The sequence below is a fragment of the Trachurus trachurus genome (assembly GCF_905171665.1).
Source record: "Trachurus trachurus genome assembly, chromosome: 13".
NCBI classification, from domain to species: domain Eukaryota; kingdom Metazoa; phylum Chordata; class Actinopteri; order Carangiformes; family Carangidae; genus Trachurus; species Trachurus trachurus.
In genome coordinates this window covers 9450119-9594297 of record NC_139892.1, presented here as the reverse complement: position 1 = coordinate 9594297, position 144179 = coordinate 9450119, and the positions used below count along the sequence as shown (strand labels likewise).

The 144179-nt window shown below is 41.9% G+C and overlaps 1 protein-coding gene across 1 annotated transcript; it reads right to left on the bottom strand.

Moving 5' to 3' along the window:
• Positions 1-27778: 27778 nt before the first annotated feature.
• On the bottom strand, positions 27779-143856 carry igsf11 (immunoglobulin superfamily member 11). Its single transcript, XM_083985850.1, has 8 exons — positions 143393-143856; positions 105991-106020; positions 47063-47226; positions 34405-34612; positions 33494-33649; positions 32006-32128; positions 30701-30848; positions 27779-28360 (listed from the first exon to the last, which is right to left on the bottom strand). Exons 1-8 carry the CDS (start codon positions 143451-143453, stop codon positions 27790-27792), a joined length of 1461 nt encoding a protein of 486 aa, XP_083841976.1. The 5' UTR covers positions 143454-143856; the 3' UTR covers positions 27779-27789.
• Positions 143857-144179: the final 323 nt, after the last annotated feature.

Below are 144179 nucleotides of genomic sequence, written 5' to 3'. Positions count from 1 at the left end.
AAAATGTAATATAATGATTAAATGAGAATTAGAATAATTATACGTATAAAATCAATAAATGCTATTCAGAAGAGTTTTAAAAGTAAAGGTCATTATTGTATCTAAACATCCATCACATCAGTGTTTGGTGGCTTCATCAGCCTCTCTCCTCCAGACGTTTTCGGCGTTTACCAACTGTCATTATTTCTCATCACATTAGTCCAACAATAGTTCACTAAAAGCCACAAGCTCACTGAGCCATGCAGGCTCAATGGACTGAGCTGACACAACATTGATTTGCAGTCACAGGTTTAGCATCAAATTATTGCGAGGGCACCGACTGTGCCATTAGCAAATAAAGCTGGTATTTTAATTAAGAGATGTGGCCAAAGTTAATTATCAGGAGAGTTAAAGGGATACACCAACATTTTTTTTCGTGTCTTGCCTCACTCCCAAGTCCATGACCAGCAGACAGACACCATCCTTTCGACTGTGCGTGCAGCAACAAGGGAGATACGGACAGAGCTGGCGCACCGCTAATTAGCTCAGCTCAAACGCTGGAAGTGCATGGGTAGTGTTAGCCTGCCTCCACCTAAAGTCATCAGAGAAACTCTTCAGCAACTCTAAACGGAAACCAGCGGGCCGATCTTCTTCTTAGAGCTGACAAAACTCTCCGGTAAGGCATCTTGAGCCGCTAACGGCACGAGATCGGTCAAAACGGAGGGTTCAAAAGCACAAATTCTATCGTCATGGTTTTCTGTATGTAAAGAGCAACGGGTGTTTTATTTTGTGAAAGTATTCGAAAGTGCATTGGTCACAACGGCTAGCTTGAGTAGCGCCAAATTCGTCCGAACAAAATTGTAAACAGCTGGTATTTAGACAAATTAACGACACACTGCTGATCTAAACGGCTACTTTCTCACCTAAAAATGTTTAAAATGTCGATAAAGTGATATATTATATAAGGTAGAATAACTGTGCGTGTGTGTCTCTTCAAACCTCACTGACTGACGACAGAGGTAAAGACACAGTAAATATAAAAAATAACCACAGCTCAGAGACAAATGTAAATGAGCTTGAGATGAGGGCATGATATTTCCCCATCTTCCCTCCGCTCCCTGCTCACAAACTGACAGATCGTACAAATAGAGCCAGTCCTTCTCTGACGCGAATGAATAAATAAGAAACTGTAAAATATGCAAATTGAAAAAGCAGAGCCCAAAGAGATATGAGATTTTCACCTTAACACTCTATTAAAGTTTGTGATTTACTGTAGTAGTATTACAACCGGGTGGAGACTGCGGATTTGGCTGAAGCTCCGTGTCCAAACCTAAAAAAAAAAAAAACAGCTTCATTACAAATCCAGAGGGATCAGCTCTCAGTGTCGGTCAAACCAACACCATATCAATACACATCTCTAACACTTCAGAGATGGAGAAATAACAACACACATGACCTAGATGTGGATTCCCCTCCGCTCTCACCACAGAGCTGAGGAGTCTGCTGCCTCAACACCTGCCTGATTCCCCCAGAAATGTGATCCAAGCTGTAGCAGTGAAGCAGCTGCTGTAACTTCTCCAACTTTACACCATTTGCAGAGTTTGCTCTTCGCTCCGTCTGCCAGGGGAGAAGTCTCTACAGGAAACTTCTGTCTGAATATGTAAACTTCTACAAAGCATATAAAACTGAGAACTTACAATCTGCACTAAAACATGTGTTCAACAACTTTTATTGATATTTTAAGATGTATTTTCATAATGGTGTCAATTATGATGCATTCACTGCTACTGCCCCTGATTGTATGATGAAAAAATCACTCAGAGCAAGGACCAAGACTCAAAACGTGTTGGTTACACTGCAAAAACTCAAATAATTACCAAGAATATTTGTCTTATTTCTAGTCAAAATGTAATTTCTACTCAAAAACAAATCTCATTATACTTAAATATTAACATATTTTCACTTGAAATAAGTAGAAGAATCTGATTACAAGCACAACAAACTTGCTTTCACTGGCAGATTATTCTACTTATTTCAAGTGAATATTTGTTTGAAACAAGTGAAAATTATCAAAAAACGTCTAAATTTTTAGGTGATTAGATTGATTAGAGATTTTAACAAGAAAAAGGACAAATATTCTTGGAAAGATTTTGAGTTTTTGCAGTGTAGCACTGCACTTAAAGATGCAATAACTTCTCCATTTTCTCTTTTTGGTTTTCAGCAGTCCCCCACCCGTCTATCATGTGTGTTGTGTTGCCGCTCTGTCACTTTAAATCAGTCTGAGTTTATTTGAAGCATTATTTTCTGAAATAAAAAAGTCAATATAAACAGATTTTCCTTTCTTCTTTTTGCTGAGATATGTTTTTTGTTGTTTTTTCTTCCCTTTTTTCTGTTTTTCTTTTTTGTCAAATGGAAATAAGGAAAAACTTTGACAGCAGAACTTAATAAAAAGCCAAACATCAATGTGTTCCTTCAAGCTGGAAGCAAAGACACTTCCTTCCTTTGAAATTTCTAACAGCTGCGTTGTGTTCCTCCAGTTTTCACTTCCAGCTTCAAACCCTCTCTGAATTCACCCTATATGTTTTCATCATGGAAACGCTGAATACAATTTCCAAGTCAATTTCCAAGTCAAAGGAAAGGCAATTCACACTGAAGTGCACTATTAGCTCAGACACAGTGAACGTTACCCACAATGCAGCTCATTGTTTAGTCATTTGGCAGCTAAAGCGCATACACACAAATATGTAGACAAAGATTTAACTGCATGTGTTGAGAATAAAATGTTGTGTCGCTGTCATTGGAATAAAAACCTGTGAAATGAGGCATCCCTTCATTTTAAAAAAATAATGTGGTAAAACACAGCAGGAAGTCACAAACAATGAGACGGAACAATATGTTCTTACAGACAGCACACACAAATGTTGTTCAACTCACAGCGTGTTCACACAACTGACCTGATGGGATGATAAAGCCCTGATGAGCATCGTCACATCCCTCATCCCAACAGCTCGGTTTTTCTCTGCCTTCAGTCAGGCAGCTCAGTCACATTCAACTGTAAACACGCCGACAGACTAAAAGCCACAGTCGTTCCTCTTCTCAGACATCACACATTTATTATCCAAGTGTCTGAGGAAGCTGCTTCGGTCCAACACTCTGATGATGACGACCAACCGGAGAATACTGAGTATCTCGCTTCACCATGGATCCTTTTATTCCAGCCCCGAGTTTCATTTAAGATTTCAATACTCTCAGCAGAGACAGTCGTCTAGAGGTGAAGTTCAGAGAGTCTGGCCAGTGATTTAAGAGAAGTAGGTCCATCTTTTGGGTTTGAGCAGTGCTGGCCTGGACCGAGGGAAGATTATAGCCGGCACCTCATCAAAGTCAATTTTCACTACCAATGTTCTCAGTACTGGTTTGGATTTACTAAATTTAGAGAATAAAGCGCTTGTTTCGCCACCACTAAGATCTCTCTAGTTTTGCTCTGCTTCACTATATCAATATGAATTTTGAGACATGTAACGTTCAGATGTTGTAGTATGGTATACTAGAGGTTTGGGCAAGTATTTCTAAGAAGATCAAAGATTATATACGTACATACGACCCTGGATATTACTGGGCAGGAGTATGGCACACAGCCTGAATGAACTGTTTCATTTCAGCTGTGTTACGACTACATGCTGGGCAAATGTATCAGTAAATGTTCAAGTAAATATAGGGAGAGTGAAACCTTTTTGTTTCCTTCATTTCCCATTTGTGCGTTCTCTATGGATGACCGCACCCCTACTACTGTATAGCTCAGCCATGGGCCAGCACTGGTTTTAAAGGCTGAATAATTTACAAGGTACAAACTGCAAAATCTCAGTAAATCAGCATTACAGACAGTTTGAGACTGAAATCCATGTAACAAAATGAACTACAATAACAAATCTTCTCATTATATACACTATGAACAAAACTTCTATGTTGTAGGGTGAATGTTGAATCTCATTTGTTCTGGCAGGGGGGAAAAAAAAAAGGTTTTTGACAGAAATCTGTATTAAAAAGTTGGTTTTACTAACAATTTCATCTGCTACTTATCTGCCTTCTCACAGCTAAACACAGATTTATATGGGCAGCAGGAAGAAATGAGTTTTGTGTGATAAGACAAACTGAGGCAGATTGAGCAGATCTGGATCTCTGATCATCTCGGTGAATCAAACATTCAAAATCACAGCGGCATTTTCCACTTATTTTCTCCCCTCTGATCTTTATCTGTGCCTTCAAATATATGAGCTTCTTCACACGGCCTGTGAATGTACTAGCAGCCGTATTTCTCAACCTTTAACGCCACTTATCCCCACACTTATTTTTTTTCCCCCTGCTGCATGCAAGACAAAGGAAACTCCGCAAAACACTCACACTCCTTACTGTGACCTCAATAAATTCACTGCCATTTTCCAGACTCTCTCTCTGCTGTCACTGACCTGCAACTGCAAGAAAATGCAAATGTATGTTTATTTATATCTGTGCAGCATAAACAATGGGAGCTGGGAAAAGAAATGAGTGAAATGAGTGTGTGGAATTGGCAAAGAGGCGTGAAGTGAGGAGGAGCTTCCTGATTGTCTCATTGTTTGAAATATATGAAGTGTGCAAATCCTGTTTTCTACGACACAGAAGTCAAATCATCGCATTAGAGTTTTTTGGATCGATTCGTTGAAGATTAAAGAAGTTTCACGAGAAACGCAAGAATTTATTTGAAGATAATTTGTCGCCTAACCTTTATCTTCCACCGCTGCTGCATCTCCCACACGCTGTGAAGGTAAAGAGCAAAGCAGCTGCTAATGAAAACTACATACCGTCATTTGTCCTAATTAATCAAATGAAACCATCAGGAGAGGAAGTCTCTGGTCGCCTGATGAGGAGGCAAATATGAAGATCAAAGTAGTCAGGCTCTTTGAAGAGTATAGTTCCAGTTACGCAACATAATAAGAGCTTTGGCTCGGTCTCAGGTGCCGGGCAGACGATGATTTATAGAAGAAAAGTCACTGTTCTTCGAGAAGCTACCGGTGTCAGTCTGCTGCTGACAGACAGGAAGTGGGAGTTGATGATTTTAATGAACCAGCAAATGATATTTAACGAACAGACAAAAGTTCTGGGATCAAAACTATAGCAGACGATATAAAAACACTTCCACTGGTTACATAAAAGGAGGTGATTATCTGAGGAGAAAATGACAGGTGGTGTTTTATGAAGTGGAGCAACTGTCAGGTTTCTCTCTATAATATTGTGAGATGACTCTATAAAGTGCCTGGAGATAATGTATGTGAAGACGTGGTGCAATATAAATAAGACTGAATTAAATTGAATGTCAGTTTGGCAAAGCGGCTAATAGGAGGCTAAAGGCAGTCGAACCATAGCAGTAGATCTATCAATCAAAACCACCCACTTAATTGCATAAATAAAATGGAGGTAATTACATAAATGCAAGAAATACATAAATAATACATACACAAAATGTATTTATGTATGTATTGATTATTTATTTCTGCATCTATTTAATGTCACATGATCTACCTCCAGATTTTACTATAACTCAGTGCGGTCTAAGACAACGGGCTCGTTTCATTGACATCTTTATGTTGTCAGGGGCTCTCCAGCTCTCAGACGCTGATCCTCTTACAGCTATAAGATGTCAGACTTGCTGAAGCTCAACCTACACAACACTTGACCTGTTTACAGCTGCAGCCAGGAGAAGAAAGACGGAGACACTTTTATCCCCCCGGCCTGTGATGTAAAAAAAAAAACTCAAAGTAGTCAGTAAATATCACTTATCTCCTCACCTCACAGGAACTCCGTGGTGGAAATATATAAGCTGAGTCTGAACTCTGACACACTGATGATACTTCATTTCCCCAGTATGTGGTTGTTTTGTGTGTGTGTGTGTGTGTTTGTGCGTCTATGTGTGCAAACAAGCTCTGACAGGGTTCAGTGTGTAAAACATACAGCAACAACAACAAAAAATAACAAAAGGTTTCCACCTGTCTGAGTCTTTTCCTGGAAAACTGGTGGATATCTTTCACATAGGAACTGTACTGGAGAGTTACTCACAGTTCCAAAACATGAGCACACACACACACGAACACACACACACAAGCTACTGAGCTGTGGAAGATGGAGAAGATAGAAACTAAGAAGGAGGAGGCAGAAACAGCTGCTGAAGCCCAGATGTAATGAAGCTCTGACTGACAGACGATCTAGCTGTCAATGAGACGCATCAGCAGGCATCACAGTTCACCGACTGTTGATTGAATGACTGCAGTCGTCTGCTATTCACTGACCAAGACAACTGTCTGTCTGGTGATCCGAGGGAAGGAAGGTGGCTGAGATGACTAATCTTCTTCATTTGTTAAAAAAGCAGTGCGCGGATGAGGGAGCTGTAATTTCTACCATTTGGAAAATAAAATAAAAAGGTAATATTTTAAGCTATAAAGCAAATTTATCAAAAGGCTCTGCTGTGAGAAGAAATATCCCAGCAGCACTTTCAAATTCAGGACAGGAGCAAAGCTCGACATGAGCTGAATAGAAAGAAGACAAGTGGGCGAGCAAAGATCAGAGAGGAGAATAAAGAGTTTACAGTGCTAAGTCACAGCGAGCGGAGAGAGAGACTATACGGTGAAGGTATAGTCAATTTATCATCGTCCGTTCTATGACGAAACACCAGCGGTATCGCGGCTAATTTTTCTCTGTAACGTTCATTAGTCTTGAGGCCTTTACTCATTCGTCACAGGACGGTGAAACTTCTAGAAAGTAGAACAGTGGAGTCAAAGACGGAGGCTGGGGAGCATCGTCTGCTGTTGATGTCTGATTACAAATGTGGGAGAAATATTCTGGACCTAATTCGAACGTATTCTCTCTTCCTGCATCCTCCCTCTCTCTCTCTCCCTGTCCATCAACCCCCCCCACCCCTCTCCTCCCCAGCTGGCACGTCACAGCGCCCAGGCAGCCTGCCAGCATCAGTACAGTGTTAAAGTGAATCCAATATGCTTGGTCAGGTTGTGAAGCTGGTCTAGGTAGAGTGTCCCTGTGGGAGACAAAGGAAGCTAATTGATTCAACTCTCCGCTCCCTGAGATGGGCCAAATCAGATCTATTAGTACTGTACAGTCATGGCTGGAGAGAGAGAGGAGATCAGTGAGGTCAGACCATGGAAATGAAGGAAGAAGTATAAAGTAAATAAGTCTGATAGATTCAAAAAAAAAAAAAAAGAAAATCGCTTTATTTCCCACTTCTGCTTAAAGGTAAGTTTTCACTACAGAACTTCAAACAGCTCCTTACACAAGATCTCACCAACATGAAACATGACTGTAGATGAGAAGAATCCGGTCCATTGGTGATCTCGTGGGATTTTGTTGGTTGTAATGAACAGATATTGTCTGATGCTGGTGGATCCAACAAGACAAGCATATGCAGCTTGTCACCAACTCAAATATTATAAAGCGTGTACATCTACGCAGTTTCCATGACCGTCTGATGACTGACCCTCTAGCAAGTCTTTGTCAGTGAGGTATTCATCAGCATCTTAAAGAGTTTTTTCTTGGCAGACAAAGTAGATTAAGATTTCTGAGAACAGATGTGAGCATATGACTACAAAACACCAGCCTACACTAATGACAAGCAGTCCACTGCCAGAGCTTTGCCGTCAGCTTTCAAAAGCTCTTCCCCCTCACAGGCAGTGAGACTGCTGCTGTACATTAGGCATTGTGGGGGGGGAAAAATGCAACAGATTATTGTCTGGCTGTCAAAGTTTTCTCCTCATGGCAGCTTTTTGCCCTCAACACAACAGGAAGCGCCTCAGTTTAATCTTAATTGTTCTGAGTCATCCTGCAAAAAAACAGGCTCTTCAACAAAGAGTTCATCACTCTATGTGTGTGTGTGTGTGTGTGTGTGTGTGTGTGTGTGTGTGTGTATGGGTGTAGATACAGTATGCATGCAGGCCTGGTCATGCTCCTCCAGTCCTCTCATATGTCAAGTTTGCAAATGTATGAGTTGCACCTCCACGCCTCACAGCTCTCAGGTCGCTTTGATATTTCAAACACGCAGTAAACACACAGATGCACAACACAGCCACAACTCAAACGGCCAGAAACCTGAACCACAGTCATTATCAGACCAATCAGTTACTCCCAAAACAATCCCCAAACACTCCAAGCTGCATGCATTTCATCACATGCAGCTTTTTTTTCTGTCTGTTGGAGCCACTCTGATCATCTAAAGTGAAAACTGCAGATTCCTACCTTGAAATCCGAAGAGGAAAACGACGCCGGGGATCCAAACGCTGTAAATCCAGAAGTAGTGCATGGCTTGTCCTGTCCTTTAATCACGTCCCAGCTGCTCAGCTCGCTGCTCCTGCAGAAGGAAACCTGGTTCTTCTCCTGGTGGTGGTGGTGGTGATGATGGTGGTGGGTCGGCGTCCACAGGTGAAACCTTGACCTCGAAGGGAAAGAGCTATCCTCCGGTGAAAGAGACGCCTCAAAGTGAAGTGAAGGGAAGAGGAGGAGAGCTCAGCGTCAGCAAGCAACAGCCGATGGGAACCGCGCAAGTGCTGCTGGAGAAGCCCAAAAAAACAGAAAACGCTGGACTGTGTCTCACTCTGTAATCAAAGGTGCTGTGGCGCGCGCTCATTCCCTGGTCTGCACTGCTATCTAGTGGCCGCGCGCAGGGAGGGAGGGAGGAAGCTGCCCTCGCTGAGCCTCTACAGCCCCGTCCTCTCTGTGGGGGTTTCAACGGCGTGTCTTGAATAAATCATGGTTAATTAACGTTGTCATGGCGATATCCTGATTAATGGTGTTGATAAAGTCGATACTACCAGCTTCCCTGTAAGTCTAATCCATCCCAGTTCAAAAAAAAACTACAATTTGATCATGATCTCTTTTTTAAAAACTTGATAAATTATGTGTAGTTATCCTTTGATTACTTACTCTGTTCACGACTAGAGCACTTACATGCTGCCCATTATTTTATGATGATGACATAACAGGACATATTGATTAAATCAAAAAATTATTCATGCCATTTATCATTTACATTGTCATCTATTATTGATGCTTGTTTCAGGGCTGTAAGGAAATCAAAGCATTCGCCATGGTTCATTCAGAACATCTTGTTAATATTTTGCATAGCCCAAATGTTACATTTTGTAACTGCCTACATAATCAAATAAGACTACCAAATGATTTGTAGCCAATAAATAATTAAAGTATAGGGACCCTGTTGAGCGCTGTTTACCATTGTGTGAGAGAGTTTGAGGGGCTGTCAGGCACAAAACAACTTCTGCTTCTTGTTGACGATTTCTCTGGTGAGTATCTTCAAGTGTCGTGCTGAAAATCTACCTATCTATGACGGATAGCTCTATAGATAGATGATCTATCTATAAGGAGTAAATAAAGATGGACATATTTCAAACACTGGTGTCACACAGTTAAGCTTCAATCTCATTAGAATATACCACATCTGGATCCTCTGCATGTACAATCATCAAGTAGTGTGATTGCAACGTTAGTCTTGGTCAGGAGACGTGGTTTCCACACCTGATTTCACATTTGGGCTGCTGGAGAGCTAATACAATCTGCTCTGCACTGAGGATCAAGAATATCTGCGGATCTTTATTTAAACCGAGTCATTTCAAAGGGGTTTCACTGATCTTCACTTGCCAAGTCATTATCCATGCTGCTGAGCAGCCCTACAGCAAAAACACTGACACTCTACCAGCTACAAGGGAGCTTTTGTGTAATTATGAGCTCTGACATTTCCAACATGTTACTATCCTTCTGAGAGCCATACAGTGCTTCAACTGGGGCTTTTAAGTTTTTCTGCTGGCTTCTGGGTCAGAGTCATCCTTTTAGCGTGATGGACATTGAAGCTGTCTAGTGCTGCAAGAAGCCTGTTGAAGGCTGTGCAAGGGAATGAAAGGTAAACATCGCTGTCTATGTAGATTCAAGGGACTCTTGCAAATATATCCAAGATGATCATCAGTAGGTTTGTCAGACATACAGTCACACAGCAAAATGCAAGAAACAACCTCTCTCAGGTTTAGGAAGGGGAACAAACAAATAGTCCATTCACAGTAGCACCTACATATTGCATGACTTTCTGTCTCAGAGATTTCCTGACTTCTTCCTCCCACTCCTGGGAGACTATTTGGCCTCATGGACACACCTGGGTTGCATTTTCACTCTGTTTGAATGTGATGCAAGATTTTCTTACAGAAAGCTCAGACTGTCCTCACTGCAAAGGTCAGAACCTGAGAAAGGATGGACTAATAGGTGGATGAATTTGGTGCTTCACAGGCTCACAGTATAGCATGTCAGTGTTTTTCTGCACTATAGCTTCTACATTTATAGTTGAACTTAGGTCTTTACATTATATCACACTTTTTTTTTTTTTTTAAAAAGCATAAAATGTATTTGCACATTGTCTATAAAACCTGAACAGGAAATAGTGCATACATACAACTAACTCTCGAGGTTTGCTGGACCACTTAACGAGAACACATTGTGGTCCTGAGGTGGAAGAACACAACAGGAAAATATATTTCTCTAAGTGACAAATACTTAATAATTCAGTTAGCATAAGAGAACGGTACAGTGAATCTCCAAGAACACAATGTACAGTAGTGTTGCACATTTGCCATCAGTCAGTGTGTAAATGTGGGAAAATTGCAGGGCGAGTCATGAATTATTCAGAACAGAGAAAGGCTGTGTCACTCTGCGGAGAGAAAGCACATCTACAGTAAACAGCTTTAATAACAGCACAGAGGGTGAGAGACCCAAAGCAACTGTTCCACTGAACACATGAGATTGTGAATGTTTATGCATGTATGTTCAGTTTCACTCTTTATTAAATCTTGCTTTGCAGAGATAACATCTTTCATCACACCTGTTTTTTCACCTGGTAACTGTGCTAAACAGACCATAATGTTTCACAGCGACTAAATGCTCATGACAAAAAGGTAATAAAAGGGAGTAAATAAAGCAGGTTAGGGTACAGTGTGGCAGTGAATAATGACTGTAGAGCACTCAAGAGGACAAAATTGTTTTATGTTGAAGTCAAAATTGCAGCAACCACAGATCAGATGGATGACGTCGCCTTAAGATCTTTTTTAGTGTACAAAATTATGTGTACGGCCATAAAATACAACAGTCAAAGTTTTCATATAATTCATGACCGATGTCTTCCTTTTGTGTGAGTGTGTGCAACTAAAAGTACAGCAAGAAGAAAAGTGCCTGTCTCTTCTCAGAGTCGGGGTTGTGTAACAAATACCATTTCACCCAGAGTGCACCCTATCTCTTGTTTTTAACATGCCTCCTTTATCCTCTGTTAACCATAAATATAAATGTATTGTGACCGTGAGTTAACCTCAAGAAACTGCAGAATAGAATTCACCATTTCATGGTGTGAAATCATTCTTACAAACCCATTAATAATCAAGGAAAGTGGTTATCTTGCTATTTACACGGTGAATTTACCAGTCCATTCAATTTCACACTTTCTCACAAATCAAAGCATTCTGAGACATTTAGTTAGTGTAGGTGAAATTACCTTATTCAATTCTGTCAGGTCCAATGTTTTCATAAGCTTGTTGTGTCAACCCAAATAAATCATCATTCTTGTCATGTTCGGCTGAGTTGAACTCCACCGAGATGCATTTCAGCTGTTTCTTCAGGGCGGAGCAGCAGGTCTCTGAAGTCAGAGCCAAGGAGAACATTAAAAATCCAAAGATGCTGTAAATGATGTGAATGATTAATTTCACTGCTCATTCAGCACCACAGTTCTTGGAAAGTGACAAGAGAGCAGCTACTTTGTTTACCTCTATTACTGGATTGTAAGTAATATTAACAACTAAAAGTTGAGTTGATGCAGCGTCTGGTTCAGCACCATGGACAGAGACAGAGACAGTGAAGCAGCAGCAGCAGCAGAACATGGCACTCGGCTCAAAAGCTATGAAGACATGGCCAGTGTACTAACAGCAGAGCATTAGCCATCAGTATTAGCAATTAATCTGTGTTCCCATCCAACACATCATCATGTTGAAACAGACTATATATAATTAAGCCCTTAAGACATGCCTTCTAATTAAAAATGAAATGCTCTGTTATCTTCTTTCTCTTTGACCAGACTTTGTCAAACTCTTTAAACTGTCCCCCTGATCTCCCCGTGGAGTGAAATTATTTTTTCAAAGAAAAAGGACTAAGAGTTTGAAGTAGAAGAGGAACCAAATCTCTTCACTTGCAGGATTTTAACTCAGCCTCTATTAGTATGTATGTGAGAGTGAGGTAGTGGATGATGATTACTGTGATAATGTAGAATGCACACAGTCGTTTTTAAATCGTCTAAGATGAATATGTAAAGGTGCAGCTCTAAAATTCTTTAACCAAGGGCATGGACACATCATGTGAATGCAATGACCCTAATCATTTCTATGTAAAACCTGATGAAATGATAATGAGACACAGTATTTATACTGAAAAGCTTGTGTTTTAAAACATCAACCCTGAAGTTTTGGACAATCCCAGAGGAATGGATTATTATAGAAATCTCTACTTCTTTGAGATGACAGTATTCTCCTGGTTCCAGTCCAATACTATACAGGTGAACAATTCACCTGTATCATATCAAATTCTAGGCCAAGTTCTGCTGGTTAATAACCGTAACCATCTTTGCATATTTATTGCAGTCTGGCTTTCCACCACCTCCTCCCCTTTCCAAGGACATCCGCCAGTGCATTGTCCAGTCTGCTGAGCAGGTGATTGGCTGTCAACTATCCCTTCGAAAAATAGCTGCACAACGAAGTGCAGGTAGACCTGTGACCAACTCCCGCTCCATACTAAAGCTTTTCCTGCACATACTGGAAAAAATAAAGTCTCTAAGAAATATATGCGATGTGCCACCCACCAAAACCCATTTTTCACCTACACTACCTACACTACATCATATAAATCTCCATGACAAAGATAGCCAGATAGCCTTTCATCATTTAAAAACCGTGCTTGTTGTAATCCTGTGTTTTAAATATCCACAACCATTAAATTTGAATTGAAAAAATAAAATAAAAACCTTGTAAGAATCAGACTGGAAGATGTTAAGAAACTACTTGTCCTGCTTTACGAAATAAAACATTAGATCAGCTACAAGTTGCATGTCTATACCAATACAAGTGAGAGACGGCATATCACTCCAGGACGAGCATCTTTGCATTGGCTACCTTACAATGAGGATAGATTTTAAAATTCTTTTACTTGATTGCTTGTCGAAGTGTGCACCAAACACCCCACGAAGGTCACTTAAAGCAGAAGTAAGTGAAATAAGTAAGTGAAATAAGTAAGAAAAATATAACTAATATATTTAAGAAGACAAAATGAACATAATTAATCTAAGCGATCCGGTCGTTTTTGCTAACTTCTTGTCAGCCGAGTTAGCACTCCCTGCCCTCATAACTGTGTCACCACATTCACGCGCATCCCTTGGCTGCACACACAGAGAGGACCGCCCCTTTATGCTGTTCTCTCTCCTCATTGGATAAAGGTTGTAGGATACAAGGAAAGTTTTCTCCTCGGCTTACAGCAGAGCAGAGTGACTGACAGACCCGTGTTTCAGACCAAACACTAAGTGATTGCTGTCGGAAGATATATTTAAGACTTATATTAACACAAACATTCTGCTTACTTCTGCTTTAATGCTCACTTTTTAGATGTTCCACAAATTAACTGCAAAAAGTCTGGTGAGGCAGCTTTTTATAATTATGAACGCACTCCCAGTACAGATTAGACAAGCAACCTCCGTCAATAATTTAAAGAAGCAGCTGGAAAACCTGTTTTTATGGTCTTGCTATTGATTGATTTAACCTTCATTGATTATTTCTTTAGGTAGTTTGTTCTATTGCAATCAGTACATGTTTTTTATATACCTTTTCCTTCTGTGTTTTGGCGCTAGTAATGGCAATTACTCATAGCATGAGTAATTGCTATTCTCATTGTTATATTTATCATTATTATTATTTCCTTTCATGCGCAGGACTCAGAGCTGCATTGAAAGTTTAAAAAAAATCCTTATAATAACAAATAATGAGGCATGTTTTTTGGTGTTTTCTTAGTCTGGGAGAAAACTGGAGCTTTATTATCACAGCGATGCCTCCACCGTCTCCCTTCACCCCGCCTGCCTCTCTGTTCTCATCTCCGCTGAGTGTTGGGTGTTTATTCAACAGGCTCAGTGGTTCCAGAAAACTTCTCACCTCTGCTCATTAACTGATTGACTGTGTCACCTGCCACCTGCCAACACAGCTGCTCCGCGTGTGTTTATTAATGTTCTCGGTGCATGGAGAGGATTTGGTGACACTTGGACTGTTGTCTGCTTCGTTAAGTCTGCTGTTCCCTGCCCTGTTGGTTTTTGCTCATGTGCTGGTTGTCTTGACTACACGAGCTCATTTTCCCTCCCTGGAATCAAGCTGAAAACTTGAGTCGGACTGACAATGAGAGTTATGATGAAGCCTCCAGCAGGCACAAAGAGGCAGCATGCCTTTGTCTGATGGATAAAAATAACATTAGCAACATGTCAGGCAATACTTATTACTAGTTGTAAACAAAGTAATGCAATTGCATCATGACAATTTGATATAAAGTTTGAAATTGTTGCAGTTTTTAAGTTCATATTTTAGGAAATGGGTTGACACTGAGCATAAGAAACGCAACGGAGATTAAAAAGAAGCGAACTCCCCTCTACAGAGTCTCTGTATTCAGATGGAGACAGAGAGAGGGTTGGAGCTTTCCAGAAGGACCAAAACGACAAGCTTGAGCTGCCTGGAAGGAGGTTAACGAAAGAATCAGAGCTGCCTTCCTGCCAGATGAGAACAGCTGGAGGGAAATCAAGGCAGACTGGGACAGCTGATGGAGCTTTAGAGAGGAGAGAATAACTCCTGAGCTGAAGGAAATGCAAGAAATGGGTCAGGAGCAGGTGAGGAGGCTGAAAATGGCAATCAGGACAAAGGACAAGCTGATCACCAGTTTTGGGAACAAAGTAATGGCCCTATACGGGAACATTTGCAGACTTTGGTCCAGGGGCATGATGACCAAGGGCAAAGAAGGGCGAAAAGAAAATGGAAAGACTATAAAATAGCACAAATCTTAAAGCTGAGACAGATGTTGTGCTAAAAAGAAGATGGTAGAGAATACTTGGATTTACATGCCTGGGAAAACAAAAGCAGATGTAAGACTATAAGACTCCTAATGGTGTAAAATGTCCGGCTTTGGCTCACTGCTTTTGGCAGGAATGCAGGTTTGTACAGTCAAAACATCTTTGTAATCCTACTTCACTTGTTCCCCCACCCTATATTCAATTCATCCATTGTTATTGCACCAGACCGACAAAACCTATCTTCAGGAGCCAACACCCATTTTGCATATCCACAGATATTTGTGCAAAAAGGAAGAATTGTTTGTTATCCATCACATCTCTCCTTCTCCTTGTCTCCCTGACACCCTATCATTTTACCACTGCTGCCAGTAAAATGATAAGGTGACAAAGGGAGGAGAAAGGGGAGACAAAGAGACAGAAAAAAAGATAGAAAAGAATAGACTGAGAATGGACACAGAGGGGGGTGGGAGCTGAACAGTCCTTGCCAGCAGCTAGGAAGCTGATTATGTGACAGGTGGCAAGGCCTTGACACAAGGTTTGAATTTTATTCCATCACGCCAATGCAATATCCTCCCTTCCCAGCATTGCAATCATACTTTTCTCTTTCTTGTGGGTGTAACTGAAGGGTCTTTGCAGGGAGGTAACATGCAGCGAGAGAGACGACTCAGGCTCAATCACTTCAAACACTTAAAAATAAAGGGGCCAGGATGGAGTCAGTAATGATCCCCCCACTTCACTTCAGTTGTCTCCACAAATACTGTTACTGATCTGAGAGAGGATTTTCCATCCCTCACTGCATAGGGATGTAAACGATGTTTTACAGGAGAAACTATCGCCCTAAAAACTTTGACTTTTTCTTGACCTCTGTAGATGCCAGGCCAAATACTGGTACCAGCAGCTCATGTTGAGATATTCTCTACTCTAGTATTAATAAATATTATCTATTCAGTCTCAAGGTTATAGCTCAAGAGCCTGTGTTGGAAGTAAAAAACCCAACACACCTTAAATCCTACTGAACTCACTGGCTTGCAACATGGCATGAACAAGTGTTGATGATAAAAAGGTCAAAGCTGAAGCACAAAGTCACGCTGCAAGAATGTGAAAACTTGGCTCATTATTCACCCTGTATCTCATCTTATTGGCTCCAAAAACAGCAAAGTCACTGTGAACTGCAGAGGGAAATGACTTGGCACTGCAATATGGGTAAATTAAATAGGGTAACAAAGTCTATATAGTGAGATCTAATAATACCACATTTCAGTTCCGGTGGTAGAATGATTTTCTTTAAAGCATCACACCATTTCATGTCTGTCTCATTTTATCTAATCTCTATGAACTCCTCATGAACCTTTTTTTTTTTTCTCAACAGATTCATGAAGAGTTCATTTTCCAAACTGGGAGTTCTATCTGCTCTCCATCTCAACATTTGCAAAATTACACAGATACAAAACTCTGTAAATACCAGGCCCCCTCTTGAGTGCTGGTATTTTGAGCCTCTGGTTTTCACTTCCCTAATCCTAACAATGCTGTGTGGGATCTCTTTCTTTCTCTCTCTCTCTCTTACACACACATACATCCTTGTCTTACTGTATTCATGGGGACCTGTCACGGATATGTTTTCCCTTGCCGCTCACTGCAGCCTTAACCATCACAAATCAATGCCCAACCACAACACACCCGTCCTCCAGTCCAGACGTCCTCCATTGGGTCCCTGCTACACAATGGCTCCAATTCAGAGTCTGTCTTTCCATAACCAGCCCCTATACCTCCTACCTCACTTAACTACTCAGCCAACAGACTCTTTCCTGCAGCCTCGGCTCATTTAATGCCCACCTCATGTCTCCACCACTCAGGACTGAGCAGCAGAACCTGAGAGAGAGAGAGTGCCTGTGGCCGAATCACAAATCAACACCCACCTCTTTAGAGTTCCTTCAAAGTAACAATGTGGTATGTTGCACATTTTGATAGCTTTCAACATGTTTTAGTGTGTCTCTGTGCCAATTTTAATCCATGTAAACATCTTTCCCTATAGAAAGGTGCTATTTAAATAAACAAATAATCATCATTATTATTAGTATTATCTGTAAAACCATGTGTTATCCCTCAAGCCATTAAACCTACATATTCCAAATGCTTTTTGCCCACCATGAAGCTGTCTGATCTACATAACTGCAGATGCTTCCCAGGTTTTGGACCCCAGAAATATAGTAAAACACAACACACACAGCCATAGTCTTTACTTATTTTGAATGTTTGATAAGGTGCCTTCAGATAAATTATGTACAAGCAAAGTGTAGAACATTTTAGGAATTAGAGTGCGTGTGAGAGAGATGCATGTATGTCTATTTTGTGTCACATCCTACGCAACATGTGCTCCCTTTACCCCACAGGCGTAGCAGTATGGTGTTCCTGTCTCTATGCTATGCATGATATGTCACACACAACATGTTATTTCCCCCAAAGGAAAAAGTGGAAAATGTTGCACAAGACCAAAAGACTATTTAAGAAGCTCATATTTTACTGACGAGTTGGCTGATACACTGTCTATGTGTGATACCGTGCAATACTGTGGAATAAAAAAGTAAATATAGTGCAGATACTAAAACACAAACATCTAAGTAGAGATTCGTCACCTCAACATTTAAAGCAGCCTTTGTGCTGGGCCTCTGTTCTTGTCCTCTCCATTAGATGCTCTTGAGAAGCCAACCCAAAGTAACTCCAGCAGAGAATTGAATGTCAGAGCTGATAAATTTAATCCCTTAAAGTCTTTCCTATCCTGTTACTGCTGCTTTTGGGCTCTTTCCTCAGCCTGCAGAACAATACACAGCACATTTTATTATCATTCACCATGTATCTACCATTGGGTTTATCTTAACTGGAGAAAAAGCAAAGTCCCTTTTTCTTAATTTTGAAAAATGGCTTTTTGTTTTTGAAACTTCTTCTTCCTGCAAAATTAACGTCACCAACTTTATCTTCAGAGTTTAAATTGTTTTTTTTCTGTGGTACCGTGTTCTCTTTCTTTAAACTCAACTTGTGCCGAGTCTGTTTTCATCACCCAATTCCCTCTATCCCTTCTTTCTGTTACCCCCATTGTCCTGTGATTTTCTCCCAGATGGACTTCTCTGACCTCTGACTGAGTGGGTTAACAACATCTATAGAATTTCTGCAACTCAATCAGACCATAGAACAACATCACCATCAAACAGCTGATTCTTCTTTCCCTCTCTGTTGTTGCCTGTGGCATTATATGGCCCCCAATCCTTCCCTCCTGAATCTTGCATTTAGAAGAGATCTCTGGGAAATCATTTAGATTAATTGCAAAAGAGTGCAGAAGTTTAATATCTATTAAAATTTGTAGTTTAACTCATAAATATTTAACAATCGCTGGCCTATGGGTGGTGTTGCTTCTACAGTAATGCATGCTGGGCCCGGCTGGGCGGTTTTAGGGGTTAACAGAAATAATACTAATTTTCACAGTAACAGCCTATTCCATGTTTTCCCCCCCCCCTTTCTCATTTCAATGCAGTTTTATTGGGTTTGTTGTGCAATGCATTAAAATCTCAGTAGACAAGTGAGACATATTTAAAACTGACTGATGGACATAGCCTCCATGACGTCACCCATAGGTTTCTGAAGAGTGGTTTTGAAGCTCCGTGCAGGCTGCAATTCAACTGAACTCCAGGTTAATCCCCTCCAAGTCACTCAAAGCAGCAGACCCTCAATTATGCAGAACTTTAAGCCTCAATGAAATTCAAACAGGAAAGTTATATAAAGACTCACACTCTGCATGGTTGAAATTAGCAACAGAGACCAACATTATTTTTTGCACCAGGCTGCAAACATGTTTATTTCTTCTTAAAATTGGGCATTTTCCAACACATTTTCTTATGAGTCTATGGGGACTGACTTGCTTTTGGAGAAAACCTCAAGTAGCCAATCCAAAAAGTGCAATTTGTGGTACTTGAACATGTCACTTTGGTACATTTAACAACCGTGCAAATATTTTAGGCAATTTAGATTTTAGATTTAGATTTTGTCCCTCTCATGTTACCATCAGGAAAATATGGAAGAGCATTACGGGCAACAACAGAGATTTCTTTCTTTTTTTTTAAGATTCTGAGATTAAAAACTCTGAATTTCTGAGAAAAAAACTTTGAATTTCTGTGAAAAAAGTCTGAATTTCTGGAATAAAAGCCAGAATTTCTGAGGTTAAAAAAAAAGATCAATTCTGAGATAAAAAAGTTAGAATTTCTGACTAAATCTCAGTTGTTGGCCCTAATGCTCTTCCGTAGCAAAGCGTCAGGCTAATACCAAATTCATTCTGCTGCATGCAGACACAGAGCCAAGAACCATCCTCAGAGACAAGAGGAACAAGGAGTCCAGCAACAGATGGTCTGGCTCCCACAGAGGCCTGATCACAACATCATGGAGTCAGTCTGGGATTACATGAAGAGACAGAAGACTTTGAGGCGGCCTAAATCCACAGAAGAGCTGTGGCAAGTCCTCAAAGATGCTTGAAAAATCTACCTGCCAAGTATCTGAGAAACTGTGAGTGTACAAGAAGGACAAGGATGGCCACAGAGCAATAGTGGTTTGTTTAGGTCCTTTCTGTTCTCTGTAATCTCTATGAAGTCATTTGATCAAAAACATAATAAAATACTCTTGGCACTACTTTTTCACTAACTATTTGCTTTGTTAATCACTGCCTTGAAACACCTGAACGATAACTGAGGTAGCACCTACAAATGCAGGATCAGCACCTTGGAGAGAGCTGTGTCTTGTTTCTTAATGATAAGTATAGCAAATGTCTGCAAGGGAGTTTCGGGGGCATAAACAAATGAGAATGAACATTGCCTGTGGCCAAACAGTGGTCAAATGGGGTTACTCACTAACTCGCTTACTCACTCAATAACACTGCAACTGTATATACTGAGGTTAAATATGCTGATCTGACTCTCCTTTGATTGATTGCGGCCCTTTCCAACAAATGTTCGATATTACCTTGCTCAGCTTACCACACATTTGGGCATCATTATTTTCCCTGGGGATCTCAATGTGGAGATAAGGAGAGTAAGGCAATGAATAAAAACAAGGCTCGACAGACAATGAAAGAAAAGAGATAAAAGGCAGCCAGCCAATTCTATAGATCGGAGCTATTATGGGATGGCTCCTCTATAGCCAACACCAGAAAGGAGAGGACATTTTGGACAGGGCAGGGTAATGGATGTCCAAAGCGATTTCTCACAAACAGGACCGTGCATTCAGCTTGGAAACCCCAGGGGTCCGATTCAGCTCTATAGCGATGGCCACCTGTCTGGCCCACGTTTCCCCTTTCTTGTTCATTTGTTCCCCATCACATTGGTCTGTATATTCACTCCAGCTTCAGATCAATGAACAAATGAACTGTCACAAAAATAACTATGCGCTTGCACATGCAGGTTTTACTTTTTGTATTATCTTGTTTCAACCTCAAATGCACATTGGACAGTCATAAATTGCTGCTTTCTTAGGCTGAAGCTCTAACACTTTATTTTATACTGTACAACAGCGTACAGTGGCTCTCCATTCAGAGCACACAACATAGTGTTTAACAGAATAAAGCACAGCAGATGAGTTTGCTTTTCTCTCTTCTCCAGTGCTGTACAGTAGTATTAGTGATGTTATTTGATTGTCTATTTGAAGTCTGCAAGTCCTGCACATGTCTGTTTGCAGACTCCATAGCTTGGGCTAAAGACAGGGCACTTTCAAACGTGAGATTGGTCTCTGCCAACAATCTTCTTTGCATTCGATCATCATTGATCTGTCCTGTAACATCTGTGAAAGTGCCTCTCTATAATTACAGTCTTGCGCTAGTTTCCTCAACTCAGCCACATACTCGGTCACAGATTCTGTAGGTCGTCTCGTCTGTGAATCAAATTTTCTCTGTACAATTTTGCTTGACTTGGGGTTAAAGTGGTTCTTTAACAAAGTAACCAACTGTGCAAATGTTTTATCTCCAGATTTTTCAGGACTGAGGAGGTTTCTCATTAAACTATAAGTTTGTGCTCCCACCACATTGAGCAACATGGCCTTCTTCTTATCTCCATCACCAATATCATTTGCAGTAAAGAAATGCTCCATTATTCCTCCCAGGCTTGGACTTTTGCATCAAATGGTGGCAGGGATCCTATTGTTGCCATCTCACCTACATGTGCTGCCTTCTCCCCCTCCACCAAGATCTTTGTTCCCTTGGATTCTTCACAAACATCCACTCTCTTGATCCATTCACAGCCGCTGCAGTGCAGGGCCTCTCCCGATTATCCTCGTCGCCAATATAACATTGTGTACCGAAAAATACAAAAAGAGCTTGCAGGACAACCAAGGCTTTCTTGATTTCTTTAGGCTTCTTTACTAGACCACCAGACACATACAGACAGAGATAACAGACAAAGGGTCTTCTTCATATAGACTTCCTGTAGACTGCAGGATTAACCACCCCTGGAGCCTAGAGCTCCCTCTAGGTAAAGACTATAGAACCTGTATGAGAGAAATATATATAATTATTATTATAGAAAACCTGGACATCCCTTGTAGCCTTAAGCGGTGTGGGAGGAGGCATCTTTATTCATCACACTCACAGTAATTTGGAGAGGTTTATCACAGCTATGTCAGGTAACCTTAAAGTAAAAATTCACTAAATGAATGAGCAACAGACAGATAAAGGGATAAAAAGAGTCGGACATACTGTAAAGAGAGCATAGTGCCTTCAGACTGAGGCTTTCAGCACTGTAATTGATATCTGAACCTTGTTTTGTAGGCACCTTTACAAACCACAGTAACAGTTCAACGAGTCAAAAGCTTCCTCCTGCAGACAACTTGGCAGGAGGGAAAAATATTTTGCCTAATAATGTGAGACTGGTGACATTATGTGGAAAGGCAGTTTTCATTATAAATCAGTCTGACTGCTGCCTGATTAGTTATTACTTAAACTATGGGTGGTGAAAAGCTCCTGGGAAAAAAATGAGTTATGCATGTTGTGCACTTCAGGCAACAGAGAAAAAGGAACCATATGAAATCATACAGTTTCACCTGTGTTTGACGGATACTGACAGCAATGATAACTTACCACCACCAACACACTGACTCGCTTCCATGTCTGCCAATAAATGTGTCATTTTTACATGACATCTGGTTTCAAGAAGGGGAAAACATTATAGAAAAACCACTGGAATAAAACAAAGCAGTCCAATAAAATGTGAAGGGAAAACAAGACAAAACAAACCAGGAAAAGCAAAAGTAAAAGGAAAGAGGTGAATCTATTTGGGGCAATCATGGGAGGAAACACACAATGGTATAGGAAGTAAAATAGCTAACAGGCCAACAAGATAGCCAATTTCAAACAGGAAAACCAAACATCTCTGTTCATCTAGAATCATATAAAATATTGAACCATTTGTGTGAAGTTTTGTCATCAGTTCTGTGTGAAGTCTTGGTTATTTTCTGAGGTGTGGCCTTGACCTTTGACCACCAAGATCTAATCATTTTTTGATGCTTCTACCAAATTTAAAGAGATTATCTGAAAGCATTACGGAGAGATTGCATTCACCTGTGAAGCCACCACATCCGCAGCCTTTGACCTTTCACACCGAAAAAAATATAAGCATTTTGTCCCTGAGTCTTGTGCCAAATTTCTTCCATCAATGCATTACTGCAATAAGAATGAAACAGATGAAAACGACCTGAAAACAGTAGATGTAGATGTAGAATGGAGATGTTGAGGAATGTAATTTATTTGATTTGTCTACTTGGGAGTATGAGCACGGCCACACAGTATCAGCACCTACATCACACACATACACACTCCATGCTGGGGGTCTCAGTAATGAGCACCATCCTCAGGAGCTCTGGTCCACTGGCCTTTTCACTGCTTCCTGTCCAAAGGTCACTCATGTTGATTCTTAAAGCTGAAATGGGTTAGAGGGTAGAAATGGAGGCATCGGCCCCACTGATGGAAACTCATATTAGAAATGAAACCACGAGGATTAATGTAATTAATATGCATCAATTAAGATCACATTAAGACAAGTGTTCTGTGGGCAATCATTTCCTTTCTATTTAACCAACTTTAAATAAGCCCATTTGGCTTTAATAATGAACAGCCCAGAGTTTATTGTCTGGGACTCTACTGACGGGACGTGAGCCTGAACTGAAGAACATCTTTCTGCAGTTTCAGGCCACATGGCTGTATAAACACTGCCCCCCAGTGATACATTTAATAACTGCAGCTTCTGAGTATTCCTCATAAAACTTAACTTCTCTGCAGTACAGGAAATGCTGAGCTGGTTGAAATGATAATGACTATGTATAAATCAGCCAAATACACAATAGACTCACTAAGGGAGCAGTCACGCATACACACACTTGTAATTTTATGGACTTCATTATAGGCTAAACACACCCGAATAATTAGGAGCAGTTTCCAGTGGTGCCCCCGGTTGGTCCAAATTCATAAATTATATGTGTATCAGGTGAAGTGCACTTGGTCAATGGGCAGCAATGAGGTGATAAATTTCACATTTGTTTTGAACCTAATCAGCCACACTGTGAAAGTCAAGAGCACCAGGCATACCAGGTGTTGAAAACACACATTTCAAATAAATTATATAACACGTTTGTGTAAAGACAAACATTGAACAGAAAAAAAAGGTAAAAGCATTTGTTCATGTATCACAGCCTGCATCTTCACTCAAGGGGCAAAATCCGTGTTAGGGATGGAAATGATAAGTTCATGAATGCAATAACACACATACAAATTATTATAGGCCCACTCCAGTGACTAAGAGCCTGAGGAATATTGGTTTCTTACATTAGTACAGTACGCCACATTCTCATGTATAAAATATTTCAGTAACACCTTGACTGAACTTCTTCAAATGAGGCACAAACATTCACTTGGACTCAATGATGATTTGATTTTGGTGGCTAAAGGTCAAAGATCAATGTCATGGTGACCTCACAAAACATAATTTAGGCCTTGTGAATGTAATATCTCAAAAACTCCTTAAAGGGATAGTTCAACATTTTGGCAAATTGGCCCATTGCCACAATCCCTACAGTTTTAGGAGTAGGTTCGTACCTTTATTTTTCGGTGCAAGCTATTTTTAGAGCCACGAGCTGCTCAGAGCTACGCTACGGAGGCTAATGGGATTTCTTGGTTTCTCTCATCAAACTCATCAAATACACAATCCAACAACTCCAAAGGTCAAGGGTCAAGGTCAGTTCGACCTCACAAACCACCTTTTAGCCAAATAAGATGGAATTTCACACAATTGGTTCATATTTTATACCTCTGGATTGGCAGAGACAGAACTTGAAACTAGTCTGGGTGGTGGGGGGATATAACCTCGGGGCAGAAATTCTAGTTCATGTTGTTATTCTGTGCAGCTTCTGTTCTTTATGGCTGTCTTAACAGCCTGCAGCAAAACCAACAGCTCAATGAGTGAGCCTCATCGAAAGCTTTGCTGAGCGAAGCCTAAAATGTGTTTTTCATATGACACAGTTTTCAGCCACCGTGGGAGCCAGCAGCTCCGTGTGAACACAAATACTTACATGAAAAAGAGTCAGTGTCTTTTAAATATCTCACAATACGGATAACTGTTTCTAAATGATGATAATCTGCTATAAGGATTATTCTCTGCTGTTGTTGTTTTTCTGATTTAAATGCAAACGATAGAGTCATCTCATATCAGGAAGCAGCGCAGCACACACACACACCCATAAAATAAATGAGCAGGATGCCGACTAGAACGTATTAACAATATTTATTCACTACAAGTTCCAGTGTTATTGTTCCTATTTCAACCCAACAGTAAGAACAAGATGTATTTTTATACATATTTACAGATAGTTTTTTATTATTGGCAATATACCACAGGTCATTATTTATTTATATATGTACAACCCATATACCACCTTGTGTACCATATGCCAACCTATGGCCAGGGTAGAAGATGAGATGTCTATTTAATCTGGGTTAAAACCTCAGTAGATTTTTTACTGATTGTGCTCTCTCTCCTCCACTGAAAATGAAGAGTATAGAGTTAGTGTAAAATAATCTCAGTTTAGCTCTTCCAGTCTGGAAAATCTTAGAAGAAAAGCTGTTCATTAGTGTTTTCAGCCAGTGTTCAGAGCAGGGACACTGGGAGAAATGGTGAGAGGAATCCACACAGACAGACAGAGGACTTTATTCTGAAAAGCCTGTCAGCCAAAAAAAGGACCAAGAAAGATAATGGTTGGTGTTTGAACTTTCGACCTGTGTGTGTATAAGTGTGTCTTACAGGTTGTTAAAGCACTGTAGCTCTGCTCTGTCTGTAGCCTTAAGGGAAACAAAACAAAACAAAACAAAACAGAAGAACCAATGAATGTTTGCGTGAAAGCTGTGAGGAGGTGTGTGAATCTGACCGGGGTCACATATAGACTGATGAGCGGTCTACTGCACACTGCAGTAACTAATCAATAACTGAATAAATACACATGAAGATGTAAAAACAAAATTCATTCTACTGTATTATGGCCTCCAGGGAAATATAAGGAAAGGTTCAGGGTTAATTTGAAATCCAGGTTTGTGTAAAGTGCTGGTCTAGACGTCTGACAACAAACCAGTGTTGACTCATTAGATCTGTATTCTGGACCCAATCCATCCATGTGTTGAGTAAACAATGACAACAATACAGCAAATACCACGGCAGGTATTTATTCTTCCTAAAATCTAAATATGTGTTGGGTTTATTTCTGTTTCTTCCATCTAGATTAATAAGTTAATAAGACTCTAAACTCACTGGAAAATCTTACTTTTGTCAAAATAAATCAACTTCAACTGCACTTCAACTGTGTTTGAGTGCATCTACTGTAACCTCCCCATATACAATCTGTTAAATTATCTGGATTATATCAATTTCATTTGTTAAAATTTGAGACATTTTTTTGTAAAAATGTGTCCACTTAAAAAAAAATTAAAAAACATAAATAAAAAATAGAGAGAATTGACTTTTAAGAAGGAAAAAGAAAATACTGTACTTTCCAATACTGCATGTACAATACAAATAATACAATGGTTCAAACTGTTTCTGCACTGGTGAAATCTGGTAAAAAATATAAAAACAATAGGTTAAGAAACACAGTGATACTTTCTACCATGTACAGCTTAGGTGTCTGTTAATTAGAGTGAAACATATGGTCGTCCTGTATTTACTTCAGACCTGGTTAATTAATGGCAATACTCATTAGAAAATGAAATTATTTAAAAAAAAAATCATTTAATTTTAACCAATAACAGTGACTATCAAATCCAGCTTGTTGTCTAATGTAAGAAAAAGAACCGTTTTAAAATTAAGACACGTGAGTTGTAAAATATGTATCAGTCAGACATGTTATGTATTTTCTTTGATTCACAATCTAGCCTACTGTTGTAGTTACAGTATGTACAGTAGAAAACAGTAGGTGTTAGCCTTTGTCAAAGGAAAAAAAAACCCACCTTTAAATATATATTTGTCTCTTTATAAAGCATTTTATGAAATAAGACATCCTCTTTTCCACGTCCTCTCAAAGCAGCACTGATGTGACATGAACCGGACGACAGCAAAGGGGGGGTGACCACAGCAAAGACTACGACAACATCCATCTGCAGGTTCAGGTTCAAACAACGGGCCAACACGACTGTAGCTTTTAAATTGTGAAAAGTGTTGTGCAGCTGAAAACCCAGCGCATGCACTATCTTCAAATATTACCGGTATTTTCCATGTGCAGAAAAGTTTCGACTGATGCTGCATGGGTAAGCATTTCCAGTGGTAAGACTGAGTTATTATTCGTAAGACAGCAGTTTTGATATATGCTCTGAAAAGTGCAAAAAAAATGAAAATATCTGCATTCAGTGAAATGGATAGTATGTGATGTATTGCACCCGATAAAACTTCCCTCTCTAAGCTTCTAAGGCCATTTAACCACTATTACTTCATTCTTATTCTTTCATCCTTAAAATCTCTCCCAACAGAACATCCACTTTTTCAATGCACGAGCCCCATCAGCACTATCATAACTTCCAATGACTGCGAGAAGAAATTCTCTGAAATAATAATGGACTTAATTTGTCATCCTAAAACAAGGGACACATGCATTTATGTGGGAATCCAAGCTCACTCCTCTCTGACCATGCAGTATGGACACACTGAGATGAAAATGCCTTGTGTTGCTTCGAGTCCAAATAAAAACACAATCATCACAACCATCCAGCCCTGAATAAGATCTGGGGATTCAGTGCTGTGCTGGAAAATTCACTCCAGCTTTGTGAAATCAACCAAGTGATTGGAAAGTTAGTTCCCACCAGCACAATCCATCTAATAAGGGGGACGAAAAAGTTCCATGTAGCGCTCGTCTACAAAACGAAGGGGTCTTGTCCATCAAGGAATTGGCATTAAATGAACTCTGCACTGTAAAATCCGAGTTTGTTTTAAGATAAAAAGGTTGAGACAAACAGAGAGAAAGACACAGTTGTAAAGGGCGGTGGGCTGCTTTAGCCCGTATCCTCTCTGTTTTCATCAGTGGATTTCAAACTTCACGACCAAAACGCTCAGTTATAGTCTTGTTGTCGAACAGTTCAACCAAACCAGATCTCAGACCAGCGAGCCCGCTCTGCTCTGGGCCGGCACCATGACGGGCACGGCCCCCATCCGCTCCAGCGTGGCCTGGCTCACGGCGTAGGAGTGCGTGTGTTGCCCGTGCGTGGACGTCACCACCGGTTTGAGGCTCACGGTGCCGTTGCTGCGCACGATGGCGGGAGGGGAGGGGGCAGAGTTCGTCGTGACAACCAGAGTCTTGGGCGGCGGGAGCGTGTGGCTGCCGTTGGCGAACGCCGTCGTCGCCGTCCCCGCCGTCGTGGGCGGCGCGTGGCGGGACAGCGGCGCCGAGCCGGGCGCCGTGACCACCGTGTTGTGGCCACCGTGTCCCGCGTTCTGGGCCTGCGCGTGCGCGTGTCCGTGTCCGCCGTGGGCCGCGGTGGAGAAGGTCTGACGCGTGTCTCCGTTGTAGCGGGTGTAGGAGTTGGTGTCGTAGTTGGGTTTGGGGTTGTGCCAGTAGCGGCTGTTGTACGTGTTGGTGGACGTCAGCGTGTCGTTCTCTGAGGAGGAAGCGTCTGCGTGGAAAGCCTTGACGGACGATGACCTCTTAGGAGGAAGGTCATCTTCTCTGTTGAGGAGAGAGAGAGAGAGAGGGAGAAAAGCAGTCAGTCAATCATTCATACCCACCGCAATACAGCTGTACAACTCCTCCGTCTGATTCATTCACTATGAACCCAGCACTTTTGACCTTTTACATGCACCTTTCATCCACATATTTATCATTTATGTCCTTTTTTTTATCCAGTACCATGTAATTTATTTGTCCTCCCTCTGTATTCATGTTTCTAACATAGAAAGGTGGAACTAACCATTTGGCATTATGTGATTTTCCTGTGTTTTTATGTATTTTTACATCAGTCTTTCGTGATCTGTGTTGTTCTCTCTCCATTGTCATGTATTTTCTCTTGCTGCTGCTTGTGACAGTTTAAATTTCCCCTTGGGGATTAATAAAGTATTCTATCATCTATCATTCTATCATTTAATTGAATAAGATTGATGCTGTGTTTACTGGTTGTTCTTATCAATACAGTACTAGTGTATTAAGTGTGACTCATATTGATGAACCCACAGAGAACTATAACCTCCCGTCAGCTTTATTGAACATCTTAGCAGCTTTCAGCTTATTGTTTTGGTTTTACATTGACGTTTGACACAATAACAAGAGTTAAGTGATACATTATAATGTCGGCTGTGTTTATAAGTGACCAAATATGAACTATTCTTGCTTTACAACTGTACTAGTCATGGTCATGTGATCAATAAAGGCACTAAGTTTAACCAGCATATTTATTGTCTTGTGATGTGTAAAAAAAAAACGATACTAATAAATAACCAACTGGTATAACAAAGTTAAATCTCAGGGTTTTATTTAATTCACGGATTAGTTGATCGTTAGGAACACATTCCTGAACCCTTGATGCTTCTTCTTTCATATCACTAATATAAGAAGTGATAGTAGTAAGATTGGCAATTAGTTTATCTTCAAATATTCAGCACCAATGCTCTATGAGTCATTAAAAATTTAAAAGAGGCTTCTCTGTGTAGTCAAGTTGCAACACACACAGAGTGAGAGTGAAGGAAAGTGAGAAAGAACATCAAAAACAGCTTATTTTTCCTTTTTTGTTCTTTGTTCCCTCTGTTCTCTTAAAAAAAGATATCAATACCAATGTGTTCATCTGTGTTTTTTTTAGTTTATCAGTTTTGTTCCTGATATATTTGGCTGCAATAAGATAGAGACCATTCATTGTGATTTTCTGAGCGAGAAGAGTGAATGCATGATTGAACTTCATTGAAGTTGTGAAAAAAAAAAAAAAATGTCGCAGCTGTGATCCCATCAACCAAAGCCTCAGATATCTGAACAATGATCCTCCAAACAATCCATGGAGTGACTTAGGGGAGAAATTGCAGCCCATGTAAACAAGTGAAAAAGCTTCACAGACCGTTTGAACAGACAAATTATTGATAATGGAAAAATAATTGCTGCCAGGAGGTAAAATGAAGCTGACAGATTAATTATTCTACAAGGAAAACACAAAACTGCTGCTGCATCTTAACACCTTGTAAAATTGAGTAGATATAGACAACAAATAGAGTCGCTACTCCGACATAGTACAAAACGCATAGGCTGATAACAATCCCAGTTTGAGGCTTTAAAGGTACATTGTGTAGGAATTCCTCCCATCTAGCGTTGCGGTTGTATATCGCAAGCAACTCAATCGTATTTTTCATGCTGCATTCACGTGAAATTGGGCAGACGGCAGACGGACGACAGCCACTGCACGTAACGGCATAAACAAGCCTCTAAATAAACAAGTGGTCCGTCAGCACGAGGCAAAACAATACACGTCACAATATGTTGTCATGGTGATGTGGTATTGTTGACCTGACCCACGTTTTACCGGCTTTCTCTCGACTTCTGTGACTAAAATGACATCTGGTTTGTTACCGACGGCCGTCTGCCCGACTGCAGGTGAATGCAGCATCAGTGTAACGTTCCATTCCTCCTCACTGCGTTACCACGGTGACTTTTCACAGACGCCACCTCGACCTGAGCCGACGGCTCCGGTGCCTCCGGTGAGTTTCCGTGGTTTCCTACCGTCACGCTGCCACTGAGCGCAAAAACATGGCGACACGACATGGCAGCCAGCACCAAGCTTACCCGCTCCATGTAGATATGAATGATATGAACGGCTAATTCAGAGCTGAAAGGAACACTTCAGTTTGTTGGGGGGGATTACTGATTAATGAAAAACAGACTTTTGAACCAAATAATCGATTTTCGTGAATAGATAACAGGAGAAGTTACACAATGTCCCTTTAAGCAAATACATCTATTATAGTAGTAGTAGTATCTTGCCTTTCTCTTCTCACACTGGAACCTAGAGCAGCTAAATGACACGTGACCAACCTGATCTCGTTGGGTATCTCCTCCTCATCGTATTTGTTCTTGTTCTTCCAGTAGAAGAGAGTGACCACCACTAGAAGGGAACAGATGACGACAGCTAGGACTCCTGTAGCAATGGTCCCTGCTATCAGTCCTACACTCTGAGGCTGGGCTGCAAGACACACAGACAGGAGGAGATGGTTTCACAAGCCAGGCCACATAATGGACAGCAAGTTCAGTGTTAGTTCAGTTCAGACAACTTTATTAGTCCCCCGGGGGGCAATTCAGTTCAAGCAGTTCTGGCGTAAAAAAACACAAACAACAACCATGGCATAACAACAAGCAGCAGATGATAAACAGGAGTACAATATGCAGATTAGTACATATCCCCAGGGGGCTGAGGCACTTAAGCCATTGTCACATAATTGTGTGGAGTGGCACAATTTAATAACAGAGACCAAGAATAAGAATAAATAGTAATAAATAAATAAGTGGCACATTAAGTTATGAAGACACAAAGTTAGTTATCAAGGATGGGCTGGAGACCATTTGGGTAACATATCGAACAAAAATGCACTTCCAGAGCTTCATGGCAGTTTTTACCTGAATAACAGCAGCTACTTATTAAGTGTCACTGTTTATAGTTTCTTTGATGGACAAGAGCAGTGTGTGCCGTCCAAAAATAAGTATGTAGCAAGTAAAGAATGGAAACAGAGAAATCCAGGACAGCTTGGAATATGTGTTGGATTTCATACTACATGTACCTTAAAATAATGAAGCCCTGATGCACCAAACTGTTCACTACTGCCAAGCCATGCTTGACATAAGACAGCATCATGCTGGTATTGACTGTCTAAGGACAGTTGTATTGTAATTTTGTACAGATTGTCAAAGCCTTTGAGGTAAATTTGTGATATGTTGTTATATAAATAAGACTTGACTTGACTCAGCACACGGCCTGTACCCTTCTGACAGTGAGCGTCAGCTTGTCACATATTGTCAGATGAAAAAAAGAAGAAGACTGAAAATCATGTTACAGTCCCTCCTGTCAAGCTATCCAAGCTGTCTGACCTTGTTTGACCTAAACCGTCACTCTGTCTCTCTCTCTGACTGGTGGCAGATGTGGCGACTGCTACTATCTGCAAGATTCTCTGGTCGTGTCCTTTGTTTATTTGCTTGTTTTTCTGCGTATCTGTCTGTTTGACAGTGTTTGTGTGAAGGCGAGAAGGCAGCTTTTCCATTTATAAATGTGCACAGACTCATCCATATGTCAGCCATGTGTCAGGCTGCCGGTAGATGACAATAAGAGTGTGACACGAGCGTACTTACGTGCTACAACCTGCAGGTTGAGCAGACAGGTGCTCTTGCCAATAGCGTTGCTGGAGGTACATTGGTAGAGTCCTGAAGTGCTGGTGCTGATGTTTCTCAGAGTGACGGTGCCCTGCATCTGGTCTGAAAGAGTCACACACACAGCCATCATGTAAAGTGACACACAGTATAATAGAACCACACAGACACACCCAAATCAAATCAGAAACCACAGCAAAAAATAGTACAAAGTAAAGTCATACTGTAACATAATCTGAAACATGTTCAACTGGAAAAGTTATTCAAAATTATAAACATTATTCATACTAATGTTTTAAATATTGCAATACATTCAACTGAACAACTATCTACCAATAGAGGGTGCTATGTACCCTTAACACAAAGTGTAAAAGTGTCTTAGTTACTGTGCGGTTTAAAAAAAAAGTGCTGCAGTTTCCTTCTTTCATAAATGATGAAGGGGGTTGAGTTGTGAGCTCAAAGTCACTGGGATGTACACTACTGGGCCTCGAAAGGCTTCAGCATTTTCTGAATATTTGAGTGATAAGAGGTGAGCCAGAAAGCCAGGAAGTGGTTTCAAGTGCAAACAGCAGAAAACGCTCACAAATGAATATCACTTGTTCCTTAGTGGGAGAAAATGTGGAATAATCTTATACAAGTTAAAATATAATAATGAATGCGTGAACAAATATTTAATAAGCAGGATGTCCAAATGATGGAAACAATATGACAAAGTTTTTGTTTAACCAACACAACTATAATTGTGCTGAGCTGAATTTGGCGTCTTTGAAGCTCTATTAGATGTTGGCATGTTGTCAGCTGACATGCTAGCATTTCACAAATAAGGACATGCATGCATACTTGCAATTATGATTCACTTCCTTTAAATATAGCATCCTCCCCCACTGTCTGCAATCCATAGATGTTAAAACATGGACTTTATTGTGGTGGGATTCTGCCGTCTGCACTTGATGTGCTTTGTTTATATCAGCCTGATACGAGCTCTTTGTTTAATAGCCAGTTGTTGACCAGTAGTGTACAAACAAAGAAAAGTGAAAGTGATGAAGATAATTTCAATGAACGACAGCTGGAAAATAAAAAAGGAGAGTTCACTACACTCGATCTCTGTTGCTGAAAACCAACTGCAGCTCTACAGTAACACATGTGAATGAATACGTAAAAACAGAGTGGCTGGAGCGATCGTACCAGTCCACTGTGATAGAGTTGGGATTCAGCATGAGAGACCGCACAAAACCATCACTTTGTCCATACACATATACACAAATACACTCCTGACACACACTCATTGACAAATCACATGATCTCAATCACTGCATCCATCCATCCATCATCACCCCGGGGGGAAACCTTCAGGTGGGCAGTTGATGGTGGGGTTTGTTGCTGAGTCTCAGCTGCGCTATATATTTGTGTGAGATTTACCAGCGAAGGTGGGGCAAAAGGGAACTCCGACGGCCAGCTTGTTTGTAATACCTTGCATGGCGTTGTGCGGCAGCTTGGGCAGCGCGTCCAGTTTCTCCCAGGAGTAGGACGGCGTAGGAATACCTTCATCTGAGCTGCAGAACATCATGATGTCACTGCCGACATCCAGAGTGCCCTGGATTCGACAGGCTGGCACCGAGGGGGGCACTGGCAGACGGAGAGAGTGGGCGGTGTCATGTTAAACCACTTTATAAAGAAAATGTGATGTTTTCCTAATCAAGGAGGAAATGATGTATTAAAAAAAAAAAAAAAGCTGAAAGCTGAGAGCCTCATATTTCCAACAGCGCTGACAAGCTGCTTAAATTTCTATCTTTAAAGATTCCTCAAGCTGAAAAATAAACACTCAGCCTCCTATAATTTGCCACTGTGATGATAAAATCAATCATCTGTGGAGGTTAGGGATGTCACGATAAAAGATTGTTTTTAGTACGATTATTGTCAGAGAAATAATCACGGTATTACGATTATCACGATTATTATGCATTAATTAATTTCACAACACTATTAAGGTGTAACATCAAATATAGTTAAAATATACATTACTAATTATAAAATATTTTAAATATCTATTAAAATATGACCAATTATTAATCCGCCAGGGGAAGTGTTTGAAATATTCAAGTCATTAATTGTCATCGATACCAAATGTTTAAGTTCATTTTAATATTTTTTTAATTACAAATGACACTCTAGCATTTAAACCCCTACCAGTTCAATGTTACGTTAGTTAAATGTGCAACTACCTTTACTTTGGCGCACATCTGCCAACACGGTTCATACATAATCTTTTTTTGGTATTTAGGAATCTTTACGATTAATTAATTGTGGCGTTTAATACCACGATTTATTGTGAAAACAAGTAATTGTGACATCCCTACTAGTGGAGGTGTGTGAGTAGTTACCCAACACTGTGAGCCCGATGACGCCGATGTTGCGCCCTCCTCTGTCTGGGAGGTTGTTGACCAGGCACTGGTAGGTCCCAGTGTCGGACAGCTGGGTGTTGTTGATGAAGATGGAGGCACTTGTGCTTGGCATGGTGGCCACGAAACCCACACGGCCATTGAGGTGGTTGGCGAGGCTGAACACCTGGCCGCCCTGGTAGATTATCACCTGGAAACGGGATGTCACAGGGACAGAAGGACGGAGGATGGAGAGAAGGATGGGAAGAAAAATATTGGTGTAATAGAAAAGTGAATGAGAAGGGGAGGATGGCAGAGAGGGAGAAGAATATGGGGGGGAAAGAAAAGAGACATAAATTATTGTCCGATGAAAGACACTAAATCTACCCTACAAAGGCAAAGTGCAGTATCTGTAAAAATGCCAAACTGAGAAAAACTGCTTTTTGTGTTTTCATTGTCAGGTTTAAGTAAATTATGAATAACTACCAAGTTTATAATTGATTAGATAAAGGTGGACTGAATGAAATGTATTTTGTAGTTTGTCTTTCTGACCAATTTTGACCATTTTATGGCGGATACTGCACTTTTGCCTTGGTTTTGGTGCAGATACTTCACTTTGGCTTGGTATTAGCTACAGATACTGCACTTTGCCTTGGTTTTACTCCAGAGGAATTCTAGTATGTAGGGAGTACAGTTACTCTTTGCAGATACTGCACTTTGCCTTGGTTTCACAGTGTTTTTTTGGATGGACAGCAAAATAAAAAGCCCAATAACTCTGGAAATTTTAGCAGTGCCAATATCAAATTCTACCAGATTGGAGAGAATGTGTCACACTTTTGATTGGTCAAAAGCCTTTGTATGGCAGAAATATTATATCAATCTTATGACTTTTGTTGAAATCATATGAAATCAGTGCTTTGTGTTATTGGATGTGTGCACAAATATGTTTCCTTTAGTGACCTGTTACAAGTATCTGTCACTAGAGGGAGACCTAGTTCTACTGAGAGGCTATTAAACATCTTGACAGGGGGCAGAGGAAGTAAAAGAAGTAAACTGACTTTTGTGTCCTGAGAGGAAAAAAAACAGACAAACAAACAAACAAACAAACAAACAGACAGACAAACTAAAAAAACCTTTTATTTGAAAGTGGTCCTTTCTAGCTCAGTGGGTAAATTCCAAGAAAAGGACGACTACATACTAAAAGTATGCTTTTATGGTCCTATAAGACTCTTCAGATAAAAGCCTCCACTAAATGGTATGCATAATTGAAAACATTTTATCTTGGAAATATATAAACTGCAATTTGAAGGGGAGGCATCGCAGGCACTGCTCTGCACATGGAATCTAATCCGGAGAGAAATTCAACCAAAACCTTTGTGAATGGTCACAGTGAGATGACACTTTGTGCCTCCAGGTCGAGGTGAGCTTGTCTCGGGTCCAAATTAAAGAGCAATGAAGGATCAGTTTGTTGAAAAGCTTCCCTCAGGCTTCAAACTCCGGCTGAACAGCTCGTTTGTGAAGCTGAGCCACATGCAAAACAGCTCTCACCCCTCAGCTGGGCCCACACAAAAGATGAAGAGGACACACACACACACACACACACAAGTGCATGGTATGCGCACACAAGCCTGGCTCTAACACACACACGCACGCACGTCAACTCACACGCACGTACGAACACACGAAGCGTGGAGGCGAATCAGAGGGGCTATTCACTTTGGTGAAAAGAGCCCTCATTGAACTGTTCAAAGACCCAGGCAGGGAAACAACCAGCACCAGTGTGTGTGTGTGTGTGTGTGTCCGTTTATGTGTGTGTGAATGCGTGAGAGTGTGTATGTGACCGTGTCCTCCACCACTGCTTAACTGTTGTAAATTGCACGGCTGCAATTTCCTGAACGCGGTCCGCTCGCTTTGTCCTCTTATGTGCAGATGAATAGGCAGCTCCTCAGCTGTGATGAGAGTCTGCAACTGCATCTCCTATGTGTGTGTATGTGTATGTGTGTACATGTATGTGTATATGTGTGTCCGTTGTGTGTATTCATTGACTCAAGAGGCATGCATCAGTTTTGAATAGCGCGCATGTGATTGTCCTGGTAACTGTTTCTCAGTCTAATAATTGTCAGCTCTCACTTACATTTTGTCAGTCCACTCTTCTGTCTGTGTGTCTGTGTGTGTGTCTCTAACGGACAGCTACGACCTGACTCTACACTCCTGATGACCTGACAGTATAATCTGCACGCTCTGTGAAAGTGATCCAATCAATCGGCCTCGACATTCAGTGTGTGTGCGTGTGTGTGTGTGGTTGTGTGCACATGAATGAAAGGGGATTAAAGGAGGCCCTAACCTGTGCAGTGTCTTACACCTGTCTCTGCTTTTTGTTTTTGTTTGTGTTCCCGTGGTTTTTGAATTTCTGACAATTAAGGGGAGACACTACAGGTGAATAGGGTAAACATTTTAACTAACAGATATCACCATGAAACTTCCCAAGTTTATCACTTACATTAAGACAAATATTTTTTGTATTACACGTTTTGTCAAATTTAATGTTTAAATATGTAAATGAGGCAATATCTGATGATATACTGTATGTGCTAATTTGCATACATTTCCAGAACCCAAATCTGAAAAATTGATAAAGCCCCTTTCAAAATTTGTCGTTTTATTTTGTTGACATATTAGAGTCAGAAGTTTTTATAGAGGGGATTGTGGATATCTCTTTTTATCACTTTGTAAATGAGAAAATGCTGCCACCAGCCTTTAAAAAAAATCTAATTTCGCCTTGTTTTTAGGGATAAAATGTTGTATAAATCAGGCTGTGAATGATATGTCAACAATCCCCTGTCACAGGAATAAAACTGGAAGGTTTGGTGTCTCTAAGTGCTGCTGAAGTGGAGATTTGTAGCTCAGAGTCTGAGGAAAAACTCATTTTGAGAAAACTGCCTTTAAAGACTTGTACTGTAAAATTCCACAGATTATTAATGTAAATCACACTTTTATGATTGGTTGCAGATATAGAGGAGATGACAGTTTTTGGAGCCTACATAATTGTCACAGTAGCATGTTATAAGTTTTGGTAAATTTAGGAGAAATCTACTGACGAAAGAGACAAAATGAAGTAAAATAAACACCTTAACCCTCTACTGCACACATTCTGGTGATGAATGATAAAAAATACTCCACACCATTTTTGAGTTAATTTGGGGATATTTTATTGAAAAAAAAAAAAAAATTATATTTGGACACCCCCCTTTCCAAAATATTTTTCTGTTGCCTGAGGGCAACGTTGTGCACTAATGGTACACAATCGCAGAGAATATAACTCATTTACATATCATGAGACAATGCTTAGAAAGCAGTAGAACATAAGATTAAAAAAATAAAATAAACAACCATTTCATAAAAAGAACACTTCTGATACACATAACATTGTGTAAATATCATCAATATCATGTACGCCTATCTAGACTGAAAGAGCAACTAACAGAACTAACTAACAGAAACTTCATGAACCGTGTAGTAAGGCAGATTACACATTACACTCTCTTCTCATACATCAATTTCTTCACCTACCCTTCTATACTTTCTTCACATACCTCCATTTCTTCACCTTCCCTTCTCCTCATCCATGAATGGCCAGTGGGAGGTTTTGTCCGAGCGGATTTCATTCAATGTGAAACTTCACAAAACAGTTACTCTGTGTAGTAAAGCAGAGGTGCACATCACATTTTCTGCACATGACCTTTGGTGTTCCTGGACACCCAGGGACCCTGCACCTTCCCTTCTTTTCAGACATCACTGACCAGTGGGATGTCTGGGTTGGGGATGGGAGCCGTGGGTCCCTGCTTTCTCTTCCTCTTCCTCTTCATCCTTGCTTTCTCCATCTTGAAAGGTTATAGAGATATTAAAGGTAATATTAAGATCAATTTCTTAATAATTTAATAACACAATATGAAGACTACAGCTTGATATCTGACTCCTGTTTTGTTTAGTGCCTATGTATAAACCAATATAAACCTACTATTCAAACCTAATCAGTTCCCTTCCACAATGTAAAAATGAGATCAATAATAAACAGAAACAATATTTTATGCTCTTTTTTCACTTCTGCTCAAACCTTGCTGTTGAGTCCAGTCCTCATCATTGTCACTGCTTTCTATCTCACTTTCTGATGGGATTTCCCTTATGTGCTGGTTCCTCACTTTCCCTCCATAAAACTGTCTTACGTCCATGTTAGCTGTCGAAATGTGTGAAAATTAGTTATTCCCAGTAAACAAATAGGTTAAAACACATATTTAAAACTAAAACTCTTCACACAAACATGTAATAATGTGACTACCCCTCCAAAACAATGTTCACACATACAGTCTTAAAAATTACCCCTTATTGCACAACGTTGCCCTCGGGCAACAAATAGAAAAACTGTATTTCTGAAGAAACTAAATGAAAAAAACTTCATAAAACCTGACAAAAGGCTTATTTACACCTTTATGCATGCTAACATATTTTTTATTTGCAGTTTATATCAGTCTAAATACGTTTAGTAGTACAAAAAATCTTACCTTTTTCTCAGACCATGTGCTGTGATGGCCGCATGTCAGAAAAGAGCTTCCCGCCTCCAAATGATGCATCACAGTGACTCCCACTCCTCATTGGATTATTCTTAGATAGTTCTTTGACTAATCTGATTGGTTTTTATAATTTAAAGAAACTTGTGTTGGACATGGGGCCTAAGAAAACTTTGCGTTGCCTGAGGGCAACGCTGTGCGGTAGAGGGTTGTGGATTTTCTACCATTTCTTTTGACTTTTCTGAAAGAATACGTGTTAAGGAAGAAAAATAGCCCAAAATCTCAAAATTGATCAGTGCATGAAAAAACAGTGTTTTTGCCTGTAGTGTCCCAAAACAAAAGAGAAAAACATGTGATATTTAATAAATACCCCACTGGACCGGACTTAACTGTGTAATTTTCTGCTTTATTTGTGCCACATTCCACCATTTCTCTACAGTCTGTGTCTCTGTCCACTGCACTGAGCCACATTGATGTGTGTGCGTAAATCACCTCATCCTCTCGCGTGACCTGGTTGGCTTTGTAGTTGTACGCAGGGGAGAAAAGAGGTCATGGCTGGCGCTCAGATGGCGGATGGCCTTAAGAACTCTAGCTGGACTAGCTGGATGCCCCAGTGTTCACCGGGCGGTAAAACTCTTCTGTATCCTCTCCCTCCTAAAATCCTATACACACTCACGCACTCGCTCACACTCACACATATAGTTCAAACATCCTCCCTCACTGTACTGCACTGCAAAAACTCAAATATTTAACCAAGAATATTTGTCTTATTTCTAGTCAAAATGTAATTTCTAGTCAAAACAATCTCATTATACTTAAAATAAGACTCATCATATTAAAAGTAGTTTGTTTTTAGACACTTTTTACTCCTTTCAAGCCTATTTTCACTTAAAGCAGAAGTAAGTGATATTTTTGTGTTAATATAAGTCTTAAATAGTTATATCTTCCGACAGCGATCACTTACATAGAGTGTTTGGACCGAAACACGGTCTGTCAGTCCCTCTGCTCTGCTCTGAGCCGAGGAGAAAACATTTCTCGAATCCTACAGTTTTTATCCAATGAGGAGAGAGAACGGCATGCAGGGCTGTGTGTGCAGCCAAGGGACGCCGTGAATGTGGTGACGTAGGGACGAGGACTGTTATGGTGCGTTCAAGGAAACTCGTATTTTTCCGACCGTGAAGTCGTACCAGTTTGATCTGGTACGAGTTCACCGGTCGGAAGTTACGAGTGGCCGTTATAGTGACATTCACCGGTAAAACAGGTCGGAAAAACACAAGTGGGTTGCCTGGAACGCTACAAAGTCGTAAGTTGTGACTTGAAGCTGTAATTTACGGTTTCAAAAGCCTGCCTGGAACGCAACATTAGCCAAAACGACCGGATCGCTTACTTCTGCTTTAAAATAAGTAGAAAATCTGATAGTGGAACAAGTTTTTCTTCCTTATTACAAGCACAAAAAACGTGCTTTCACTGGCAGATTTTTCTACTTATTTCAAGTGAAAATTTGTTTGGAACAAGTGAAAATGGTCTAAAAACAAGTCAATTTTTAGGTGATGAGTCTTATTTTGAGTGGAAAGAGATTAGTTTTGACTATATGAGACATTTTGACAAGAAATAAGACAAACATTCTTGGAAAGATTTTGAGTTTTTGCAGTGCGTATCCTTCTTATGAGTCTTATCTTGTTCTGTGATGCACTCTGTAAGTGTGAGCCATGACTGGATGCACACAGTAAACCTTATGATATTTTCCATCACCGTACCACCAGTCCCATGACCGTAGCCTACTTCTGACTGACCCAGGGGCCCCGTTGGCCCCAGACACGAGGGACACTGCCATCGCCTCAATAAAGCCCGAATAAATCTCTAAACCCCTACAGCCTTCCAACAATTTAGCCGCCACTGTTATCTCCATCTATCCTCTGAGACATGTTCCAAACATAATGGACGTAACGTATACTGTATATTTTGATGACGTGGTTATTGAGCTACTTTCCAAAAGCATATGAAAACTATTTAGACCAATCAGCTGCAGGTTCTAAGTTACCAAGTTTTCCTCGTGATGCATTTAATGTTATCACTGTATGGAAGCATTGATAGAGTAAGTCTGACTGTGGCTCAGGTCAATTCAGGTCAAGTTGATGCATGAACTCGAGCCACTCTGCGTCTCAATGGGCTTTTCAGACCGAGAAGAGAGGGAGGAGGGGGGGAATAAAACAAAAATATGCTTTGTTTTAATATATAAGGAGGGAAAAAAAGGAGAAGGACCCTCGGGAGATTCATTCAGAGAGAAATTCAGTTTCCTCAGGCAGCTGGAGGTGAAACAGGGGCCAGAGGTGGAAAGAAATCGTTTTTCCGAGAAAGTTAGTGGAAATACAGTACATTATATAGACCAATAGCTATACACTCTTTGATATAGTATATAGTAATAAATCTAACAATCAAACATGTATATGAATAAGTCAGTGGTCATTATGTTATTCTAACGGCCATTGTGCAAGGCAGGAGCACACTGCAACCGTTACACAATAAGTTTCAGCTTCACCCTTCTGGACACAGGTTTTTTTCTTTTTTGTTTGTTTCAAGGTGTAAAATCTGGTGCTATAAAAACAGCTTCATTCCAGCTGTCATCACACTGACAAAACAAGCTGTAGATTTGCACAAAATCTCATTGGAGCTTGTGTTAATTATTTATTATTCAGACTAGAGAGATTTATTTCAGGGTGTTCTTCTGACATTCAGCTGTTTTCAATTTGTATTTATGACATATATAACATTTTTGATTTGCCCTGGAGCACTTTTTTTTATTATTGTTTTCATCTTTTATCTTATTATCATGAGTTATCCTGCATGGTGTCTGAGACTGTGTAACTTTGATGCCTTATACTGTCAAACCGCAAACCAAAATCTGTACAAATAAAGTAACCTGAACCTGAACCTGTGTTACGTAGGTGCAGAAGAAAATTCAGTTGCTGAAAAGTGCTACATCATTTTGTAATGCTGTCACATCCAATAGACTGTGGGCAAAAACAAAAAGTATGGCTTGTGAAGTTGGACGTCATTGTGCACACAAGCAATGAGTTTTATCACAGGACAGGCAGGACCTCCAGAGGAAAGACACTTGGACATCCCATTGGTGAAAATGACAGTGCACTTGATCCTTCTTTGCTGATTAATACAAAAAGAACCACATTATTAAGGTATAATTGATTAATTAATGCCAGTCTAACCCCTCCCTCAGGCTTTCCGCAGGGTGCTTTCCCAGTCACAGACAAACATGCCATCTTTGAGTTGGTCTGAAATTGGTCCTTGTTCGTTTTCTTTGATGTGTCCAGGGAACTTTTGCACAGAAAGTGTCAAACAGGAGAAAAAGAGGTCACATTCGGAGGGGTATATGAATGCAATGTCTATTTTATCCATCCCTCTGGCAGATTGTTTGGTTCAGATAAGGATCGGAATCTGATCATCTAAAATACGATGACAGATGTTCTCAATTACAGATTAACATCATTTCTGCACCACAGATTCTCTATGACCTCAATTTCACTACAGCCTCATTTCACTCTAACTGCGTAGTTTTTCACTATGTGAGGTTTTATAAAAAAAATAAATACTGTATATAAATCAACACTTCCCTCTCCAGGAACTTATGAAAACATATTTAATTTATTTTTCACACTTGAAAATGATTTAGAAATGGCATTGGTAAAAGTTTTCATCACTCCTGAAGTGATAAAAGTTTTCTCTCATCAACTAGAGGAAGGGAGAATACGTGGTAAAATTGGATTGTAAAGGGTTTCAGGCACTGACAATATTAAACTAGCAGCCGTACGAGTGAGGGGAACTCTCTGTAGAGCTGCATATCATTTTGTGATATACCAGCTCTTTTAACCATCGCAACTACAAAAGTTTTCAGAATCAGTTTCACAGGTGATGTGAGAGAACCTGGAGCTTTTATTAGAGTATAAATAACAATATCCAGCAAAACGTTTAAAGAGGATAAACAACAGCTCTGAAACATAAAACCATTGTCCAATGTGTGTGTGTGTGTGTGTGTGTGTGTGTGTGTGTGAGGATTATCTCACACCTCACAGCCCAGAGGAAAAGGGTCAGGACATTTGATCACAGATTACATCCACAGAAAACAGCACGTGAACCTGCACACAAACACACACACACTGAAACACACACATACGATACACACACTCCCCTTAGACACATGCTCATGTTGTAAACTGGAGCTCAGTGCATCAGGTAATCAGAGTAAACAAACAGCAAGACTGACCTTTGAACGGTGACACTGTGGTTAAAGGTTGAGTGCTAAATATGGATTTGATCATAAATATCATATTTCAATTACAACAGTGGCAATTTAGTTTAAAAAAAAATCAATTCATAATATACATAAAGCAATAATTACGAATTATAATAACAGGTTTTCGACTTCACGTCATCAATGTCATAATTTCATTGTAATTGTCCTCAGAGAGCTATTGAATCCTTCAATAGACTAGAATTATGGTATAACATGTAGCTTTACAACAGAATACTTTACTTTCTTATTTTTTCTGAATCTATTTACACATTACTACGAGCTGCTAGTGTTCTTAAGGAAAAGCAACTCATAAGGTCTTTTATTTTGGGGGGATTTAGTTTAGTGGTAGCTGATCTATTGTTAGAATGAATGAATTAATTAATGATTTTTTTTTTCGTGTCATGCTACCACTGTGGCCCATCCTGGGATTACAAGACACATTTAATGACAAATACAAGAAAAAAGACTAGACAGTCCTTCCTGTTGGTGTTACCTGCCACACAGGTGTGACATAAATAAACAATTTCAGATTACTTTCAGTACTCAACTATATATCGCTCTTCATCTCATTGCCCAAGCCTTTTCAAGAAATAAAGAAAATGCAAATATATTCAACAGAAAAAGATGGGGCCCTTCTGTGTGGAGTTTGTATGTTCTCCCCGTGCATGCGTGGGTTCTCTCCGGGTACTCCGGCTTCCTCCCACAGACCAAAGACATGCAGGTTAGGTTAACTCTAAAAATTGCCCATACGTGTGAATGAGAGTGTGAATGGTTGTCTGTCTATATATGTTAGCCCTGCAATAGACTGGCGACCTGTCCAGGGTGTACCCGGCCTCTCGCCCGAAGTCAGCTGAGATAGGCTCCAGCTCACCCGTGACCCTAGTGCAGGATAAGCGGTATAGAAAAATGAATGAGCTTCTCCGCATCATCTAACCACACAAATTTGTTATTTGGATCTACCTTACTAAACAATTTTTGTCTTATAGAGTCATAAAAAGGACAGTAGAACACAAAATGACTTTCATTCTCCACCTCTTGGATGTCACATAAATTATAAATTCTATCGTCTTCTGCTGTGCCAACATATCTGCCTGTCTCGATATGAAGACCAAGAATACCAGCTTGTTTAAATCGTTCAAATTATACAAAACATAGTTTTCTGGGCTAAATACCCACATAATAAAAATAACTTTATTATTATTTTTACACTGGTAGTGTTGTAGTTCACACCTTTTAACTGTAACTGCATCATCTGTCTTTCCTTGTATTAATTCCATAAGCAGAGTCCAGATGCAGCAGGGTGATGCACTTCCTGCACTCATAAACAAAAGATATGACTCATTAAGTTCTATGGTGTGTACTGTGTGGAGTCAGCCATGTCGGCTCCAGGCTGTAAAGCACAGGTTGAGATCTTAAACAACATGCCAAGTCAAGCATATATACCACATCATCTCCTCTTCTGACAAAGCTTAATCAGCTGCGCCTTTTATCGCAGTCTCATCTAAACTGAGGGTTCAAAAACCGTGAGCGGAGACAGATCGGACCGGTCCGAGTGCTAGAACTAAAGTGCTAACACAGGTTGTGAGAGTGTGGAAGTGTACAGAGCTCTGTTCAGTAATTCTTAATGGCTTTTAGCATCAGCTGTAATCATTCATGACGTTCTCTTCCTCTAAAAATGACCTTGTACTTGTTCTGTCGCCCCCCACGCAGCACTTTATTTCTTCACTCACTTTTTAGACAGCTCACCAATTTCACGCACACATCCCGATGGCAGAGCTATAGTTTGCTCAATATTAGTTTCTTCTTGTGTGTTGACTGTTCAGCCTGTGTGTGTGAGTGTTCATTTCTGCACTTTAAAACTTGTATGTGTGCAAATGCGCCCAGTGTTTCCAGGTATGGAGCCTGTATGGACCTCACTACTGTATATATGTACTGAGACGGTATAGCATGACAACAATGTGATGCAGCCTTCTACATGTATCACTTCCCATCTTCACTCGCCTGTCATCTAAAAGTCACATGCATCCATCCGTGAGTAAGTGCCTATACACTGTGCATGGCTTTGTTCGCTGTTGTTTTGAGTTTCTTTGTGTGTATGTGTGAAGACAACAGTGTTAGCCTTTATCCACAGGTGTGCACACGAGAGCATTACATGTGACATGTGCATTTCTGGATGTGTGGAAACATGCATCTGTGTTTTCAAAGTAATTGTGCACTTTGCATGTATGCCTGTATGTGTGAAGCCAGTAGATATGTATATAAATATATAGAGATATGCAGATATATAAAGTCATTGGGAGATGTGCTGCATTTGGACCAGCAGTCTGTCTCATGCCAGTTTGTCTGTGTGCATGTGTGTTTGTGTCCTGGTGTGTGTGTGTGTGTGTGTGTATATATGTGTGTGTGGTGAGAACAGCTGCGATCTAGAGCCTGTCGTGGGCGTGAGATAATTAGTGCAGAAGATGATTGTATTATTTGGACGGCCGACCAGCGCCGGAGTTCAAAGTGAAGGGAGGCAGGTGAGCTTGTACGGCCTGCAGCTGCATGTTAAACAACTCAAATGGAATCACAGAAGTCCGCAAAGGGGGGAGGAGGAGTGCAAGAGACAGAAAGAGAGAGAGAGAGACAGACAGACAGACAGACAGAGAGAGAGAGAGAGGAGGGAGGGAAGGAGGGAAGGTGAGAGAAAAACAGCAAATAAATAAGAGTAGCAGGCCAGGAAGGGACGAAGTGGTGGTGAGAAGCCGGTGAGACACAATTAGTGCCAAAAAGACACCACTGAAGTGTAAATCATGCTGTGTTTTGGAGTGCAAATTAAACTGTGATCACTGCTCCCGAATAATATGAAGGAGAATCAAATGAGCTTTGTTTTAAAGCTAGAGAAGTGCCACATGGCGCTGCAGGCCTGTAGGCTGCAACAGAACTGGAAGAATGAATAATCCACACTATGGACACACCTTAAGCTTGCTACTATGTCTATATCACTATAATTATCTAATATCTATCACTTACAAACTTACAATATCGTAAAGGTGCATTCAGATGCACCAGAAAGAGAAATTTCATGTCTTTGTATTTGCACAAAATTTACTTGCAGTCTGTATTATTGCACATTTGGCATATTACAGATTAACGTATCTTGCTACAGTAGCATTGGTTTCCTTTCTTTTCCTTTCCTTCCTTGAGGTCCCTCAAGCCTCAGCGATCCTCTCTGCGGATGTATTGTGCTAATTTCTCAATTCTCAAGTTGTCAAACTAGAACAAATGTGTTTTTGGTTTGAATTTGGGTCACTTACCTCAATCTGTGTCTCTATTCGCCTGATGCTGGATTGTTTCACTGACTCTCCTACGCGTTTGTGCAACCTCTGACATTCTCTTTACGCTGCATCTGAGCACACCTTACTACTAGATCAAGAGTGAAGTCACGTATACCTGCTTTGACTGAGAGGTTGGTGTCGGGCCGTCCACATGATGCATGCATATACGGTAATGGTGCGTTAAAAGATTAAGTTAGAGATGCACACATCTGGCAGCAGAATAGACTTCTCAGTGTGTCTCAAAATAGAACACAGCAGCTCTGCCTCTCTGCAGACTCAACCAGCCCGAACTTCTGCATAATTACAACCACCACATCAATACTCAGTGTTTTTTTTGCTGAGTCCAAAATATCAAAGATATGTTTTGTAGCACTTCTTTTATCCAACCCGCTTTTTTATTTTTTTATTTTCAAGGGGGGCTGCTCTCTCGCTCTGTCACTGTGAGTGCATCAGCGATGTGCAAACTGTACCTGTTCTGGCTGGTTGGCATTGGACAGCGGGATCACCATCCAAATGATGTTGAGGTTGTTGAGGGCGGCGCTGGTGGTGAAAGAGCAGGGCAGGACGGCTGCTTGGCCGCGCGCCACCTGGATGCTGCTCTGGGACACCGTCACATCCAGCGCCCGCACACACACTGCAGGAGAAAGGAGGAGGCAGCGATTAGAGTCTTGTCGCATATACAGCACATAAAGTGTAAGCAAATAAAACAAAAGGACAGAAAAGAGCAGAAAAGGTGGTCACGACTCCCAACAAATACTACTATCATTGCGGTTTGTGATAGAAACTGGACTAGAACAGAAGTATAGGTCTATAAATACAAGTAATAATCAGCAGAACCTCTGCCATCTAGAACCTAAATATATTTCGGAAAGCAAAAAGTCATGTTTAATCTCTGGATGCGTCCTCTCTGCGCCGCCTTTTCATCTTCATACGGCAAAACAAACATGATATCTGAACTGAGCTCCTCTTTTTGAAATGCTCTCAGCAGCTAAACAAACATCTAGACCACACTGTGAAGGATCACATGAAATATGTAAGAGTTATATGGAGAAACAAGATCAGCTGTCTCTTGAGTTATTCATTTCCTAAAACAACTTGCCTCTTGCTGCTTTCATGGGAAAACAGGCTGTATCAATACATACAAAATGAACATGACAAGTGGGGATAGTAATGGTTATTTTGAATACTATTCGCTGCTTCCCGTGCGTACACTGTGCACTAAACAACCACGCATGTTCTCTGGTGCAACAAATGTTAACCATCACCAACTAAGGAGCTGCTTTCCTCATCTGGACTGAGCTGTCAGCTGCAACAGACCCACAGAGACAAATATCTAAATGCTGCATCCTATTTCTAGACCAGCTAAAGACATTACAGCCTAAATTAAGTTAGATCTCCCCCACAAGCATGCATCCATGTCCAAAAAGCCCAGTGGGAAGTAATCTTATCTAAACTTGGTGAGGAGGATGATGGCAGTGATATGATTACAGATAATTGATCATGTCCTGTGAATCGTCCTTGTTAATGATAATGTAAGATGATGATCATGCCATAAGCCAATCACAGAAACCACCAGCATGTATGTGGTATGCAGGAACCAACTTAGTGTAAGCAATGGCCACCTTGCACAACAAAATATACTGTATGTGCATACGACCATGTTATCTGGGTTGTTTTTTTTTATTTTATTCTGCTTATCTGCTGACAATTTGAAAATGAATTTCAGCTGAATTTGAGGTTTTGCATATCACCATCCTCTTCTAGCTGACAGACTGCCTGTTGCTCCCTCTCTGTCTGTCTGAAACCTGCTGGACTTCCTACGCTTCCCCTTCTGCTGGCAGACGCCGCGCGCCCTGCCTGCAGGCTCACTGCCGGCACTAAGGGAGATAGGCAGCGCTTGAACCGCTCCGCTCGGCTACGGTTTATAAGAGATATATTCATGAAAAGACTTCACATAAATTATGCAAGCAATTTCACTTAAAGGCATTATATTCCCCTGGAATGTCAATATGTATCATTTACAGTAGCAGATCCTTGCTGCAACTCAATTGCTGAAATAATAAGTCTGCGTGTTAAGCCGTGCATATACGTCACAACGACGCAGCTAATGAGCTTCAATCATCCCTTATGACATCTCCAATCTCAGACCATGAGTATAAACACAATAAATAAGAAACTCTTAGCTCACGACTCTAATCTGATTGTCCTCTATCCTCTGTGTGCGCAATGTTCACTTCCTGCGCACAATCAATCTATGTTCTTATTGGAGGATTAGCGGCGACAAGGGGGGGGAAGTTCATATAAAAGGTTACAACCTCAACGAAATGCGTGTGAGAAAGGGATGAAGGGAAGGAAAGGAAGGAAAGAAAGAAAGAAAGAAAGAAAGAAAGAAAGAAAGAAAGAAAGAAAGAAAGAAAGAAAGAAAGAAAGAAAGAAAGAAAGATCCTGGAGGAATGAAGATAGAAGGAGCATCTTATCTCTAAGCCTCCTCCAAGGCAGCAGTCTCTCAACCCCACAACAGCTGGAGGGCTCATTTCAAAACACTGGATTAGGGAACCTCTGCGCACAGTGCCTGTAAGCTCCCAAGACCAAACAGGAACACACACACACATAAACATACACATTACATCAAGCATGCACATATGCCCTCTTGACTCACAAACATACCACCCACTATAGTCAAACTCATCAGCGTATGTCATTTGTGACATGTATGGTAGCCCTTTAGGGACACATGTAAAGACCCCGGCGTCTTCACTGAGGCATTGCTTGGCATTGCCTCATTATTGCACACACTTGTGCCAGAGCTTTACAGCTAACTCTTGGGCTGCGCTCATGAGGCATGTCCGGTAGACAGCCACTCTTCCACAAAATGAGCAGGGTTTTATACGTGAGGGTTGAAAGCTGAGACACTCATTGTCAAATATGGCCACACAGATAAAAAAAATGTCCAAACCAAAATACATATATGATGCAGTACAACCACTGTGGCTGTGCTCTTTTGATGATCTGATCCAACCACAAGCAGAATAAAGTGCAATAACGGAGGTGCACTCACTCACCCATAAAGGACGTGCAAACCTGCTGCCAAGCGCTCATCGAGCTCTTGGCAAAACGGTTTCCATCATCACCCGCCATGCAGGAGACCAGGGTTCGAACCCCACCTGGGGCAGTCGGTACCGAGAAACACAATGCAGAAGGCCAGATTGAAATCAGCTAGACAATGTTTTTGGTGAATCTGGCCGGGGCCTTGAAGCAGTTGCTTCTATATTTCCCCACCTGTTTTGTTTCTTTCTAACATGTTCCTTTATTATTCTTGCCCAAGGCTGAGTGTAACACTGAGTTCTGCAGCCTTCATCATATCTCCCAGCTTCAAGTGCAAAGGTGTGATGCAAATGAGGCGTCCATCTCACCGGGTTTACCCACCGAGTCTATCCGTTTTTCTGTCAAACTCACTTTTAGCCCCCGAGCTGCCCTGAGGCGCAGCTCAGCACGGCCCAGACCAGACTGACTGACAAGAAACAGCACAAAACTCACTGATGCTATAGCTCTTCTTGATGCTGACCATCTTGTGCCAAGAGTTATATATACCTTCAGTGGATAAACGCTGCTCTGTCACCTTTTATCACATCACTGTGGTGCGTTATTCCCACGACTTTTACATCCTCTTTTTATGAGCACTTTTAAAAGATTTAACTTCAATGTCAGTGACGCACAGACCAGAATTAAAGAAGGAAAATATTTTTGATTGTAGCAGCTATTTCAGAATTGATTTGCTAATTCAACTTTAACTAAATTTAGATAACTGGCAAATTATCAGTGCAACTGAGCTTCACACATTCACATACAGGAGCTCCCTGGTGGTTTTTGGGAAGAGTGTCAAAATAAGATTGGCATTTCCTGTTTGTGAATGGATGATAATATCTCAAGAGATAAAAGGGAAATAGTTTTTTCCCCTCATATCCTATTTTTTGTGTGTTTTTGATCTTCACATCAATAAAGTGACAAAAATTGAGAGACTTGCTGTGCAAAATAAAAAACATCATATTTGTCAGACATGAAATGAGCAGCATCTGAAATTAACTACGAAGCTCAGCTCAATGAACAATGTGCTGATCTGAAGTGACGAGGGAGGAAGTAACAAAGGGGATGACAGAGGAGAGTTAAAGACGTGATGTGACTGTGGAAAGAAAAGTTTGAGCAGAGGGGCAAAAGAGTAATAGGAGAGCGATGCGCTGTGAGAAAGGAGGAGAGAGGAGTGAGAAAAACAAATCAGCGAAAAGACAGAAAGAGGAAGGATAAAGAGGGGTGAACGCTGTTGTTTCCAGAGAGGCCTAAGCGATGAAGCCACCCCAGGCAGCGCTAGCAGTGCTTGTGGAACGACGGAGAGAAACCAACCAACAGCGTGGCTCCATGAAAACAGCTCCGTCTCCTCGTTCGAGAGCCAAGTGTCAAAACTGCTGTTGATTAATGTATGAGAAAACCATACACCTCAGAGAGCAGGGAAGCTGCTCTCTGTATGTGTGTGCGCGACGCGTGTGTGTGTGTCTCACTCAATGCAACCATGATGGGATGGAGAACCAATGCAGGGTGAATACAACACTTCCACTCATTCTCTCTCTCTCTCTCTCTCTCTCTCTCTCTCTCTCTCTCTCTCTCTCTCTCTCTCTCTCTCTCTCTCTCTCTCTCTCTCTCTCTCTCTCTCTCTCTCTCTCTCTCTCTCTCTCTCACACACACACACACACACACACACACGCACAGACAATCCCTGCTTGGCAAGTAATTTGCATCCTGTGTTTTTTATTCATGTGGCTCTTTTATTCATAGGCTTTACTTTTATTTCAGTTTCAAACAGATGCCCCCGATGCTGTGATGTGATGAGCCTCTGGCACAGCTTCATTGGGTGGGCTAGCCTAGGACACACACACACACACATATATGCATACACACACCGAACATATTGTTTAAGTAAGTTGATTGATGATTGTGGGTAAAAGTCTGGCATAAGAGGGACAGCAGGACAAACAGTGATACATATGTAAAAGTAAGATAAATCACTTCGTTTTTCTTCCTTTTTGCAGGTTGCAAAGAATTTCCTGTTGTCTCCAAGTTTCTACTTTTTCCCCCTTTTTTTTGCCATTTTCCAAACTGTAGCCTACCACCAATATTCAAATTTAAGCCAGAAAGCAATGTTAAAAATGTCAGTCGGTCAGTTTCAAGTGTGTTATCCACCTTTTGTCAGCAGCATTTTCTCCAAGTGTGAGACTTCTTAGGAAGTGCGATGGGAAGAGTTAAGAGGGAGCGATGAGAGATTGAGCATAAAATCATATTCCTCCTGCTTCAGGCGTGACAGTTGGCAGCTCTGATCACATTTCATGTTTAATCTGCATCTTTTTAGAATTTCGTTTCGGCCTTTGCAGCTCCTTTAGTTCAGGCTTAGAAGTGAATTCACTGCAAGGACAATAAAAAATACTAATAGCTACCATGAAATCACAAACACACCTACACGTGGATTCAATGTGCACCGACACCTGTGCCCACACACGGATGGAGCTCTGTGTCCCGTTCTCTTGCCGCGGACCCGAGGGCTTCGCGATGAGCCGTGTGTTCGTGTATACGTGGCCGACCGACCCTGTGATGTTGCCACTGCCTGTGAGGCACCAAGGCGAACCAACGAGCGAGCAAAGACATCCGTGTGAAACTCAGGTGGCGTGGTAGTGTACCCAGCTGCTCGATAGCAACTCATCAAGCACCGCGCTCAAAGCACTGCTGAGGTAAAAATAAAGTCACCAACCAACTCATTTATCATCCTGTGCTAACGGTTAGCTTCAAAGGAAATGTTCCAGATCCTTCCTAATGTTTCCGAGTAGTGTGTGGCACTCTGTTTTTTTTTTTTAATTTTGAGAGATTTTAAGAGTTAAATAGGGAGACACCACCTTCATATCTTCACATAAAGTATGAAACTGCAGCCAAGAGTTGGTTAGCTTAAGTTAGCATCAACTGGGAACAAGTAAATGGCTTTCCCACTAGATTTAGTCACATACTGTAGCCTATTTATCATTTATTTGTTATCTTTCATTCATTCATTCATTCATTTATCATCTATGCAAGGCTAAAGCTGTAGGTGCTGGCTGCATATAGCTGTTCATCGGTCCAGTTCATATTTAAAGGGACATTGTGTAGCTTCTCCTGTTATCTATTCATGAAAATTGATTATTTCGTTCAAAAGTATGTTTTTCATTAAACAGTAATCACCCCCATCAACAAACTGAAGTGTTCCGATAAGCTCTGAATTTGCCGTTCATATCATTCATAATAGCAGTCGGGCAGACGGCCATCGCTAACAAACCAGATGTCATTTTAGTCACAGAAGTCGAGAGAAAGCCGGTAAAACGTGGGTCAGGTAAACAATACCACACCGCCATGACAACATATTGCCATGTGTATTGTTTGCCTCGTGCTGACGGACCACTTGTTTACATAGAGGCTTGTTTACTTTATGCCGTTACGTGCAGCGGCTGTCATCCGTCTGCCGTCTGCCCAATTTCACGTGAATGCAGCATGAAAAATACGATTGAGTTGCTTGCGATATACAACTGCAACGCTAGATGGGAGTAATTCCTACACAATGTCCCTTTAAGAGTTCATCAGTCCTCTCAAATACAGTATTGACAAGAAAGATAATGAGAAACTATACTGTCAAAAACATAAAAATGTTATTTTTTTGAGCACTCAAGCTACATGTGATAGTAATAAGCTGTAACTCACTTTCGCTGGATAAGGCTGCGAGAGGATGTTACACATCAGAGTAAACAAACTTAACCTTTAGGACAGGCCTGTTTATAACCACGGTCCATAGAGACCACATTATAAAAGGTCCTCATTCATATTTCACAAAGAGGCAAACGTTGGCCCCGTCTACTGTGTACAGAGCACAAACACTCTCTGCCAACAACAGGAACTTTCTGCTTTTTTGCGTGCATGCACTCTACTGGTTCAAAGGTTGTGCTTCATGTTTAATTATGATTTTATGATCAAATAAATACTGACTGTGTTGGGTCAAAGGGAACTCATATCATGCATCCGCTGTGAGTCTCATTTCCTTTCCTCTCTTTTCCTTTCCTTTCCCTCTTCAGCCCATCCAGCAAACCCTCATCCAATGAAAGAGCCTTAAAAATCTCTTGCTCATCCTCGCCCTCATCCCCTGCCCTGCCCATCCTAGTTGACCTATTAGCCACAGCCAACTCCCGAACAGGGCCCACTGACTAGCCTACATAGCTTAATACTCTCCTCTGAACTGTACTGAGTCTGACTAGTCCAGCTTACCGCTCTCCTAATGCACTGCTACTATAAATGCAAGGCCTGGTAGCCCACATACAGGCGGCATGAGGCTAAAAGCATGGTTAACACACCAAATGTTTCATATTATTTACATTACATAAATAATATGCACTCCTTAGCCTGGTCACATGCTGTACACAAACAAGCATACATCACATGAGGAGCAGCACATCCCCACTGGCTCCTCATGAGGCAGCTTGTTTGGGATGATGCAGCTGACTGCTGTTTTTGCGCAATTAGCCTACAAACCCTGTACTCAAACTTGCACTCTCATCTAAACAAAGTGGTAATATTAGTTTTTATCATACCAAAAAACAATTCAGTAATTGTAATATCGAGATATGTATTCACAGGAAGTCAAAACATAATTTAAAGTGTCACGAATCGCCGTTTCCAAAAAGTGAGTTACTTCATAAAGAGGAATATCTTCTCTTATGCCACAAGCCCAAGAGTAATTGTTAATGCAAATGAACAGAGGGAAAGTTATTGTGAACAAGCTGACGGGTGATCAAACCAGCGTGCTCGGCTGTGTGCACTGAGCAAGCAGAAGGTTGAAGTAGGCCACTGCCCTCGTGCACAGATAAGCCCGGGCACTGGAAGACTACTGCTAAAGCAGCAAACAGATGGCTCTGCACATGCAGCCCTGGACACAGCTACACACACACACACACAATGTCCAAAAAACATCAAGTACCAACTTCAGTGGCGTACACCAATCACAAATATACAGCACTAATCGAAAACACTGCTGACATACTTGGTCATACTGCATACCAAGAATAAAAAAAATAAAAAATAAAAATAAAAGCATGCTGTTTTACAAGTTCCCAGCACATGTTGTTGCTGTATGTTGTTTTTAATGACAGCTGAGGAACCAGACCTGGATTTCCCCAAAGAAACAGACTCTTGTTCCTGTCAGCCAGCAGCCACCTCGCAGCCTTCATACCGTCTCCACTCGCTGGCGGACTTGCATGTTTGGCAAACCTGTCACAGTGTCTGCACGTAAAAAACCCAACATACTGGCAAGCATACTGATCCGCCAGTAAGATGACATGATTGGCATGACGCTTTGTTTTGCTATTTGGCAGCTGCCATTCTCAAGTCCCTTTTCTCGCTGGGTGACAATGGCCTGGTTCTGCCAAAGCCAAGCAGCAAAGGGCACCTGCACATCTGGTATGTGTGGGTGTAGAGGTGAGTTAGAGCGATCAAGGGCGTAAAAAAACTGCAGAATTCCCACAGTGTTTTCTTTTACTTGACACAGACACAGATGAAATCATCTCAAAGGTCAAATCAATCAAAACAAACCCCCGCGTAGACCAGTTTGTTGAGGTCCCACATGTATACGTAGCACATACAGTTTTCCATAGATGCTTGCTGCACCTCTGGACCCTGAAACTATTGTGTTGTGGAAACATGGCACCGTTTCCCTCCACGTCCTCCATGTCTGCTGCAGGCTACGGCCAGACTCCTGGCACCGTCTCCACTGTCTGCACGGCACAGGTGAACACAAATACAGTCTAAGCTTCTCACTCATCCAGCCAGAGCCTCGCAGCACCAGCCAGCTGATAATACTCGAGGACTATTCCTGGAACTATAGCGTTTAGCCTAAGGTAACCTTGTCTGATGGCCCTTCGTTAGTAATTGGCTTGTAGGCAGCGATTGCTCTCCCCCCCCCCCCCCCCCCCCCCCCCCCCCCCCCCCCCCTCTCTCTCTTTCTCTGCATCGACTTACCCGTCTTTGTTCTTTTCTTTGTTTCTTTTCCCACTCACTCAGCCTGGTTTGATCTCTCCCCCCTTCCTCCTCTCTCTCTCTCGGCCTTCCTCCCCCTCTCTGCAGTAGTAGTTCTCCAAATGAAGACAGTGATGTTAAGCCCGCCAACACCGGCCGGGACACCTGGGAGCTGCAGCGCTTCCACGGGTGATTTGGTCAGCGCGGTTCTCCCGCAATAAGGGCCTGTAATGATTTATCTTCTGTTTGAGTCCCTGTGTGGCTCACCTTCACCATGAACCCTTGCTCAACTCAGCACCACTTGTGTGTACTATCAGAGGGATGCGGTGGAGCAAAATCCCACACCACAGCTGATTTCAGATACATTTAATTGGCTGCATTTTAAGGAAATTGTGTGTCGGATATTAGATAAATCTTTATTTTTAACAGAAATGTAATACAGTAAAATAGGTTTAAGTGAAGCTGGAGATCATATCAATAGCATCTGTGTTATAAACCGTCTTTAAACCAGTGTTTACACCCTGCTTCATGTTGTTGTTGTTGAAGTTGTTTGACCTCAGTCAGTCCTACAGTAAAAGTGTTTATATAGCACAGTGCAGTGATAGACATAAGAGTTGAACTGTGGGGGCCTAATGCCTGGGTGAATACAGATAAATCTCTCTCTCGACTGTGCTATCAATTAAAGGCATTAGAGAAGTTATACATATAATTGTGTGATACAAATATTCAATTTTTTTTTTTTTTTTTACTATTTAAGGGGAGACACTACAGGTGAATAGGGTAAAAATTTAAAATAACAGATATCACCATGAAACTTCCCAAGTTTATCACTTACATTAAGACAAATGTTTTTTTGTATTACAAGTTTTGTCAAATTTTATGTTTAAATATGTAAATGAGACAATATCTGATGAATTATGCGCTAATTTACATACATTTCCAGAACCGGAATCTGAAAAATGGATAAAGCCACTTTCAAAATTCTTCTTTTATTTTGTTGACATATTAGAGTCAGAAGTTTTTACAGAGGGGATTTTCGCCATGTTTTTAGGAATGGCTTTGAATGATATGTCAACAATCCCCTCTGTAAAAACCTTCAGAATCAGGAATAAAACTGGAAGGTTTGGTGTCAGTAAGTGCTGCTGAAGTGGAGATTTCGGGTTCAGAGTCTGAGGAAAAACTCATTTTGAGAAAACAGCCTTTAAAGACTTGTACTGTAAAATTCCATAGATTGTTAATGTAAATCATACTTTTATGATTGGTTGTGGATACGGAGGAAATTACCATTTTTGGAGCCTATATCGTTGTTCAGGAGAGAGAGCTTTACAATGATACCTGACATGACATGGGTCAGACAACAAGCACAGCACAGTATGTCACAGTAGCTGCTAACTTTTGGTGAATTTAGGAGAAATCTACTGACGGAAGAGACAACATGAAGTAAGATGAACACCTTAATGTGGATTTTCTACCATTTATTTTGACTTTTATGAAAGAAGACATGTTAAGGAGGAAAAATAGCCCAAAATCTCAAAATTGACCAGTGCATGAAAAAACATTGTTTTTGCCTGTAGTGTCTCGCCAAAAAGCTTGTGTTTTGGATTTTAAACTGAGACATAACAGTTACTGTCACACTCAAGATCAGTCTCAACAAACTTGTGCTATATTTGAAAGGACCGAGAACCAAGTGGTTGCTTTTCACCAGCTGTCTTCAAACACACACACACACACACACACACATTTCCCCTGAACTTTTTTGCCCCCCCAGTGCCACAAAGGTTTGTGCTCTCCCCGTGGACAGCTGCTCTCAGCTGACTCTGCCATGACATACGACCGGCCAAGTGATGCATGTTGTCATTTAGAGAAGAAATATCAACAACTATTGATTCCCTTCAAAAAGCCATTTGAATCCCATTTAGAAGGGCCTTTTGTTTACACTGCTGTCTCATTTAGTGACGCCATTTATAGATCAGCACAGTCATCTTTTGAAGCATTTGTTTTCGGCTGATCTAGAAACAGAAGAAGAGGGGGAGTGGGCTGACATGGATTTGTTTTTTTATTAAACAGACATTTCCCATCATCTCCCACTTTCAAAGAAGCACTGCTTATAAATAGCATCGCAAATACGCACATAAGGTACTGTAAGTCATTTTGAGAACTCAGATTATATTATGAGATTTTATTGTCTGACAATACATAAGCATTTCCAATAACAGCCGAGCTCAGCCTCCTCCTTGCATAACAAATAATGTGTGTGACATTACATCAGAGCTGAAGCCTCCAAATGGAAAAGGACTTATATGGACACTAAACAACATCAAGAACACACCACAGACCTCTGATTATTGCACTCCTTCAATCTGCTTTAATTTCTGTCTCAACCAGCTCTGGACTACTTCTTCTAATCAGATGTAAATAATAAACTGAAGTACATTTGAAATGGTAATTCAGAGAAAACTCAAAAAAGTGCTTCTGTGTGGAGAGTTGTGGTCTTTTTTCTTTCTTTCTTTCTGTCTTCCTTTTTTTTTGCGCACAATCCCTTTGATGTGAGCTTGTGTCTAGGTGTTGACCAGCATGGTGATGCTTTCTAAGTTATTCAGCGTTTGGAAGTTTGATGTAGGTCAAAAGCTGGCTCAGCAAACACTGGGAACCAGAGCCTACATTCTCATTCTGCACACTGGTCAAATTTACATGCCATTTCATTCAATGGAAAAAAAAAAACTTTACTGCGCTGTGTAACACACACATTCGTGCGAAGACACACACATTCACCTCCGTCTTTCCCCCACTATTCAGCAAAAAACAGCTCTTAAAAAAAAAAAAAAAAGAAAAAGAGAAAAAAATCAACACAAACACGCTGAGTCGGCTCTCTTCAGGCGGTGAGGGCTGTTTCCCAGACAGCAAGGGAACCAAGAAGTCAAAAGCACCAAACTCTGATCACTGAGAAGTTTTCTTACACTGATCAGTCAAAAGCAACTCTTTGAACAGCTCAACGGCTATTAGTGTATTTTACACATAACAATGTGAGCATACCTTACATTTAATTATGGATTTATTCATCATTTAAAGGGATGGTTCAACATTTTGGCAAATTGGCCCATTGTTGTAATCCCTCATAGCAGTACTGTAGGTTCGTTACCTTTAATTGTCGGTGCAAGCTATTTTTAGAACGGCGGAGCAGAGCCGCTAGCTGCTCAGAGCTACGCTACGGAGGCTAATGGGATTTCTTGGTTTCCCTCATCAAACTCATCAAATACGCAATTCAACAACTCCAAAACGCTCTGGTGGACAAGTTGTGACCTGCACATTCACCACGTTATGAGATAATAACAGCACGTTACCAGACAGAGTTGTTTTAGAGGTAAATTCATGCGAAACCGCTGATGTGCGTTGCCTTCAGGGGCAGTTTTTCATCAAGCAGTCTCTGCATTCGCCTCGAAAACAACTCTGTCTGGTAACGTTCTGTTGTTATCTCATAGTGTGGTGAATGTGCAGCTCACAACTTGTCCACCAGAGCGTTTTGGAGTTGTTGGCTTGTGTATTTGATGAGTTTGATGAGGGAAACCAAGAAATCTCATTAGCCTCCGTAGCGTAGCTCTGAGCAGCTTGCGGCCCTGCTCTGCCGTTCTAAAAATAGCTTGCACCGACAATTAAAGGTAACAAACCTACTGCTATGACTATAGGGATTATGGCAATGGGCCAATTTGCCAAAATGTTGAAATATTCCTTTAACTTATCAACCAAACTGTGACAGACCTATAAACCTCACAGCGTTGATATTTTTCAGCGTTTACCTCATACACTGATTATCCACAAGTTGTGAATGTTGTTATACAGTATGTGTACACACATACCCCACAATGTGTGTGACAGTGGTTTCCCATTGGGAGAGTGGTCTCTGACTTTTGCCCCACTGCATATGTATATGTCCACATGATCAGCTGCACCACTGATACCGGTCGTAGTGTTATGGCTGATCAGTGTATATGCACACATTTGTTTATTATGCTGATATACTTATGTTGCCTAATTTATTCATTTAAACACAGCACTAACACACACCAACTGTTAATTGCTCAGTAAGGTATTATTGGAGGCACTCATTGACTTCAACATAGCGTCCCATTGAGAGCTCAGAGGTTCCTCACTGGAGCTCTTGTCGCTCCCAAAGTGAAGCCGGCGTGGCTGCACTTTGGGAGTTAGATAATGCTGTTGTCAGTCAGTGACCTCTTCCTTGGTAACAGGCGCTGTGTAAGCCTCTGTGCATGTGTGTGTTCTTGTGTGTGTGTATGTGTGCACGCCTGTGTGTTTATGCATGTGCTCGATGGAGCAGAGCCCCAATGCCGAGCACATCTGCTCCGGACGCCCCTGGCACTGCCATATGGCTGGCAAACACGCCTCCTACTCCTCCTCCACAAAGAGAGAGTTTGCAATGAAAAGGGAAAATGAGTGAATATGAGTGTGCGTGTATGACGGGGGGGAGAAAGAAAAAAAAAAAGACAGTGCGAGGGAAGGAAGGCAGAAGAGAGTAACAGCTGATGAATGAGGAGCCGCACGTGCTGCCCATTAGGCATAGCGGACAGATCCACTCCACCTCCAAACACACTAATGTTTTAAACACCACAACACGACTGCTTTCTTCCATCCACACCATGCCGGAGTCAAATGCTGATTATGTAACAGCTTACCTCTTAGCCACAGTCTTCACCTGACTAGAGTGATTAATGGGTGGCAAGATAGCCCAACAAATGGTGTTGTATAGCTTTATATCAAGGTGAGTTCCATGCTTTCCAGGTTTAGGGATGCTCGTACAACAGCTGAGGAGAATTTTATGAGGCTTCCCTAAACCCAGAGGGAAGGAAACGCAGCCAAGAACAAGCAAAGTCACCTTTTTATAGCCATATTCCTCCAAAAATGGCCTTCTAATCTTTTAAATATGACATTCAAACACCTGGCTGTTTGGTTTGGAGTTGGCTCTGCTCCCAGAGGAATCACTGAGAATCATGATGGATTCCAGTTGTGGTTTCAATACACCCCTAGAAACACAGCTTCACTGTTTCTCCATATCTTCGGAGTGTTCAAATTCACTCATTTACAGGTTTTCACTGGTTTGTTCTCACTGGAGGACTTCCTCCCTGTGAGCTCCTTGCTGGCAAATGAAAATAAACATCTGGTGACTCTATATGTGTCCAATTTCATCAGAATTACCCGACACGTTCCCCATGGTGAAGGCCAGCTGAGACTAAGAGGAGAAGTGGTTAAAATGGAAATAATCATATCTCTCCGATTCATATTCCGCACTAAATATCAACCGTTAACATAGCACCGTACTGTTTATTTCATCAGAACTGGAACTTACCACCCGCCGCATCCCCAGAAGATACACGTCACACCATATCACATCCAACTTCAGCAGTTGTATGAGATGTGGGGTTCAAGTTCAAGCTCTTCGTTTTGCTTTTTACCATTTCAAAGGCCACGGCGCGTACTGAAGTTTAGGCCTTGCTTATATCTGACATGTGGATCTTTCTGAGCACGATGTACAGTATCAGAGGCACCAGGCGTTGCTTTAAACTCCTTCCTCCTTCCCTCCTCCTCCTCCTCGTCATCCTGCCTATCTCTTCTTATCTCCGGCAGCTCCTTCCGTCTCTTCTCTTCCCTCTCTCTCTCCCCTCTCCTCTGCAGCCTGGGGCCTTTCATGTGGGCTGCGTTAATATGAGGAAATCAATACCTTCACTACGTCGGCTGTCGAGGTACAGGTCGGAGACTTGGTAGTGGGGATGGGGGAGGAGGAGGGGTTGCGCTGGGAGGGTGGGGATGGAGGTGTGTGTTTGTGTGTGGGAGGGATGGGGTGAAGGGGTGGGGTGGGGTGGGGTGGGTATATTGCTCAATAAACGCAGGCCCATTGATCTTTTCTGCACGTCTCTGTGCGCGTGAAGGTCCGCCGAGACTCTGCCAGGCCTGACTGACAGGCAGTGAGCTGGCCCTGGGCCTCAAAGGGCGACCACGAGTGTGTACGTGCGTGTGTGTGTGTGTGTCCATGGTCATGTGAGACTTGTAAATAAACTGTATGAGAGCCTTGTTCGATGACCGTGGTAGGAAAATCGCAATACAACAAGATTAAATATTCACTCATAAATAAACATCCTGCTTTCAACATGTTAAGAGTTCACAGAAATTATTTTTTGAAGGACAAAGTGCTTTAATGATTATATAGTAGAATGGCTCCTGCCTGTTGTTGTGTTAACTAAGTGGCAATGAACACTTGTAGGGTAATATCGACAACAAATAGTGTCACTGTCCAAAGCAAACGATGCATCATCTAAATGTCAGCTTCTAATGAGCTGGACAAACAGCCTTGTTTTCAGTTTCTAAAAGAGATTTCTCTCCACCCATGAAAAAACACGTAATCCTCTAAATGATCTTCTAAGTCACTAGAACTGGCACTTTTCATTTAACAGCGACAACAACTTATATTAAATTGACAAAAAGCCTCATAGTGATTGTTGTCTTATTGCCTGTTCCTTTCAGTCCTGACTTTCAGTTGGTTTGATCTACGTTTATGTCATCGGAGGTTCGTGTCTACGATAATACGCTTTAACGTGATCTAGATAAAGAGAAAGGAGCAAATGGATTCTGCTGCTTTTTGTGGCCGTCTTGAAAGAGCTAGACTGACAGAGAGCTGCCAACCCAGGGATTAATGGATGACCCACCACTCTAAATAGGAAAAAGAAAAATGAAAGTATCTTGAAATTACACTTGAGTTTCTGTTTCTCCAACACTCCCACCTGTCAGCTTTTCCAAATACAACACAGACACTGTACTGTATGTTTGCTGCTCGGAGGCTTACAGTAATGTAGGTCTGTTCAGGGTCTAGATATGGGAGCTGTTGTCCATTATCCTCCCATGATCCATCTCTTCAGCCCCTGTTTCTCCGCCTCTGTCACCCTCTGTCTCTCGCACTATATCCCCTCTGTGAAGGAAAATCCATATGAGCTGGACAGTGAGGCCGCGGTATTATTAAGGGGGCTTAACATCCATCTAAGGGGGTTTAAAATGTTGAAGGCTTGATGTGTTAGCCTTAGCGTTTCACTCAAAGCACAGAGAAATGGTGTTGTCATAGAAATAGCAAACTGGCAGGTGGCTCAATATCTCTGGTGAGGTGTGTGTGTGTTAGGGTGAGAGGGGGGTGTGGCATTAAATGGACTTCCTTTAAAGGGATATTCCGGCGTAAGTTTAACCCATGGTCCAACGCACTGTGACACCGAGTTACACCCCCCCTCGAGAGATGAAGTCTGCTAACCGCTAGCTTCTCTAGCAACTTTAGCAATGATCGCACCATAACAGACAGCGCAGTCTATTGATCCACGCGCAAACCGCGATCAAAAAGCCACTAATAGTCACAAATAATGCTCAGAACAGCACCAAACTTCATCAACAGTACAAACAGGGTCCCAGCACATCTTTTAGCTTTGCCTGGTTTCTAGGGATGTGAATCTTTGGGTGGCTCACGATTCGATTCGATTCCGATTTTTAGGGTCACGATTCGATTTAAAATCGATTTTGGTTCAACCGATTCAATTCAAAAACGATTTTCGATTCAACCGATTCTTGATTTTCTTTTTGCGATTTTTAGTTTGCTTTATTAACACCAGACCATGTGAAAAAGTTGAATGATGACAGACTATTATATCATAAGCCATATTTCCCCCCCAAAAATGCACATCACATGTTTCTGATTTATTTAGCAGCAATATATTTGAACCATTTTAAAGTAAACTGCTACACGAAGCTGATTTTATAGGCTACTCTCTTTTCAAAAGCCTTGACTGAAGGGATGTGAATATTGTCTAAAATTTGTCAAAAATTGTCTATTCGATTCAAAATCAGTTCTCATGCACATGCCGTATATAGTATCACCTGTAACAAAGGCGCCGCTAAAAAAAATAAATAAAAAAAGACGGCACCCCGCTCTCATGCCAGCTCACCTGCAGCGCCACAGAGGAGCTGCTGCTGCTGGTCCTCTCTCTGGTGTTTGGCTGCACTTTGTGTGAGTTTAGAAAAGTGAAGATCTAACGTCACCTGAGCACCGATCAGCTGATCCAGAGCGCAGTGGATGTGGCTGCTCAGCTGGAGCGCGCGTGTGTTTAACGGCAAAAAAAAACAAAAAAAAAACAGCGATCGTCCTCTCTCCTCAATAGAGGGTCAGGTTGCTGATGTACACAAGCCTAGTCACAGACATTCAATCGAGCATTTAAATCAGATCAGTTAACGTTTGTAGGCGGTTAACGAGCGCGCCATGGCGTGCTGCAGCTCTGTGTACGGCGCTGTGAGGGCGCGTATTGAGACGGAGGAAAATTAATAAAAAATCGATTTTTGAAGATTATGAATCGATTCAGAATCTTAGAGAATAAGAATCTCGATTCTTACATGAATCGATTTTTTCCCCCACCCCTACTGGTTTCTATTGAAAAGAAACTGGAAAAAACTCACCCACTCTCTTCCAGTAATACATTATGCAGCAACTCTCCGCAAATGGAGGACTGGACCTGGGGGGTCCGAGTGGTCAGTGTGGTCACTGCCTGCCGGTGGCCGCTGAAACCAGATGTTTGTGCTGCCAGTCGGCCTCGGACGTGTGTTGTTTGGTGCTGTTCTGAGCATTATTTGTGGCTATGAGTGGCTTTTTGATCGGTTGCGCGTGGATCAATAGACTGCGCTGTTTGTTATGGTGTGGTCATTGCTAAAGTTGCTACAACTAGAGAAGCTAGCGGTCAGCAGACTTACAACAGACTATCCCTTTAAGAGAGCAAGACTTTCAGGAGGAGCTCCCAACAGCTTTTGAACATGGAAACCTGCGATGATTCAGTCACTGAGACGTTGGTTTTGGTGGAGTCGGAGGGGGCGGTAATAGCACACACGCTTCTGATTCGCACATCTTAGGACCAGGCCATATAGTTGAAAGAGGAGGATTCAAGGAAAGCGGATGCTCGCATGATCGAAAAGGCTGATAAATCTTTAAAAACCTCTCCCCATGCCAAAGAATATCTTCAGAAAAAAATAACTGTCTTTCTCGCAGCACAAGCTAAGTGGCAATTCAGAGAAGCATCAGCGTGAAATCAGAGGGGCTGAGAGAGCCGTAAAGGCCGAGGTGTCTGTAAGGGATGGGATGATATAAGGGGAGAGATATAAAAGGTGAAGCCTTAATGTTGGGTGATCTACGATGGCAGGGGCGAGCGGGCCGAAGCCGCGCGGTGGAAGGAGACTGGAAATCAATGAGGGTGTAAAAGACGCAGAATGGCGGACGTCATGCAAGACCTCAGAAAGTGAGGAAAGCCGGGGCTGCCTATTAAAACAGAGTGATTAGTGGGAGAGGGGTCGAGTGCAGATGTTGGCAAATATAAATTGTGGATCTACGTGATCTCTAAATGGCTCTAACATAGACTCAGAGCAGTGTAAATGCACGGATCTATTTACTGTGTGGCCTCTCTTTTCTTAACCTTTGACTAGTGGATGAAAATACCTGTGGGTCTTTACAGGAGTCAAACAGGTTCATATAACTATACTGCTGTAATACTGTAACAATTTTCCCTTTATTTCTGTTGCTTTCATACTAAAAGGACTGAAACTGAGGCCACACCTCCACACTGTGGCCAGCTTTCTCCTCCTGTAACTGTATTTAAAGGTGTACAGAAAAGAAAATTGAATTTGAGCCCACTTTGGGTGATAAAATTAATGTGATAACTCATCTTTCAGACGTTGTAGGCCAAACTTTGTGCAAAATTCTATTTTTGAGTAAATCCGGGATGAAAGTGTGTATTTTTTTTTTCCGCATTGGATAATGCAGGCGCACGGATTATACGTCAGCCTGTACACGATTCACCAGCCACTGATATTGGATCCGTAATTCGTCATTCAACGTCTGAGACACGCACACACACACGGAGCTCGGGCTCGCCCCAAGCTTTGAATATCCCGCCCGCTCAATAACGACCAATCAAATTCGTTTTCCTCACTCGGGTAAACTCGTGTTGCAGCTCGGGACAACTCGGCGCGACAAACAGGACAAACGGCCATTTCTGTACACCTTTAAAGGAGAACTCCAGTTTTTTGACACCTGGACCTTATTTATAGGTGTAATTATGCTCATATACTCACACAGACGCCTTCGGACGTTATTTAGATCCAACCGATCATGACTGCAGCGCACGGGGGCCACGGCAATGGAGCTTCTACATAGGACATTATCTGCCGCGAAACTCGCTCATTTCACCTACATTTTGTCATGAATGGCCAGTGTTAGCATGGGCCCTTTACCCACTCTGAGCCAGTCATTTTGTTTGGACAAAGTGGAAATACACAATGGCGAACCATGTTTGTAGCCGACTCAGCCGAGCTATAACAGCATGGACTAAATCAGCTGAGTTTTTGTGGTGCATGTCTATGATGTCATCCCCGGCCACTGGCCATTCATGACAAAATGTAGGTGAAATGAGCGAGTTTCGTGGTTTCTGCGGTCATGATTAGTTGGATCTAAATAACGTCTGAAGGCCTCCAAGCTGCACTATAAGTGTCTGTGTGAGTATATGAGCATAATTATACCTATAAATAAGGTCCAGGTGTCAAAAACCGGAGTTCTCCTTTAATCATCACCTGTCTACACTGTGTTTGGGCAGATCTCCACTGAGCCTCTCCTCATTTAGCTCACAAGATGTGAATCTCCATTTTTAAGCTGTCGCAATTAAGCATTCATTTACAAAAACTCTGTCTTGTTGCCCTTCACATCTCATTTCCTTTCAATTCCACATTTCACTTTAGTTTTACATTGGCAGCTCAGAAGCATACAACCGTGCTCCACTGTTTGATCCACCCTTCCTCCCCAAAGAACCATTAGTCAGGACACAAATGACCCCACTGGCGTAGAGTTAAAATTACAAATTAAGAATTAAGACGTTTATTGATCAAATCATTGACTAACTCCACTGAGTGACAATGTAATTTCATTATGTTCCCCGGGTGTTAATGGCTTCAGAGAAAGTAATAGCTCTGTACTGTTGTAGTGTTTTGTTGTTTGCCTCACGCTGTGTGTGTGGACCGGCTCAGACGTCATGAGGGTATCGTTGTGTGATGATGATTTTTTTTTTTTGTGCTGGGCCCAATGAAAGCGTTTCCATCACAGCATCATTTACATTCAAATTAATGCCATCAAAAGCCAAGCTGAATGTTCAATGAGCAGAGAGTGGGGCTTTGCTGTCATCACCCTCCTCTCTGGAGAGAGAGAGAGGAGAAAGAAGAGGGGGAAAAACAGGGGGAGACAGAGAAATGGGGGATACAGTGTAATTGATGTAAGGTGAGGTGAGGTCTCATTTAAATATGTGAATCAAATAACTGGAACCAAGAAACGCCAATGCAAACTCAGGAAGACTGATTCCTTTTGGAGAGGCTTGGTGCTGAAAATGAAAAGAAGTGAGTGATTTGCTCAAAGTTGAAACTGTGCATATCATTTAACCATCACTCATTGATCACTCTTATTACAGCTGCACCAGAACAATCATCACCATTGATCCTTTTCAATCAATAACACAGCCATATAGATACACACACACACAAATACATACATGCAGCTTTGGGGCAGGGCAGAGAGCGGCCCTGACAGCTTGCCTGCAGTGGCATAATTGCATAGCATGTCAAAAACAGTAATAAATAAATCAGTGATTACTTCCCTTTGTGAAGTGCTGCAGCCCCATTATTGAATATTCATGTAGGTAAATACATTCGTGCAAGCTTCTCTCCTGGGTTTTACAGTTTGCTCCTTTTTTTTCTTTTTTCTTTAAACCATCTCCTCTCTCACTGTGCGGGGAGGAACACAACAGAAATGCTTTGAAAAGACATGAATGCTCTTTATGTGTTTATGCATCATACATGTGTGCATACTTTAGAGGTTCTTATCACGTTTTGTTCTCCCTGAAGCCGCGGAAATCGGTGGGTATTATTTTCGCTTCGTTGACCCTCGGCGATCAATTTTATACAGAAATTCAAAGCTGATTGCTATTGACAGGGGAGCTATTGATTCCTGATCCCCCGGGGCAGATATCCGTGTGATGTGACATACACGGTGTCATTTCCCACTCCATTGTTTCTGTAATATCTCATTGGCGCGGGGGAACGGAATAATACCACCTCTCTGACCTGCTCGTCTCCATTATCTCCTCCAACACCACTAACACACTCTCTCTCTCCACTTGCAGCTCTTCCCGCTCTTTCTCTCCCCGTCTCCTCTAATATCTTGATTGCATGAGAACGTTTGCTCCGACTCTCCTTCTCCTCTGATGTCAGCGTTTGCGCACGAGCAATGCGCCCCAGCCGCCGCCGGCCTAAATGTATAAGGTAAACTACACATGCACAAACGCACATCTACACAACACTCTCATACACATACACGGGCATGCACATACACCATTGATGGCAACTTAGCCTGCGTGATTACTGTGACTCTAAGCTGCTTAGGGGTTCTGTCCCATCTGGCTCTGGTGTTTGCAGCATCATTCAACTCACCCTCCACTCGCCTCCCTTAACCCCGCCCCCTTTCCCCGTCCCCCCCAACCTCCTCCTCCTCCTGTTTCATCCCCCTGTCATCCCACTCTCCCCACCCACACCCACACGGAGCAGGAGAACAGAGGCGGAGCAAAAGGGATGATAATCCTGCGTAATCTGGGTTTACCAACTATTAGGGCTCTGCAATGTTTTCTTACGTAATCTAATCATCCGTAGAAACGTGCGGTCATCCACCGGAGTGAGCTTGTGTGTGTGTGTGTGTGTGTGTGTGTGTGTGTGTGTGTGTGTGTGTGTGTGTGTGTGTGTGTGTGTGTGTGTGTGTGTGTGTGTGTGTGTGTTCAAAGTGGAAGCCGGAAGGGATGCCTCCTCGTGCCACCTGGACCATGTGGGGAGGAAACAAACGCACACATACAGTACACATACACACACACACACATGCAGAGGCCCAAATTTTCACACACAGAGATATTGATTACACTGCAAAAACTCAAAATATTTGACTTATTTCTTGTCAAAATGTCTTATTTCTCGTCAAAACTAATTTCTTTCCACTTAAAATAAGACTCATCACCTAAAAATTAACTGGTTTTTAGATCATTTCACTTGCTTCAAATGAATTTTCACTTGAAATAAGTAGAAAAATCTTCCAGTGAAAGCAGGTTTTTTGTGCTTGTAATAAGGAAGAAAAACTTGCTCCACTATCAGATTTTTCTACTTAGTTCAAGTGTAAATATGTTTGAAAGAAGTAAAAACCGTCTAAAAACAAGCTACTTTTTATGTGATGAGTCTTATTTTAAGTGGAATGAGATTTGTTTTGACTATAGAAATGACATTTTGACTAGAAATAAGACAAATATTCTTGGTAGGATATTTGAGTTGTGTTATTGCTCACATGCAGGTTAGGGCTTAATCTGCATGCCTATTGTGTAGAGTAGACCCTCACCGGAAAAACACACATACGCCTGCACGGATGCACCCACGCACACACACACATGGTGCATGTGGTCAGGAAAGTCTGTAATTTAAAGTTTAGTGCCACATCAGAGGGCGTTCAGACTCCAGCTGCTCGAATAAACCTCCTGCCTCCTGGTGATGGAGGAAACACACAAATAAACACAATTACCCACAACAAACACATCAAACTAAACAAATGTTTCCACCCTGAACGCAACAGCGTCTGCTGACTTTTGTCGCGGTAAAGCGCATGGATGCGGAAAACACTCTCCACTGCCATGCGAGGTGTGTGTGTGTGTGTGTTTTTGTTTTGTTTTGTTTTTTTGAGCGCTGAACTTTTTGTGACCTTTTTCCCACATCATACATCATTCATATTAATAGATTTAAAGAAGACAATTTGAAGGTAGGGCCCGCAGAGAGCTTGTTAATGTATTTTGTGCTGGATTATTTATCAGAGATAAATTCATTTGTTAAAGATAACTCCACCAACGCACAGATCATCCAGGTTAACTATCACGCATGTGTTGTATCCGTAAACTAAATGCCTTTAGAGGAGATGAATTGTGCGGCAAACCGGTGCGCGAGCATACGATTTGAGAGATGTTCTAAATATTGCATAGTGTAATCTCGTTTAAATCAGTTTAAGTCAATGTTATTTTGCGCCGTGCTCCGCATTCGACACCCGTACTCACAGGGTGAAACAGATTGTGAGGACAATATAGAGTTCCATGCTATGGCCTTATAACATATGGATAAAAAGGGATTACGTTTATCCATAAACTGTATCATGCAACACCGATCTGCCACGGCGCACACAGTGTCTCTCAAGATCGAGGGATGATACAGAGAGGAAGGGACAAATCCTCAGAACATTTTTTTTCTTTTTTTTTTTGGTCTGTTGCAGAAAACATGCTGCCTCATTGCACTTCACACACATGATCCCCAAGGATTTCTTTTTTTTTTTTCTACATCATGACCTCTTAAGGGAATGAAGAGAATCCAAGACCCACCATTAGTTCCTCTCACTGTCAAGGAGTAAGTATGAGCGGCTTTGGCAGATGGGGACGCCAAGTCAAACATTTACGTGCATTTGCAGCAACATTTCTTTTCAGACAGTGCCGCTCGTAAAAGAAACAGAACATAACAGTCCATCTCGAGTTATAGAGCTTTCTGCGCTTTTCACTCCAAAAACCTCCAGAGGATTTCCCTGCGTGACTATTACAGATACTATTTCAGTGAGGGATGTCACTGGGTTTTCTCATTTTTGTCTCTTTCTGACTGCCTAACTGGCTCTGCTGCATTTTACTTCTTTTTTTTTTAAACAAATCTCCTTTTACTGCTCTCTGTCTCTCCCTCACAAACGAAACAAGAATCAGATAATCTACATTACACACAGACGCTACTTCTATTCCACTTTTGGAAAGACCTGCTCACCTGGAAAAGGTGGCTCAGCAGGAGGTTCAATAAGCAATATCTTCTCCACACGTGACCTCAGTGGTTCTCCAGTGGGGGGCAAAATCGAAAGCTGGGATGGTGGTGCATTGAGGTTTAAATGTGTTTTTCTTTTAAAATGTGGAATGTCTGGGAAGTTAAAATTTCACATGAACAATCTCAAAAATGGGGCCTGGGGTCTTTCTGTGTGCCTTTTCCATGTTCTTGTGTGGTATTTCTCTGGATTCTGCAGCTTCCTCCCACAGTCTGCAGACATGTTCAGTGGGTTCACTGGGGTCTGTAAACTGCCTGTAGGTGTGAATGTGAGAGTATGAGGCTTGCTTGTCTTTAGATGCCAACCCTGTCCAGGGTGTATCACCCTCACTGTATATGAGCTGGGATTGTCTCCAGCCCCCTGCAACCCTGTACGGAAAAGCAGTGGGTGGATGGGTAGATGGATATCTGCTGCACTCCGAGGCTCAGACACTGGGAGGTCCTGTGTGGTGTCACCTTTAAACTCCACAAACAGTATGATGTTAAGTTCAACATCAACTTTAAAGCCCCAGTGTGTAACTTATTTGGCTTTTTGTTTGCAAAAATCAAATATTGCTTTCATAAATACGTATTTCACTGAAGTGGAATCACACCCGCATACAAATGAAAGCTTTCTCGTACCTTAGAATGAGTTGTTACAAGTCGTTACAAATACATAAGTGGGCGACGCACCGAACCGAGGCGGCCATGTTGCATCGCCATTTTTTACGTTCAGTGGCAGCGTGACCGTAGGTAACCACGGAAACTCAGCGGAGCTGTCGGCTCGGGGAGAAAGTTTTCCAGGTAGCGCCTGTTAAAACTGTCACCACTGTGTAGTGTGAGGAAGGACGGAGACACTGGTGTTGCATTCAGGTGCAGTCAGGCAGACGGCCGTCGGCAAACCAACCGGATGTCATTTTACTCCACGAGAGAAAGACGGTAAAACGTGGGTCAGGTAAACAATACGACATCACCATGACAACATATCGTCACGCCTGTATTGTTTTGCCTCGTGCAGGCGGACCACTTGTTTATCCTGTTACATGCAGCGTCTGTTGTCTGTCTGACGTCTGCCCGATTTCACGTGAATGCAACATCAAGAATACGTTCTGATATGCAACCGCACCGCTAGATGGGGGGAATTCCTACACATTATACCTTTAAAAGGCCAAACAGAGTAAATTCTTTTCTGGATCTTGATCCCTTCAAGGGTTTCTCTCATGAGGCTCAGCCCTTTCTCAAAAGACCCTCAGCAACAGTCAAAGCTGCATCTTCACAGCGAGTATGTGTCTGACAGAAAAGAAAAAGGCTAGTTGGCCTGACTGTTGTTACAGAGAGAGAGAGTGGGGGAGAGAGAGTGTGCAGCCATTTATCTCGCATTTACTTTCCCCATCTGTGGTACCAGCATCGATAACAGCCTTTGTAGCCGCTGAACCACCCAGTGACTTCCAGACTTTCTTTGCAATAAATAAAATAAATCAGAAAATAAACTGAAAATAAAACAGAAAATAGGGTAGGGGAATGAATGAGATGGCCAGCCACTAATGTGTTAGCATTTGTGAGCAGATTTGAGAAAAGAAGGCAGGGAAAATGTGGGGGCAAAAAAAAAAGGAGTGAATTAGTGACAGAGCGAGGGAGGAAGGGAGGAAGGGAGGTAGAGGGAGAGATGAGGCACCCATCATGCTCAGAGAGGCTCACATTATGAATGATTCATATGTTCATCTTTAACGATATTTGAAGAACTTTCGATTTCTCAAATGGATCACTTCACACACATCCCTCCCCCTCCGCTCCCCCAGCAGTGAAAATGTCTCTGGTTGATACGGTATGTCTTATGAGGGCAGAAAGCAGAATGCATATCCATCTTGTCACATCCATATTTCTAATTTATGTTTAATTCACACATTTTTTTTATCATGACATATATTGCAAAGGGCAGGAGGAGACCTATAAGCTAATTTGATTGCCAACCTTGGAATGGATACAGTGAAGGAAATGTCATATGGGGAAACATTTGCATAGACTCATCTGAATATGATCACATTAGATTATTAGAGGCTGAAGAAGAATGATAGAGGGGGATTGCTGTATGAGTTTCAGTGGCAGAGAATAATATACAGTCATTAAACAAAGAGCAGGATTCATTGTGTATAGGGAAGACACAGGCTGGTAAAGGCACACTCTGTGCTGGCTATTGTGTTGTCTATTCATTATAAGTGACACAATGGGAATAAAACCAGGACAGTATGTGTTTTGAGGGCCAACATTATCACTACTATCCTCCACAGAGAAGGAATAAAGAAATCTTGGCTGAGTTGCTGCGTGAGTCTGTCCGATGGGAGCCTTCAGTACAACACCAAGACGGCGCCGAGTATATGCAGCGTTTTTGTGCTTCAGCAAGTGAAGTAAACGGTACCAAAGTGCATCTCTGCCTCGCTGTTCCTCCTCACATTAATCCCATGCATGCGGCAGGGACTACGGCTAATGAAGTCATGATTGGTTAGCTGTCTGCGTGCTAAACGTTTAACAAATAATGAGAAAACCAATCAGTCTAGGTGCCATAGGCATCCCTCACCTGTAAAACACAGACTCGTCGTGAGGGGGGGGGGGTGACAGTGACACAGAGGAAATCTACTAGTGTGCTGCATGCTGTTGCTCCCCTTGCTGCCACCGCGATCAATTTAATGGGCCTCCATATGGTGCTGCGGAATCAATGAAAGATCATTGCGGATTCTTCTCGGCACTTAATGTTGGTGGGGAGCCGGGGAGTCTAAATTTATACTTGGAATTCCACCGAGACGTCTCAGGAGAAATGGTGAGTATATATGTACAATAGCTTTCCCTCCTCTTCCTCCTCCTAAAGCCCTTTGGCGCAGGGTCAGGGAGAGAAAAAAAAGGTGCAGCGCAGGTACACTCTGAGAGGTTTGACCCACATCTGTACCACAGAACTGTCACAGGCTGGAAAATGAATGGTCGACCTTGGTTGAAACTCGTAACCACATCTTGTCTTGGGGATAGTCCTAGAAAGGCAGTGTTAGCTCAGGGCCCATGCAACCAAGGAGATGACGGGAGGGGATGGAGCGACTGAGGAGGAGGAGGAGGAGGAAGGGAGGTAATTTTATTCTCCCTCGCAGCGTGTTATATCTTTATCCGATGGCAATCAGAGTTTCCGAGGCTGGCTCCTTCTGGCAAGGAGCAAAGCTGGTTAATCATACACTCAGGTAATCAGCATGCTTGGTGGAAGCACATATGGCCATTTTATGCAAGTGTAAAGTATGGAAAGTGGCTCAAGGAACGGCCGATGTTATGCAGATGTGACAGCTGTGCCTTTGCTGCCGTTGCACCAGCATGTCAGCACTTATCACTTGTACCATAATGTATTCCATATGACAAGGATCATGGCAAACTATGTTTAGTATAACGAGAAAGAAAAGTAACTGTATACTGTTCTTTTTACATCAGTGTAGGGTATAATACAGTTACAACATTACAACAGCAGGCAGAAGTTGTCTAACAATAGCATCTTCCCTTAATATCTCACCTCTGATATAAAGTAGAATAAAAAAAAGACAAGATAAAAAAAAATCAATTGTTTTCTCCTCTAGAGCTCGTCCTCTAGGAACTCCTCATCCTTCGTGGTGGTGCAGCTCAAACATTTTTCTGCTTAGATCGACAAGAAAGGAAGTTTTGTTGGTTATCCTGTATCGTTTAATAGAGACGGGGTTGCCTGGAGGGTGGACAGGCAAGTTTAGAATATCAATTAGTATCAACCAATTCTCTGAAATTCTGCTTCGGGTGATGCAGTTTTTTTTTTCACACAAAGAATAAGCTGCAATGAAGATAAAAGGCAGCACTGGGGGTTGGGAAGCACAAGTAGATATTGTGCAGTATGGTTTTCATATCCATGTGATGTGTATTTTGGATTTTTTTTGGGGTGTTTTCACAGCGTTTCTGTAATGCAACCGCTAAAAAAAGGTGTGAATTTGGTGTATATAGACCTCGTTGCGCTCAGACACACTTCACACTTAATCAAAGTAAAGCAACACAGAGGTGCAGTATGTCTCTAGTATACGCTATAAGTTTGTTCCGATGCCAAGCTGTGTGTCTGGGGAAGCAGCTGGCTGACAAAAATGTGCAAGAAAAGCAGCGATTTGGAAGCCAAATGAGAAGGATCTCATGAGAAGTAACATGAAAGACGTAAAAAAAAAAAAAAAGTATCTGATATCTCACGTGTAACCTGCTCATCACAGCAAATCTAAGTCACCTGTCAGATGTTTTACATTACAGCAGCTGTAGCATCAGTGGGAAGTGAATTGAAACAGACTCTCTTACAGCATTAGAGACATCCAAAGGAAATCTCCTAACGCAATAAATAGCGAGGACAGAGAGGCCTCACAAAAACGCTGGGGAGAGAAAGAGAGATATTTGTCCCGGGGACAAGACAGACAGGGGGGGGCGGATGATCAGCACATGATGCAGCCCCATTTGACAAGGTTACGCCTTGTAAACTCTGAGATCACAAAGGCACACACTCATACGAGCACTGACTGAGGTATAGGCGAGCACGCTAACGTAAGAGACACACAAATTTCTGGGTCGGCAGGCGCAGCTGGGTGATATTTCGTGTCTAGACAACAACTCTGCAGCCAAGAAAAACGCACAGCTTCCAGATGAGTGGGATTATTTGAAACACCGTTTCATAACAACACCGTTTCCCTGCCGCGTATGTCTCAATTAAAACACAGGAAATTATGACAGGTACATTTTCACCCCGTTTATAAAAAGACTGGAGCTGCTGGGAAATTTCTCAGCTCGTCGTCTGAAGTCGTTGTGACAAAAGATGTTCTAAAAAAAAACAATATATAAAAGAACAGGGCCTATCGGTTGGGACAAAAATACAAGCTGCAGGTCCATTCATCTATTTGCTATCATCCGACGTCTCTGGTGGGATAATACAGCTGCAAAACAGAGTAACCAGATAGGGGGAAGAGTGAGAGACACGGACGGGAGATTGTTAACAAACTTGCCATCTAAAAATACAAACTGACAGTCGGTTCCACTTTGCAGTTATCTGCTCATCACACACTCAGATTCACACATGAATCCCAGAGAGGCTGCGATTCCGCCCATAAGCCCTATCCAAGGATCATTTTCAACCCAGCGGAGGTTTCTAGTGCTGCGCGGCTTCAAACACATCCCACGATAGCTCCCAGGAAGAATCATAAACACCTTGCTATGATAACACCGGGTCAGATTCAAGGCCAAGTATGGAGACATGAGAGGTCTGTCCAGAGACTACTGAGATACCGTGCTCTTGGAGGATGTGCAGGAGGTGAGAGATGTACTGTAGACTTCAAGCTGTTTTATACTAAATATAGAAGCACAGACACAGTGGTTCTTATTCTGAATTATTCTGTTTATTTAATAGGGATCTAAAATGGGCTATGTGTATTTATATATTCTGATCCTTCAATTTTAATCCACGTTTTGTTCCATTCTTTGACCAAATAACTGGAATAGCTTTCAGTTGCCTTTTTTTTTTTCCACATGAATGTAACTGTGTTATAGCACATTCACTGGAAGGGTAACCTGGAGAAACAGGTTTAGATGAGAGGAGTTAGGAGGCTGGTTGAGCCTCTGAATATAGAGTTGGTGTAATTTCCATCCAATCCTTGAGATTTCACACTCACTCCTGTGAAAAATCACACTTAAAGGGGCTCCAGTAAGCAGGGGCTTAATTGGCTGTGACGTGACATGCATAATATCAGCTACCTCTCTATCTAAAAAAAAAAACACACAGGGCCAGAGAGCACACAAACACACAAACACACACACATAATGCTTTCACAATCACTGTTGAACAAAATGACTTTGTGCAGCACATGTAGAGAGACCACATGTGATCCACGCATCTATATGCAGTGAGAAAAGCAGTTAAGACGCAGTGGCAAATCATGCAAATAAGTTAACTCACACCTATCGTAGCCTGGGAGCAGGGGAGAAACATAGAGAGAGAGGCTGTGTGTGTGTGTGTGTGTGTGAGTGAACAAAGCAGTAATGAGCAAGTCAACTTCTGCCATAAATCAAATTGAACGTGTATAGCACAAGCAAAACATGTTTAGCCCACAACAGGAATAAATTATAAAGGCTATTATCCTCTCACTGCTGTGAGCGGCATTGAACCCACACTGTACGTTGTTTACATATAGGCACAAGGCGCTTAACCTGTAAGACATTCATACAACACACAGCTAAGCTCTCATCACTCAACACTAACCCTGACTGCTCATTTTAACTGTCTGAGGCTTGATTACCGCTGATTTATTGCGCTCCCCCCTTTTGATGAATTGTATTCAAGTACACTCATGCCTTGGCATAAGTGACTGCGATGGAAATGGATGTGGAAAATCACAGCGTGGTCGGTAATGACAGTAATGAAAAACTTGTATATTCTCTGTAATCCCTCTGGTAATTACATACTTGTAATATTCTGTGGATTTAGAACTAGTATGAAAGCTATTTATGCATTCACGGTTAACTCTAAGCTGATTAACGAGCGTGGTGATCGCTGGTGAAGACTAATTATTTTGGCCCGTTAGTTCCTTCAGCTCGTTAGGCACGCTCACAAGGAATGTGTCCTCTGGTGTTGGCGTTTTGCATATTAAAGGACATTTTAGAAAACACATTTAGTATATTACGGAAACAAAAAAAAGGGAGGATCGTAAATTGTGTTTGATTTTATTTGATTATCTTCAGTGCGTCTGCTTTTGCGGAAAAACATGGCTGACGAAAGGAGCCTTCAGGATGCAATTAGAAAATCATACAGGATGCCTCAAAGCAAGCGGGTACGTCACTGGGAATGTTATTCAAGGGAGAGAGATAAGCCCGGAATGATAAGAGACGCTTTCTGTGGCCTTATGGGATGCAGTAAATCTTTAGAGATATCAGGTAATGGACGTGGCTTATGGTATTAAAGGGCTAATTACAGCTGGACCACCAGAGCAGCTAGATATAACACACTATAGCTGCAGTGTTTATAATACGCACCAAAATTAGGAGCAGAGATCACCTTGACACCATAATGGCTGACACAAGTGCAATTTCCCGGTAGGGGGTATCTGCGTTTCACTCCATCTCTTACAATAAACACACACTCACTCACTCCGCCCGTCCCGTCCCGTCGCCTCCACCTCTGTTAAGACGTAGAGTGAGACTCCTCGACACATGAATCCAGCGGTATGTCCGGGCGTCTGGGAGACGGCTCCGAATTAGCACAGCATCTTTTGAGAAAGACAGACCCGAGCGTGGTATTTCAACATGACAAAGATGAAACCGTAAACCGTTTCTTGGAATAGCCCGCCTCACTTAGCGGCACCAAGAACTTGATCCCCTCCTCACTTTCCCTGGGGTCAAAGAAGCCTCTCTCACCTTCTCTTTTTTCTTCCTCACAAATCTCTCTCTCTCTCTCTCTCTCAAACACACACACACACACACACACACACACACACACACACACACACACACACACACACACACACACACACACACACACACACACACACACTGTACATGGATAAGTTTGGTTTATATGGCATGCCCCGGTGCGTAAAACTCTCAAAATAACTGTTGACACAATTTTCTCCTCCATTCAAATGCCACAGCTGCTGTTGTGTAAAAATACTCCCGTCGTCTTGAGGTGGCTTGGAAGAAATCATTAAGTCAGATGTAAGGTGCTGATAGGTGATAAGACTCTGTGCTATTGGAAAATGTATTTTGAATTACTCACCACTGACTAGCAGAGACATGCAAAGTAGGGATAAAGCTGGTGAGATGTGGAAATGTCTCAGCTAAATGTCAAGAAGGGCTTATTCATGACCTGTGTCCATCTTCTTAATATCTCTCAATGTGTGCAGTTTTGCATAGCAACACATCTTTTTCTTTCATTTCTTGTTTTTTTCCCCGTCACATTTTGTCGAGGACCGACCACATCATTTAATTTCCTGCCACATAACTGTGGCCATAGAGAGCTCATCTTCAATATAGAGAAGCTTCTCTGGTCTCAGACTGTGTGAACAGGATTTAAATGTGTGACCATGTGCTGTGCGTCATCATGACCCCGGCCATAGCAAAAGGGAGATACTCCATGGTTTAGATTAAGAAAGAATATTTTTTCAAACCAATTTGGGAAAACAGAATAAATGTTGTGAGATGAGGAAAGTAAAATCACTAGTGTGTCGTGTACTTCGGCTTAAACTGAAACAAAACAAAACCCCAAAATGAGATGTGCCTGTGGAGAGAAGCAGAATAAGATTAAAAAGCCAACGAGGTGCTGCTTCAACCAGGAGGACAAAATAACTACTAACTAATAATAACAACAACTAATAACTTTAAAGGACAATTCCGGGCAAATTCAACTCGGGGCTGTATTTTCCTAACAGTTTAGGTCTTAAAGAAGGAATCTGAAGATTTTCAGTTTAATTGCTCCTGTTTTGCGGTAGTTGTGTCTGTCCCCGCATCGCCACGGCAGCAATGAATGGGAGCGGATGGAAGTTCTGCTGCTTAGGCTGTTTACATCCCTCAAAGCCGCAATTTTTTTTATCTACTTGAAGCAAGTCAAGAGTTGATATTCCTGTGTTTATGACACAAACGGGAGCTTCCGACTGCACATGAACACACCGAGCACGTCAACTTGGGTCTCGCGCGAGACTCCGGGAGACTTTGAATTAGATCTAGTTTTACAAACATGTCGGCTTCCTTCTTTTAAAACTAAAATGTTAGGAAAATACAGCCCCGAGTTGAATTTGCCTTGAATTGTCCTTTAAGACCTGTCCAAACAACAGCACATTGCCTGTGCTCTCCATGGCAGAATCAGTTCATCTATTAGATATCATCTTGTAGAAGGTGTTGCAATGCAAGTAGGGGGAAATGTGTTTAAAAGGGCTGGGCATTAAACAATGATACATTTTTGTTCATGCGATGTACACACGATATCCTTGAGCAGATTTAGATGAAAATGGGAGGCTGCAGGTAGGTGGTCAGGTGTGGCGGCTGGGCTGATGAGCAGGAGGTGGAGAATGTAGGTGCTCAGCCAGGTCTACACACACACACACACACAGTCACACACACATCACAGCAGGGCAGAGCCGGCGAACAGCTGGGTTAGGTCACAACCTGTAAAGCCACACTGTCCACAGAACACCCAACAGAACAGGATACAACAGTGTCGAGCAGCGGAGCGAGGTGACACCACGGGACAGGCAGAGTGTGGAGAGGCTGGCCTCTGTCAGCTGGACGGACCTGGGGGCCATTTGTTCCCCTCATTAATATCATGGCATGATATTACATAATGTCAGGTGAGGTAGGGGCGAAGCAAAAGGTGGGTAAAACTCTGACCTCCCTGCCTCATCATGAGGGAAACAGGCACCAAAATAAACACAATTCTATGCTATTTCCAGAAAAGGCAGAGCATTATGGACTTTTCTGCTTAAAATACCATAATAACTATAAATATAAAAAATAAAACACTATAATTGACACATTGTGAGTTATTTTGCATCACGTCATCTAGCTGGGAAATGCTTCCATTTATGGTAAATTAAGTTTTATTTGGATGCAACCTTTCCTTTTACTGAATATTTCTGGCAAATGTCTCATAAACTGACAGGGGGAAAAAAACACTGATAAGAAAAACTATTAGTAATTTTAAATTGATGCCATTCAGTCCAATCTCTTCACTCAGTGTGCACATGACCAGATCCAGCAACACATTTGAGCCACATTTTTTTGTTCCAAGTCTTATTGTGGGAGTATAATTATGCAAAACACACCCAAACTATTCTGAAAACGCACATTTAAAATTCTATTACGGGCATGCCTGATTAGTTAAGCAATTACTCAAGACAAGCAGCTCAGAGTCAGTAGTTTTGCTTCCACCAACATTATATTGGCACATACAGTACGTACATATATACTGCATGCCATTAGTTTGAACCCTGTCTCTTCCCCTAGGCTTCAGTCAATCGCCACAACCCATGAACAAACTGAAATAATTCCTCTCAACATATTTCACTTCACTACCCTTTGAAGTATAGGTGCTTTTATAATAATTCATACTACACCTTGACTTTCTATTATTGTAATACGTGATGTTTCAACCTCCCTCAAATACATTTACACTGACGACTAGTTGAAAGCAGTGTTCGCACATCAGGGACGGACGGGCTACAAATAGACTAGCATCTGTTAGCTGTGGGACTAAAAAACTATAAGCACATACAAAGTGATGACAACTACCAGCTTAAAGTGCAAACTTCTAATTCTACCACTGGGTATTAGACAGAGACAGCACTCAGAATATATGGATTCAATATAAACCTGAGAATATTTAATATACCCCCAAGATGCAGATATAAGTTTAGAAAATTATTAAACTTCATCATCAGGGATCACATGAAATACTGTAAAAATATATATATAGGCTGTAACGGTTATGAGTTTGAGCCAAGGCACACTGAAACTTTAAACTGTTTAAACTGTTTAAATAGGAGGACTGAGTAGAATGATAAAATTCAAGTTAAAGGGATAGTTCACCCAAAATTGAAATTTCACTCATTATCTACTCACCCTCATGTCGACTAAGGGCTGGGAGAAGTTTCAGAGTCCTCCGTGGCTTCTCTGAGTTACAGGGGGTCTCGGCATAGCAGTGCATGTCCATATAACGGTTGCAAATGGATACCAACTGTCTTCGTAACAAAAAGACACACCAAAAAACATCCAAATACCTCCATGCTGCTCGTATGTAATGTCTGTCTTGTATTGAAGCCCCGAAATGCGAATAAGTCTATATTTCAAGCTTGTTTTGTAGTGAAAGCTTCGAGAAGCTCCTCTTCCCGGTTCGTCAAATTTGGACGAACTGGGAAGAGGAGCTTCGAGAAGCTTCCGCTACAAACAAGCTTGAAATATAGACTTATTTAATTTTCTTCGGGACAATTTCGCATTTCGGGGCTTCAATACAAGACGGACATTACATACGAGCAGCATGGAGGTATTTGGATGTTTTTTGGTGTGTCTTTTTGTTACGAAGACAGTTGGTATCCATTTGCAACCGTTATATGGACATGCACTGCTACGCCGAGACCCCCTGTAACTCAGAGAAGCCATGGATAACTCCCAGAAACTTCTCCCAGCCCTTAGTCGACATGAGGGTGAGTAGATAATGAGTGCAATTTCAATTTTGGGTGAACTATCCCTTTAACAGTATAAGATAATAATCATCAACTGTGTGCATGCAGGATGTGTTGGCACTTCAGTACTTGTAGGAGTGTGTGTGTCTGTGTCTGTAGGAGTGTGGTTGCCTCAGTCCTTCATCTGAAAAGTAACCAGCATAGGAACTGGCTTTAATATTATTCTTTATCTTGGTCCTAATTGAAGTGGTCTAACAACCCCGGTCTGACTGGAGGGATGGTAAAGTGTTGCTATCATAGTGCGAGGCGGAGAGGTTACCCAGAGCCATTTAGTCAACAAAAGGACAAGCACTGCAAGTCAAGCAGAAGAACTGCCTGGAGCAAGACACACGAAAGTGAGTGTGTGTATGTCTATGTGCGTGTGTGAGAGTGTGAGTGATGTGTGTGTTGTTGAGCCCACTGACACCACAGCGTAGCTCTCTTTCTGTATCCGACGACTACACAATTCTGCAAAGCGAGCAACTGTGCTCTGAAAAGCCTGCGATGTGACAGACATGCAGCTCAGACAGCTCTGTAGCCACTGTACTGTACATTATCAATGAAACTGATTCAGCTATTGAGTCAGGAGAGGGGGGAAGACGAGGACCATGTCTTAATTTCTTTACACATGTCAAGCTATGTGTGAGGAGAAAGTCGTGCGTGACCGGACGCTGAGCTGGCGCCGATTAAAACAAAAGATTTCTGCGTTGATATTCTTTTTTCATTCAACCATCAGTCCATCCATCCATCCATCCATCCATCCATCCATCCATCCATCTCTGTCCTTAGCTGCTTCTCTCCCTTTCATCACAACACAGAGAGCCAACTGGAAAAGCAATCCTGCAGACATGCACCCACGTCACAGACATAAATAAAACCTCAACCTATGTTCGATTACTCTCACCATTACAATAACAAGAGGTAGCTTAAAACCTGAGCAGCATTTTAAGTGTAAACTTGAACAGTTTGTATCAGACTCCACATGGATGGATTTTTCTCCCTCCTTTCCAATATTGCCATTAATCTGGCATGGCACAGGCCATCTGTAGCTGACATCAGGAAATCACTGCTCACATGCTGCCTGTATGTCTGCGTTAGTCTGTGTCACTGAAATGCTGCAGGGGGGGAGGGGGGCAGTGGCTCTTTTCTTTTTCTCCCTTGATGAACAGAGAGAGAGAAAAAAAATACCTATCAGCATACAGCCATTTGCATTTCAACCAGAGAAGCGCTGTGGTCGAAACTCTCTCAGCGGAGGTACTTTAATTCCCTCCGCAGGGAGCCAATCATTGCATGAGCTTCGACCAGGAATATGTCCAAATTCAAAAACTGGCCAGCTACAGTAACGCTATAGGAGCCCCTAAATAGTTAAAATTGTAGCAATTAATATTCTTCATCAGTCATCAGCTCAGAAATCTGTTTAATTAACCAAAAAAAAGCATCTACTTCACAAGAAATAACAATCATGTAAATGTTACAGTTAATACGACTTATCTTGTGCCTTTATGTGCAACAGTATCTGACACAAAAACCTGTGGCAACATGAAATCAATACCTGCAACAACCTGAATCAGTCTTTTGTAGGTTTTGAAGACCAGTGGGAAGAAAATACCCTCCTTCACTCTCCTTCCATAGTATATAAAGTTACACTATAGTTGAGATGCAGCCTCCACTCATATACAGCCATTACTGCTGTATATGAAGGACGTGATAGCGGTGCAGGAATAGCATGTATTGCCTTTCTTTCCTCCCTCCTGCTGTGGCTCTCTCATAACACTGCACAAGGGCAGCGTCGTTACCATTGAGGGTTGATAAATGGCTGGCTTCACCCTCCTCTGCTTCTCTTTCATAAACTAGGAAATAAAACGATGGTGGTATTGAACCTTCCCCGCAGAGCCTGCTGGGTCAATCTCATGCCATTACATCCAGTCTCCCTGCTTCATTTGAGTTTAGAGAGAGAGAGAGAGATAAATATGAGATAGTAAATGGCTTCATCTGTGTTTGGATGAGACAATGTGACACATGCTGTAATGTGCAGTACGACTGAGCCAAGAAAGTAACATTGGTTTCTCTTCTCCAAATACACAAGGGTCATTAAACTTCAGCTGGTGATTAATTAAATGGAATTTGATTTTCTGTCTATAGTACCTTACATGAAATAGGACCCAGTGCAGTCCAGGTTAAGTGAACCAACTCCCTGTTAAACTGCTATCATAACCTTCTGCTCCCACTTGGATGAGCTCATTACATTTGAGGGTTGATTAATGAAAGCAGTATAAATCATTGGTACTGTTACAGCTAAAAAGAAAAAAGAAAGAAAGAAATTAAAAAGAAAAAGAAATTCAGAAAAAGCTGTGAGTCTTGCAGATCAAAAGAAAAATGTCATCAACATGGGTTTCGCACACTAAAAACTATTTTGCACTTAAGTTAATCTATTATCTATAATTTTTTACATTTTATAAATAGGCTAGCCTTTTATCAATGACATTTTGTCCACTTTTCTGCTTTAACACTGCAAATTCCCCAATGTGGGACTATAAGGACTTAGGCTACCTTATTATTTCTTATCCTATACCCAGAGAACCAAGTCTATAGTCAAAGGACAGAGCTTCTTTATAATGCTGCATAGACACAAACACAGCCAAGCACATGCAGTGCACTCTTCACGCTCTAGTGGCTCACAGTTAAACACCATGCTCATCACACTGGACAAGCACAGGTACAGTTGGTTATGCACAGACACACCACCTACGCAAGTCCTTTTCTTTCTGCCACCCCCTTTTTTTCCTACTTTAAATTGCAAAAAATATATATATACAGTAGAGGAGTTCCTGAGGATTTGTATGTGCCAACTCTTAAGTCACTTCAGCCAAGAAAATATCTGTTAACACAGCAGAAAAACTTCTGAGTCTGTTGCATCACAGCAAAGAGGCTAAAATTGAAAAAGATAAATAAAGCCGCTGTGGTTTATTCTAAAATGTAAATGTAAAGAAGCCATAAAAGGGAACTAATTTAAAAGAAAAATTAAAGCTGTGAATCTGAGGCTACCATTATCATCTACAGTATGATCTAGCTAGCTAGCAAAGTCATTACACAGTTGGGAAAAGCAGGAGGAAACAGCTAGTTTAGCTCTGTCTACAGCTAAAAATAAATCACTCTTTGTATTTTTTTGTCTATTTTTAACTTTCCACCTGCTTCCAGTCTGTACAATGTGCTAAGCTAACCACCTGCTGGCTCAGGTTTCAAATTCAGCCTAGCTAAGCTAATAGCCAAAATGAGATGACAGATGAGGTTCACACCAACTCGATTATCAGCAAGTGTTTTGCCAGGTTTTGCCTTTATTATGACCTCACTTTTTTGATACTTTTTTTTTTTAATCCACAGAAAATGTGTCATTATTTAAACCATCCCTCCCAGGAGATGTAGCTACTCAGAGTGAAATAAGCCGCTCGTTAATATTATAGGCATCCATTAAAAGAGCCAAGATGGGCTTTTGGCTGTTTAACATGAGGTCAAACTACTCACAGACATATGAAAATATATTTTTTATGACTTTGGGTCAGTGGAAAAAAAAAAAAAAATTCTACAAGCCAAACTATTTCTTCAAGGACTAGACAGACCATAGAAATCAAATCCCCAGTGGCTAAAGGACACATATTTTATATTGTTAACATCAGTTCTCACTCATACCTTCATGTATGCAGCCTAGCAACTGCACGTTTCTGAGGGGGTATATGGTCACTATACACCTGGATTTCCAGACAGGACTGAGTCTTTCTGAGGTAGCGTGAACCACCCTGGGTTTCACTCAAGTCTGAGCTGTGTCTCTACACGCCAAAACAGTAATAGAGTTTACATCAAAGATTTCCCTCCCACTGTGACAGCTGAGTAGATAGATCACACTCTCTCTCAATCTCTCTCTTCCCTCACGGTTCTCAACCTATTGCCCTTTTCTCTCTCTCTCTCTCTCTCTCTCTCTCTCTGTTTCTCTGCTTCCCACCTCCAGTGGTGTTGGTAGCGGGGTAGCGAGAGTGTCACCTTGCTCTGCGCCCACTGGCCTGTGGCTAGATGATGATTTATGGCTGTGGAAAGCGGGGGGTTTGGGAGATGAAGTTGGTGGATGGCTGGGTTTAAAATCACTTGTGGCGGTGTATGAAAGCGTAGCAGTGATGAATGAATGTGGTCGCTCCACGCCAATCAAAATGGTCTACCTCCTGCATGCATTAGGTTTTACAGTCACCCAGAGACTATATGGGCAGCTTTCTCCTCTTTCTAATGATCTTTTTTTTCTCCCCACCCCTGTGTATGAGAATGAAGATGTATGGAAGAAGGCGCTCACTCTCCATACAATGAAAAGACCCAGAACATAACCTCAAGAGTGTTTAATGGAAAAAAGCTCAGACAAATTCTGATAGGCCTTGCACTTTAAAAGGATAGTTCAACTTTTTCATCAAATAGCTACACAATCCAACAACTCCAAAACGCTCTGGTGGACAAGTTGTGACCTGCACATTCACCACGCTATGAGATAATAATGGAACGTTCCGAAACGGAGCCGTTTTCGAGGTAAATGCAGAGACTGCTTGCTGAAAAACTGTCCCTGAACACAACGCGCATCAGCGGTTTTGCATGAATTTACCTCTAAAACAACTCTGTCTGGTAACGTTCTGTTATCATCTCATAGCGTGGTGAATGTGCAGGTCACAACTTGTCCACCAGAGCGTTTTGGAGTTGTTGGATTGTGTAGTTGATGAGTTTGATGAGGGAAACCAAGAAATCCCATGAGCCTCCGTAGCGTTAGGGTAGCTCTGAGCAGCTCACGGCTCTGCTCCGCCGTTCTAAAAACAGCTTGCACCGACACCTACTGCTATGACTATAGGGATTATGGCAATGGTCCAATTTGCCAAAATGTTGAACTATCCCTTTAAAGAGATTTAAAAAAGGCAGTTCATACGTGTTATGGAGAAAAACTCAGTCCAACTCAATTGTTTCTTTGTTTTAAGGCCTTCCGCAATATAGTCAGCTGACACTGTAGCCCACTTTGTGGAAGAAAGCATAAAAAAGTCTCTTGGGTATAATGTTGAAAAATGGGTTGGTTTGCACAAAGAAAGCCCATTCTTTATTGTTTTGCTCAAGACATTTGTCAGTAAGGATAGTGCTCAAACAGATAAGTGTATGTGACTAATACTGGTGTTACATTGCATGTACAGTACTGTAGGGGGTAAGAGTCCACCAGGACAGCAATGTCTTATCTTTCACCTGCTCTGGTTTACAAATGAAAATATAATTACTCATTTAAATGCATGTTTTGTGCTGATATCATAAAGAGAACCAGGAGCTGGTTCTTTTTCTCTTAGTATGGTAATATAATTCACAATTAATTCATCTTATAGAGGTAAAAAAAAAAAAAATCATACAACAGCGGTGAGAACCCCTGTGATGTGTGACTCTCAGTAAGGAGCCGCTCCATACTGCTCACTGAATAACCAGAGTGCTACACAGCATATAAAACAGAAAGTGGACATTGACAGTGATGATGGGAAGAGCTTCAATTCTCTGTCACACTGTAAAAAGAAAAAAAGAAAAAAAAGAAAAATGCACAATATAGTCTAATCTTAAATTTAGCGATTTAGTATGAATTCAAAGGATTTCACATGAATATGGTTTTGAGAAGCTCATCTCCACATTTATCACTCATGACATATTTCAATCACAACAGTATGAGTGAGCAACTTGTAGTGGCCAAAAAACGCCCAGCGACCAGTTGCCTGTGTAGCTCGCTACTGTATGCATACTGTATGAGTCATACAACAGCAAGTCACACAGACAGACTGTGCTCTGCTCTCCATCTGAGTCCACTCATATGTCAGTGATATCACAGGCGCATATTGTTGCTGTGCTCTGTCATCCCCCCCCAATGAACATATTGCCAGTGGAGCAAAACTGGAAAGCTCTTGATTAAGATCCCAAAAGGACATTTACTGTAGGGTGTTAATAGTTTTATTCAGTTTGAGATCCCATGCAGGAAAAGATTTGATTTTTTATTGTTGTCGACGAATCTCGTGAAAAGACCAACACCAACAACAAATTGATCCTACTAAGAATTGTCTGTGTAGCTTAAGTCCAACATACAATAACCAAGAGAGTAATTTTTATTGACACATTGTTGCACCAGGTGACTTCTACCCTCATTTCCCTTAACATCCAGTTTATTTTGAGTCATTCCCACATACTCTGTCCTGCTGCCATCTTAAAATATTCACTATAGTTCATCAAATGTGAATTAATATGCAGCTAAAATAAAGTCCCCACTAAAGCACTATTTACTCCTGTTTGTAGTCTTTGGCAAAAAGGTACAGTGCATGACTGTTTCAGTTTTAAGAAATAGTTACTTAAACTAATGGGTTTGGTGCTCAGTGCAACAGAAAGTCAGGAAGCACTCACTGATAGACACATGAAGAGCTTTCGGTCCCTTTGTGAGATTTATTGGTGATACATATTCAAAAGACAAGCCTGGAAATGATGAAATCCGATTGTAGAACTGATGTACAGTATTTCTCCGTAATGTATGGGGATGCCACTGATCCATAATGTGCTGCACAGCATCAATCCACACTCAGCTGAGTTCATTTATATGAACCCCCACTGGCTTGGCTCAGGTTGGACCGAACCTGGTGCAACAAACAATTAGTTTCCCTGATTTCCTCTAACAACCACCTCACAAACCCTGTGAGACTTTCTGGAAAAGGCAATTTGCACTTCACTAACTTTGTTGGGGCCAGAAAAAAAGACGAAAAAGAAAGAAAGAAAAAAAAAGCACCAGTTGGTCTTGATTCGTATTTTATCATGGTGTGTTGTTGGCTGTTCCGTCCTCCATCACGATATTTTAAAGCTCCGCAACTGGCCCAGTTCCCTGCATGTGGCGACAACACCGTCACCACGCAGTAATGAATCAAATTAAGTGGAATGTCAGCTAGGCTAACAGAGCTCTCCTTCTCCACACAGCATGAAAAGGAATAGTTTCATGGCTCCAATTTGTCTCTCCCTGCCCTTGTTGGCACTTTCTTTTTTTTTTGCGTTTCATCTAAAAAAGAAAAAAAATTAAATATAAAAAAATATGCTACTGGCAAACACATGAGGAGTAGAAGAGGGGGAAATCCAATTGGTAGTGAATGTTTATTCATGTCTAGAGTCAGAGGTAGATGGGTTGACGGGTGTAGAGCAGGGCCGTACCTTTCGGCTCGATGTAAATATATGCGATAACATAAATTATATCTCAAGGGGGGGCGGGTCTGCACTTCTACCTCCTCCTTTTTTCTTTCACTCTCCCCCGTGAAGATTAAACACACGTAAGGGCGATGTGAAGGGAGAGTGATACTTTACAGTGACAGAAGAAAGCGAACAACACAGCAATATGCTGATGATATGGTGATGAGCAAGACAGAAGATTAAAGTGTAAGAGACGAAGACAGAGTGCACGAAAGAGAGAGCAATATTTTTGAATGAATAAATATGCATTGAGGCTTCTGTACAACTGTGTAAGTGACAGCTCTTATATGCCTTGGGTGTTCGGAAGAAACAAAGGTTTTACATTTAAAGCAGCCTCTGGGTGCAGGAAGTAAACAAACCCATTTGTTTTCTTTCTTTTCTTTTTTTGTCTGCGTTTAACCTGTAGCCAACTTCTTTTTTTACACCTCCTGCACCAAGTAGCACCTAATGCTATTATCCCATTACACAAACAAGTTGTAATGTAGGAGGAGGATTGTGGGAGTCAAAGCTTGGCAGTTTCTCACACTGTTGTAATGAAGGACAGACCGTCATCCAAACAGAGGAAAATAAAGAAAACACCTTTTTTCTCACACACAAAAAAATGCACATGTTTGTGACACATTTGAGGAGCTTTATGATTCATAACTATGTAACCTATGTACATCGGGGGGAATTATGATTCCTCACAGTGGTTCTTGTTGTCTTTAACAGTAAAAAAAAAAAAATGTTTTGGTCAGTGTCAATGTTTATTTGTTAATTATGTTCCTCTTGATGCAGTTTCTCAATCATCTCTGCTGCTATCTAAATTTGATGTGCTACGTGTGGAAAAGCCTGCTATTGGTACATATTACAAATTACGACAGCAACAAAACTCTATCTAAATTTTATTTGTCTTCACTGCAGGACGATATAGGATGTCATTTGTGCAAAATCTGTCCTTATATTGTTTAAGCCAGAAACACTTGATCCTTAAAGGTCTCACCCAGATGCATAATGATGCTCTGCTTTGAATAATTGTTTAGGAATCTAAACCTAAGATTGCATCTTCTCAGTGTTTGTGCACCAGAGTCAAGTTCCTGCAGTACATCACACATGTGTAAGTTGCTTGACCTTGATTAACTTGCACATTTTCGCTGTGCTGTCACAAAATCACACTTGTAAATGATGAATTTGAAAACTGTCTATTGATGTCAAACAGTAGTCATCGTTAAGTGAAGGTCAAACATTCAGATGTGGTAACAATAAGCAAAACACATTTTCCAGCGGTGGACAACTTGAAAGAAAACACAATAAATGTCAAACAAAAGAAACAACATTATTCAAAAATATAGCCTCTGTTTGTGGTTGCAAATATATTAATGTTATGGAGCAGAGGCCAGCTGTACTGGTTTTATAACACAAGTGATCAGTCTTCTATAAGCACAGGCTAAATCCTGGAAGTCTTGTGATTTACGGCGACAGAAGGAAGCACAGAGAGACGGCACAAAAGAGTGAGAATGACAGAAAGAAAAAAAAAACAAGAGAGCAAGATTATCCGTGGCCTTTTATTGCGGTTCTAATCCATACTTTACAATATTGTCACCCAGAGCGAGGAGATCATAAATCTGCAATACAGGAACACTTAGCAGACAAATGGACAGGAGGGAACAGAGCATATTACACTGTGCACCATGGCATCCATCTCCCTCAAGATAGATAAGTATGTCACTGAGTCTAAAGGCAATAAGTGTAACAAACAGGCGTGAGCACGTTTACCTATTTTATAACAGATGAGCTGTGACTGTTATTTAATTTGGTTTCAGTGTCCCCCATGCTAAAGGGAAATGCTAATCTGTACCCTGCTCCGGTGGCTGAGCTGAGCTGCTGAGACTGTGTCACATGTTTAAACCGAAGACAAACGACTGAGGTTTACCGTCGCAACAACACACAACGCTGAAACGCCACCTGCAATCATCGCTCTCGCTGTGAATCCGCGGCCATTTTTTTTTTTTGCTCTCGTGCTTCCTCATCCTCGTCCTCCTCATCACAAGGCCCGGTAATGTCTACTCCTACAGAGACGCTTTGCAAACTGAATTTCAGCAGCAGCACGGTGATGAGGGACAGGGTCCATTTGCATTGCAGGTCGCAAACCGAAAAGGTGTATCCAATGTCTTGAGGGCGCGCGCGGAGAAGATGAATAAGGGAGGCGGCAAAAGACTGGCTCTATATATAGCAGGTAATCTGTCATCTCATTTTTGTCATCTCCCGTCCCCTCGTTTTTTGCTTTGAGGAATGAGGGATTGATGTTCAGAAGATCAGAGGAAGTAAGGAGGGAATCTTGGAGGCTTGGAGAAAAGAGAATAGGGAGTGTGAGTGTGTGAGTATGTGTGTGTGTGTGAGTAGAGGAGGAACTAGGGAGCCTGCACTGAGCAACTGATGACTGCTGTTTTTAGAGACCCAGTTGCAGCTGGCCAAAGTCCAAGCTGAATAGTTCAACTCTCTCGACTGCGAGGAGGAGAAGAGAAAAAAAAAGTGAGCGTCAAAAGAAGCGAGGGAAACTATCCATCTAACACTTTAGTTTCAAAAGATTTCCGCTGAATCCCGTCCTACACTGCAAAAATGTTCATTTCCTCCTCAACCTGCAACACCAGTGCTGCCTGGAGTCAGATGTTTCTAAAGTGGATATTGTTTGAACATCCTGTCAGCTCTGACAGGTTGGATTCCCCGGCAGAGAGATCACACTCACACACGCACACAAGGGAACACTATTGGGGAAAATGCTGAGGGACCTTATGAAGCTCCTTTTGATAAGGTACACGCCTTGTGGTCACTTCAAAGCAGAGATGAAGGAGTGGATAAAGACGGAGCAAAGAGATGGAGGGAGAACAGAAGCAAGGGGGCGGATGGAGTGAAAAAATGAAGAAGGATAAAAAGAGGGAGTAAGAGGAAGTAGAATTAAACAGTGGTTGGCAGTGGCGTGCACAGTGGGGGGGGGGGGCTCCCCCCTCGTGGCCCAATTGTTGAAAAACGTGTGCTAAAGTGCCCTGTGGGAGCCAAAACGCACGTTAAAGTGCCCTCTTGGAAGCCAAAACGTGTGCTAAAGTGCCCTCTTCAGTGGCGAGGACGCCCTATACTGTATGTGCCCTTTTTTTTCATTTCCGCCCCTGCCCTTCAAAAAGTCTGTGCACGCCACTGGTGGTTGGGTAAATGAAAGAAACGCAGGGAGGGACTGCTCTGCAAAAATACAGAGGGATACACATTTGCATGGAAAAAGATAGCAGGACAAGCAGTCATAAAAACATGAACACAAGCTGCACGCATGAAGACGCTCATGCTCACACACATCACACTCGCACACCTGGGGGAGTTGAATCTGGAGCATTAGCGAGAGGGTTTGGGGGGCCGAGTCTCGTCCCTCTGTGTGCAAGAGTCCCAACTAAAAAGCAGCAACTTTCTGCTGAGAGAGAATCTTCCTGCTCTCGATCCAGAAACTCTCTGATGAGCAGCTATGGTGAAGCCCGCAGGCACGCACTGATACATACGGGAGGAGAAGAGGGATCATTAGAATAACTCAACCATTCATAGACGGTAGACAGTCAGCTAGCTACCTCCATCTAGAACCAGCCCCTCCCTGAATAATTCACAGAGGTGTAAATAAAATATATCCAGTGGCCTTCACCTAAAAAAAATAAAATAAATAAATACAAACCGAATAGCTGCTATGCTGAGTAATGAGTTCTTCTCTAGGAGATGATTTCTGATACTGTATGACATGCGAGCAGAAGACCTTACCTCAAAATTCATTTATTCACAGCGATAGTCAAGGAGGGGGGCCGTGTTGCTTGATTTAAAACAGAATATTTCATTGATATATCTGCCTTTGATAATGACACAAAATATGGCACCACTCCAAAACTGCAAATCATAAAAAGGAGCAGATGGCAGCGATGTCCAAAAGTGCTATAATCAGAAAACAATTGCAGAGAAGCATTGTCATCCGTCGGTCAGTGTTCAGAAAGCACATTACTATCCTTTAATTTTCCCAGAATAGCACATGATGGCAGAGCGTTTATTGCTTTTCTCCCGCAGCGAAGAGTGCAATATTTCCTGCATAATGCATGAGCAGCGCTATACGACACAAGCCCAAATCATCCCCAAAAGAAATAGCTTCATAATCAATGGTACTGGTATGCTCAGCAAACATTTCAGGTCAAGTGGGATAATGTTGTCTCTGCTCCTTTTCATGTGAGTAATGGGGTCCGGCAAGGAGGCATTTTATCTCCTTTCCTTTTCCATGTATATTGATGATTTGTCAAGACATACAGTATATTGTGGGAGACCAAGTTGTCAACCATCTCATGTATATGCTGATGACCTTGTTGTACTCTGTCCATATACTGGTTACAACAAATGTTAAGAATATGTACACAATATGGCAGAGAATTTGACATTAACTATAACGCTAAAAATGACAGTGGCATCCGTTGTCAATGCTGTAAAATGTATGCACAGGCCAATAATCCTGCTAAGGAAATTCTCTATGTGTTCTGTGGAGGTTAAAAGTGCACTGTTCAGGGCTTATGTCAACCCCTTATATACAGCTCATCTCTGCTCCTCTTACAGAGTGAAAAGTATACATGCAGAGGCTAAAAGTGGCTAATAATGACACCATGAGGTTGTTGCTACAGTACGTGTTCCTAGATGGCACAGTGCCAGCCAGTTATTTGTATCCTCTAATGTACCAACATGTCCGGCATTGATGCGTAAGCTGATGTTCAATTTCATGTGTTGTTTGGACCTGGATCTGATAACTGCATTATTAAGGCCTTAACCTGCTCCATGATGGGATATCGGTTCACATCCAGGCTTCGTAAGCTCTGGCACAATAGCTTGCATCGTTTCTTCTAAACTAACAGTGACAAATTGCTGTATTTTATTGTATTTGTGTATGTGTATGAGAGTGGACCATTTTTTCGAGTCCATAATAAAGATTATTATTGTTATTAATGGGGTTGGCGAGCTGTGGCGAGCTGTTAGGTATCAGTCCTCCTTCACATAGGCTACATGACAGCAGAGTGAGGTTAGCAGACTGACTGCTGCTCCATGGGCAGTCGGATGGCGGCAAGGACAAGAAATCAAAGCGCCGGCAACCGAGTCAGGAGAAGATGAATGGGCCACAAGTCGTTTCCACGTGTCTCACTGGTGCAACGGAGTTAACACACGCTGCAGTGATGTAGCCGTCAACCTGCGTGCCAGAGCTACAATAGAGCAGAAATCAATACCGGCTCCAACCAATTCTTCATGGCGAGCCCCTGTGATTATGACGATCACTCCAGGTGGTTGGAGTATATGGATCACGTTGCTCTGCTGGATCCGAGGCGCTGCTGCCTCTGGCACACTGAAACGATTTTTATTTCCCCAAAGGTCAATCAATAGGAAAACCGTCTCGTTTTCCTCCCGGTCACCCTTGTATTTCTGAAATTATGCAATAATCGGTTTTGAATGAGCCTCGTGGGACCGCAAGGCTCCCTTAGCATGTACAGTATAGCAGACCCTGTAATTCTGCAGCTTGTTTAAAAAGGAGCAAAAAAAAAACAAAAAACAAAAGTGTGAGTACAGCTCCTTCACAAGTGTAGCGCACAATTTGTCCATCTTGTAACTGAAACTCCTGATCCGAAAATAACTCTTTATCTGTTTCATTAAAAGTTAAATCTACCATCTGAGGATAGTTTTTCAGAATAAGACAGATGTCAGGCAATACGTTCCGGCCCGCTGTCCACACAGTTTTATTTCAGGATGTTGTTTTTATATCTTTACACTCATGCCAAGGTTGAAAAACTTGAAAGATGTCTCTCGGTTGAAGCTCCTCGGAGACGGACATCTAAGGACAGCTGCCCCCCCCCCACCCCCGCCCGCTTTCACTCCTTGTCTTCCTCTCCCTGTCAGTCACATAGAAACTTTTAACTCCCCTCTCCCAGCACACCACGTCTTCCAACTCAACATATTTCCTCCCCATCTGTTGTCCGTCTTAATAAAGGACTCTCCCCCCCTTTCTTCCCTCCCTCCGCACACATCTTTTCTTTCTCAATTAACGTTCAACGAATAATTGCTCCATTGCAGCAAATGGGTCAAGTTCGTAATGTCAGTAGTTAGTCAGTGAGAGGCAGGCAGTGTGAGAGAGAGTGTGTATGTGTGTGATATGCATCAGGCGTTTCCTCCCAGCTCCTATTACTCTGACACAACACTTTCTAAATTAGCCGCCTGACACTAACCACCGCCTGAGCCTTAGGGCCCAACCTCCCACAATGCACTCCCTCATTTTACACACACACCTCACGCTGGAGCACAAAAGACATTTCGACATGAAAACACATCCTGAAAAACATCCTCCGAAAATTATTCAAATCCCATCATCAACGGCCCCTTTTTTGTGATAAGAGTCGTCTGTTTCTAGCGACTGCAAGCGAGGAAATAAACGGAGAGAGGCAGAGGCGGAAGCAGAACAATACGGATTTGAAGTTTCAGCCGCCAGTACAATGACCGACCTTGTTAAAAGACAAACTCATGGGCTGTCACTTCGTCTTGGCCTATATAAGCTAATGGCGAGTACCGTACAAAATTGCAGGTATAGCCTTTGAACCCATATAGCCCACGTGTTGACGGTATATCCTGCAGGTCTCTCTCACACACACTTGAAGGTGTGATGATTAATGATAGAGCTGCCGACGGTAATGAGCAGCGGGACTTTGGCTGTGCCCTTTCTCTTCCGCTCCCGTGGCTGGCATCTGCCCACCTTCCACATGTAAGAGAGGAAGCAGCAGCACTGGTACGGCCGGCTGCAGGCGAGAGCCGGCGGAGCTGACACAGATTATATTCTTAGCGCATTGTGGAATTTCCTATCATGTAACATCATATAACATCTCATCTCACTGAGACCTGCGTCCAAAGAAGCCTGTGGTGTCCTTAAAGGTACATTGTGTAACTTCTCCTGTTATCTATTCACGAAGATCGATTATTTGGTTCAAAAGTATGTTTTTCATTAATCAACAAACTGAAGTGTTCCTTTCAGCTCTGAATGAGCCGTTCATATCATTCATATCTACATGGAGCGGGTAAGCTCGGTGCTGGCTGCCATGTCGTGTCGCCATGTTTTTACGTTCAGTGGCAGCGTGACGGTAGGAAACCACGGAAACTCAGCGGAGACACCGGAGCTGTCGGCTCAGGTGGAGGTGGCGTCTGTGAAAAGTCACCGTGGTAACGCAGTGAGGAGGAATGGAGCGTTACACTGATGCTGCATTCACGTGCAGTCGGGCAGACGGCCGTCGCTAACAAACCAGATGTCATTTTAGTCACAGAAGTCCAGAGAAAGCCGGTAAAACGTGGGTCAGGTCAACAATACCACATCGCCATGACAACATATTGTCACGTGTATTGTTTTCCGTCTGCCATCTGCCCAATTTCACGTGAATGCAGCATGAAAAATACGATCAAGTTGCTTGTGATATACAACCGCAACGCTAGATGGGAGTAATTCCTACACAATGTCCCTTTAAAAAGAGAGGTTGACATTTAATCACTTGTTCGCCGATCATTAAGCGAGGGGATCGATAGCGTACGGTCAAGGGCGTCATTTCCACTGAGGATGAGGAGGACATGTCCCTTTAACTTTTAATAATACAGGTTATACATGGTGCATTATTGTCCAGCCACCAAGTTGATTTGAGGACGTTCCTCTCACAAGAACACCTGCTGACACTAAAGAAGACACACCCAAGAGATGATGAACTGAAGACAGTAAAGATGAGAGGACATGCTACGCCCAGCAATAATTCTCTAAATCTCACAAATTACCACAATAAAAAAAGAAAGGTTTACAAGGGGATTACGTGTCAGTGTGGGGACAGAGATATCTATCTTTGGATTGAGTCATGTTAGCTTTCTCCACCATGTCCATGCACACACACAGTCATTGCGTTACATCGCTCCATGGCCGTAGCCTTATATTGATGGACGGATATAAGAGTGGTATTGGTCTTCTCATCTAACTTTCAGCTAATAAGCAAATAATAAAAAATAAGAACACCCAATCTAGTGCCTCAAGTGTGTGTAAATTATCTTAGTTCCTCTTGTGTGATGCCAACTATGAGGACAGTGAGCACAAGGACGTGTTAAAGCTGGACATTTGATCACATTGAAGCCCCTTCTTTAACTACATGGCATGCACTGTTAAGTCCAGGTGGTGTTTGTTTCAACTTTAATAGGATTATACTTAACACATTCAGCAGAATGAACTTCACAATGAGCTAAGAGGAGCAAGGTTTGCTTGTGTTCACTGAGGTGATGTCTTATGTCACACTCTCCTCTTTTATCCAGATTTGAGCCCAAGTGTCATTCCACCCGTACCGCGCGGCCCTGACCTCTGTCCGACTCATAAACAGAGGCTTTAGAAACTTTGTGCATCTATGCGCGGTATGTGCACGTCAAAAGGCCAGGTTGGAGGGTCAGTAAGAGTAGGAGTGAGAGTGAAAGTTAGAGAAAGTTGAGTGACAGACTGTCCGGAGAGAGTCACCCTGCGGCATTTTATCACCGTCAGTGATGTGATGTTACCTGTACTCACTGTCGCACTGATTTCCCAGGACACGACATGTCAGAAACAAGGTGCATTATCATTTTCCACAGAGCAGATGCTATAAACACCCGAGTCAGCACTTAATGACTGTTACTTTTACAGTTATAGCTTGTAACCTGTGAGGTTGTTTGTCCTATCAATAGGACATGGTGACAAGACAAGATGTGCATCATCATAACTCCCCCTTTCCAATACCAGTACAAAGTACATATGTCATTGTATTTATCCACATATGGGAGGCCACCTGTTCCATTAGTCATCATGGAGAAGATGCAGATGGCGCTGGGGGGTCAAACCGGGGTTTGTCATCATCGCCTGCTGTATTCTCAAGCCTTTCATAAACTTTGTGTTATAAATCGTGAGAACACAATATAATACAAACATTTAATCTTAATCTTATCTTTGAGATTTGGTATTGCAAATTAAAAAAAAAAAAAACTCAAAATAAGATCACTTTTTATCTGATTAAAGGCGAGGTCAGGGTTTTGTCTTTTCTTTTTTTTCCCCTGGAGTCAGTCACACTACTTTCGGTTTGCCTTGAGTGGTAAAGCTGTTCTCATGTCCGAGTCAGCTGCTTGACTCCTGATCACATGTCCTGACCAGATTCTTCCAATGCAGAAAAAGATGACACACTTTCTTTTTTGTTTTTACATTTTCCATTGGACAAGAGGTTACAGTGTTATAGTTATGAAAATGACTGTGCTCTCCTGGGACGGGTCGCACTTTAATTTGTTGAATTTGTGTTACGTTCAACTGTTTATAACTGGTCCAAACAGTCACGCTCATAGCGCAAAAGGAGAGGCCATATTGTTTAAATATTGGAATAAGGCTGCATACTCTCGGACATAAACATTCACCGTGTTGCTCACATTTTTTGAAAACAGTCGACCACCTGAGAGGCTTTTCTGCCGTCTCCAGTGCCAAAAACAGAAGTAGTGTTAATGTTATCCTGACACATCATCTTTCAGGGGATTACACGGCTGAAGTCCCTCCTCCTACACTGAGCACGTTTCTTTTTAAGAGATGGAATATTTTTAGATCGGCTTTTATATGTTGGGGCTTTAATTCTAGTTTGTTTTTTTTTGCACTGGATCCAACCATTTATTTTAAGGCGTTCTTCAAATTACGGCACTATTCAGCAAACTGTTAAGACATTTGTGAGTATTTACATGCACAAGCATAGATCCTGCACCACACTTCTATTTGAATTTCATCTCATTAGCCCCAAACACGACACTTAGGAATGTGCACTTTAAACTAATTTATCCAATGTGGCATTTATGCAGTAGGTGTTCACCCCCTTTGATGTGATGTTTCCCTTTTTAAACCTCTTTTTTTTAACAATAGGAGCAATCTCTTCTTTCCCTTGCTCCTGTAAGTTCTCCACTCCCCCCCCCCTACCCATTGTCCTCGGATCATATTATGTGAACTCTCATTACAGGGGTGGTAATAGACTCTTCAGTGCTAAGATCCTCTTTATTATCCGTCAACTGTGGACTACATCTCTAAGCTGATTAGCCCGAGCTGTCTTTTTCAGCATTTCAATTAGGCAACGTTTTGAATAGTCAAGCAGATTGCATGCCTTACATTCATTACTGACATTCTTAGAGCTTTACGCGATGTTCAAATACAGTAATCCAAGAAACACACTGCAGCAGTGAGGATGAAAGAGCTGCAGAAGAATGACATCGTGGCGGATTTTAATATTGGACTCGCGGGGGAAATGGCAAAAAGTAGCTATCAACAGCAATCCAAAGCAATTTACAGCAGAGAGCGATGCAATTTTAGCATAAATGGCCCAGCTGGCAATCACACTACTATCATTCATACATACACACACACACACACACACACACACACACACACACACACACACACAAACATGCATGCATATACACACACAGTCTCTGTGCTCTTTAAAGGACTACACAAGACAAATGATAGATTTCAAGGAGCATCATCGTTACCATCAAGTACTCTTTGTTTCTACCAAAAAAAGAGAAATCTTTTAGCGGACAGCGAACAGATGCAGATGTTTAAATCTAATAATGTGTGTGTATGTGTGTGTGAAGTTGTTTCTCATTCAATCGTTGATGGAGGAGAGACATTTGATCAGGGAGTGGATGTTCATAGGGCATTTTGGGTCGGTGGAGATATACAACTGGGTGTGGTAGCTGTGAAAGTTAACGTTGTGCAGAGTCATAATGTTGCCTAATGGGAGCATATATAATGAAAACAGTAGAGGGGCATGGCAGCTTCCTTGGGGTACACCGAAGGACAGATTGATTATATTTTTTAGACATATGGTCTCCTATGCTGATGTAGAATTTCCTTCCTGTGATGTAGCCTATGTGTAGAGCCAGTTTAGGGCTGTGTCTGATAGTCCAACCCAGTTTTTAGGTCGTTGGATTAAAATATGGTGGGTCAATGGTGTCGAAGGCGCCACTCAGATCTAACAGAATGAGTATTGATACTTCGTTCAGGTCAGCGGCAAGTCTCAGATCATTTACTATTTTTACCAGTGCAGTTTCTGTGCTGTGATGACATGCAGATGTTTAAATCTAATGACGTGTATGTGTGTTGTGGTTTAAGTTATCTTCATCTGCTTTTACGTGACCGCCTGCTCTCGGAGGAGTGTACTGTAAAATGGTGATAAAGTGATAAATATGTCATTTGAAGTGCAACGACGAGAGGCTGGCTCGTTAGCTGCCACTTAGAGAACTGTACCCCATAAGTGCCCTCGGGGCTGCGAACACCTACATGCTTAATCTCGCTCTTCCTCTGTCTCTCTGCTCATGTCATTTCTCAGATGAGCGAGAGGAAAAAAAAAAAAAAAGAAGTCCCACACAGGGGATCCGCTGCCTGATGAAGAATGAGAGAAGAGGAAGCGGAAGAAGAGGTGGGGGGAAATTGGGGGGAGGATGAGGTTGTGACTCCTGACGCTAATGGATTTAGCGACAGGAGCGACGAGATGACGAGGCTGTGATCTGCTCAGAACTGCGGATGCGTGGGTGTGTGTGTGTGTGTGTGTGTCACATGTACACATGCATGGTGTGTGGTTTTTGTGATGTCATTAGCAGTCAAGCCAAAATATGATGATCTCGGGGGTATTATCAGTATCTGTTTAAGGTATCCGGCTTTATCAAATACCTACTTGACACAGGAGTCACCACCGTGTTTTATCATTCTGTCTCTATCTGACTCTCTATCGCTGTCACACACTCACACATACACACACACACACACACACACACACACACTTACACACTCAATAATCCATTCAGTCATTGTTAATCCAGCTGTGTGCTGGTGCAGAGATGTGCTGTACATGGCTGACAACCAAGTCACTGAGGTGCTGATGTCATACCTGTCTGTATTTTTTATTTTTTTCGTCACTGCCGTTGTGGTGAGCCACTCAGGGACACATACACCACATCTGAATCTATCAAGGAGAATAAACCTTGTACCCTGCCCTTTCCCATGTAGCCCCTTGAATGTCTCTCCGAGGGGATCATTAATGTTGCGAATGCATGCGTCTCTGCGCTAAGTGGCATGTAGGTGTCATGTTCTCCACTGTATTAATATGACAAAAAGCTCAGCTTCCCCCTTATAGAGCATCAATTTGGGATACGAGAGCAGAGAAGAGAGGGAATACAGTTGTACACACTTGAGGATTTCTGCAGCAGCAGCCGTGTACCAGTTGCCACAAAACAACTGCAGTGGAGCAGCCGAGAGTCAAGTACCTTTTCCCTGGGCACCTCAGTGTTGCTTGTAGAGGAAGATGAGAGTCTTCCACATTTCAAATGAGATCTGAGCAGGCAGATTTTTTTATTTTTTATTTTACCATTGTGGCTTCACTCATGAGCCCATTTTTTCCTCTAAACGTAGTACTGTTCAAGTCAGTGCATTTGTCAAGTCTTTCCTGCACATGTTTTCAGGTGTCAAAATACATTTGGATTAGAATGTGTTGGTTTTTTATTGTGAAAATCTCTCACTTAAAGGCCCCATGCTGTGCACTTTTCTCTGGGTTTATTTACCTGCTGATATCCCTAACAAGATGTATCATTGGTTTTGAGTACCTGTGATCTGCTTAATATCGTTTATACTGCCCCTTTCTGTTGCCTCTTTCTGGAGCTCTAGCAGGCACAGGTCATTTGGCCAATCAGAAGAGAGAATGAGAACCTCTCCTCTGATTGGCTGACTGTTTTTGAGTGGCATGTGGTCGGGCCAATCACAGGCAAGTAACTGAAACCTAAGCTGCATTCATAAAAATTGAAAAAAAACAACTGGTCACGGTGGGCGGAGTTACCTTGTGTGTGACATCACAGAAAGGAGGAAGTGCTATCTGCTCGTCTTAAAGAGAATGTTCCTACAAATGGGCGGTGTGTGTTTCTCCGTTTATGACCAGTTTGATGCATGGGGCAGTATATACGTGGCCCAGAGACCTCCCCAAGCATGAAAAAATAACCAAAATCACATTTTTCATGCCATGGGGCCTTTAAGCAATTTAAACCTGAGCCACTCTCTGACCATTAAAGCCTGGTTTAATTTCTATGGTCTATTATGAACTAAATCATGGTATCATAAAAAGGTTTTGCATTGTGTAGCAGTGTGCATCTACAACTCTACAATTTCTGTTTCTAGTGCACTGCAGGAGCTGTTACAGCTGCTGTTAGCCTTGATGCCACACAAACATTTACTATAGAGTAGAGTTATACTATGTTAAAATGAGTCAGACCATACAAAGTCATTTTTTCTTACTGAATACTTATTTACATGTATTTATTTATTTTTGATAAGGGTTAAAGGTACATTGTGTTGTAATTTCTCCCATCTAGCGACAGCAAAGGCAAAGTACTGCCACACTGAATCAAAGTGTGAAGGTGTAGATTTGCTTGTAGTAACCTACAGCGTTATATCCAATTACGGTATTATACCAGCCACGTTTCCATTAATCTGGTTAATGCACAATTTGAAACAGGAATGGAAACACATTAGTTTAAAAAAACAACTCATAAAGGTTGCAAAAAAAAGTTACAAAAAGCTTGTGTGAGGTGTTTTTTAAAGCAATATTTCACAAACAACTTTTTTGCTTTTAAAAAGGTACATTGTGTAGGAATTACTCCCATCTAGCGTTGCGTTGTATATCGCAAGCAACTCAATCGTATTTTTCATGCTGCATTCATGTGAAATTGGGCAGACAGCAGACGGACGACAGCAGCTGCACGTAACGGCATAAACAAGCCTCCATGTAAACAAGTGGTCCGTCAGCACGAGGCAAAACAATACACGTGACAATATGTTGTCATGGCGATGTCATATTGTTTACCTGACCCACGTTTTACCGGCTTTCTCTCCACTTCTGTGACTAAAATGACATCTGGTTTGTAACCGACGGCCGTCTGCCCGACTGCAGGTGAATGCAGCATCAGTGTAACGCTCCATTCCTCCTCACTGCGTTACCGCGGTGACTTTTCACAGACGCCACCTCGACCTGAGCCGACAGCTCCGGTGTCTCCGCTGAGTTTCCGTGGTTTCCTACCGTCACGCTGCCACTGAACGTAAAAACATGGAGACACGACATGGCAGCCAGCACCGAGCTTACCCGCTCCATGTAGATATGAATGATATGAACGGCAAATTCAGAGCTGAAAGGAACACTTCAGTTTGTTGATGGGGGGGATTACTGATTAATGAAAAACAGACTTTTGAACGAAATGATCGATTTCCGTGAATAGATAACAGGAGAAGTTACACAATGTACCTTTAAAGTGACTATTTGTAAGATTTCTCTGCAGCTAAATGTGATTTGTTACCATGCCAGGAGCAGGTGGTGATGAATGTTGCTTCTGGCAAGAGCTCTGGTCATTGTTGTTGATAAGACATTAAGTTATCATACACAGACTGTGCAGCGCCGCATCTCCAGGGCAGAGTGGAGGCCTCAGTGAGTCGCTATCAGTAGGTGATGAGGCATTATTGTTACTCAGTGTGATGATATAAACTGATGCTGCACCAACTGTTTACCCAGTTGATATAGTTTCTGATTGGATAATGCTACAGAATTGCAGTTTGAGTGGTGCAACCCAATGACAAGCTACTGTAGTAGTTAGAAAACCTCCACACACACAGCCACAGGCTTGGATTTACAAATAGCTGATGCAACCTGAGAAGTAGATTTTCTGGAATAATGCACACATATGTATGTCCATGCATTCCTGATGGATGTATTTTTAATACTTTCAAATAGGAAACCAGGGTGTGTAGTGTGTGTTCATGAAGCCCAGATTAGGATTTGTGGAGAGTGGTTTGCTTGGGGGGGGGGATAAAAGAGGGAAACACTGAGCAGCAGAGTGTGTAGAGACATCCAGAGATTTAAGACAAGACAGACGAAAAGCAGATATTAAAAGGAGGCATGAGAAAGTCATGATGAAGAGATCATGGAAAAGAGGACGGGAGGAAAGAGGAAGAAAATTAAGATCCACGAGAAAGAGGGAGCGCCGCCGAGATTGAGATTTAGCGGAGCAACGAGACGAAACATGATGGAGATTGAGAGGCTCGCACGGGAGAGGAAGTGGAGCGTCACAATAAAAGTTTCACCTGGGAGGGACCACCGGAAAAAAAATATGGAGAAAACAGGAAGGGGAAATGCCACAGGAAATAAACTAAAATGACAGATAGAGGGAAAGATACTGAGCGCTAAAACGTAGTAGAGGAGACAGCAGATGGTGGGGATTATTCTGGACTAAAATACTCTGGGATCTACAGAGGGAAGGCCACAGACATAAACCGTTACAGACTCCATCTGCCAGAAATAGACCAAAAAGAGCTGTAGGTCCACCATCAATGTGATGATGGTGATAAATAAAACGCTGCCTAGAGGGAAAATCCATGGAGAAACATCATCGGAAACAAAAACTAAACAAACTAAATGCTGATGTGCTTCTGTGTTTGTGTGAAAATCAGTTGGGGGTTAAGGTTGCAAAGGGGTGGAAAATTACCAGTAAATTTCCGGTAAATTTCCAGAAACTTTCCATGGGAATTATGGGAATTTATGGGTATTAACTGGAAATGGGGGGTAATTTAAACAAACTGTATCATGTCCAAACATCAATGTAAATATTTTGTTTTGTCATAGGCAGACATCCATGCAAAATAATACATATAATTATATAATAATACATGACATTTCAACAGATGTTGAACCCAATCAAATGGTAAAATTTCGGATTTATTCCCGTTTATTCCTAGCCTAGAAATCTAGACGCACCCTAGCGGCAGTAAATATATTTGCTCCACAGGTGGGTCTAGAAACGAGCCATAGGAACTTTTTGAGTCTCGAACACCGTTTGTGTTCACCAATCACAGCGCTCTATCTGTTTAGAGAGTCGTTGGGCGGGCTTAACGTGATGACGACATACATTTTAATTGGCTAGTCAGGCTAACGTCATCCTGCTCTTTGCTCTGATTGGTCGTAGCGCTACCCTATTGTGTGCAGAGGCAGTTTGAAAGACAGCCTTCATCCCGCCCCCTGGATTGAGCCAAGGTCTACCGGTCGTTGCCAGACTATACATTTTAATGATATAGTCTAGTTTGTCAGGCCAGTTTATTCCCATATATGCCTGTTAATTCCCATGGAATTGAATTGAAAATTCCCGGAATTTTGCAACCCTAGTCGGGGGTGACACGCTGTCGAGTGAGCCACAACCTTACACACACACACACACTCACAACACGCATTGCCAAACACACAGCATGGGACCTTTTAAAACACTTAAGTAATACAAGTAATAATTTACCAAAACAGCCATTAGCATCTTATCTCTCACATCAAACTCATGCAGAGACATAAAGTGGAACATGAATGAATTCTGCAGCAGCAGAAGCAGGTGCACGAGTGCTGGAGGATTTTCATCGGCCTATATGTTGTGTGTTTGCATTTGATTATGATGCCTGATACCACGAGACACCTTGAAGCTTCACTATATGATCAGTGCGATTAGGACAACAGCCTCCTGCAGTAACTGTGGGTGTGAACCTGCAGCGAAAACAACTGGATCACAAATTCCCACCAAACCCCAACCCCCTCCCCAATAATGCCTCTATATCCATCTGCACACAACCTGAACACACACAACTGCAGATAAAGTCTAATGCCAGCTAATCATCCTGTCTCCCTCCCGCCTGCAGAGAAAAAGAAAGTAGAGAAAGAGCTAAGAGACTAAGAGATTTGGAAGGAAGTAAAAGAAGTTTTTTTTTTTTTTACCTTTCCCTGTGTGTAGATCAAACCTTGAACCTGGAAAAGAAAGAAGAAAACATAATTACTGTTGTGTTCTGAGTTAGCGTAAGCCAGGCTTGTGTAGATCATACAGTACCACACTGATGAAGCAACTTGAACAAGAATCAACATTAGCCGGTCTCTGTAGGCGGACAGAACAGAACGCACAACGCGCTCGGTTTCTTGTCCGCAGCTTTTTCTCAATGCTCCTCTGTAATTGCCTATTGAGCCGTGTCACTCAAAGCTTGTACTTTTTAACGGGCAAGTAATTGATAGAACATGCTAGTCTCGACATTAGTGTTGGGACGGCAAACATATTGGCTTTTCCTGCGCGTGGACAACAGAGAGAGAGAGAGAATACAGTGAGTCTGTGTGTTTGTGCATTATTGACTAATTATCTACCCTGACAGGGGACAGTTAATTAAATCCTTCCCTGGCAGCGAGCATGAAGTAATTATTGTGCATGGATGCATACAGTACAGTAGCCACAAAAAAAAAAAAAAGTCATCACCCACATGTGGCGGGTGGTTTAGCCATGTGTGCACGTCAGACACATATGAAAAGAGCCTCTCTGACCTGACAAGCCTACACGCACACATGTAATACTCAGATTGCAAAGCAGCACCAAAGCTTTGCATCATCACCTTGTCTTCTGAACGTTTATGCAAAAAAGGTCTTTCCATCATCATCATCATCATCATCAGCACATCATCCATTTTTTTTCCTTCCCCTTTCCATCTTCCTCTGCCAGGAAACATAAAATCAGATGGCGGCTCCATTGACTTGCATCTGACAGGGTGCCAAATATCATCTTCACTACGCCGCCGTCATTGCAATCAGCAGCAATCAGCCTATTTAAAACCAATGCAATGCACCAGCAGTGGTGGCAGCATGCGATGTTACAGTGTTTAAGACCGGGCACGCTGAATTGTTACAGTGCAAAATGTGATTAATTTCATAAGAGGTTTGGTATAATGCTCGCTGGCTGCAGACATTTGCATCCTCATTTTATACATCATGAATAATGTATTCACTGGGAATTGTGATAAATCTTTTATTTCGCTTCCATGTGCCAAACAGTGCCTACAAAAACACTGCCAGGAGTAAATTCCCCCAAATATGACATTTTCCCCGCAAATTCCCCAAACCACTCTGTCTGCCCTCAATTACTGGTTTCCAGTCTGAAGCCGATGCACTGGAACCAACCAGCTAGAGTCTCTGGATGGGAAAAAAAAAAAACTGTTGCCTCGTTGTGAATGGTACATGTGCTAACAGATGCCTGCTACATCTGCTGTCTGATAACAGGATCTGCTCAGTGGGATGGTCCAGCTCTGGCTACAGATTGATCAGTGACATTTTGCTAAGCTGCAGTGAGTGTTGGGGGATCTTTACCTTCGCTGACAGCGCTTTGAATGTTACCATCAGTGTTAAAAGCTTTTTTTTTTCCCTTCTTTTTTTTTTTTGCTCACATGCAACCACTTGAAATGGCTTCTCAAGTGGAAGAAAAATACACATTTAGTTTATTTTTTGTGAACGTCTGTCTCTTTACTTTTCCTAGATTACAGTGCTGTCTGGAGACTCTGCACTCTGCGAAGCCTTAAGAGCAGTAAATAAACTAGTTTTTCATATACTTTTTCCATTTTCTGTCACTCTTTTCTTTTCCTAGCAAAAACACTGCTTCTTTGTCCCGCACTGTAGTTCCATTCACAGCGTCGTGAAAAGAGGAAACACTGGCAGTTACGATGTGTCCTTTGCTTTAAAAAAAAAAAAACCTTTGATTCTCTCAGGCTTGACCACCCAGGCTCCAGGAGCCCTGGAAACAACGGGGCCCGCTGTGGCATACAAATAAGCTTGTTCTATGTCTGTGTTCATGTGCAAGTTCATGTCTGGGTTGGTACATTCACAAGAAGACATAGCTCTACCACATAGAGTCATAATATCACAGAGTCCAGATCTCATCTCTACCACTGGGTTTCATACACAACCAGCAGTGCGTTTCTCTTTATGGAGCCTATTTTGCTTGAGAAATGTCTCAATATTGTCGTTTCATGTCGCCAGTACAAATAACATTTTGCAGAGCTGAGTGCTTGTCACATTGGAAACATACAGCCGTGCACTTGCTGAACGGAGAATCCTATTATTACCTCCACCTTCATGTGTGAAGGTGCAGTATAAGCCAAACAACCCGAGACAAAAGGCCTCATCCTCCTTTATGTAAAGCCATGAATTCGATTCCGAGACAACCAAAGGTCCTCGATGATGCGTTCAGTGGTGAAAAAAAAAAAACAAGCACTCAGACTCAGTAATATTCCTTCATATTTTCTGCCTGAGCTGGTGGCACGGGCAGAAAAGGTGTGAGGCTGACACTCCGCCTGGTTGATCCCGTTCACATGCTGCTGACGTCCACAGGCCTCATCAGCATCAGGTTCTCAGACTACCTGCCATGTGCGGCTAAAGTCTCCGGCGGCACTTACAGAGGGGCAATCATTTCATCAGTTGTTAGCCGGCGGTGCCTGACCACTTTTATTCTTTAGATCAGTCTGCCAGCTTGGAGCAAAGGCTCGTGGGTGACGAGGGAGGCGGGGTATGTGTGTGTGTGTATGTGTGTGTCGGTCTAATGGAGAAAAACAGGTTGAACACATGCTGTTATTTTAACGGTTAATGTTTCTGATATTAAAGGGATAGTTCACCCAAAATTCAAATTTCTCTCATCATCTACTCACCCTCATGTCGACAAAGAGCTGTGAGAATTTTCAGAGTCCTTCGTGCCTTCTCAGAGTTACGGGGGGGTCCACGCAGCAGTATTTGTCCATATAATGGTTGTGAATGGATACCACTTTTCTTCGTCCAAAAAGACACACCAGAAAACATCCAAATACCTCCATACTGCTCGTCTGTAATGTCCCTCTTGTATTGAAGCCCCGACATGAGAAATTGTTCCGCCGGTCTGACACAGGAGGAGCGGTGAACTGAGACACTGGGAGCTTCTGCTACAAACAAGCTTAAAATATAGACTTTTTTTTTTTTTTCGGAACAATTTCTCCCCGTAACTCAGAGAAGGAACGGAGGACTCTGAAAATTCTCACAGCTCTTAGTTGACATGAGGGTGAGTAGATAATGAGTGAAATTTGAATTTTGGGTGAACTATCCCTTTAAGAAAATGCTGCTGCCTTGCTGAATAGGAATGATGCACATGTATAATGGCTTTGATGGAACAGCAGCACACGACTGAATCAAAGTGCATGCTTTAATAACTGCCTGCCAGGAATATAAAAGCAATCAGTGGCAAAAAATTGTGAATTAAAAGTGATATTCTAGAGAGTGACCTGTAACTAAGAACAAAAAAGAGAAAAAAAAAAGTGACATATGTCCCCGTCTGCTCTCTCTTTCCATCTGAGTAAAAACGGTGTGATTAGTCACTGCGTGAGTCTCCGCCGAGCAGGTTGAATTTAATCTCAACCTCTGAGGCACTTTACGGAGAATTTCGAACCATTACCCAGGCTCAACAATTGGCAGCGGCTGCCAAGTACCTTCAAGGGAATGTCAGTTTCCATGGAGACCAAGCCACCCCCAGCAGTAAACCCCGTCTCTCACCACAAGTAAAAAAAATAAAAAAAAAAGGTACAAAAAAAAAAAAACCTATTGATGGACACGGATCACAAATCTCTCGGTTAATTCTCTTGTGCGACTGTCTCTGCCCTTTTTTCTTTCTCTCACAGTTTGTGTTAATCTATGTGTCTCTGTTCTCGGTTCAAAACATCTGCCTCTGTGTTTACCCGTGTTAATAATTGCTCATCTGCAGTTGCTTGGCAGCTTCCTTTCGGACTCCGAGACGCGTCCGTGGGAATACTACGCGGAATAAGACGTATTAAATTTACAGAAAGTTGGAGAGCAAGAAACTGAGTCAGGGGGAGGTGTGGTAGCTGAGAGAGAGCCCAGAGCAGATGGAGCCTGAATCCAGAATAAATGGTTTTGACAGTGGCTGCACATGGCTGTTTATAACCATGGTTTTAGAGAAACTAAAATCAATATTTTTATTCTAACAGCAGCTAACATACATGTGGTAGAGGGGCTGTTGCTGGTGCCAAACCCGCAGATCATTATCCCTTTAGCTCTATGGTTCTCTATGGTGGTTGGTTTTAGCATCCGTCTCATTGATTTGGGTTTTTTTTGGTATTTGATTCACTTGTACGGCTGTTTTCAACACAGCAGGTGGCTTTTATATTGGATTTAACACAGCTCCAAATAAATGCTAATGAAGCTCCATATCTGCTGCTTGATGTGTTAATGAGAAACTCTTTGCTGGTTAAGTTCACCATATATCAACTTGAATGGTGCCCTCCAGAAATCAGTTATTACATATTTAAATGCAGCTAAAGGTTCAGTGTTCGGAGCCAAATATGAGTGAAACCATTTAAGCACATCACTCCTGCTAGGAGGAGGATATTTGTAACCGCACAGATTCATCCCTATTCAATAAATGATGCATAAATAGAGACCATCTTGTGTTGGGATCACACCAGACATGACACACTGATGTTCCGACGTCAATTACACACCTGTAACATTTCATGGTCGTATCTTACAGGGTCGCGATGCTAACACTGAGACAATATCTGCTCACAGACTAATTTAACACCTGTCACATTACGCAAAACCACCTCAGTAGCAGTTTCCGCCACAGAAGGTGTTAACATACACGCAAGGTGAAAACAATACCAACCCTGCTGTTACAGATGGTAATAATGTTTTCTTACATGCGTCATATCATACATCCAGTTGAGACTGAGAAAACATCCATTTATATGCACAAAGGTCTCGTGTCTTTTGCTAATTTTCCTACATGCTTTTAGTTCTCACTTCTCTGTGGCATAAACCTGGGGTTCTTCATTCCTCATCCCTCCCTCCCTTCACATGGGGATACACTATTTCAGCAGTGGAGAGAAGAATTTGAGGATAATATTGCAACAGACTGTTTGTGTGTGTTGGTAAAGGCAAAGTATGCCACACTGAATCAAAGTGTGAAGGTGTAGATTTGCTTGTAGTAACCAGCGTTATATCCAATTATTATACCAGCCACGTTTCCATTAATCTGGTTAATGCACAATTTGAAACAGGAATGGAATCACATTAGTTAAATGTGCAACTCATAAACGTTGCAAAAAAAGTTACAAAAAGCTTGTGTGAGGTGATTTTTAAAGCAATATTTCACAAAAGTGAAATGGAAACAACTTTTTTGGTTTTAAAAAGGTAGGAATGTGTGTAGGAATTACTCCCATCTAGCGTTGCGGTTCTATATCGCAAGCAACTCAATCGTATTTTTCATGCTGCATTCACGTGAAATTGGGCAGACGGCAGACGGACGACAGCCACAACAAGCCTCTATGTAAACAAGTGTTCCGTCAGCACGAGGCAAAACAATACACCTGACAATATGTTGTCATGGCGATGTCGTATTGTTTACCTGACCCACGTTTTACCGGCTTTCTCTCAACTTCTGTGACTAAAATGACATCTGGTTTGTTAGCGACGGCCGTCTGCCCGACTGCAGGTGAATGCAGCATCAGTGTAACTGACTGTAGACGCCACTGAACGTAGAAACATATGAGTGATATGAACGGCTAATTCAGAGCTGACCGGAACACTTCAGTGTGTTGATGGGGGTGATTATTGATGAATGAAAAACAGACTTTTGAACAAAATAATCGATTTTCATGAATAGATAACAGGAGAAGTTACACAATGTCCCTTTAAAGCAGAAGTAAGTGATATATTTGTGTTAATATAAGTCTTAAATAGTTATATCTTCCGACAGCAATCACTTACATAGAGTGTTTGGTCTGAAACACGGGTCTGTCAGTCCCTCTGCTCTGCTCTGAGTCGAGGAGAAAACATTTATCGTATCCTACAGTTTTTATCCAATGAGGAGAGAGAACGGCATGCAGCGCTGTGTGTGCAGCCAAGGGACGCCGTGAATGTGGTGACGTAGGGACGAGGACTGTTATGGTGCGTTCAAGGAAACTCGTATTTTTCCGACCGTGAAGTCGTACCAGTTCGATCTGGTACGAGTTCACCGGTCGGAAGTTACGAGTGGCCGTTATAGTGACTTTCACCGGTAAAACAGGTCGGAAAAACACGAGTGGTTGCCTGGAACGCTACAAAGTCGTAAGTTGTGACTTGAAGCTGTAATTTATGATTTCAAAAGCCTGCCTGGAACGCAGCATTAGCGAAAACGACCGGACCACTTACTTCTGCTTTAAGTATTGCAAGAGAAGAAGACACGACCATTCAGAACAGTGGTTTCTTTTCTGTTGGACAGTGCTACAAAGGACACATGATGATGAAGACAGCTCAGCGGACACTAAAGAAGCAGCTTCAAGAGAATAAAGAACATAAACCTACACTCAGCTCTCCTGTTAGTGTGCTCTGCCAGAAGACGCTCACCAGGTACAGTAGCAGCGCTGGCCATATAACACACCCATAATAACAAACTCCCCGAGGAGGAGGCGCGCTTCCTAAAACAATACAAACTGCATCTTTAAAAACACATCCTTGGCATACGTTCACACATGATTTCCTGACCCACGGTGTTCACACCTGATTCTCTCTCCCCTCCTGAGTCCTAATCAAGTTGTTTGTTTTCGAAAAGGCTTCATTAGCTCGTTTCTTTGATTGTGTATAGGTGCGTACGCCCCCCGAGCGAGCGTGTGTGCTGCTCGCTCATGTGTGAGAGTATTAAGGATCAAAAAAACAGACACACTGTCCTTGAAAGTGCCTCAGACAAATCTGAACACAAATAACAAAACCCCTGCATGACTTTACCACATTGATCATCCTCCATCGCCGGTTCTCTTTGTTATGGGGAATGCAGGTCATTACGATGCAGGCTGCAGCGAGGAGGGTGTTAAAAGATGTTTTCCTTTATGGAGAATGATTTGTTTGTTTTACGTTCCAGCTCGCTGGCCTCCTGGGCCCTAACCTACATTACAGCACAAAGACTATTAATCATTGATGATCAGACCTTTTAATATTGCTTATGAAAAATGTATTTGCATGTGAATAAAACAAATGAAGTCTTCTGTTCCAAAACACCGGATATCCATTTTGGAAGAAAATGATTACCTGACGATTATGAAGCATGTGGTCGGCCCATCGGTCTATTTCTGTCAACATTCATTTCATGTGATCTGTGATGATTTGAAATGTGTCGTTGGTGCCATATGAGTTACTATTTCAGTTAAAGCTGGACTGATTCATTTTTTTAATTGAATAATTGGAATTTATACTTTAGGACCTAATTTTACGGTACAGTAATTATGGTAAGGAGCCATCACTGCTTCTCTGAACTTCAGTAGTTCATAGTAGATTTGTAGTTCTTGAGACCGGTCTTTTTTGTGGTCTTGGTCTTGTCTCGGTCTCGACAGTGTTTGGTCTCGGTCTTGTCTCGGTCTCATGTCTCTCGGTCTCGCAATGTCTCGGACTGGCAGAACGGTCTCGAAGGGATTTGTAGCCTACAATATCCAGGCAGGCATGCTTTACTTTTGGATATCATTATTTATGCGCCCCCTTCAAATGGTACCAATTACATGCATTTTGTGACACAGACGCGTTGGCACTCATCCTCTCGTGTTCTACAACTCATGCGGAATAGCAAAATATGGTGTAACTAGTTGGTTTTTTTGTCTCGTTCTCGGTCTCGGTCTTGAGCTCAACTTGACTTGGTCTGTCTTGGTGTTGGTCTTGGTCTTGGTACTCTCTGATCCTGGTAGTGTCTTGGTCTCAGTTCAGGCGGTCTTGACTACAAGTCTAGTTCGTAGTAAGAGTTCTCTTCAGATATGGGTGGAACATCAATAAAAGTGAGGAAATCACCCCCACTCCCGCCAAAAAAGACAGCGCCCCCTCTGTTTCCTGGAAATGATTTGTCAGATTTTTCTATTCTAAAAAACACTGTCTGTTTTAAACACAAATAGAAAGACAGGGGCAGCTCTACTGCCCAACTACTCTAAAAACCAGAGTCATTTTTTCATGGTATCCTGTATGAGAGGAACAGATCCCAGTGGAAAGACATTACAGATGAGGTTTCATATATAGAAAATATGGTGCTTGTATACAGCATATATAAGCCTGTCTTCTGTAGTTTGCTTTTAGGCCACATCACCCAGCTCTACTTTCTGTATTCTTTGCAGTACCCACCTTAAAGTGCTGTGTAAATTCCACAACCTCCAATCAACTTGAGTTAATAGCGTCTTCTAGTTAATCCAAAATCCATTTGGCGTTTCACATTATTTTGATTCAGACATCAAGGAAACAATTTAAAGCATGAGAAACAGTACGTTCAAATATCTCGTTTAAAAGTTAATGAGTCACCTCAGAACTGTGAGCCTTTACAAAACCCACATCCAAAGCAAACGCAGAATAATCATATAATCCAGACATTCATTATCGCTGAGGAGAGAGACGTCTCCAGAGGTCAATTAACCCGGTGTGTGAACTCAGAACTCTCCGTGTGGACGTCCAATAAGCCAAGATAATAAAGCTGCGTGCACACATGTGCACGCCAACACACAGTAAAGCAAAGATAATAGGCTGAGATAATAAAAAGTAGTGCTACAGAAACACTTGCCAGTGTTGCTAACCTCACATGCGCGCACACACACACACAAATTGTCTTTCCATCTTTCCATATTCACACATGCTGCACATAGTACCAAGCAGACTGCTGTCCTTTAATCACAAGTCATGTTTTAATTGCATAAAGTGTGAAGGAAATAGGAACCATTAGAGTGGCTCAGTCTGGCACAGACACGTTACAGAATGAGACTGTTGGAGCCAATTTACAGATTTGAAACACGCTTTTATCATAAGGTCATTTTACAGTCAATTTGGAAGTGGAGGGAGTCCGATTATTTTCTATTCCCTCACAGTCAGACTTCATAGCACGTCAGAAACCAGAAGTGGGTGTTTAAAAGTCTCACACGATTCACTGTTGATCCATTTGTAAAGAGGCTGGACTGAAAAATAACAGGAAACATCTACTTGTAATTAAACATTTGATTTCTCTCTTAAGTATAAACCTTTTTGCCCTAAGAGTTCAACAGCTGATAAGATATTGTACTGTCCATTTGCAGTCTGTACATAGAACACAATCCACAGACATTTACAACACAAATACATGAAAGTCCTGCCAGAGGTTATCCAGTATCGAGTCAATGATCACTAAACTAGACTTGAATCTTATTCACCATTTTAACGAAGCTCCTTAGTCTGTTTGTTTCTGTTGGCTAGAGTCAGATTTCCACACCAAGCAATAAAAACACTAAATCTGATTCAATAAAACTTCTATAAAAAGACGGTGGTCTTCATCTCAGAGGATAAATGAACAGAACTCAATTTCCTTAAAATATGCAACCCATTGTTGAACCTTTATTGTCGTGACTTGGAATAGACTTCCTAAAGTTGTATTGTGGAAGATACTGTAGCAAACCTGTGTTCAAGTCTTTAAAAATAGACTCTCCATTTGAAAAATCTTATTGCTGTATCTAAATATTAAAAGATAGATAAAAACTCCTGGCTCTGAGCTCATTTTGTGTTTTATTTCTTCTGATTTATGCCTTTCCTGGAGGGCATTAGCGCCTAAAAGCCCACTTCATATACTCAGTTCACCTCCACCTGAGTTCAAACCACAGACAATCAGTAGCAGTCTTCATAATGCATGAGGCCTTATCCCACAGTGGAGCCATTTTCTGGGTAACTGCATCTGTCTAGAATGTGCTCGTTCACACCGGCTGCATAGGCGTTATTCATCTTCCCATTTATACATTAGAGGTGTGTTAGAGCCTGCATGCATGCAATCTCTCACATGCAAGTCAGACCGTCTCAATGTTGCTTGCACAAGCACTTTGTGTTGCACATGCATGAACACATCTGCATACAAAACCTCCATCTACACACTCACACACAGATATCTACAGATGTGCTGTAATACCTACATACATACAGCTTTGTAACGCCATTAGGAATCTCAGCTTTTCAGACCTTTAAATTGGTCCCAGTGAGATGTGAGGCCTCGGACCATAACACCGACCTCTTAGGCGACGCATGTATATCAAAGAATTAGTCTCTGTCGACCTAATCAATACCCCGGCAGCAGCTAGAGACCCAGCACCGATGTAGGTAGCCTGTTGTTGAGCATCAGTGAACCAATGATGATTATGCCAAGGGGCATTTGCTCCATTGTTCTCCTCAGAGCATAGGTTTGATCATAGGGAGAGTCCTCCTATTGGCTGTTTATGATCTTGGGAATTGATTAAGGAAATTAGAGTCACCTTGGCTATTTTTTATGGTCATAACACCATGAAAGGGTCATTTATTTTGGGGACAATTAAGTCAGAATTTCTTTTAGGATGCCTGTAAAGCTGTTTTAGATATTGTTTAACCTTCCTCTTGTGTTCCGGTCACCAATGACCCGTTTTCAGATTTTAAATGCATAAAGTATCACATAGATTTGTTTATAGCATCAAGGCTTTTTGACTTTGTCAGGAATCTCTATTTAAACAAAATAAAACAAAAACATTTTTTTTCACTTATGATATTTGTGGTGTTAGGGTCAATTTTTACACGGTTATAACGATAAGAAGAACAATAATTAGAGTCAAACCTGTATTCATAAGTGCAAAACCAACCTTTTCATGGATAAGGAAGCCTAATGATGTAACCAAGAGAAGAAAAACACATTGGATGAAAAAAAAAAAACGTTTTAGTGTATTTTACAACTGATTTAAAACACAGGTCAACTGACCCGAACACCGTAGATGGTAGCAGAAAGCTGACACAAGACGATGGTTAATATGACAGTCCTCAAATAATAATTCATAGAGGTTAGAATCATTCGGTTTTGGTTTTGAGGTCTTGATCTAACTTGACAGTTGTAATGTTTTGTTGTGCTGGAGGGGTTGTATTGTTTGTATTATTCCTCGTCCCATTGACATAAACGCAGAATCCTTGTTCAAATCCACTGATACAGCACAGAAACCTTGAATGTGGACAACGTTTGAAATCAAGGACCCCATGAAAACACACTGATGGTGGGCTTCTCACTGCCTCTTGGCTGTCGCACCTGGCTGCCGTGCACATGCACAGACATGACAGACGGAGAGCTCAGACACCTGCCAACCTTGCTGGAGCTCTATGGCGCATCGACTCGCTCAATGGTTCCATCTTCTGCAAGCATCCTCTGAGAATTGGTCATTATTATCTTATCAGTAATCATTATATTCAGTAGTTTGTTTGCTTTTGTGCGGTTGCTTTAAGGACCTGCTGGAGCTGCTGTTTAAAGGGAGACACTACAGGTGAATAGGGTAAAAAATTATAAATAACAGATATCACCATGAAACTTCCAAAGTTTATCACTTACATTATAGACAAATATTTTTTGTATTACAAGTTTTGTCAAATGTTATGTTTAAATATGTAAATGAGGCAATATCTGATGAAATATGCGCTATTTTGCATACATTTCCAGAACCAAAATCTGAAAAATGGATAAAGCCACTTTCAAAATTCTTGTTTTATTTTGTTGACATATTAGAGTCAGAAGTTTTTACAGAGGGGATTTTGGATATCTCTTTTTATCACTCTGTAAATGAGAAAATGCTGTCACCAGCCCTAAAAAATCAAATTTTGCCATGTTTTTAGGAATAAAATGTTGTATAAATCAGGCTTTGAATGATATATCAACAATTCCCTCTGTAAAAACCTTCAGGAATAAAACTGGAAGGTTTGGTGTCAGTAAGTGCTGCTGAAGTGGGGATTTCGGGCCCAGAGTCTGAGGAAAAACTCATTTTGAGAAAACGGCCTTTAAAGACCTGTACTGTAAAATTCCATAGACTGTTAATGTAAATCGTACTTTTATGATTGGTTGCAGATACAAAGTAAATTACAATTATTGGAGCCTACATAATTGTTCGGGAGAGAAAAAGCTTTACAATGATACCTGACATGACCTGGGTCAGATAACAAGCACAGCACAGTATGTCACAGTAGCTGTTAACTTTTGGCGAATTTAGGAGAAATCTACCAACAAAAGAGACAAAATGAAGTAAAATAACCACCTTAATGTGGATTTTCTACCATTTCTTTTGACCTTTCTGAGAAAATACACGTTAAGGAAGAAAAATAGCCCAAAATCTCAAAATTGATCAGTGCATGAAAAAACTGTGTTTTTGTCTGTAGTGTCTCGCCCCAGACTACTGCAGCTCAAGTATGTTTACATTAAAAAAAGAGCATCTTGAACAGACACATACTGTACATTTGATACATATAAATCAGGATTACATTATTAAGTATCTAAATCCACTCTTTTACAAGCCCTTAATCAGCCATTAAGTGTCTCTGAATGGAGTCATCTCATTCCCACAGACTGATTCCTCATCTGCTGCTGAGATGCCAGTGCAGATGGACTGAATCGGGACGAGGCCAGCAGCAGTGTCTGTGGAGCTAAACTCCTGGTGAATTGTGCCAGCGCAGAACTGCACCACGTTGGGGCCTGGCCGCTGCGGCGCTCAAGCCCTGGCAGAGAGAACAGGGACCCCCTTGTTTTGGGCAGAGGCGTGTTGACAGGAAACATAATGCATTCACGCGATAATGAGCCAGTGAACCCGCGTCTCACCCTCGTACTGCCCCGCTTTCTCCTCCTTTTTATATACAGTAGACACATTTTTTAACACAGATAGACGCAAAACACACACATGCATGCATACAAATCTTCTGCACGCTGACAGAAACACACACACACACACACAGACACAGACACACACGCCCCAATCACAAACCCCTCAGTGTCTGGTGCAGAACGGCCTGATCATTGGTCTCATCACCAGGGAGACCGGCGCTAAGCGGGCGCCTGGCAGAGACAGACTGGCATTTAGCATTTAGGACCCCACAAAGATTTCAGACAGAGTATACACAGGCCTTTTTCAACAGAGAGAGAGAGACAGACAGAGAGAGCTATTACTCACATAGACACATGCAGAGAAATGGAGAAAAAGAGGGGGAATGAAATAGTGTTTGACAACCACATTATGATTTAGAGAAGAGAGAGAGTGTCAGGAGTGCAGCAGAGAGCAGGAGAGGTACAACTGGAGAGAGAGGGGGGGAAACAAGATGGAAAAGGACTGAAAATGAAAGACATCATTGTGGCTGAGAGGCAGAAAAAGAAAAATGACATTTTCTTTTCTGTTTTTCACCGACAAGGGCTTTACAGCGCTGACTAAATTACCACTGAGAGTGATGTGTCTAACTAACATAAAACACCATCTGAGTGTTAAGAGGCACATGTGTGATTTCAGCTGACGTCACGAACGAGAGAAGCTATTAATATACTCATGCCCACCTGAGTCTACACCAGGCTAGGGAGAGAAAATGCAGTGCAAATGAACTGTAAAAATTCAGATTTTTTTTGTCCTCATTCACATCTCCCCCAAGCTGAGAAGAAAGGAAATGAAAAGAGGGGGAAATCGAGCGTTTGGAGATGTCGAGAAATCTGCCCCTCTGAACAGAGAGCGGAAGATAGAGGGATGGCATGAAGCAAACAAGTGTTTAAATGTATTACTGTAGGGAAGGGGAGGAGAGGAGGAAAAAAAATCTAAGGTACAAATTAAATAGCTAATCAAAAGTGTATGACATCTTCATATCAGCCATGTTTACTCTCAACTTTCAGGCCTACTCTTTGCTCTTCATCTTGTTCCAAACTCTTTCAGGTTTTCCTTCCTGTACCTGAACTCACCACAATTTCATCCCATCTCTTTTTCTGCATCCGTGCTCTAAAATCATTATTTTTTTTAACTACTCATGTGCAACAGCATTATTTGCAGTTGACATAGGCCTGATTAACATAATTTTGCACAAACTAAACATTTGTTTCCACACTATGCAGTCTCATCATTTGTCTGATTCTTCAAGCTGAAAAAATGAAACTGTTTTATGATGTGATGACAACAATACACTTCAAGTTTGGTTATAGGCTTACAGTAGACTAAAAAAAACACAGTTTGAGAGAGGAGGATCATAATTAGAGCTTGGTCAAGGTTTGGCAGGAAGGCTGACTGCTGCCTGGACGGATGGATAAGTGAGTTACGTTTAGTTAACGATGACGGTCTCATTGAAATATTGTTATGAAAAACATGCTGTGCTGCATTTCCTATACCTACACCCACCATCCATCCACACAGACCACCTGCCTATGAGTTCTGCACACAAGGTCTCAATTTGTTCTCTGGGAGCAATTACATTTCCCTCAAACCACAACTGGCAAAACAAATTAGTTGTATGTAAACTTAATTAGAAGGAGACAGGGTTCCAGTCTGACGACCAGAAACCAGTCCACTCCACCCCCTGCACCGTCCTGCCCTCTTCACCTGCACCAGTCCTGCCTGAAGCTCAGGGTACATCCACACTACTATAGTTTTTCATAAACGGCATTTTCAAACTAAACTGATCCTCATTATAGATCAGGGGTCTTCAACAGGCCAAGGACCCCCAAACTGATGGAGAGATGGAGCAGGGACCCTCTACTGTATAAGGTGTAATGCTGTGTTTTATAATAAACTGGGCCCAGTGCTATAAACACCTTGTTATTGTGCATTCAATACTAAGCTATTCAAATAGGTTCATATTAATGTTTTTTTATTTTAAACATGTACAGGAACAGTGAGTAGGGGGCAGTGCCTCTGCCATATAATAACAGACCAATGCAAATATCATCAGTGTCTGTCGATTGCATGATAATCACGCACAAAGGTTGTTCTTGACATTTTTATTTTGAACATAATTGTGGAAACTAAACATTTTTGAGAAAATTGTCTAAAGAACCCAAAATTTGGCGACCCCCCCCTGCAGTAGCTCGCGGAGCCTCTAGGGGTCACGGACCCCCTGATGGAGACCTCTGCTACTTTGGCCACAAAAATACTGAGGGACAGCAAGGGTAACCCAAACCAAAAATGTTGAACTTAACTCAACAACAATTGCTAAATACAACAATACTTTAATCTTATAGTCCATGTTGCTTTCACCTCTTGTAGTCAAGGCTGAGCAAACCCCATCAGAAAGCCATTGTGGAGGTCCAAGTCACTGTTTTCAAAGGTTTCCGTTTTCACCCGTCCAGATTTCAGCACCACCCTGGAGTCTCTACAGTCTCTGTTTTCATTGTTTGAAAACTCCAGAGTTGTGTGGACCAGAGGCCAAAAAAAAAAACGTTGCAAAAGAGATGCATTTTAAAAAAGGAAAGCGCTGCAGTGTGGACACAGCCTCAAACTAACCGTGAAACCAGGTGTGGAATCTGCCTGTGCAGCTGATTTGCTCTCTCCGCTGCACTTTCACCTCTCCATCTACAGTCAACTGGCCTCCAGTTATTCTCCCACTCACGTTCCTTGAGAGTTTAGCTCTTAACGCCAGCCACCCCCACCCTCTCAGCGTCTGTGATGCCTTGATAACTCTCTATGGGGACGCTGTATCATATACGCCTCATCTCATCTGCACAGCCAATTCGCAGTATTAATTTTTCATCCTAATTTAAACAAGGATTAATTAAAATTGGAGTCATTTTTTCTCTCTCCCCGCTGTGTGTGGCAGCGGGGTAATCCGTTACACAGTGGCTGCTTCAGCTCTGCCACGCAACCTGTATTCATGAGCTTTTATCTGAGCAGTATTTTATTACAACAATGGCAAGCAGAGTCTCGTGTGGCCGTGCAAGGACACTGATGGCAGTCTCAACTGGCCTTCCTATTCTACATTACCCCGACTTAACAAAGAGCATTTTCTCCATTGTGCTCAAATACACATCTCCATGTATCTCATCACACAGTGGTACAGTAATAAAGACTAGATACATCCGTCTCCATCTCTCTCTCTCTCTATGTGTGTGTCTCTATCCCACTCCCACTCCTGAAGCATTACGCAGCCTTTTCTGCTTAATTACAATGCACAAAAGAGGTAGAGCCACATATTCAACCCGGGCCGTCGCACAGACCCAAATTCCAATGGGGAAATCAACCTCTAAACATGGAGAAGATCGTTCTGGAGCGGTACAATGCCCCCGTGTTAATAAAGCACCCTCCAGCAGAGTACAATGGAGTCATTGATCATCACATGTCATCGTTAAAACCCTGCGTTTCATCTCAGAGCTTTAATAAAGGGAAAATGTCAAGCGTTTACAGGCCAGAGAAGATGGATCACTTGATATTCTGCCATTGATTATGAGATATGTTTATGAAGAGTTAGACACAGGTCCCTTTGAGTCTTGCTCTCTTCTAGCCTTTTCTCCATCCTGCACTTTCTATCTATATCAATATTATACAGAGCGGTCCTCCATCATTTCGGCGACTCTTACAACCATCTTTACTGACAGTGCATCACTCAGCAGCGACAACAATGAACTGTAATTGCACATCATTGTTGCTTTGCCATAATTACAGTTGTGATAGTGCATGGGGAGAAAATGACTTAACGGTCTCTGGTTAATTACCCCAATTGACTAGATAGAAGCTAATTGGATTGTTAGACATTATGCACATTGGATGTGTACAACTTTGCATGCATGCAGGTATGTATGTTTCTGTGTGTGTTTATGTATTTGGGAGCTGTTGACGAAAACCACTTTAACCACAGGAGGCTCCATTTCTAACAGCAGCGTGACAAAAGCACAGCACCACCCCTGGAATAATTTCTCTTTGGAAAACCATTTTTAATCCTAGCTTTTGATTTTCTGTTTATTTTTTGCACCTTATTGGATAGAAAAGTATCTTAATTATTTGATTCATTAATTCACATGAACGTGATTAAGAATCTCTCTTGACATTTTACTCAGACTTTGCTCTTTAAACGTATTCACCTCAACATATCTCACGTAGGTCTGAATATTCTCACAAGGGAACTTGGGTGTACCTCTAGGTGCTATCCTCGGCCCATTGTTATTTTCTATTATTTTATGTGTTGGGGACGTGATACACATCATTTTTGCTTTATCTTAGGTTTGCAAGCGATTCTAAATATTTATATTTTGCTATGCCACAAAGTTACATCCTCTGTCAGAGGCTCCATGCAACCAAAGTACCAGTACCAGTACTCTATATATGTATATAGTATATTTAAAAAGTTGATTCATATAAAATGCTGCTTCAAGAATATTAAATCAAATCAAAAGATTTGATCACACTGCAAACATTTTGACTTCCCTTTCCTGGTTCGCACCAAATCTGATTTCAAATAGCGACCGCGAGCATATAAATAGTAAACATGCTCAAACAATCATATTTATCTGATCTCACCATCCCACATGCACCCTGTCACGCCTTCCAGACTACAGGGTGCTGGTTGGCAGACTGTAACCAACAATCAGCAAGAAATTATGAAGCAGCAGAGCATTCCCCGCCGAGCGACACGTATCTTTAGAGCTGCCATCCCCCCGGGAGGATGAACCTGTAGAAATCTTCAGATCCAATCCGTTATCATGGAACAGACACGCTCTCTTCTTTTGCTTTAATTTAAGGAGTATTAACATAGAATCCATCTTTATGGAGCTCAGTCCCGAGCCGCCTGTATGTTTTCTGCATCCTGCTTGTCTTGCGCTATCTGTGTGAGTTGAACATTTCCGCTTGAAGTGTGTGTTTGTCTTTTTGTTTGTCCTGACATTATCAATAGCATATAAAGTCTTGAATGGTCAAGCTCTGTGATTTCCTTACTCCCTATACGAGCCTGAGCTCCTCTGGCAGTGGCCGTTACAAAACACTTCCAAAATCTCAATTTATCACTGACAGTGAAGTCTTTCCTGTTAAGGGCCACCCAGCTGCAGAAATGTAGACAGGCAAATTATTGTAACTTATTTAAATCTTTTGAGAGCTCAACACATCGCAACTTAAGAAAACACATGCAAATTGACATTAACAACTTCAGAAAACACATTCATCACCAAATTGAGACCACATGAGCTGCAAATACCGACATCAACCTAACAAGAACAAACTGCAAATACACAACACAACACTAAGGATGTATGCAGGGAACACCAAAAAAGTGACAGACCCGCTTCAGATTCTTCTATTCTGAATTTTCAAGTTATGAGGACAAGCAGTCAGCTGTTGGAAAATGATCTTAAGATAAACTTAAAGTCAATATCACATGATTCAGATGTTATTGCAAAAATGTGCTGTTAGCTTAGCCTGAGTCCATCCTATGTTTGTGTCCCTGTAAAGACGTATACGGTATTGTGTCCTATTTGCAGCATGTGTGTTGATATTTTCTTTAGTTTAAAGGGATAGTTCACCCAAAATTCAAATTTCACTCATTATCTACTAGTGCCGACATGAGAAATTGTTCCGCCGGTCAGTGCACTGACACAGGAAGAGCAGTGAACTGAGACACTGGGAGCTTCCGCTACAAACAAGCTTAAAATATAGACTTATTTAATTTTTTTACTGGCATTTTTTTTTTTTTTTTTCAGAACAATTTCTCATGATCGGGGCTTCAATTCAAGAGGGACATTACAGACGAGCAGCATGGAGGTATTTGGATGTTTTTTGGTGTGTCTTTTTGGACGAAGAAAAGTGAGCACCATTCACAACCATTATATGGACAAATACTGCTGCATGGACCCCCCCGTAACTCAGAGAAGGTACGGAGGACTCTGAAACTTCTCCCAGCCCTTAGTCGACATGAGGGTGAGTAGATAATGAGTGAAATTTGAATTTTGGGTGAACTATCCCTTTAATGTATTTTCAGTGGCACTGCATGCTGGGTAAATGGCTAAGCCTGACTTGATTGGCCTTAACTCACTGTTCTGTAACAAACCTGGAGTTGAGAGTGAGTCGGTATAGGCATCACATATGTCTAACCTCTGTGTGAGCAGACGTGTGTGTGTTTGCACGCGAGGTCTTGCTCATGTTTCACTGAACTGATCAAATAAAGCCAAAGCTATCTATAATCTATAAGCCAGGGTCACAGACCAAATGACAGACATAATCTGTAGCAAAGCCCGTCTTAGCAGATGATTTGGGCCTTGGCTCAATAGTTTACACATTGTTCCATATTCACAAATCACCTCTTAGCAAAGCAAGCTGCACGGATCAGCAGCCGCTGCTCATCAGAGGAGGAGGAATAGGCAAGTCACAGGATGATCGGTCACAAATGAGCAATAAGGCAGGTTAATTTGTTAATAATAATATTAATAATACAGCTGAGGAAAAATAGGAAAAGGTTTTTGCAGCATTTTGAACGTTTATTTGGATACTAATAAACTTTGAGTCCCACATTACAGAAACCTGGGGATACAAATGGATGTTGTTCTATTTTGTCTCCACAAGTGATAAGAGATTCTGCATAGAAATTCATTATGTTAATACCAAGCAGAGTCATTAAAGTGTTTATTGATAATACAATTACACTGTTTTATTTCAGCTTAGAAAGCAAGAGCAAATGCATGCAGTCCAAACAGTATGCAATAAAATATTATACAGTGATTTTGCCATTAATAATGACACAGCTAAGTATCTATGGTGTTGTCTCAGTGCTCTCATCTAACCTTGTCTTTTGAAAGCTCTCTCTTATCATATTAACGAGTGGTTTGTTTCCAGTCTCATTTTCCATCAACACTCTCCGCTGCTCATCTTTTTTCTTTGTAACTAATTTGTTAAAGGTCTGCAGGGTGGTCTGCAACACCAAGTGCAGTCATTTCTACACGTAGGCAAATGGAGAGAGGGGCTGCGCCTCTCGGAGCAGATTTGACAGTGGACGGACGCACAACATTTAATGAGACACAGTGTTTGGCTTGAGGTGACAGGAAGAGGTGACGGCTTCAGTGTTGCAAAATGGTCTTAAGTGATTTCACAAGAGCCGTCTCTGTAATAATAGACACCAAGCAAGTCATTGTCATGTGGAATGTGCTCATTAGCTGTCTGCAGCCACTGTGAATGAGCTGAGTTTAGTTTAAAGTGAGTGCTTTTTTTTATATAGAGCCATTTATCTTATCTATTAGGGTGTTATGACAAAGTTAGTGTCACTGCGTTTCTCTGAAGCTTTCTTACCCTTCACCGTTCCTGCAGCCACGATGTGGGGCAAATGTGCACGGACAAATGTTCCATTATTGTGTTATGCTTATTTAAAGCTCCTGCAATAGCAGGGATCTACTTAAAAGGCTTTGTGTAGGATAGTGTACAAATAGGACACGCACACACACAGTGTGTCAGTGGGGCCTGTGACAATACTACTATTTGGCATTATCAGTTAAATCTGTGCAATATCCCTGCAATATTAATGCGTGTGGGAGGTTTGGGGTGATCTTTGTGTGTGCATGTCCGTTTTGTGTGGGTGGGTAGTACTGTAGGTCCACCCATGACTTTACATGTGTGTTTTTTTTGCAAGTGCGACGGTGAATTTAGCCTCTCATATTCTGGCAAACTATCTGGGACTGGGCGGATTTGCATATTGAGCACATTACAAACACAAAGCAGTGTGCGGTGCAGTGGACAGCGCTCCCCCAGCCCCCACCAGCAGTCTCCAGGCTGTCAGGGAGGCCAACCAGATAAGACAGTAGAGGCATGGATTAAGGGTTGAAGGGGCACAGCAGCATATGGTGCCCCCTGATATCCATGCCCCTCATATTGTTAGACTAACACCGCCACGAGAGGCCGGTCGCACTAAGCGCTCATCTTTCTCTCCTTTACTCAACCATTACGGTTCAGAGCATGATGGCAACAAGTTTTAGTGACCAATGGTTCATCAAGTCATCGAGTCATCATTAAAAGTTTCAGAGGGGGGGGAAATAAGAGAAAACAGAAATAAAAACACCCAAAGAGGAGAGAAGCAGAGATGAGTTTGAGTCCTCCACACATCTACACATATAAAGTTGTTAAGTCTCCTCTTGCAAGGTCACATTAAATTAGGTCCTATTAAAAAATGCAGCTGATATCACATTTAGTATTTCCTATTAGTGTGAAAATATAATGTTACCATGCTCTTTCTGAGTTTTAGAACAGGGGAAAGTAAATGTCCTTGAGTAAACTCCACGGCCTCGTCCACATACTCCTGAGCCCACAGGCTTTGTGATGACACTATGAAAATAAAACTACATTTTTCTGCACTCTGAGAGAGTTTTACAAAAGTAAAACTCCACGGATTAAATGTTAAGAATAGAAAGAGTGATAACCACCTTTTTATTCAGTGCAAGGTTTCTTGTACACAGGTTTGCAGACATGGCTTTTCCAATGATGGTCGAACTGGGAGAATGAGCAAGAGATTTTTTTTTTTTTTTTGCAATACCACAATTGTCCACTGGGATAGATGTGAAACAATGATGGTGGCAATATGCAAAATAATTCATGTAAAATTCATAATGAAGCCGTTACGTGCAGCGGCTGTCGTCTGTCTGCCGTCTGCCCAATTTCATGTGAATGCAGCATGAAAAATACGATTGAGTTGCTTGCGATATAGACCCTTTCAGAGAGTATAAACAAATACAGGTGTTACCAAGGATACTAATTAAGGCTCCATTCCATTTAGTGTACCAGAGCGTTTTCTAATGAGCCACACCTGTCTTTGTTTATACTCTCTGAAAAGGTCTATACAAAGTGATAGCAAAGTGATTTTTCCTCAAAGTAGAGCACAGTGATTGACAAGTGATTTACAGATATGTATTGATGCAGAAAAAAAGTCTGGCAACCTACAGTATCTGTATGAGAGCATTTGCTGAAATGTTTATGTGATACACATACATAGCTCTATCCCCAGCTGTGGCTCATTGACCTTATGAATGTGACCTTACCCACCAAACACTCAATACTCTCAAAGAGGTCAAAGACCAACAGCCCAAACAGACATGAACAGACATTTAATATGGAAACTGTGGGAAATTCTGTATGAAGTTCTTTTGGGCCTCAGGTGTGTGTGTCTGCGTGCGTGAACATGTCCACAATTGTTTTCATGAATATGCAACTGAGCTTTTGTGTGTCTTTATTGCAAAGCTACTGTACTGTCTGTGAAAATGTGTGCATACATTCACACATGAACTGTGTCGCACGAAGTCCCACCTGTGCCCCCTCCTGTTCACAACGTTAAGTCTGCTGTAACAATGCACAGATGGGCTCTTTCTCTCTCTCTCTTTCTTTCTCTCTGTCTCTCTCCGTTTCTCCATCTCTCTCTTTTTCCACTGTGTGCCTTAATAAGGCGCCATTCTTCCTGGCTGTTCACATGCATCAGCTCTGACATGCTCGTTCGTCGTCTGCAAGGGCAGAACAACCGGGCGGCCACTTTTCAGTCTCATCCTCATCCCTGGGAAGTCGTTTGTGTGTCGACTCGGCAAGAGTGTGTGGGAGGACGGAGGAACAGAAGCAGAGAGAGAGAGAGAGAGAGAGAGAGAGAAAAAATGTAGAGTGTGTGAAAGAGAGGTAGCCTATATGGAGAGCGGACAAGAAAGCCACTGAACGAGGTTGAAAATGCACAACTAAGTGATGCAGAGGGGAGAAAAGGGGCAGGTAGAAAAACAAAAAGTAGACGGAGGAATGTCGAGGGAAGAGAGGAAGTGAAGTTGGGCCTGAATTTTGAAGGAGAGAAGAGGAAGCAGAAGAATAATACTGGTGAGAGTTAAGCTCCGGGGTGCAGTACAAAAGAGGGGCTAATAATGAAACTATGGAGAGCTGCTGCACAAGCATTCCTACAGGGAGCAATTGAGGCAGTTAACACACATTTACTGAGAGCCTAAGTGTGTCACACCCGGAGCTCGCCTTCCACTCCTGCAGGGACATCTCATTTTGGTGTCCTTACTAAGCACACAATGACACTGTGGCGCTTTATACAAGTGTGTTTAACAGCCAGAGGCTTTGTGGGCTTAGCCACACACACACACACACACACACACATAGTGTACATCAACAATTACAAGTCACTGGTGCACGTATAACTTTCCTCATGGTGCAGAATGTGTTCTTTCACGTTGCTTCTGCTAGTGTTTCCCCTCACATCAGCGTTACAACGCCGATAGCCAAAAGTAGATTTCAATTTCGCTTTAGTCCATCTGTGCCACCCAAAATTGTGCTTCAATTATAAAGTTAATATGGTTTTGAGAGCAACTGAGAGACGTTCAACTATAGAAAAAGGAGCGAAAGCACAAATAAAACAGTAGTTTTTTTGTTTTTTTTTACCCCACCAGCCAGTTTATGAATTACCTATGGCTGTGAAAAGCCCTGGGCATATTTAATGCAGGAGAATCTGTCCCCTTTTCCACTTTGTTCCCCTCCATTCTCTGCCATATTCTGCATTTTGACTCCATTAGCAGTGGAACGTGCTGGTGTGATGACGACAGGCAGAAGGGTTTCAAGTTCAGTTCATCCGCTCAATCGGACCTCATTGTTTCCAAAAGTAGTAGAATTAATTCATCCCAAAAGAAGAATACAGCGTCGAGCGGCCCTATCCTGCACGTCATTCTCCTCTCTCTGCCTCCCATTTCCTGTCTCTCTCAACTGTCCTATCAAATAAAAGCATGAAAAGCCAAAAAAAATATACTTTAATAAAGGTACATTGTGTAGGAATTACTCCCATCTAGCGTTGCGGTTGTATATCGTAAGCAACTCACTCGTATTTTTCATGCTGCATTCACGTGAAATTGGGCAGACGGCAGACGGACGACAGCCGCTGCACGTAACAGCATAAACAAGCCTCTATGTAAACAAGTGGTCCGTCAGCACGAGGCAAAACAATACACACGACAATATGTTGTCATGGCGATGTCGTATTGTTTACCTGACCCACGTTTTACCGTCTTTCTCTGGACTTCTGTGACTAAAATGACATCTGGTTTGTTACCGACGGCCGTCTGCCCGACTGCAGGTGAATGCAGCATCAGTGTAACGCTCCATTCCTCCTCACTGCGTTACCGCGGTGACTTTTCACAGACGCCACCTCGACCTGAGCCGACAGCTCCGGTGTCTCCGCTGAGTTTCCGTGGTTTCCTACCGTCACGCTGCCACTGAACGTAAAAACATGGCGACACCACATGGCAGCCAGCACCGAGCTTACCCGCTCCATGGAGATATGAATGATATGAACGGCTCATTCAGAGCTGAAAGGAACACTTCAGTTTGTTGATGGGGGGATTACTGATTAATGAAAAACAGACTTTTGAACCAAATAATTGATTTTCGTGAATAGATAACAGGAGAAGTTACACAATGTACCTTTAAAAAAAACGAGCATGACACAGGATGAAAGCATGATAAAGACAGTGGATATAGTTCTCCATCGCTTTTAGAAAAGTAGAAGAGTCATTTGTGAAGGAGCTCAGAGCCAAGCACCTAACACAACCCATCATGTGTAACAGTGAGCAATATGCAAAATGACATTCCTCTAGAATATGAAATTATCCGCAGAGTATTTTTAGAGCCGGCGCAATTATGCGGTCAAGAAAAACCCAATGGACCACCATGCAACTCCAAACAGGTCACAGGATCTGCATTATCTCCCTGCAGTGTGACACCATAAGCGAGCTCAGAGACACCGGGTTCATCATCGAGTGCTGTAAGGTCATTTAGTCGTCGCGTGGATCAATTAACAATCAATTTCAAATTACTGTAGTGATGCAAGGCCACAGTACTCCAGGGAGCATGCAGCCCAACATACCTATATATAGTCTCTCTGCTTCAGGACTCGCTGGTGTCGGGGAACTCTGACCTCAAACCACCCACAGCTAAGTCTGCATCCTTCCTCCAGGCCTAGTGCAACACTTCATGTAGCTGTCTGCAGACTGGGATTAGACTGCCTGCTTCTGGCGCGGTTTTGTTACTTTTTTTTTTTAATATTACAGAGCTGTGAAATCTGCCCAACTGAGTAATGTAATACAACCTCCTGACCCGAGTCTGGTGGGTGCCACGGTGTAAAAGTTTGATAAATAATTCACTTGGATTATTAATTTGCGCTCTGAAGCCTTGAGAGTCATTCCCAGGAGTTTTTGCTCTGAAATGACCATTCAAAAAAAAAAAACATATACAAAGAAGTTTTTTTTTGCTTTTCTGGGAGGTCACAAAAAATCTGAGCAGCAAACAAGTATTGTGCTGAAAGAGCAAATCCCAGACTCTTGAGGAAACGGCGGCATCAGATAGAAAAGTAGTACTGTAAATATACATGAATGGAGCTCAAGCAGAGGTTCAGTGACACGAGGAGGAGGCTGAGGTGGAGAAAGATGTCGCAGCAGGATTAAGTGTTTTTTTATCACAGAAGTAACAAAGTGATAGCAAGAGCTGACAGTCACAAAAAAAAACCTGTGTGTATAAATGTGTGAACATGATGATGATGATGCACCAGTAAGCCAATGATGCTGATGTGAGCATGACTTCAGTTCTGTCTCAACCAACGATAAGATTCATTCCCTTAATTTAGCAATTTGTACACTGGGATTACTTCATTTACTCCCTCTTATTGCTTAATTTGCCTCCCAAAAAGAGCCATTTGTGACCTAAATTCTTCCATCTATTCAATAAATTCACTTTACCGCTGTTTTATTTTGGATCTTTGATGACATACACACAGCCAGGCTTCAGAGTTTGGTGGGGGGAGGGAGGGAGGGAGGGAGTGTCTTTAAAAATTGATAAACAAATCACTACCATTTAAAATTCTGCAAAGAATGATGAAAGGATTTCATAACCGCCTTGTCATGTGTAATCTTAAATGTATGAGCGCAGCCCCACCCTGGTCAGTAAAAGCCTGAGACATGATGGATGAGGACGTCTGCAGGGCGTCTTTTATTTCTAATGGCTCGTGAGCTGCCGTCATGTGTTTTTTTTTTATATGAGCTTATGCGTGATTATTGGGCGTGGATCCATGGGTGTTGATCCCGGGAGGGAAAACATGAATTGTCCCCCCCCCCCAATAAAAATACCCTAAATTATTAAAAATTGATCAAATGTATTTTCAGATTTCACATTTTTCACATTTTAGATTCACATCTAAAAATAAATGATTGAAATGGTGGAACAAATAATGTTTGACAAATGTATTTCTGACTCCATATTCCATCTCTGGTCTCCTCCACTACGATGCAAATGAACGAGTTTCTTACACAGATGCCGATGAAATCAGCAGGCTTTAAAAAAAAAAAACGACCCCCTCAATCTTAGGGCTTCATATTTTGATATTCATCCATATAAATTAACCATGTATAAAGTAGTCCCATACACTGGGAGAAAAGGAAGATGGGGAGAAGAATTGGGGATCCGGGAAGGGGGAGGCTAAAGATAAGAATGTGATTATTTAAACATTACATGCCCAAGACCCTTAAAATTATGATTTACTAATACGACAGTTAAGTTAGCAGTGATACGCGCTGTTGGCTGTTTAGGACAAATAAACAAGAAAGGTAATAGTCGGGGAGCCACAGGCTCAAAAATGGGTTGAACCTGACATGGTCTGTTGTACTTTTTATTTGTGTTTTTTCTGTTAACTTTGACACCAAGGAACAATAATTGAAGGGTCTGCTCTGCTGCAAATATCGCAAAAAAAAAATTGTGGCCATTTCACTGTATGCACCCTTTATTTTTCGACAAGAAATTGTAAAATTTCTCTTTTTTTTCTTCAAATCCTCAGTAGCCTGGGTAGGCTGTCAATGAATGCCTTTCAGATACACATGTGGTGACAACATCCACTGAAAAAATAACTCTTAAAAACATATTTCTACATGATTTTGTATCAATTTTATGGGAAAAAAAATTAGGCGTTTTCTCATTTTTTCCCAATATTTTCATCTTTACTTCATTGGCAATCAACTATGGGTCCAGGTTATGACATCAGTCAATGTGCCATCATTTTCAGCAAACAATATACTCATTCCAGTGAAAAAAATTATAAAAATCCAACCAAAATCATTGGTTCTATGACATGTGATATAAGCATGATTCTCTGTGCAGTACTTTTTGAATGATATGGCGATCCTCTACAAAGTTGTGATTTATGGTGGCATGGTATGAGCTGCATACGGGCCCAATCCCCCCCAATCCCGACACCGGATCTGCACCCCTGCATGGATCAGTGATTCTCGATAACCGGCTCTTGGACCGGAGCGCACCTCCAGAAGGCTGCTTCAGTCCAGCAGCCTCTCTCACCGCATTCATTGACACCCTCCCATACTGATTTTTCCATGTGACGACAAATGAATTATGAAACTCATTAGTTGTGAAACCTTCTTTTATTTTAGGCAGCAGCAGTATTTTATTAATAAAGTCCAGGGGTATACTTTGATAAAATGCTGTATTTCATCCACACATTTTTTTTGTTAATCATTGTTAACAACCCTCCCCCCCACATTTTTCAACTAAGTTCCTAAAGGTGATACCGAATCAAGAGATTTTTCTCGAATTCACCCAGCAAAGAAGAATGAACAGGCGAGCCGGCTGACGTGAAGCTTTCTTTCATCTTAATGGTTGGATCGCTGCAGAGCTCGAATCTGCTTAATGAACCCAAGAGACAATCGGACTGTCTGGAAACCTGGACATTGGCGATTGGTGGATAAAACTGATGAGGTCATTACGGTGCGGGGGAAACCTTGATCCTCTGGGATCCACTGTAATTTATTTGCCAGGGGAATAACAAAGGGCCCAAGCAAACACACCCACACACACACACACACACACACACACACAAAGACATTCCCCGTTAGCACACACTAGTGGGAATAGTGTGTGCACAGGAGCATTTCCTTCGCCATTGATCTGAGCTCATAAAGGCTTACAATGATAAACACAGCAACTATTCTTGGTAATACCAGAGATCAACTTAACAACCCTTTGGCAGACACTGACTGAGAGCCTCAATATATCACACATACAAGTGAATGGTGTGTGCGGAGCTTTGGTAAAATATAAGTCAATTAATATGGATTGTTACAAACATAAAAGTTTGATCCGATGCCCTAAAGATAGAGAAAATGGATCTATTTGTACAGTGTCAAGAGGATAAATGAACCAAGGCCTTTATGCAGATGCAAAATGTAGGACTTTGATGATTTTAGGCTGAATATGATTTCCGTTCCACCAATTAGCACTTGAAAACAGATTTAATTTTGTCAGTTTAATGTGATACTGACGCATCTGAAGTGAAACAATAAGGATTCTGTGAGAGCGTGTCGCGTGGAGGAGCCCAGTTTGTGACCAGAGTGCTGACTCACTCATGACTGAGGAGACTTGTTTTAGTCTCTTTGTTCATGCTCAGCTTCGGGAACATTCACTGGCAGCGAGGAAAAGGCCTGCTCACGTTGACCGTGTACGGTGGCCCCGAGAGCCCAACATACTGCCTGCAGCCTGAGGAAACACATTCAGTCCCTTAACAATAACCACAGCAGTGTTTCCAGGGGGACGCAGATGAAGTCTTATGAACTCACACAGCCACTTCACTCACCAAGATCACTGCAAAAACTCTAAATCTTTCCAAGAATATTTGTCGTATTTCTTATCAAAATATATTATTTATAAATATAGATCTCTTTCCACTTAAAATAAGACTCACTGCATAAAAATTAACTTGTTTTTGGATCATTTTCACTTGTTTCAAACAAATTTTCACTTGAAATAAGTAGAAAAATCTGTAATAAGAAAGAAAAACTTGCTCCACTATCAAATTTTTCTACTCATTTCAAGTGAAAATAGGCTTGAAAGTAGGGCTGGACGATTATGGCAAAAATCATAATCACGATTATTTTGGTCAATATTGAAATCACGATTATACACGATTATTGGGGGGGCTATGCAGGATTTATAGTACATTATTACCTTAAATAAACAGTGTCAATGTGTGTTTATGGTTTTTAAGTTTATAATTTTAAATATTTATTCAAAATGTATTTAAAACTTTTTTTTTTAAGTTTTATGATCCAGCAGCAGAAACTATACAGGATGTTTAGCTTAACTTTTCTACATTTTTACCTTGAATAAACAGATTTGGAGTAATTGTCATGGTTTAACTTTATTACGTAAGAGGGAGAAGGGAGGCTCTTCTGCTTCAGATCAGAGCCTCCGCCCCGCTGCGCTGTCCCAGCTCTCGTCACAAACGCACCCCATAACTTTTTTTTTTTTTTTTTACGCGCCCCATAAGTGATCTCTTGTTTATGACAGATTAAACTACACAAATACACGTCGTAACATCGTATAACGTTATCCGCCGCTCTACAGATTGCTTCCTTGCCGGCTTTGTAAACATATGCACATGTAGCCTACGGGCCGGGGGAGGAGGAGGAGGAGGAGGGTTGTTGTTGTGCGGCCGCTTTGAGGAGACGAGCGAGTGTTTTAAATGATTATTTCCCGTTCATTCGTCCTGAGCGGTGGCCGCTGCTCTCTCTTCACTGGCGCTGATTTTTTAACGCCGCTGTCAACACATGAGTGGACTCGTCCACAGCATTAACTGAGAGAGGAGTGCAGTGCAGGCGCGGGGGCGGAAGCGCGCATGTGTGTTTTTCAGAATAAAACACCAATAGACAAAAGAATAATCGTTTTTCTTCGATTACAGTGTTTTTATGATCGTGAGAAGCCAAAATCGTAATCACGATCAAAATTCGATTAATCGTCCAGCCCTACTTGAAAGAATTAAAAAGTGTCTAAAAACAAGCAAATTCTTTATGTGACGAGTCTTATTTTGAGTGTAATTTGATTTGTTTTGACTAGAAATGACATTTTGACTAGAAATAAGACAAATATTCTTGGTAAGATTTTGAGTTTTTGTAGTGATGTGGCTGGGACTTGTCCAGTTGTGACATTTTTTGAAGTAAAAAACACTGAATAATAATAAATTATTACTTTACTTCTGGTAGCAAAGTCAGCATCTTGCTTGTGTCCGATATAAACACTCCCACTGTGCTGTAGGACTGAATTTCTAGCACTTTTATCTGCCTGTGTTGTCAAAGTAATGAAGATATTTTATGCGTTTGCCGCATGTTTGTGTCTTTGCATGTGTTTTCTCAAGCTGCAGTGTGTTGAGCTCTCAGGGACACCGTACCCATGTGGTTTAACAGCAAACTGAAACAAAAAAAAAAGTGTGTAAAAGCTGTTTGTTTTTTTTTAATCTGAAACTTTTCAAAACTCTATTAAACGTCCACCTTAATGCTGCATCTGCATGAACCCAATATCTCCGGGGTTACGGATATGAGTTGATGTGTGAGTCCTGTCAGCGAAGGTCCTGTCAAGCCTCAAGAGCCAGCAAAGCAAAACTGTTCATTTGAAGGAGAGGAATCTTCAGGGTGCCACGACACGAGGAAGACATCCGCCTTAAATATGTATAAGCCCAGGGCTCTTCACACACACGCGCACTCACACACACACATTTGAAATGAAAGCCAAGCTAAAAGATAGTCTCATCCGAATGTTACGACCTGTCACAGGAGGTTATACTGTAGTGTTACACACTTAACGCATGTAGATTCACCTACTTTTTTCTCATCTAGAGGTGGTGGTGGTTTTTTTGGGGGCCTTTTTGAACTATATCTCCCCCTCTCCAGCTGTTACCACACACACACACACACACACACACACACACACACACACACACACACACACACACACACACACACACACACACACACACACACACACACACACACACACACACACACACACACACACACACACACACACACACACAGTTATGGTTCATTCTCCGTCCTTGAGCTAGAAAGCGTGATTCTTCCTTTTGCAGGTTCTTAACTTACATCTGCTTTCATAACGGTGCAATTTCAGTCCTGACCCACAGAGAAGTTCTCATGTGAGTGATCCTGCATGTGGCCCCCCAGCAGGAACTCGGATAAAACCGGTTACCACTCATACCGTAGCCTTTCACTGATGAAAACGTCTTGCATTTCTTATTTAAAGCAGATATCAGCTTCACGGCCGTTTCGGCTAATGCTGCGTTCAAGGCAGGCTTTTGAAACCGTAAGTTACAGCTTCAAGTCACAACTACGACTTGGTAGCGTTCCAGGTAACCCGTAGCTCGTGTTTTTACCATCCTGTTGTCTGTGAAAGTTCCCTATAACGGCCACTCGTAACTTCCGACCCGTGAACTCGTACCAGATCGAACTGGTATGACTTCACAGGAAGGAAAAACACAAAGTACGAGTTTCTTTGAACGCACCATGAGTTAGCAGCCCCCGCCCTTGTCAGGCATCAATTGGTCCTCGTGCTACGTCACCACATTCACGCGCATCCCTTGGCTGCACACACAGCCCTTCATGCCGTTCTCTCTCCTCATTGGATAACACTTGTATCCCACAAGACAAATTTTCTCCTCGGGTTACAGCAGAGCAGAGTGACGGAGAGACTCGTGTTTAGGCTGAAATACTTCATGTAAGTGATTGCTGACGGAAAATAGGACTATTTAGGACTTATATTAACAAAAACATTCCACCGATATCTGCTTTAAGTGTCAAGACACTAAAACACTGTTTTTTCATGCACTGGTCAATTTTGAGATTTTGGGCTATTTTTCTTCCTGAACGTGTACTGTATTCTTTCAGAAAAGTCGAAAGAAATGGTAGAAAATCCACATTAAGGTTTTTATTTTACTTCATTTTGTCTTCTATCGTTGGTAGATTTCTCCTAAATTCACCAAAAGTTAGCAGCTACTGTGACATACTGTGCTGTGCCTGTTGTCTGACCCAGGTCATGTAAGGTATCATTGTAAAGCTCTCTCTCTCCTGAACAATTGTGTAGGCTCCAAAAAGTGTTGTTTCCTCTGTATCGTAAAAGTACGATTGATAATGATTGATAATAACAATCTATGGAATTCTACAGTACAAGTCTTTAAAGGCCGTTTTCTCAAAATGAGTTTTTCCTCAGACTCTGAGCTGGAAATCTCCACTTCAGCAGCACTTACAGACACCAAACCTTCCAGTTAGATTTTTGTCTATATTCTGAAGGTTTTTACAGAGGGGATTGTTGATATATCATTCAAAGCCTGATTTATACAACATTTTGTTCCTAAAAACAGGGCAAATTTTTAGGGCTTGTGACACTATTTTCTCATTTACAGAGTGATAAAAAGAGATATCCAAAATCCTCCTCTGTAAAAACTTCTGACTCTAATATGTCAACAAAATAAAACAATAATTTTGAAAGTGGCTTTATCCATTTTTCAGATTTCGGTTCTGGAAATGTATGCAAAATAGCGCATATTTCATCAGACATTGCCTCATTCACATATTTAAACATTAAATTTGACAAAACTTGTAATACAAAAAACATTTGTCTTAATGTAAGTGATAAACTTGGGAAGTTTCATGGTGATATCTGTTAGTTAATCCCCCCCCCCCACCACCATTCACCTGTAGTGTCTCCCCTTAAAAGAAAAAAAGTTGCACACAGTCTCACATGTCAGTTAAGTGACACCCGACAACCTTTTTCTTTTCTTTTTTTTTAAATCATCTAACCCAAATGCAGTTTAAAAAAGACACAAACACAATTTCTGCATCAGCAGCCTCACCCTGCTCCCTTCACGCTCACGATTCACTCATTTGCCACTCTGATTAAAGGTACAACCAACCCCAAATTCTCAAAGCCCCAAACCTCCAAACCCCCGAACCTCTGTGAACTGACCACATCAGATGTTTGCCCCAGATGCTTGGCCGAGCGCCGCGCAGCAGAGCAGCCTGTGGACTCTTTGGGGCCTCGTTTAATGTGTGCTTAAGAGACCGTGGGACCAGGCGGATGCTGCTCACTCTAACTCTCACTCCCTCCCTCCCTCCCTCCCTCCCTCCCTCCCTCTCTCTCTCTCTCTCTCTCTCTCTCTCTCTCTCTCTCTCTCTCTCTCTCTCTCTCTCTCTCTCTCTCTCTCTCTCTCTCTCTCTCTCTCTCTCTCTCTCTCTCTCTCTCTCTCTCTCTCTCTCTCTCTCTCTCTCTCTCTCTCTCTCTCTCTCTCTCTCTCTCTCTCTCTCTCTCTCTCTCTCTCTCTCTCTCTCTCTCTCTCTCTCTCTCTCTCTCTCTCTCTCTCTCTCTCTCTCTCTCTCTCTCTCTCTCTCCTCCAAATATCAGCCCATCATTTATTCATCCACACTCACAGGATGGCCGCTGCCGCCATCATCTGAGGACCCTGTCGTCTGAAGTTCTCTGCCGCCTCTGTCGCTCAAACACACACACACACACACACAGAGAGACATACGCACGCACATGCACTTTGCAAGCGGTCCCAGGGGTCTTTTAATTTTTTGAGGGGTTATTTTTAGTGAGAAAAATAATCGAAGTGGAAAGTTCCATCTGTCCAACACTCTTGTTCCAGCTGCTCCTTTTTAGCAGCAGGCGGAAGGAGGGGGGGGGGGGTACTACTTATGTGATAAAACTGACACAGGCTGGATTTTTTTGTAATCATTCTTATTATTATTATCATCATCATCATGCAACAGCAGGAGAAGTGATCCAAGTTAGATGCATTTGATCAAGAAACTCACCTGCGGTTATACAAAGGATGCAGCCCTGTCTACCCCCTTTTACTTTTTTTTTTAACTTTTCAAAGCTCTTGACAGTCTGTTTCCACTCGTCTCTCATCATCTTTAACCACCTGCAAAACAAACCTAACTGAATAAAACAAAGCAGCTTAGAAGAAGCAACAGAAACATCCTTATAGTTCTTTAAAATAGATGTTGAAGTGATGTGTATCGGCATTTCTACCCAAAAAAAAGTTCACTTTTCCACCAAATGTAGCTCTCTTTCTACTCTGGTATAGCTGCGTGTCTTTTCACCAAATTCACACTGTTGTGTGGTATGAATCATATTAGAATGATCAATTGATTTAAATGAAGGGAGCAACTGTAGCAAAAGAGCTCCTATAAACAACAAACAGAATAGGGCTTGCTCTTTAATTTCAGCAGAGCTTCAAAGGTTAACAAGCTCACAGAGAAAAGTGCAGAAGGGAACTGGTCTAAGTTCAGCTTTGATGCAGACGTGAATGCCCTGAATGTCAATGAGCTTGAGAAACACTCCGTGTTGTCTTTCTTTTGTTCCGCTCCAGTGCTTCTCGTCCCTGCGCCGGACTCTTCATCTCAAATACACCAGACAGAAGAAGATGGAGGCCTGCGGGGCCAAATCTGAAAAATTTCACTGTATGCAAATTTGAAATGTTCATATAGGAACTATTATGCAAACAAGCAAAACAAACAACTGTAGTTGAAAAGTTCAGAGCCGCCACCTCCGCTCAGATTTAATTTACTGAATTGATTAGAGACCTACGGATCGGTCACTACCACACCCTTGAGGCTCGTTCTGGGTGGATCGTTAAAATGGGGGGGGCATGGTGGTCAGAGTGTGTCTGTATCACCGAGGGGCTTCGCTGTGACATCAGCCGAACCAATCTGATTATCAGCACTGAGCGTCGTCTACTGTTTATTCTTCTTAAAGCTCAGAAACTTATCCTCAAACATGTCACACGCACCGGAGATGTGATGCACACACACACACACACACACACCGTAACTTTTTTCCTGCACTGTGACTTCACCGTAACGGAGAAGGAGAGATACAATATTAATGTGCAGCTGGGGAGGGTTGACGGCTGAAGGAGGACGTGACATGTCCTCTGACTAATGCTCCAAGTACGAAGGGCCCTGACATGAACTTGGCCGTGACTGACGCCTGCCCAACTCACTTAGGAAACTAACTTCCCCGCTGATGTTGCTCAGTTTTCTGCTTTTCAAAACTTTTTACCACCACAGAAACACACACACACCATGTGCATCTCATTTGAACCCCCCAAAAAAACACTTCTTTTTTATATAAAGACACAGGGCTGTAATTACCATATACATTGGGGGGGACACATCCCGCAAAATGTCCCCCCCAATATACTGTATAGCTAGCTGATTAAAAAATAAAAAAGTATCCCATGTGTTAGCGAATCTACGTACTTTCCGGACTATAGAGTGCACCTGAGTATAAGCCGCACCAGCTAAATTTGAAAAGAAAATACATATAGGCTGCACTTGAATATAAGCCTCAGGTTTTCATGTTGTAACATGAGATATTTACACAGAAAGACAGTAGGGAACTGTGCAAGTCCGCTCGCTTTACTGTTTTGGTTACGCTCCTATCGCCCATGTGCATTTGTTTACAACGAAGCCGGCGAAAAATCAATAAATGGAGCAACCGGATAACGTTACATGACATATACGATGTTACGACGTGTGTGTTTGTGTAGTCTTAACCGTCATAAACAAAAGATTAAGGGTTACGGAGCGCGTTTCTGTGCAGAGACGAGAGCTGGGACACCGGGGCGGGGAAAAAAGTAGTAGCTTATAGTCCAGAAAGTACGGTATATATACACAGTATATATAGAAAGAGAGAGATTTGGTCCCCCCCAGTATTGACTCCATGGTTACGGCCTTGTACGGTTGAGGTCTGATTGTGTAACAAACCCAAACAATCCGGTGTCTTCACATAATGAACCGATGAGATCAATCAAGTGACAGTGTCTGATGTGCAAAAAAGTGGAGGTCAGTACACACAGCCAAAACAAGCAACCACAATCAATACCGACTTTGCTGCATCACAATGTATTTATAGAAACAGTGGCAGCTCCCTGTCAAGACACAAGAGGAAAGGAAAGAAGTAAAAAAAAAAAAAAAAAATCATCCAGAAAACAAAGCTTCTGCTTTGATTAGTTAGTGTGTTACAGGAGGCGTGTTGTGTTCGTCTCACTGTAGAGTCAGTTGTTGACTCGAACCATCGCTCATTGCAAAGTGCGATCGGGACACATGTGACCGCTTCTGGGAGGAAAAAAAGAGGGAATAACCACAATCTATTGTGCTCATTTCAAACCATTTTATAAGACAAAGTAGTGGGGCCATAGCAAATCAAATCAAGCTGTGTAGGTATATAAGTGTGTGTGTGTAACTCTGAGTGAAGCTGACAAGACACCAAACGTCCAGTCGCTGCAGAGGTGCACAGCTAAACAAGTGAGCAGCGGAGTGAAACACCTGGGCAATCAGGTTTAAATTCAATCTCACACAATTGTTCTGTCCAAATTGACATGTCAGGCCCAGTGTGTGTGTCTGTGTTTGTGTGTTTGTGTGTGTTATATGTGCCTGCATGGTCCTGTGGAAATGATGCTTTCTTGTGACCAGACGTTGAGTCTCTACAGGGACCGTGTGTGTGTGCAGGCGTTTCTCTCCTGCACGCGCTCTGCTACTTCTCCGTCTAAGATTTGTTCACAGTGTGAAAGGGAAAAGTTGCAGATTATTTCAGGGAGCTCATTCATTTTCCATGTGCAGCCTCTCGATGCATTTTTAACCATCTCCATTCATTAGCCTACGTCATATTTGCATGAATACATTTACTAATGATGCTCATTTGTTAATGGGCGCCATTAATCTTTCCTGCAGTGTCATTTATCACCTTTTAAAGGGTTGAATTAACTAAGCAGGAAGCATCTTACTCAACAAATTAAACACGCTTTAATTCTCATAAGCAGTATTTTTTAATCAGACTCCACAACATTAAGTAGTGCATCAAACTAAGTAAACTTACATGCACTCTCAACGGGACTGCTAAGACCCCTATGAGGAGGGGAGATAAGGTCAATAAAGTTGTTATCTGGGCCACACAAACAGTATATAATTCCCCACAGAAGAATTATAGGAACATATAGTGATTTTCCTTTGGGGTTGCCTGCTCTCCTGTGCTGCCTGGTCACCATGCTTCTCGTTAATCGGGCGGATTACCAGCGCAACCCTCCACCGTCTGCTCCGTTTCTATTTCAAAACACAGCCGCTCCCACTCCCTGTGCCACGTTTTTTTTTTTTTTTTTAAGTATATCAGTGGCAGTTTGCACGATCTCAAAAATAAAAAGCTGTATTTTTTTTAAGGCTTCGTGTTGTATAAGACGTGCAACAACAACAACAAAAAATCAGCGATATGAGGCACGGCAGCAGAGCGCATTATGGATAAGACGTGCACAATCAAAAGTGCTTTTCGTGGGAGAGAGAGAGAGAGGGAAAGAGAGAGATGACATGGCGACTAGTGCTGGGGAAAAGTCATCCTAAATCTGTGCTTTAGTTTTTGTGGAAATGCCGGGGATTTATCAGCCTGATCCAAACATACAGTATTAAGGAGGAGGACGGCGAGGAGGGAGGGAGGGAGGGAGATCAAATGGCTGTGGCACAATTTAATTCCTGATACATCTGTTTTTGCAATACTAGATGCAGATGTATTGTAATGATGATTTGTCCACGTGATGTGAAATCTGCAAGCCCTTTGAATTATTCTCATGCAACCTATTATTATTGATAATAATATTATTAATGTCATTTTTGTTTTCCTATAAGACTGTGAGTGTATACAAGGTGTATGGTGCAGTTTGGGGGGTAAGTACTATAGGCTACACAAAGTTTACAACTTACCCTCCATGCAGAAAATGACCATCCAGGCTATCCATAGGTCCGAGTTGTGAAACTTCACCATGGTTCCTAAGTGTTGAGTGGGTCGCTCTCAGTTTCAGCCCTCTCCTCCTCCTCCTCCTCTTCCTCCGCTGAGAAATCACAGCTCCGCGCACAGTTAACTTGAAGAAAAGTAACTGTTCCTTCTGCTGCAGCTGCTGCAAGGAGACATGGAAGCCGTCGGAGGCTTTGTTTTTTCTTCTTTTTTTTACGCAGCGCACACTCGAGACATTCCCCACAAACAACGTGAAATGTTCAGAGTCGCGGGGAGAAGTAAGACACAGAGCATGTCTTCTCCTCCGGTCACTCCAACGCTGGTTCCTCTCCACTCAATTTACGCACGCGTTGTGGAAGAACAAAAAAAAAACTCAGCATCCACCTTGCTCTCCACGAGGAAAAAAAATCTGCAGAAAGTGACTTAAAGACGGATCTGCGACTGGCACTTGTCCCGGCGTCCGCTCGGTGACTCTCTCCGACGCGTCTTGTTGCGCTCCATGCTTTCTGGTCTGCTCTGCTGCAGCTGAGCCGAGCGGACCTGAGAGGAAAGTCACACACACACACACACAGCAGTGGTAATAGCACCACTTCCGCTGGACAGTTTTCAAAATAAAAGAAAAAGGGGAAAAAAGGAGGAGTGAGGAGGAAGGAGGTCAGCTGACACAGTGGTGATTACAGTACATACTGTTTACACCAGCACCATGTAGCTAATAGTGACAGGTCAGAGGGTCAGAGGGTCAATCTGGGTTAAACC

Bases quoted from the DNA above. Each gene is read 5' to 3' on its own strand.
- igsf11 (XM_083985850.1), bottom strand. From the start codon at position 143,453: ATGGTGAAGTTTCACAACTCGGACCTATGGATAGCCTGGATGGTCATT. The intron at 47,227-105,990 runs GTAAAAAAAAAA...TTTCTCCTGCAG, and splicing joins TGATCTACACACAGGGAAAG to TGTGTGTGCGGGCGCTGGAT. The intron at 30,849-32,005 runs GTAAGTACGCTC...TGTGTCTTGCAG, and splicing joins CAACCTGCAGGTTGTAGCAC to CCCAGCCTCAGAGTGTAGGA.